Source organism: Sylvia atricapilla, chromosome 8, assembly GCF_009819655.1.
Source record: "Sylvia atricapilla isolate bSylAtr1 chromosome 8, bSylAtr1.pri, whole genome shotgun sequence".
Classification (NCBI taxonomy): Eukaryota; Metazoa; Chordata; class Aves; order Passeriformes; family Sylviidae; genus Sylvia; species Sylvia atricapilla.
The window spans coordinates 27,358,242-27,500,176 of record NC_089147.1 but is presented as its reverse complement, the minus strand read 5'-3'; the positions used below and the strand labels follow the sequence as shown (position 1 = coordinate 27,500,176).

The window sequence follows — 141,935 nt, the reverse complement described above, 5'->3', positions numbered from 1 at the left end:
TGCTCCTGATGCTGAGCAGTGCTTGCTTGCAGGAGCGATCGCTGCAATGTATTTATTCAATGTAGAAAGCATCTTTTTCACGCAGAGCACACTACGGCAAGAACTGCTCAACGCTGAGGAGAAGGAAATACAGATAGGGGGGCTGGGGAGGCAGAAGGGAGAGGGAACACACAGTATGGATGGAGCAGAGTGAAAGGGAAGGAAGCTAAAATGGAAATGATATGAACAAGAATCCCTGTTGATCCACACACATCAACAGCCTCCTATTCAGCGGTAGTTACAAGCAGAGCATTCGAACAGGGAAGAGCAGGGGGTAAATAAAACAAGATATGCTTTTTAAAAATAGATCACTTGTTAACTACTCTTACTTACAGTCCTTGTCTTAAATATGCAATTTCACGTTGATCAATGCAGAATGATAAATACTATACTCTGCATTTCACGTAATAAAAACACTTAATCCAGATAATTGGCTTCTGGGACACAGATCAATAGAAATGTTCCTTATTTGACTACGTTAGCAAGTCAAAATTAATTCTAATTTACATTTGCTTCAAATCAATATGCACTTAGTGACTTACACAGGCTCTTTAAAAAGTTAAGCACCTATATTGACCAGAGTCATATATATGTCAGTAACAAGTACATGTGTGGGAATTAGAGAGGGGGAAAGTGTTACTGCAGAACCAAGTCTCTGACTTTCATAGAGGAAAGGAGGCTAAATTTATTTGTGTTTGAGAAGTGCTTTGGCGTCCTAGCCTAAAACCTGTAGAAATATGCAGCTATTAATCCCACGATTTATGCAGGCACCCAAACACCAGTCAGCTGCACTCCAAGCAGTTGGGAACAGGCTTGCCTCCTACTTTAGTTTGTACAGCAAGGTCTTGACCTCAGCTGGGGTGCCTCTGGATGCTATTTTAGTAATAGAAAAATAGTAATATAAAATATTAAAACTCTAAACCCAGTGAATTGGACAAGTTACAAAATTTCCTGTGAAATCTGAGAGCAAATGCTCTGAATGCAGAAAGGATCCAGTCCCAGCCAAGGGAGGGAGAAGGAAAAAGACAAGAGACCAGAATACAATAAACCAGACCAACTGAAATAGACCCCAAAAAGAGACAGAAGACTACAGTCAGAAAACAAAAACAAACCAGAAAAATACATAGAAGAAATCTCAAATACTATAAAATCTGACATGTAACATGCAAAGTACAATGAGACCTAAATGGATCCACCGCAGCAAAGAGGATTGCAGCTTTAGTAGCATCTCTGCAAGATGAAAAATTGCCACATCAAAACTTCTTTGTGTCTAGTTTTAATTCAGGTGGCATTAGCTTTTCTTTCACATAATTTGCATTTTTTCCTTTCTCCTCCTACTTTTTTTTTTTTTTTTTTTCCCAGAAAAAAAATCCCAACAATTTTGGCTTGGATTATGTTTTTTATAACAATTACTTTTTCACCTATGATTTCCCCTCCTTCCAAACAAGCTAGCAATGGTCCATTTGTAAGCCCAGTACAAATGAGACCACGCCTTTCAATCCATTCTACGTTTGCAGTCGGAGAGCACTGACACTTTGCAGTGGGTGTACATTGTTTAGGTGCAGCAATCAGCACTAAAAGGCCAATCCCTTTGACAACATTTTGCATATTAAGAATGTTCCAAGCTGCTGTGATATTCCACCATTATCGTAAGGGACAACTCATGACACATTATTCCACAAGGTACCACTGGCTTTACAGTGCCCAGGGAAGAATGACACCTCAACAGAAACATGCCGGGTAAAAACCCAACTCAAGCAACAGCCACACAGTCACAGCTCAACTCTGTGGCAACACATGGGATTCTGTGCAACTCTCAGATGGCTCTTACCACCTTGGTAAACCATTGTGGTGATTTTAAGCTGACCCCTCACGAGTTATTGCTGCGCTCATTTCTGTTGTCCAAATGAACATAGTATCAAACCTGTACCAGATGGGTTTTACTATGACAAGAAAGCGGCTGGAGTAACACTCCAGAAACTGCATTGCAATTAGAAACACAGAACTTCCTAGAGAGGTGAACTGAAAGGCTTGTGTAGTGCCACACTCAGAGCCTCGTGCCCAGGGCTCTGTCCCGTTGTGCTGCCATAACAAGAATGAAGCACATTTTGAAAGACATCATCAGAACCACGGCTGCAGGATATGCCTAGATCTGGAAAGCACCTCACATTTACAAAACTGCTTCATAAGCAACACTGAGACTGCTATCACAGCCTATGGTCAGAATAAATGGAAGGCTTCAGTGTTTCTTGAGTCTTCTCCCAAGTTTCACCCCATTTACTATAGCTAAACATGCTTCCCCACATAAAAGTGGGTATATATCCACCTGTGTACATGTAGCAATGATTAATTCTTTCTAAATGCAAATGGATCTCCTCCTCTGTATCAGTTAAACAGGTGTAAAGATGCAGCTAATATCTCCAGTTGTTAGCTGCTCAGTCTATGGAGTTGGAAGAATGAAAACAATAAAATACCCTAATGCACACAGTAACAATCTCCCTTCCCCAATAGCTAAGATGTTTACTGTTAACATATCCACAAAAAAAGTGCAATTACTTTTTCTAAAATGCCATGAAATTCAACAGCTGTGCTTCTCTTCAGAAACAGAAATCCAAAACCTCAAGCCTTACTTAATTCCAAAGTTTGTGGATGCTTATGTTTAAAAATTCATTTTGTCATCCTGCTGTGGTGACAGCCTGAGGTTTCAGTTGCTTTATTGAAGCTTCCTTTAGCTTATTAAAGCCACCTTTTTTCTTTTCATGGTTGATAGCATAGTATGATAATCTTGCAAGAGTAAATGGATTAGAATCTGCAAGAAGAAGCTGCTGAATTATAGAGTTCTTTGCAGGACAGTTGACATTCTTGATTAGTTTGTTGTGTGCCTACTAATGAGCTGAAACTTAGCTACAGTCAACACTTTATTTGGACTGACATGGCTTTTAAGATGCCCTAAAGAAGGCAAAACATTGTTATTTCCAAATTTTTTACCTAATTTAATTCAGCAGAGTACACACAGACTAGATGTGATATAATCCGTACTTACATTTGCTTAATTTCATCCCTTCAGTATCCGTTGCCTCTTTATATGCTTCATATATACTTCTCTACTCCTCTCTTTCAACTGTGACTTTTCACACCCTATTTTTCCTTAATGGACATTTTCTTTACAATAGACAAGGGTGTCTACAGGCCTTTACAACCTCCCACAATTTTATAGTTGCATAAATGCACTCTTAATGTAGTGCAAGGCAAATTGTATCAGTGTTGGTAAATGTAATATCTATTTTAGCATTTGTATTTAATTAACACCAATTTAGAAGAAAAATAATCTCTTTATTCACAACATTTTAATATCACCAATATGTGTTTTATTGAGAACTCTAACACAGAGATGACCAAAGAATCCTTTGCTATTACTGTAAGGGATGGGAGTGTAACTCATAGTTACAAGAAAACATCTTTCTCCTGCATTTCTAAGCAAGCCTCTTGTCATTATATCCACTGCACACTAACTGGAAAAGGCTAAACTCTGTGAGTTTGTTTTCCTGAGCAGAGATCCTTAAAAAAAATAAAAATGAAAAGGAAGCAAAGCAGATATGGTTGCCACCTTTGTTACAGTAGAGTTGTGTAAGAATGCAGGCTCTCCAAGTAAAGGTGTCTGTCAATTGTTCCTAATTTAATAGTAGCCGTATCAAGATAATCTTGGAACTAACTTCAGTGGCATTCATCTGAGGGAAAACAACAAGATTCTCCAATATAAAACTATCTCCAGGGGAACTCCATTCAAAAACCTCTTGCATGCCTCATTGATCCATCCACATAGTACACACAGTCCAGTCTCATGAGCTGTTCAATGAGCTGCCTATTACAGATAATGAGACATTGCTAGGACAGCTGTCCTCTGCCATCACAGCCACCCAAAGAGACAGACACATCCCAAAAGGAAAAATCACAACAGGGAAAGCCCCAGATGTCATTCCTTGTGCACCCTCCATAAATACATACTGACCAATCTCACAGGTATGAACAGGCCAAGAATGACATCTATCTTTTACAGATACTTCACTATGAATATGACTTCCACTATTATAAAACTTCCCAACACCTGATCGTACAAATATATCCTTGCTTTCTTAGAGTCAATTGAAGCTGCAGGGTGGTTATGCCAGAGAGGGGAAAAATAAAGCCACTAGAATTTAACCTACAGTTCACCTCAGCTGGGTGGAGATTCTGGAGAAGTCACATTCCTGCTAATTCTCACTTGACCCATCTAGACAGTAACAAAACCAGTAAAGTAGATGCTGCTGCATGCTGAAGCAGAGAACCAGAAAAGTCTGAAAACATACATTTAAAAAGTTCTGCCCTCCAGCCAAGACCCAGTAACTGATCTCGTGTTTGTTCCTGCTTCACTGCAAACTCCACCAAGAAGTGATGTAAGCAGAAATATTTTGCTACAAGCCAGAAACTTGAACGCTGCCCTTTCTGCGTCTCAGGCAAAGAACAGGGACCTTTTCAACTGCACTAATTCAACCCTTTGCCGTCACTAAATACCGATGCAGCTTGTGCGAGTAGAGTCCTCTGAAAGCCTCACAATGAAAAGTACTCCAAGGGAAAAGTAATTTTAGCTTTAAAAAAACCTCTGATCTTTCTCAGCAGTCCATTCTAAACCATATTATGTTAATATGTCTTACAATGGGTCATTTCTAACAGTGGGTAAGGCCTTTCTTTTGTCTTGTAATGCTGTGACATGGAGTTGGTGGCTTGTGATTTTTGTTTGGGGTTGGGTTTGTTTGTTTTCCAGTGTGTTTCTGCAACCATTAGTACAAACAAGGTACAGAATTGGCCTTCTCAGTGACCCCATTAGCATTAATGGCAGTCACACACAGAATATATTCTCCCAGGGATCTGTGTACTCTTTGGGAAAAGATTCCCTGTAATGGAGTTCATAATTCATGCTCATGTTTCCAGGAAGGGTTGAAATGAAGATTTTTTTAGCAGAAACTCTAGCTTTTCATCATATGCCTAACTTTAATATTATTCACTAAAGCCTTGGCTTGTTGGTTTTTTTGTCCCCTGGAGGAAATAAAAAAAAAAAAGGAAATAAAAAAAATCAAGCCAAACAGTAGGATAAAGTGTCACGGTGTGTCTTAAACTTCCTGCTCAAAGAAGGGGATAGTTTTTTAAAGGCAGTGAGATCCAGCCGTTGGAGCAGAGGGGCCATGATTCCTGGGCTCCATTCCCACCACAGTCACCGATTCATTTCATGACTAATTGAGTGGACTGTTGCATGAACATTGTATTCAGTTCTCAATTTAAGGGTGAACATCAAGTTCCTTTCCTCAGTTCCTGCACTCAGTCAGCTGTCCTACTTCTCTAGGAGGTATATGGGAAACACAGTAGGCTTATTTTTGGCCGGTCAAACAAGTAATTTTAAGTAATTTCAAGTTTGTAGATCCTACAGAGATTAGGGAAAAAGTTGTTTTATTTTAAATAATTGCAAACGGAAAATGCTCTTTATGGTGCTTGAGACCAACCCATTCCACTTAACTGAGTCTAGATGCAAATTTTCAGTATCTGAGCTCCACTGCTGACCTGAGTGACAGGACTTCAGATGTCTAATGATTTCTTTCCCTTTCAATTTTTTAACCATGGTGGAGAGGGTTACGTAAAATAGGGGACAATACCTTATATTGAGACGGATAAGGAAAGCTCTAGAGACAAACGCACCCTAAGCTACAGGCTGGTTATACTCGCCTCTAAGTTACATTCAAGTAATCTCTTCTATTCTGCTAGAGTAAGCACCTGAACTAGGTCTCCCACATGAGAAAGGGGTGTCCTGATGACTAGGTGTTGGAAAAGGAGTGGGGGAAGAATATAAACCTTTTCTGAGAAAGAAAGAAAAAGTAAAAACCACCTTGAAATATTTCCATATGGCCTGGTGAGAAAGAGGGAGAGAAGAAAAAAAAAAAAAAGCATACTGCTTGCTTTCTACTTTTGGCTGTAGAAGGTGTTTGTGTGCAAGAACAGCTTTCTAACCCAGGTTTCCCCATGTCAAGAAGTTTGTTTACGTCAGGTAGATTTTCTGTTGGCATTTTATGCTGCTCCCTGAAAAGAAATTATTTCTATGAACACACTCAGGCATTCACAACCCTTCCAATGGTTTGAGTCACATAAGCCACATCTTAGTGGTGCCTCATCCCTTCAACACATCTCCCCTGCCATTCACACAGTCTGGGCTGAAAATGTAAGTGTATCACAGATCCGTTTGCCATAGTTTATATTGTGGCCAGTGGAACTAGGAAACCCAGGACCACCTGGTTTTGCACCAGTGGGATGTAATTGCCACAGTGTAGAAGTTCAAGCTACAGAAAAAGTACAAATTATTTAAAGAGCTCCAAAATAATTTGGTTCCAGGTACACAACACCTGACAATACTAACTTCTCTTACTGATTCATATTCCAAGTGAACTTGAAGCTATTACTCCATATACTTGACTCAACAGTTCTGAGAAAGAGCATAAAAAAGCTCAAATATTTTTCCAGTCTTCTGAAAACTTGGAGATATTGCAGTAAGGGGCTTATGAAAGGGGCAGGGAGGATAAAAAACAGGCGCCACTTTAAGTATCCAGCGCTCCATGAGTCACAGTCCCTGTCACTGCACCCTAATGAAACTTCATTGACCAACAGTTTCTAAAGTTCCCATGTTCTCCAATGTCTCCATAATATCACTAAATACACTTTTACCTTGCTCCCAGTCCAAACTGTGCTGCACTGTACAGCAGTATATTTTACTACATTTTATTACGGCTACATGCTATCCAGCTGAATGCAAGTCTGCAGTGGAAATAGCTTTCTTTGCTGCAGTGCTGTATTATCACACATGACTAGACCAGGCAACATTGATTCTTAAGCAATAGCATTGATTACAACTCTAATTTTTAAAATGCTGGCAGGATACAGCCCTTGGATAAGCACTTTAAGACCAAATTTGAATTGCATTTCCCAGCAGCTCTCCTTTTTTTACAGAGACTATATAATAGAATTACAAATAATGCTACTGAGTTCAACACGTACTGAGGATTTACACCATCATGGTTTCAGTAGTAGAAGCTTTTAGTACTTCACACTTACACAACTAAAATATGCTTTAGATTATTGGTTCCAAAATGCAAAGTCTCTTTTTTCCCCGTCACTAGCTAAAAAAAGATGCTTCTTTTCCAGAGAGATAAACTTATTAAAGTGAATTTGACCTTTCAGAGCATAGTAAAGGTAGGGATTTCTGTTCCCTGGAAACATAGGCAGATTCTTCATGTACTACTCTGAGTCATCCAAGAGTCCACAAGCAAGTAAGAAAAGCACCCTTGGAAGAACACTTTGCATTAAATAAATTATGCAGGGTGAAGGGGCAAGGGACAAAAAAAAAGAAAAACAACCTCAAACCCAAAATATACCCTTACACCTACATTTTAAGTTACAATCTTGAGGGTATGCAATCATTACAGAGTTTTCATGCTCTCAAGCAGCCCTCCAGATTTATCAACACCGTGTCATTGCTTGACCAGTTTCCATGGGGTAGTTGCTGCCCTATTCCAAACATAACCTTTAAATACCTCTTCAAGATTTCTTTGCTGCAGCAAATGCAATAGCCCTCATGAACCCCCAAAACGTTTTGCATTTAGTTTAGGACAGTCCACACTACAAAATTACTTCCGCCCTCACCCCCTCATCATTGGGCAAAGTCAAAATTTCCATACAACAAGAGAAGAAAACCAGAGTGTGGCATCACCACAGTGAAATTGTCACTTCTGCACATGTTCCTTGTTCCACTGCCAGGGGTCCTTACCCCACCCAGCAGAACGCAGCTGCTCTCAGCACTGCTACACCATGGAGAGCAGCTGGAGAGTTTTGCTTCAGTCACTCCTCTCCTGCCACTCTTGGCACCTACTTGGATCTCTTTTGAAAGCTGGGACTAGCTGCAAACTAGCTACTGATCACCTTTGCCTTACACACACAAAAGAAGGCTCTTAATAAATACATTGCCGACACCTCTTAGCGAACTTTACCTCCCTCTAATTCCACACTGAAGAGCTATTAAAGAGAGGCACAATTATAACAAGACATATCCCTGCAAAACCCTGCTTCTTTGTGCACTTTATCCATTCACAGTTATCCGTCCTCTCCTCCATTAAGGAATACAAACCTCCTAACTTTGTTTTCCTAACCTGACAAGCATATGTAGTTGCTAGGTGCAATACTTGACTCAAGAGATATCTTCTACTCATGCTTTTCTTTCAGTCCAGCATACAGAAGACCCTCAATTCAACAGAATTTTGGCAATGCCTCATATATGTCAATAATGTAGAATTTTCCTTTTCTCCATCCAAAGTGAAAGTGGATATGGATGCATGGATTTTGTGTCCTAATCTGAGATGCATTTAGAATTATAATCTCGGCTCTGTGTTGTTTTCAGCAGAAGCATTTCTGACCCCAGAAGCCAAAACCCTCCATCAGCAACATAAATTCTTTTCTTTTTGCCCACCCATCCACATCATTGCCTGACTACAAAATCACAGGAGCAGCGATAAAAATCTGTCGGGTCCTTCAGAGTCACAGATAATCTGCCAACCATGCACTCATATTTCTCTAGATTGTTGCTAACAAAAACCACAAGTTCAGCAGTTTCCATTATGTGGCTCCAGACCCTGGCTCTGTAAACCAACCACAGAACCAATTGCCACTAGATGGAGAACAATCCCTGGATTTGTCTAAGGGTGTTAAGTAGACAGAAACTGCAACCCCCCCTGTTCCCTGCTGAGCTTAAGAGAGTGGTTCCTTCATGCCACCTGCTAACCAGGTACACAGGCACAGGTTGGCAGCACCTCTGTCCCTTGGTGGCAGCCATCTGTTCAATTCCAGCAGTCTTGGGCTCCATATTTGAATGTGCCTTAATATGGCCTCAGAGAATGCATTTTAAAAACCGAGTGAATGATTTCTTCTATTTAGACTTCTAAGTGCTGGAGCGGAAGTTCTCACTCTCTGCAGTTAGGAGTGAATCATGTGGATTTGTGTGCACAGGATGAAAACACGCTTCTGTTGACGAAGGTGGCAACACAGCAGCTCAAACGATTTTCCATTAGCACACAATCAGACTTTATATTGCTTATAGAGGAGAAACAAATTCAGAATACTGACGGAGTCTAAAAGGGACTCTTGAACACTGGTGGCCAAACAAAAACAAGAGGCAAGCAAATTTCTCATCTGTTGGTTTCTGTAACCTTGAGCTCGTCTTGCTGAAATGTAGTGGAGTAAATATGAACTGTGCAATTATGGATTTGATTTCAAGGCTGAACAAGAAAAATACATCTAAATAACTATAGTTGTTCTAGTTAATTCACTGTACAGTTTTACTAAACTAAAAATGGAATAATGCAATGAAAAAAAAAAAGAGTGAACAGTTACAATTAAACCAATAGGTTCAAAGAATCAGATCATTAAATTAATACAGCTAGTGATAACCAAATCAGCTCACAAGAAGAATAAGCTTTGTAGCTCACAGGAAAAAGAATTAATTGCTTTGGATTAATGCTAGAGAGAGAGGGTTTAAAGGGAGAGTGAACTGCCTTTCAGCACAAGGCCACAGCCAGCACTAGCTTCTCTGTAGTTCACAAACCATACTGACAAGCAGCACGGGCAGCAGCTCAGGATGCTGTTTCAGATTTCAAGAGACAATAAAGCACAGGCAAGGAAACAAAGCCAAACGGCCAAGAATGGGTCTGACCTCAATCTAAGTAGCTCAGATTTTCACCTCTCCAGCTCTTTTTCATTTTCCCCACCAGTGAGAAGTGTATCAAGAATATCCTTCCAAAAAGTATGGCTGCCTCTAGTACTTTGATAAGGATATAAAAGTTAGAACAGAATCCATCTTTCTATATGTCCTTGCTCTACAAAGACAAGAGGAATATAAAAATCAATCCTTTGTTTATGATTTAATGATCACAGTCATAGACAAGGGCAGCAGACTGGTTGACTGCACAAGAAGTCAGCGTGAGGGCTGAGTGTGAGGGCTCATCCCAGGCCCTGCACTCCTTCTCCAACCCCACGCCCCTGGCTGGATTAACACAGTCCTCTATGGCCACAGCACAGCCTCTGGCTTGAAGGAACAACTCAGCTCTCGGGGCAGGAGAGTGGCTGCACCAAAAACACTGTAGTGTAAGCTCCAGTTCCGTCCATAAAAAGCCGTTCATGGCCACAGGTCCAAGTCACAGCTCTGTGATCATTCTTCATGCATTTTGACTAACAGACAAATAGTCATTAATGAAACTGCTATCAGGCTACTGGTCTCACTCCTCATTAAGACAAAGAGACAGTTTTATTCCTTTCATGGCATTATCTGCTGACAAAAACTGCAAAACAATTGATTAGTTTTTTAAAAAGCTTCCCTCTTTATGTTTGCAAGAAATTTCCCTCACAAAAATGTCTATTTTCTAGACTAAAATAAAGAAATATTCAAAATAAATATGACTCTCTATGTGTCCATATCAACCCCAGAATGTCACAAACCAAAATAAATGCTGGTAAGAACCATGTCCCTTCTTGAGAACTGAGGAACTCTCAGATGACCTGTAATCTGGGGAGAGATTAACCTTTGCCAAGGAATCACTAGGAACTGCTGATGCAAAACCAAAACCTCTTCACCAACAAGGCTTTAAATAAGCTGACAGGGCTCTGAATGTTCAGGGAGATGTATGAAATAATGAGGGTTCTTTTCTGTGTAGTACCTTCTCTGCTCCAGAGCACACTTTTGATTTGCTGATCTATTTTCTTTTAACAAGATAGTTCAGTTCATTACTTCTTACATGACTAAAAGCAGCATACTGCTTTCCTTCTACAGAAGACAGTAAATAACATTAAGGGAGTTACATGAGAGAAGGTAAAGCAACTTTACAACAGAAAGAACCTCATAATCACAGGATACAGGATAATAGTCTTAAGGCACCATCATGAGAAAAAGCAGTTTTTATGTAACACCCTTTTAGACTGATTTTTCCACATTCCAAATGCTCCCATAACCATCTTTTGACATCTCTCCTGCACAGCTGGTTACACCATCCATAGGCAATCTCTGTCTACCTGGCATTATTATTATTTTTAAAGCAATTTCTTTCACTTCCTTTCAACTAAGACTTATGCTGTACCTAATTGCCAATTATCACCCTCCTTTCTAGCAAAAGAAAATCTGGTTTCTAACCATTTGAAATCCATCCTCAATGAAAATGACAATATAATCATAATAGCAGTATATGCACATTACAGGAATATGAATGCAGAAGACCAAAAAAAAGTAGGTGCTACTTGAGTTCTCTGTCCCACTTGAAATGTTAACTCACAGATGAGCACAGTCTTCTGATAATAACATCAGATATATTACGTGCAGAACTAGCAGCAAGAGGCATAAAAGGTATTAGTTGCTTGCTTATGATTAATAAAGTAGTTAAAAGAGACAGAATATTATTCTTGCTGGGTGCTCATTATGCATTTGATAATCTCTATTTATAGGACAATGAAGCATGAGGCTTATAAAATGCCATCTGTTGGTTTCTTTTTAATGTATAGGATTTCTGACTCCAGGAGCTGCAGTTCAGCAGTGTTGATAGTGCTACAACATGTAATACTAATGCCTTTGGTTACAAGAATTGGAGCCATTAAACATCAAGAAGCAGGTTGGGTACACATCCTGAACAGTGTAACTCCTATCTTCTTATTCTAATCTACTCAAAAAGCAATTTTTACTTTCATGTAATTGATTTCACTCAGTCATTTAAATAGCACAACACACACAAAATTATATATTGCAATGATCCACAAATGTGACAGAAGTGATTTTGTTCTTTGATCTCCTCACGAGAAGGCATCTCACGAGAGAAGCTCCGAGAGATCCATAACAACTTCAGGAAAAATAGCAACAATTTTTTTATCTAAAAAATTAAACAAAACCACAGGCAAAAAGGGAAAAAAAAAAAGTCTTTCTTAGAACAGACAGAGTTAGAATCAGATATATCTGCATTAAATTTGCCAGTACCTAAAGGATTAATTCTTCTTACATATCAACCATGAAAATAAAACATTCATAATAAAGGTCAATATTAGAGTGCATCAGCTCTAATAAGTTTGACTGTCATTGACTTCTATTCCTAATTAAGTCATCAAATGGCCCAATATCCAGATCTTAGGCTCCCTTAGAGCATAATCTTCTGGTTTTAATGCAATTAATGAAATAGTGATTGATTTTTTTGAAGTGGGTCACTGCGTATCCATATCAGCATAAAGTTGGAGGGGTTTATATCGCTGGTTTAATTAGGACTTTTGCCTCCAACAGAACCCATAAACACTCAGCTGTTCACAGGGCAAGCAAACACAGGAAGAAATAGCTCAGCACTGTCAGGGACAATTTATACTTTGGCAGTTTCTTAGGGAGATCAACCTACAATTTCTGTTCCCACTTTCAATTGCTTTCACCTCTGCAGTCTCTGCTGCTGCCTCAGCCTTCACCCCTGCCCTGCCACAGCTCCTCATTGTGTTCCTCTGTCAGAGTCTGTCAGATAACTGGGAGCAACAGCTGCCCAGGATAGGAACTGTCATCTTTGTATTTCTCTACAGCACTTTGACAAAGCAGTTTGATGTCTGAACCAACAGGATTATAATGCCTTCCATCCCAGAACACAGGATTTGCTTCTCCCTCAGAGGCCAGAGAAATGGTAGAAATCCCTGCCTTGCTACAAAAAACGAGGTCACTGTGTTAAGCTTAAGACAGGTTGATGTAAATATTTGAGGAAAATTGAAAAATTTTGACAAAAACTTTGCAAGTGATTTTTTTTGTACACCAAGAGCAACATGTGGTGTTTATAGCCTGGACTCATTCAGGCTAAGAAAGGCCATCAAGAACAGCAAGAAAACAACAAACAATGCAAACAACAACAACAAAAAGCTGCTTCATGAAAGGACACCCAAACAATTTTCAATATCTGTCTTTTCAGTGATGCATCCAAAAGGCAAACTGGTGTTCTCTTTTCTCTCAGAGACACAGCATACAGTAAGCAGTGGAATTTGGCCAGAAGATCAAGACTAAATGCAAATGGGTGGTGGGTTTTGGGCTGGGCATGGAGAAGTTCCTATTTGTGTTATATAAGGAAAACATACAGTTTTTCTAGCCAATCCACTGTCAGTGAAGTATTCTTATAAAAGTCCAAGAGTCTTAAACTAATGCTAGACAAGTTTAGAAGGAGATCATGGAAATTCAGTAAACCATATCTCATCAAAAATCACAGCAACCTCAGTTCACGAAATGTAATTCAGTAACGAGATGAGGAATAATGAATAATATCAAGAACAGCTGAGATGAGGAAATAAAATGGCACAAATAATTCTAAAATGAAAACTTAAAAATATTCCCTGCAATTAACTTAAAGGGCACTACTTAAAGTTTGTTCACACTCATATAAATTAATGGGGTTATCTCAAGTTGCAGCAAATAAATAACCAATGTACCCACATGCTGAAATCTCTTTCAAGTAGAACACAAATAGATATTGTTTTCGCCACTTTGGGGAATATATAGTCATGATTCATCTGATGCTTGCTAATAATAACTCTTTTCCCCCCTCCTCTCATTTGTTAGGTTAAAGGCTGCTCGCATATCATTTACCACAGAGTATTTTAGTAGTAACTACTGGTAAGGTTGTTAGAGCAGTGTTACAGGTTATGCAACATTTTTTCATCCCTACATTTCACTTTGTTCTTTTACAGTAGCCTAGAATCCCTATTTGCTTTGTTTTTAAAAAGTCACAGGATTCCCCCTAAATGGAGCCCTAGAGGATGATAATACCCACTGTGAGCCTGGAGAGATGGGTCTCCGGAGGAATTTTGCATCACTTTAATTAGATTGTTCTAAAGGTCACCAAGTTGCACACAGATATCAATTAGCCAATAAATACTGAGTGGTTCTCTTAGGAAATGAAGTTCTAATCAACTTTCAGAAGTCCTGAAATTAAATAGTTATGAAAGTTGGATTTTTTTTAGTCGAATTGAAGAGAAAAGCAAATAATAGGAGCTTGTACATTTCCAGAAAGAAAGGGGATCCAAATTAGCACCATACAGTCCAACTTGAGAGTAGCATGCTCCAAAGATGAAAAGCAAAGTACCAGGGAGTTTATTTACAGGGTGTACCTTGAGCCTTGTCAAGTTGAACCAGCGAGGCAAAGAGCACACACAGAGCTCCCTTTGGCTGAAAACCCTGCTCAGGCAGAAACTTGCTGCCTTGATCTCCCCCTCACTCTCTTCAAGGGCTCCCAAAAACAGCAAAGTGGAGCCATCTGGTTAACACACTTCCTTCCCACACATCCTTTTCCCTCAGCCCCTGCACATTACACTTTCGAACCTGCCATCCCTTAGACCTCTCATCTCGAAAAACGTGACTTTGCTGTCAATCCTGCCTTTGATCAGTTGCTCTGAAGAGAAAGGATGCAGGGATCCAACAGCCCAAGCAGTGCTGACAGCCACTATTGTTTGGCATCTTTAATCATTTCCAAAGACAGTTTCATTATGGGTGTCTACAACTCAGTGACCTTTAATACACAATTCAAGTCTTTCTTTTCAGGCAAGCAGTATTAATTGCTGATCAAACACTCTCAGGTGTATGAAAAGATAATTGAAGCACTTATTTCCAATCCTCAGAAGTGAAAAATGCATATTTTATTTTCAAATTATGAGTGATCATGGTTAAGTGGCTTAAAGAAAGTGCTTATTTATTTGAAAGTTGTAAGAGTTTTACAAAAAAAAGCCATTCTGAAAACCAGTTCTAATGTGGCCTTCACTCACACTATTTTCACAAGTTTAAATCACAGTTGCATTGGGAGACATTTGTTTCTGCTGATACCTTCAGACAGCATGGCAGCCCAAGTCACCGAGTGGGAAAGGGAAACAGGATCACTCAACCAGTTCCGTGAAACAGATATCTTATTTGCAATACACGGTTTAACAACCAAAACACACCGTGCTGTTTGTTACTTTAGGCATCAACACAAACTGTTTAACAGGTTATGAAGCACAATTTCCATAACAGTGGGCACACAGATCCTACAAAACAGAGAGAACCTTTTATATGTCTCTTGGATCTAGACACATATAAGTAGGCTTATATGCCACACTAGGCTTCACTGTGAGACAGTTCACAAAGCACATCGGAAAATTTCTAAATTAATTCCCTAATTTCATATTATACGGCCGGTGCAAAAAAACTCTCAGAAGAAAATGCAAAAAACTCTCTTAATTAAAAAAAAGGGCAACTGAGTTTCCCAATAGTAAGATAAAAGTATATTATATTCTCAAATAACCATTGCTAGTCATAAAGCATATCCAAAAATGGCTCAGTTCCTTATGCACTTAGTTTCAGCAGATTTTCATTTGCCTTTTTTAAACTCTCTAGCAAGCTCACTTCAAACTCTGTTATTCAATGAACATAATTAAAAAAAAAAAAAGAAAAATCTTGAGGCTCCTGGCATGTGTGGCAAACACATGCTTTAAAAAAAAGGCATGACTCTATCCACGTGTGCCATGTGCTGGACTAACTTCAAGGCAGAAAGATAGAATGGACTTGTTCAGGGGAGCCCAGCAGCAAAGCCTTGCAGTCCCCAGGGAAACATTGATTCTGCACTAGGAAATCTATGGAGTCCTAGATTAACTATAAAAATGTTTCATAGTCACAGACCTGGAGCTTAGAAACCTAGTGTCTTCCAAGAAATTGTTACTTATTTTGTTTTCCTGCATATAAATACTGGGTAATTGAAAGGAATTTACCTCCAGAGGGGAAAAAAAAAAAATCAGGCTTGTAGCTTAAATACAACATTTAGAGGCAACACTAACACAAGGATGTATGGAAGGAAAATTCTGAGTCTTTATCCATAAATCCACAACCTAATCTTGTTGGTGTGAGTTCTCCCACTGTAAAGGAATAAATAAGGTGGAGTTAATTTTTTAACAGTGATGCTATGGGGTTTATGTTCCAAAATCCCTATCCAAACACAGCTTAGACAGAATTTACACCTTGAAGTCCAAACTAGGATTCTTTGAAACAGAATATTCTATATAATCAGATAGGACTCCATGTAGAGACATGCATTATCTAAGGTACAGCCATTCAGAACCAAGTTTAGATGTTAAACAACTGGAATCCAACAGTATTTGCCTCCAGAGTTCTGATTCATCCCTAGCAGTAGCAGATATACAATCAGGACATTGCATAGCTGCCTTTCAAAACCTTATGAGAACCCCACAGTTAACGGTTTTGATATAAATAGTGCATCATCAACTAAGTATTGAAATAAGCATTTCACCACTACACATTATCAGCCTCATTTCAGTGCAGGATAGGTCATCAACATTTTGACTCAGCCCAATTTCAGCAGCACTTAATGCATAAGTGCCACATATCCTAAATTAGTTTCACATGGAGCTTCCTCCTCCTGAATGACAGGCAGAACCTTGCTGAAGACACTTGGGGCTCAGACAGGATGTTCCAGAGAGATGTCAGTGCAATCAGGAGAAGGTAAAAAGTGAGGTGCAGGAGGAACACCATGGTTGTGTACCTTGGCCTGCTCCCAATGCAGAGCACTTGGAGTTTTGTGTGACATTCCACAGGATGCCTCCTAATGCATCTGGTGAGTTTGAAGTCCTAGGCTGAGTTAATAACTTTTTTAAATAATAAAGTTGAGTTATTCAATTCCTAGGCAATATTGTGTTCTACTATTTTTAGGAGGTGTGGCCTTGAGAGTAATGCAGTAGTGAGTAAACTTGAAGTCTTTCAGCATCTGTGCATTCTTTCCCCTTTCTGAAATGGAAATGATGATATCTCTAGTTCTAATCATGTTAATAGCTATTTAAAAAGTGCCTGGCATTACAAATACAGATAACTATCTTTCCTCTAAATTCTTGCACTTTACCTCTATACTACTTTATTGTTACTAGGTTTACAATATAATTTTAATGATTTCTTTTTTCCAGGCTAGCTTTTCCTGTTTCAAGTTAAATCATCACCATTGGTGACTAGCCATTTACCTCAAGTGAAATAATTTTCCAATAGTGCTTCTAGCTTTAAAGGTCTGGTTTTTTTCCATTCTCCATTCCCAGGAAGAAGTCATCACCTAACTACACACACAGACACATATTGAATGATCAGGTGAAGTTTACAGGTGAAAAAAATCCACTTTGCTTCAACATATTTTTTGAGGAACATTCTTCAAAGTTCAGAAAACAGACCTTAACAACAAACAGAACAAAGAAGTCTCTGTCCAAAGCAGCACCTGAAGGAATATTGCCTTGAGTATGAAAGTCCCTACATGAAACGAAGTTGGAACTCTTTTAGTGCATTTCTAAACGGCTACCAGGCTAACACATGAACAATGACTGTAGTGGGACTGCATGGCCAGCAGGTAGATGAGAAATCTGAAGCAGCACCCCGGCTGCTCTACTGGCCCTGAGCCTGTTCCAGCTACTTTCTGACTCACTAAAATTCAGGGAATCCTAGAGGGAAAACCCAAAAGTATAGCACCTTTTCCTCTGAACCCATGTAGTAACTTTCTAAAGGAGTCCTGAGGACAACTATCAAACTCTTGGCCAGCAGTGACCATCAGGAAAGACTGGCTGAACACAGTTTTGAAAAGAGCACATGTCACAAGCCCCCACCAGAGTACAGCACAATAACCAACCAACATTTCATCTCCTCTCTCAAGCCGGATGGTGAAACTGCTCTTAGCATGTACATGCCTTCCCTGCACCTGACCCTTGTATTCTAGGTATGGATTTAAAATAATCCAAGGGACATCTTGGCTAATTATCTCTTTCTAGTGATGGATGAGAATCAGATGTCTTGTAATAATGCTGCTATTATTAGCTTGATTGGCTGCCTTTGATACTCTCACAAAAGCATACAGGTTATCTCTAATCTGATTTATCTTGTCCAGAAAATAAATTGACTTCCTCAGAGTAGGAAGGCCTCAGAGTTGAGTCACCTGCACACCTCATCAGGCAGCAATAGGGCCTGTCCTTCAACTGAGAAATCAAGCTCCAGTAAAGCATCTCACTCTCTCAGTTCTTCTCACAGCTGGCAGGAAGGTTAAGGAGAGGTGGGAACAAGCTGAATAAGTTTTTTGTTGTCCAATACTAAGCATAGTAAATGTGTCATATTTACTTTTGAAAGCAAATGTCAGGTTGAGTCTTTTCTTTTTTAATGCAGTGCCAGTGAAATGGTCTGACCAGATTTATCCATATCTATTCCCTCTCCCCTCCCAAAAATACTTCATGATGTCTCATCACACAGATTCAGTCAAGTCAGTCATACATTTTCAGGGTGAGAATTTAGAAAAAAAAATTTAAAACAGAGTGAAAGATAAAGACTTTGATGCAGTTTAGCTTTTCAGAGGTTTCATATTTTCACTTCAGATGATGTTCCTGCCGATTGTCATGAACTTGGCCCTTTTTTTTTTCCCCCACTAGAGATTTCACAGTTTGAAGTGGCTGGTCAGTGACAGGGGGCCTGGGAAGGAAACACAGATGCCAGTGGTTCTTGTGTACCGACACACATCAGCTTTACAGCTATACCTCATCCAAATTGCATGGTTTACCTTCAGACTACAGCCCCACCCTTGCTGGGACAAAGATGCAGGTGAACAGGGGACAGGCACCTTTCAGGTAAAACTAAGGGAGTCACAGAGCACAGCTAGAAGAGAGAGGTGGCTGTGCTTCTCCAAGAAAAGGGACCGAGTTGTTAAGTTAATTTCAGCAACAGCCTGCTCAGCTTTTCCTACCATCTGTATTTTGAACGCAGACTTTCCCGTTGTTACCTACACTTTCATCACCTCGAGACTGAGGTTGTTACCAACACATCCCAGATGGGACTCCATCTGAGCACGGTGGCATGACTGAAGCAGGGTTAGATACCTCGCTGCCATGTGCTGATGTCAGTGCACAAGTGACAGCTCTGACTGAACCCATCTAGCAGCTGAAGTTGAAGGTGCTGATCAAGATCTGCACTGCTTTACATGGCAAAAGCCTATCCCTCCAAAGAAATTATTTTAGTCCATCTGCCATGTTCCTACAACTGTGGGGAGCCAAGCCAAGCAAGCTGAGTGCTGCTTCCACAACCACCACAGGTGTCTGCCCATGTGGACCAGACATCCTTCAGAACTGGCCTCTTGCCCAAAGGAATTTCTGGGTGAATTGCTGAAAACAAAAATGCATTAAGGCTTCTGACAGATAAAGTTTGCATTTTCCAGAATAAAAGAAGGCTAGAAAAGAGTTTAAGTGCTTGCTGGTTTCATTTTAAATCTAAAATAAATAAGAATGCCTTAAACTGTGTCCACTGCTAACATCCAATTTAGATGCATGTTAACACATTCTTCTGGGGGTTTTATCAACATATAAACTTCTCAGAAACCCAAATCTGTTCCTTTATACAGAATTATTTCAAGAAAAATCTTGCAGCAATGCATCTGGTTCATCTGCTCCCTTCCTGGTAAATACCGAGCCCTTTTTATAAATAGAGACATTTTGGATGGAAGGCTGAGAAGCTACAGTGCAACAGTGCCATCCCCCGTCTGCAAAAGTCATTGTCTCTGTCTCTCGGAAAAGTGGAAAGGCTCCACCTGTGCCTGCTGTACCGACATGGAAAGGAACCGGAGAGCACCAACACAAGCGCCACGTGCTTCGTGGGAACTGCTGGGGAATTCCTCCCTACAGCCTCGGTTCTGAAAGAAGTTTCTTTCTAGCTACTGCCATCGACTTTGTGTCAAAATAAATTGCAAAGCATTCCACAAATTATACATTGAAACTCAGTTTTCATATTATCCAGCATGCAGTCTGGGGGAGGGAAAGCATTTTGCATCTTTTTGTAGTAAGCAAAAAGGAGGAAATTCCCACACACTTCTAGGCATCCCTGAAGAAAATCTGTTCATCTATTCCACTGCTTTGCATGTCCACTTCTGTTTCTACTGGAAGCAAGAAGCTCTTCTTACTAAATGTCTACCCAAGCACTGCACTAGCTATAGCACCCCACAGGTCAACATTCAGAGTTTAAAACCCAAATTAGAATTAAATATTGCAACATAAATAAATGATCCAAAGAAGTTTGGGATTAAGTGGGCAGAGGTATGCCCAAAGGTATTTCTCCACAGAATTGTGGATGCTGTTATGTATCCAATTAGCTTTTTTCATTTACAGGACTGCTGAAGGGGCTTGCATGGACTAAGAGCATGCAAGCCTTCTCTTTTTTCTCTTTTTTTGTCTCTTCCTAGATGCTAACTTTCATCCTGTCCATGGTATCAGGACAAGAAGAAGAAATTGAAATTAAGCAACAAGCTGACCATGTCAACAGTTACACGCAGTTACCAATTCCCTGCATTTAGCAGGAAAATTTCAAGCTAATCATTCTTTGCCAGTATTAGGAACAACTTAAGTGCTGTCTACAAGTGTCATGTCCTCTGAAGGCTTAAAAAAAAAAAATTTCCAACAAACAAAAACTCCCCAAGCCACACAACTAATGTATTGCACCATTAGTGCAAATTTCTTAAACATCTCTTAGTTAAGTGCAAGTAAAGACAGAGCCATTTCTACAATCTCCTCCAATCTCTTCTTCCTACAGAATAAAACTAAATCAGTCCTGCAGACCAAGAGCAGGCCTCCAAGCCTCCCTTCTAACCAAGGGGATGTCTTTATCTCTCACCTGCCATCGATCCTCTCCTACAGGCTACAATAAGATGACTTCAAAGAAAAGTTAAATCACAAATGTCAGAGGTTTTCCCTGCTTACCCTGTTTCAATCACAGCTCAAACCCATCTTTAAAGCAGCTGCAAACTGATTTGTTGTGTTTTCTCATATCAATTTTATTATGGCGACTTTGAATAGGTCCAGGGAATTAGAGCCTTTTAAATCACTGAAGTCCAAAGTATTACCTCTTACAATTAGTCTCTTGGGAAAATGCTACTGCAACTTAACTGCAGATCTTGCAGTTCTTAGGCAGCTGCCCTGTGGTCCCCTTGTTTCATTAGGATAAATAATTTGTCGGTGACCTTCTACCCTGTTTTTTTCTACACCCACGTTGTGCCTTCTTCTGGGGACCAGTGATGGGACTTCACTGGGACCTGGTCATGCCTGCCAAGCCAGGTCACACATGGCCTTTTCAGGGCAACAGAAGAAAGGCCTACAAGGAAAAGCAGAAAAGAACTCTTTCTCTTTATTCACTGCTGTCCCCAGAATACTTTCAAGAACCCTCAGCTTTCTTCTTGGTGGTTATGGGTCCTTGTATTAAAATGATCTTCTAGATAATCAACCTGCATGAGAAGTTCAGTTTACTATTAATGTTCCAGTTCCAATCTGCAGCTGGTATTAGATCAAAGCTCATAAAGTGACTCCATGGGGGATATGATAAAAATGACAGACACATTGCCTGAAATATTTTATTTCTTATTTCCATAAGCCTGAAATATTTTATTAAAATCCTATCTATATTAGAAGCAGAGTCTGATAGCTGTCTAATGTCTGAGCATCCACTAAGCAACTCAGGTTCCACTTTGCTGTGAACAGGTTATTATAATCAAAACTAACTTGCTAGAGCCTTCTCACAAAATAAATCAGGGGGCACAAGACATGACAGAGAAAACAAAATAAAATCTAATCTCTGAAGTTAATAGGTTGTCAGTTAGCACATAGTACTTAACTTCATCTTAGACATATCTGGACATCTTTATGTTTTTTGAAGACTGATGTGATCTCTTCCTCCTCAAATAATTTGCAATTAGCTTGATTTAATTATGTGTGGCTAACAACTGGTTTTAACTGTTGTAAAAGCTCATAGCAGCAAGTGGCTTAGTGGAAAGTCACAGAGACAAGATCAACCTACCCAAATAAAGAGAAATCAGTGACCAGTATCACATAAGCAAAAGAAACCCAGCGACAGACAAACTGATATGACTGAGAATTAGCTGTGTGACTTATCCCAAAGAAACAAGTTTGTCAGTTATAATTTATTGAGGAAATATTGCTATGGGAGTCACCAGGTGGTGCTGTTTAAAATGCACATTTTAATAGAGAAATTATGTCTATTTTTGAAGAGATAGAGTGCTATTAAGCTCTCTCTCTGTTTAGGTGTAATCTTGGAGCAGAATTATGCTAGGAAGAAATAGCATTTGACTATTTGACCAAATCTCCCAAGAGGCATTTCCTCGTGCCATGCTCCTGAGATCTCCTGCTCCTACACTGAATTTATAGGAAGTCTTGCTTAATTTATACTAAGAAAATACATAGATTTTGCCACTAACATAGGGAAAATTGACTTATGAAGCTCCAGGATAAAACTGAAGAACAAGATTAAACCCAAAAATATGTCCTGGATCTAAGAGATAGCAAATTATTTCCACCAGGTGAACAGAATTACCTGGTTAGTTCTGAGATTTTGCTCCTTGTGTGGCATTGGCATATTCTAATGGGCTCAAAGGATGGGCTTTTGGTGGTTATGAAACAGATCAGAGGCCATCATCTGGGATATGGTAATAAGTTTTTACACCTTACAGTAGGGCTTTTTTGAGTTCTGACCACAAGCAACCTAAACACCATCCTCACTGAAGACAGCTTAAAACTAAGGCCTACATGAAGATACAACTCTTCTTAGTTCAGCATTGAGTTATGTGTGCCTAAAACAACTATCCTGGCAAAGGCACGGAAGGACTTTACTGCTGTCCAATTAATATACCTAGGAACAACTCTTTCCAAAGCAGTTTATTCTCTTTCTACTCCTTAGGAATAGAGCCCCATACAACTGGAGTGGTACAAAAGCGACATTTGGAGCCAAGACCATGAAAATTCCTCTTTGGTTTCTTCTGTGGTAAAATTAATATACATGACACCACTTCAAAAAAAAGTTCTGAAGAACACCACTATTTAGCAAACTGGAGAAATGTTTCAGAAGGGAAAGTAAAATGCAGAACATCTTCCAGCAGATTCCTTGCTATATATTTATTGCTGCTATTTGAAAAGTGAAGGAAAGTACTTCCCAAGGAACCATTCATATGAATCTTATATGGGCAATTCATTTTCACGCTCTCTTGAGTCTGGGTAGGATACTGTTATTTTTGTGCTGGGTAGAACAAGGTCTACTTCAAGCCACTTCTCAAAGAGTGTGATTTCCTTCAAAGCTAAAGCAATCTTGCTGGCAGAGAGCTTCACCTTCAAAAGATGGCAAGATAAAGCCAGCATGATGGAAGAGAAAAATATCCTGTGAGCATGGCATGTGCCTCCCTATGTTTCATCTTTAAAATACTTGCATCCTGCTAGTAGCAACAGATTCTTCTCCAGGAAATAGGAAGTTCTTACTGCAGAATCTACTAGAAGCATTAAAAAAATGAAAACAATTTTAATATTTTTTAATTAAAAAAAAAAAAATCCTACTCTCTGCTACCAGGAAGTTCAAAGAATGTTTAAAACTGCATCACCGGATAAGTCAATTTAGATTTAATTACCAAACACCAGCCCCCTTAAAGCAGTCACATAAAATGCCACAGGATCTTTCACAGCTTTATATGAAAGGTAAAGGATTTAAGTGTACATTTTCCAGACATAAAGGTGTAGTATAACAAAGGTAGGAAAAATATATAATCCTCTCCAACAGGCATCCAAATTTTTTGTTAATCTTTAATGTCAAAGTATTTCAAGTTCAGTATCTAGCCAGTGGCACCGTCATTCTCCATCTTACGCCAACAACAGGAGTCAGATTGCTTCAGATTTAGGAAACTCTAGATGATCATAAAAGCTCTCTGGGTTGGTGGAGATATTTTAATATTGTTTTATTATTTATTATTATTATTTTATTATAGCAACACAAAGGAACAAAGATTAAAAAAAAAAGAAAAAAGCAATTAGTTTATTTCTTAAGTTTATTTCCCTATTCAGATTTTCTTTAAAATGCCATACAACTCCCTGTCTTTTTACACATAGGCTCCCCACCTGCTTGCTACTAGCATTTAATTAATATACTTCACAGTTTGTTGCTTGAACTTCTCAACAAGTCAGAGTTTTATTTTCACCCTCTCTGTAGACTAACTTCCATGCCATCAACAGCTCCCTTCTTTCCAGTTAACCTCATTTAGGCCAATTTCAACATAGCTCCATGCTCAGACATTAGGTCAGCCTGCTAAGCAGATCCCAACGACAGGGGCCATTAAAACCACACCTGGATTAACGACTCCAGCAGTAACAGCATCAGAAAAGGGTAGGTCATCTTCATTTTTGTATTATGCCAAAGTAAAATTTCAGCCCACTACTTAAGTGATTTTTAAAAGACCAAAAGATCTATAGCCAACATACACAACACTGGGTCATAAAAAGTAATTTCCAAGTATCCAGTGAGAAGTTAGAGCAACAATTTTTATATAGGAAGGAGCTTGGGAACACATGCCTTTAAGAAATCTTCTCTAGCAGGTCAATTTTAAGAAAAAAGAACTACAAGAACCTTCTGCAAGAACTGTTGTCCTACCTCCTACTTGACAATAAATAACTTCAGATGGTAGTAAAAGATCCTAAGGGTCTAATATCGAAGATCCCAGATCCTCAAAAAAAAAAAAAAAATTAAAAAGGAGGAAAGAAGGTTGCTCTCTTCTCCCTTCTTGGCTGGAAACATCCAAGCCACAAAGAGAACACAATAACCTAGCCCTCAGCTAGGGGCTGGCTCTAACTGGGGAGCTGTAATTCTTTTTCAGTGGTTACATTCTTCAAGGAAACAAGAACAGCCCTTTATGGCGAAGTACTGAAGCAGCACATTTTTCTCCTTTTACTGTTTGCAATCCTGGCTCACTGCCAAATCACTTTCTCGGGAGTGCAAACAGCCTGGCTGCTGACTGCACTGGCACACCTGAGATAATTAAATACTTGATATCATCCCATACTTTCAGATCACTCTGTGGTCAACAGAATAAAGTCAAAGTCACTAAACTTTACAAGAGATGTGATGGGGGAATATCGACCAAATACAGACTTTCTAGTGCACAGCCAGACTTTAAAAGTTACAAATGTAAGAAATCCTATGTTCACAGCATGCTATACAGATGTTCTTAAGTCCAGATACATTTAATTGCTAATGAAAATTCCCACAGATGGAGGGAAAAACCAGAAAACAAACACCAGCCAAACCACAAAGGCTGCCATCCTTCTCTGTCCTAAGGGAAAACATATCCCACAAGCTCTGTAACCTAGAATGCTGATTTAAATACTACTCTTGAGGATAAGAAATAGCATAAAGCACTTAAATACTTTTTGAAGCCTTCATTTGTAGCACTTAGCATACAGTGTAGTGCACAGTGTTGTATCAATACTGTTTTGCTTCCATTTTAAACAAAATGAATCCCCAAGCTTCTCTTGAAAGGCTCTCAATGCCTGTATCAATCACACTCACATGCACATCACTTTCAAAGCTGTCATTCCATGTGCCGATTTCAAGTATTGATCTAACACTTCACACAGCCTACTCTGGCATTTACCTCAATTGTCAGTCGTTGCAATAATTCCCAGAAACTGAGTGAAAAATAACTCTGCTATGGCTTTAGAGCACACAGCCTAAGATCCAAATTTAAATTCAAATTGCAGTAAGAGTAAAAGCTCTGGTAAGCTTTCTTCATTTTGGTAGAGCCACCTTCAGATGCTGATGTTCCTGAGCACAACCAAAGGTGGCAACTGTGGCTGCTGTTTTTCTCTCAAACCACATTGTGAACAAAGTCAGTCATTTCATGTTTCCCATCTTCTCTGTAGTTCTCCAAAATGTATTAGTATGCAGTTTAAGTATTGATCTGCAAGGTCTGTGAAATTCATGTTACTTCAGGCAACAGAGGGGAGAAAAAGCAATGCAGAAAACAAGGCAATGATCACTATTTCCTTTTCGCTCCCTTCAAACCAAACCCTCAGAATTAAGAATCCTTAAGAATCCCAACTCATTAAGTGTTCCATTCACATCAAAAACCCCCACAAAAATCTTCTTGCCAAGCTGTGAATACCTGTACATAATACACTTCTCAAAGAAGCCTCTAGTTACATGATGGCAACCTGTACTCTCAGAGGTCATTTCCTACTCCACGAGAAAAAAAAAAATAGAAATGGCACACTGATACTGGCATATATACAACACATTAATTTCCATGCAACTTATTTTATATCTCAATAGCAATGCAAACACATTGGAAAAACTTCACCCCTGCTGAAAACCGTTAAGCACTTCTTGTATATCTGCAGTGTTTATCCTGCCAGTAAAGAAACCGCCTTTGCTAAGGAGTTTTAGATCTATGTACAAGTCATGATAATCAAGTTACTGGAATTGAAAACTCTTTTCTAGCAGTAAATGTGAAAAAGACAATTGAGTTTCCAAGCAACGATTCTGCTACTGAGACTCACAGATGCTGAGCAGGAAGGCTGAGAAATTGCAAGATGCAACATATGGTAATAGAAACCTCTACTTAAGCAACCATAAACTGTATTTGCTTCTGCAAAGATAAAGCAGAGCTAGGGCTTTATTTTATACACCATCCAATAATTTGTTTGTTTGGAGTTGGTTTGATCTTTCAAAGGTGTGCTTTAGTGCACTGCAGCGCCAGGCTGACATGCTCCCAAATCAGTGTCCTTTGCTGTTAATGGGACAGCCTTGCTCTGGACACAAGAAACACTAACTCCCTGCCATGGCCTACACCCTGCCAAAGGACCGCAGTTAAAAGGGCTGGGAGACTCCAGCATCCAAACCAAGCTTCTCTAGTGTACTTATGGAATGCATGATGCCTCTGACATGCAGCTCTCCGAAGTCTTTTAAGCTCTTCTTTTCCACTGGACCTGACAACAATCCATGACCTGACTCCCCAGCTCAGTGCCATCACCTCAGCTGGTCCATCCAGCTGCTGCTGTGAGGCTGCAGGCTGTCTCCTGCAGAAGCAGCTATTCTCCTCAGGCTCCAAGTTATCCACAGCCCCTGTGTGAAACATCCCAGCTGTTGCAATCCTCCTGTATGGTCAGTGTTCCACCCAGGCACTGTGCACAAATGCTCCTCCTTAGGCAGCTTGCCAGGCTCTCATAACTCTCATAACACACACTCCCTTTCTACAGACCAGGTACTACAAAAATAGGGGGGAAACCCCAAATAAACGCATCAGTCACAAATGCTTCATTCACTTATTTCAAATGAGGGCTATAAGAGATATATCTTTATCTCTTAAAAACAGCCAAAACCAAATACCCAAAATAAAACCCAAGAACAAACAAGCAAAACACAAAATCAAAAACTCATTCTACCCTCTCATTTTACACTTTCTCTATACTTTTTAAATGAAACCAGAACTGGAAGTTGTTACAGAACAGAAAGGCAATGCAAGAGACCTTAAGTCAGATGTCCCAACAGGAGCTGTGCAGACACACATATACAGTCCTTACCCCAGGGATTACATCTGCACACCTCAGTTTTTCTCTACACAAACTCTTCCTCAAAAATCGACAGGACAATGCAATGCAGAGACTAATACAATAAGCCTACAAAATATTTAATTTTTCCTTAGTTTTCTAGTATTTCTTAATATCCAAGATATGGCATGGATATATGGGATAGGAGGCAGGTCAACTCCAAACACGCACACTTCCACTTTTTCCTGATTTAGAGAGGAAAAACACCTTGACAGGATAAAATAATTGCAACCCTCTTCAAGGTTCAGGTTTTGTCTCTGTTTTGAAATAAAAGCAATGTTGCTTTAAGTCTGGACTGAAAGACAGAGAGAAAGAAAATACATAGCATAACTCTGCTCACAGCACAGCAAATACAATTCGAATTCTCCGCCTTTGAAACATGAAGTAACTATAAATCCCACCAGGAGAAGGGCATTTGCTGACAGAGATTGTAGATCGCAGGTGTTAAATTACTTACTGTCCATTGCCATGAATACAAATGTACTGAGAATTACATTCCGAAAAATAATAAACCAATAAAAGAACAGAGTTCAAACTGACTCCCTGGGAAATGATGTAAACTAGCCAAGATAACACTTCACACATCAGAGCTCTTTCCAGACTGGCTAAGGGATGTTTGCCCAGCACATCTTTCACATTACATTAACCTGAGACTCATTTTCACAAACACCGTATTTAGATAAGCAAGGGGAAAAAAAAAAAAAAAAAAAAAAAAACAAAAAAAAAAAAAAAAAAAAAAAACCCAAACTACAAACACACAGGATCCCCTGCAAATAAGCAAGTAATAACTGTTAATTATTCACAGTGTGCAGTTACAGAGGAAATGGAATCCCAGATCTGTTCTTATGCACATATACGAAAATCCTAAAAGCCAGTCCTGTTCTACACATAGGGGGTATAGACAGCATATCAAATATGTCCACAACTTGTTTGTCACCATATGAAAACTGTGTTTTTCCCAAATGGTTACCACTGTGATAATCCACCTTCAGGTTCCCACTCACTTTGATAACACAGTCCACAGCACTGCCCTAATCAAAACATCACATCCAAGTGCCTAAAGCAGATAATGGTATGGATAAGCTTCCATTGCCTCTTGGGGATAAAAGTGCTGCAGCTGGGTGGGTATCAATTGTAATGCACAGGTGTACCCCTCACAGAGCAAGCTACATGTGAAGAGTGACAGGAACAGAACATGCATCAAGGGTGGGGGTTTTATTTTTGAAAGGTGTAGGAGGAGAACAGAAGGCACTTAGAGAAAGCATTTGGTTTTATGAACACGTGCAGGTTATTCCTGCAGTGTCCTTCAGTAAGAGATCACCAACAAGAACCTTTTTTCTGTGAAGGTGGCAGTGCTTGATGTCTCCCTGGTTACACTGCACAGTGCCTCTCATTACTGTTTCAGCACATCTTAACTTTTTGCCCCTACAGAGATATAGAAATCTTTACAGAAACTGGTCACATATTTCTGCAATATCATTTTTTAATCTTGCACCCAATAAATATTTGTTTTTGTTAGTGCCGCTAGCCGAGTGTCATTTGATAAACAATGAATACTGCAGCAGAGTTTTCTCATCAATCAAGCTATATAAAAGGCAAATCCAGCAATTTAATCTCCTGTTGCTGCAAGCTGTCTAAACACAGTGCTTTTAAACAAGACAGTTTTGTTCCAATAGTACACACTCCATCCAAGTCTTGTCATTAATTTGAAAAATTACATGCATGATTCCCAACCCCTGGGAAACACAAAGCTCTCTCGCAACTATCCTTTAGAACTGAACTTCTTCTAAACACAGTTGAAATGATCCCTAACACAATAGTTATCAAAGCCAAAAAAAAAAATTTAAAATCCACTGAATGATTTCTAAAATGGTTCCTGATTTCTAAAAGGTTTTCTTTGTTGAGTGGTTTTGTTTTGAGAAATGTCCAGACTCTAATTTCAAATGTAAACAGAGGTCAAATAACTCAAAACTAATTCCTAAATCACACCTATTACAAAGGCTTCATGTTTTCAAAACAAAACAAAAAACGTGCATTTTTTTTCTCTGCTTTTCTAAAGCAGAAAGGAACTTCAAGTTTTGGAGCCACTTATAGGTTATTTTTAATCACAGAGGGTCAAGAGTCTGTTCAACATCTTTAAGTGACCAGAGCCTTTGCTGACACCGGTCTGGCCTGCTCTATTCAAACTGTGCAAATTTTTGCATATCCCAAGTCTGCCCTGCAGGACAGAGATGCTCCTGGGACTAGAACAGGAAAGTCAGCCCAGAGAAGATGGGAAAGAAGGCCATTAGAGAAATCTGCGGCAACCTGCCAAGGAGCAAAGGGGGCAAAGACCCAATCTAACTCGACCTAAAATCGTTTCAGTTTATTGCAAGGACTGTATTCCACAACTGCTAAAATTCAGCAGCCTCTTCAGTCCGAAAAGATAATTCTCTCCCCAAATTATATCACAAATTCACTAGGCTTTTAGATGAAGAATTTTCATAAACCGAGCAGCTTTTTCAATTTGTCTGAAGCTCAATTTGATGTTTACTGCAGTGTCATCACCCTCTGGTAAAGAGAGCTGGTGATGACCTAAAGAGCACCAAGCAGCTGCTCAGCAGTGACAGGTTCTGCTGGATTCAAACTGATGATCTACGGTGGAAGTAAAAGTTGCTCTACTATTTTACTAATCCTTCAGGCATCCCCGTGTGCCTATGCCTTTATCTCCTGCCCTCTACAGTAAAGAGAAGTTAGGAAAGGATAGCTTCCTTTGAAGTTATACATCACTCATGCATTATGTAGAAATCCCTTTTATTTTGATTTGTAAAAGTTAAAATCTCTCCTGACCTGAAAAAGGGAACCCAAGACCTTTTGAATTTTTCATCATGGAAATACACTGTAACAAATTAACTTTTTAATCCATTTCCCTTTTCAAACTGATTTTAAAATGTAAAGTACTTCACACTAAATGTACTGCCATGCAGAACATTTCTATCCAAGAATGAGAGTGTCTTTCAGAATGATTCAAAATAAACAACCCATTAGTAAGAATGGCATCATTTCCTAAGGTGTTAACTAACTGCAGAGTGAGTGCAAAAGCTGAATTTCCATTTAGCAAAACAGAAAAGATTAATTTCAAGCATCAAAATCATTTGTCCCTTTCTGGAGGAGCAGAAAAATTTAGGTGGAACAAAAGTTCCGTGCATTCTCAAGAAAATTTTTCAAACACTTTTGTTCATAACAGTAGACGATCAAGTGGCTATTTTGACTTAATTTTCACTGTTATCCAGGGTATGGGTGCAGAAGTAGTTTAGGAATACAGTGAGAGGGGATGGAAGGAAGCCGGTAACAAACAGAAAAGCCCTATTGACCCTTATCCCTATCTCATTTGCAAATCAAAAAGGGAAGAATGAAGGCAAAAAAGATAGTCTAGAAGCAGCCAAGTGAAGCAGGATTGTTCTGTGCTACCTGGGACAATACTGCTTGTCTATCATCTAGGAATATTCCCAGGTGACAGGCCTACCACAGGTAATCCCACTTAGGGTCCACATAATATTTAATTCTCCCCTTTTATTTCTTGCACTGAAACATCCCCAAAGAAGAGACATCCTAGGTGAAAGAAGACATAGGAATTTCTGTCCTAGGAGAGACGACTTCAATCCCAGGACCCATGTGCATATTCTCAATGGGAGAGAACTCACCACCATTAGTCAGTGCTGTAGGAATCACTTCTCTGAGAAAGCCCCGACACAGGCATGAACACCAAGCTGAGAATTTTGAATTCTGGCTTGTAATCCATGTCTCTTTTTCTTACTGTACTCAGGTGACATTTCAACCAGCTCACAACGTGACAATGCATCTTGCGAGTTATTTTGATCTGGTCAGGCATCTGATATAGTGATTAATTTGCATCCTTAAATTTGCTGGAATAGTCATACACACTGCCAAGAGCTAGACAGGGTTTGTCTGTGTAACTAGAGAGAATGTAGCATGTGACTATCTCAAAGCAGTATTTTCAAGGTGTGTTCTCCCCTCCCCCTTGATTCAAAATAAAGGTTACAATCATAAGCCTCTATGAACCTTATTTCATAGTGAATACAAAGAACTAGGTTAAGGCATTATTAAGCTTGTACAGATAGGCTCACAAATACCCCATGAAAAAGAGTGCTGAAAAAAGCTCATTCTTTTTCACTGTCTGACCCGATGATCCACTCTCTACATAAAAGCATAATTCTTTTAAACAAGGAAACAAAAAGTTATTTCATATAACATAATTATGAACCTGAGGACTCTCTCCTAAAGAACATGCAAAAGGGCAGAATTGGACAATGCATTTGCCCTTTAGCACCTTGTAATCCATGCAGCACAAAGCTCATTTCACATTAGTATAACATAGTGCTTTTTTAATATAGTCCTACTGACATAAGGACTATGATAGCAGGACTATCTACTGACATAAGGAGCAGAATGAGAGAGGCCCCAATACTCCTGGCATGAATTGGCCAGCTATTACCTCAAAATACCTTTAGCAATGTAAACAAGCTTTTCAAGAATTTAATTAAAGTAGCATGCAGCTTCTACGTGTACTGGGTCCCATTCAAAGATGAGATTTTCCCCAAAACATTAAAGAAATTTTCAACCCTGAGTAGCAATGCCAACTGTCCTGTCCTTACACATTGAGTACAATTAACCAAAGTTTGTAACTGAAACACAGCTGAAGTTATTGCTGGACTTTCTTTACAAGGTAAAATGTTTCTCTAAGCAAGATCCAGGTTGCTCTGAGGCTGGCATAGCTTTAAGGCAAACACTAAATAAGCCTCCGTAACTCCAGGCTTAGCAAACTATTTCTTTTCTCAAGAGAACGGGTCAGATGTCCCTCTAACAGCAGCAACAAACCAAAAGTGCATTACCCACCAATCCCCGCAGCCAGCCCTCTTCACACGGCTTTATTTGCCAGACAAGGAGTTTTAAACAACCTTAATTGGCAGCAGCAGAAGCCGCTCACAGTAAAGGCAATACTGAGACGTTTCAAAGGATCCCTGAAGTCTTTGGGTGTATCCAGTGAGGGGCTCAATAACAGCAATTCTGCTCTAAAGGGCCCCACGCGCAGCTCATCCTGGCATCAGAAGACTCAGGCAATAGCAGAGCAAGTCTAGGATACAGCCTGTGCTAATGGCACAACTGTCCTCCACAGAGGGTTGGCATTTTATTAAAATGGAGGACACAGCTTTAATGCTCTATTCTCCCTTAGCCTTTTAATACACACAGCAGGTCAGAAAAGAAATCCTGCTTCAGCAACACACTGTAGATATGCAACAAGTGGAATCAGAATGCAACATGGGCATTGCAGTTTGTTATCTCACCAACAAGTCCCATTCCCAAAGTGATAGAGGTAAATGTGATTAACACTCTTTCCCTTCCCTCATGAGAAATACCTCTGCCTTTTTTCAATTTCACAGAGAAATTTTTAAGCTCTGGATATGCATCATGTAATTTATCCACCTGATCCTTCTCGGCCAAGAAATAATGCTCTTCATGATAAATAGCTTCATAATGTAAAATCTACTAGACACGGTGCAATTCTGAAGCCCTCTTTAATGGAGTTACTCACTGCAGGTCCCATAGGGAGGGGCAGCTCTACCAGGAGACAGCTACTCCCTGTCACTGGGTAGGATAATAATCCTTTACCAGTAAGTATTTGAGGGGATTTTGCCAGCTAAACGGGTTTTGAACTCTCAGTGCACTCGGGAGGGATTCACACCTACACTTACCTTTTTTCCTCGGAGCTGCAAATGGCACCAAAACACACACAGGAACAGGATTAAGCAGCAGCTGAGCACAGGTTTTGTAGTTGAGGGAAATGAGGAGTCCTATTAGGCAAACGTGAAACTACAACCTGAGTTGCACAGGAGTAAATGTGCACTTGACATAATTAACTCTATGGAAAAACCACAGCATACTGATAAACAGAAAAAATATCTAATATCATAGCTAGCACTGCCAGTGTGCATCAGATCTGACCATCAATATTATATATTCTCTAGGACTCAAGAAACTATAAACAAAAACCAAGGGCAAAGGATAGGCCAACCTCATTAGAAAGCAAGGTAATTTGCACTCAGATGCTTGAGTTTTAACACCTGTGACCTGCTGAGCAAAGGAAACAGGTGGAAGAGTTAAGTACAAGCCCTTCATGCAGTATAATTTAGAAATTTTGCCTTCCCTTGTGAAATTCTCTGCATTTATATCCCTTATGTAAAAATATCCAAGCTAATATAAGGTAAAAATTAAAAACAGTGTTAGTTCTTGTGTTGCTTGTGCAGTTAGAAACGTAAATAATTGTGTCAATTTGTTTGGGAGATTACTGGCTTGAAGTTCTGTATAAGTCAGAACTAAATAGTTCCTAAGTCAGTAGTTATGTAGTTTTGTTATCAGTACAGAGACTTTTGTTTCCCCCGTGTTGCAGTCTCTCATCTTGAATTGTTACTACCCAGCACTCATCTCCCTATCGCAATCTGCAGCAGCCAAGTGATAAGATTCCCTGCTTACCTTCAAGAATGCCAATTGTTCGTCTGTCAGGACTCAGGTTTTATCTGGTTCAGCGGCAGTGAGACTGAGCTCTGGGAGGAGGGAGCCTGCATTATGTGAGAACAGTTAGATACAAGGACAGCAGTATTCTTGTGATTGAGAAGTCAGCTCTTACTGTCCATTGGGGTCACCTGTGAGCATAGAGGAGCAGCGGATGACATGATGAGGGACAGTCTGACTGCAGATTTCCTGTGCACAGAGAGCTGTGAATATGTCCAGTGATTCTCAGATTCTGCCTGTATCCCACATGTGCTCTGCAGAGTAGAAATAGTAAAACACACATTACCTTTCAAGCCACATTGCTCTCTGCAGGAAAGCAAGCTGTTCAAGACTTCTCACAGGCTCTCAAATAGGTAGGTTGGTTTGTTTGTTTAAATATATTTGAAACCAGAAATTTTCATCTGTAGCTTGTTTGAAGTTTTTGTATGGAGTTAATTTAGTGGGTGATTTCATCATTGGAGGGGTAAATGCACTCGGGCAGACAAAGGTGTGACTATAAAGCAATGTTAAGAAATTAAAGCAGCTGTGGGTATAGAATGGAAAAGGTAACACAAATAAAATAAAATGTCCATAATTCCAGGGAAAGAAAAGGCATCAATACATGAAGGAGGATGATTCTCAGATGAAAAATTTAATCACACTTTTTGCAGATGGACTATGTAAACCGGGGGGGAAAAACCTAAAAAAACAAAACCAGGAAGACATATATCTTGAAATGGAAAGTGAAGATCCTGAATACTGAAAATAATCTCTAGTTTTTCATATGCTTGAATAAAATTGGAAAGCAAGAATAAACAAAAATAAAATAATTTCTGTTTCAAATGCAGTAGTCCCATAAGCTTTAAGGGAGCTCAGTCCTGAGACCATTCTATTTCACTTTCTCCTTATGAAGGAATAAAATAAAGTTATGATACAACTTTTCTTGCCCCCAATACCCAAGATATTTCATCTGTTCTAGAAAGATAGTAATTCTTATCTTAACTGTAAGCTTAAGATAATTTGTATTTCTACAGTTAAATGCAGAACAGTATCCCAGTGTCAGTGGAATGGTGGGGATGAAAGCACCAGAACTGACAAGCTTGTACTACAGGTGGGATCACTAAATCAATGGCATTCACCACCACATGCTGCTGCATCAGAAAAACCCAGGCTGAGTCCTCACAGTGTACTTAAGGGCCTGTGAAATTGGGATCACTGCTCCTGTCTACTGAAGCATTTATTACCCTTGCACTTCTCACATCTTACAGGTGGATTTATTCTACCTTCATCCTGCAGAGTGAAAACTGACACACCAAGCAGACTAAATCAGCCCCTGAAGGGGACAGAGGTGCTTGGTGGCTTGAGTTGGGATCCAGGTTAACTGCTTAACCTGCAAACAAAGGCTTCCAGCTGCTCTAACTACGGCTATGTACCCAAACCCACACTAAGGAACCCACTCAAGAACCCTGATGGAGCACAGTGTCCATTCAAGGTGCACATGCAGTGATTCAGTTTAAGCAACACAAATATATCAATGTCAGTGATAAGATGGGAACAGTGGGACAAGACCTGCTACACTTGGTCCTCCTTTAAAGAGCAGTGGCATCAGAATGCAAGCAAATCCTCCTTGTTGGCATTTCCATATATTATACCCTGATAACTGGGAATTAATACTCTTCAAGATTGAGTCAGTAGGCTGTAATTAGTTAGAGAACTATTGTCACACTAATTCTTAAAATCAGTGACACAGGATACTTGCTAATTGGGCAGAGAAGGTGCTGAGCTAAATGAGCTCAGAGTAGTGCTTCCATTGCTCTTCTTGAAATCATTAAGGACAGGGGGAAGCAGAGTCTTGCCAGAAAAACATGTTCTGTTCAAACAAACTGTAATGTGTGCAAGGACAGGACAAGACTTCCTCTGAAGTACATGACTGACTCAGCAAAGCCTCTGCAAAAAGCTTTGCCAGCATCTTGAACCCAAAATTGAAGCCCTCATTTGATTTACTTATAATTAAAGCTTCCACATCTGCTATCATTTGGCCTTCCCTCTTTTCTGCATGACATCAAGGTAAACAGCTAAGTAATTATTACAGCTGTTTCCACAGACATCTAAAGCAGTTCCCTCAGGTAACAGATTTTGATAAAATTATAGGACTGGAGTTGTCATCTGTTACTATATTGCAAAAAAATCTATGTCTCTCTTACATGCAACATATAATAAAAAGCTCAGTAAAAGCCTGCAATAAACACTACTAAGACAAATCTTTCTTCTCTAAAAGTTCATAATCTGGTCGTCAAATTAACAGAATCCAAGAGAGCACATGACATGTTATGCAAAACTTGAGCTATTCGCAGTTTAGCAACAATTTTGTCTCTTCGCTGAGACTCAGAGATTTGGGGGTTCGTTGTATTATTATAGTAGCTAATATGAAATCTGTATAATTACTTGACATTTCTTCTCTTCCTGCTGCTTATTCTCCTCACCTGAAACCACATTCTTATGCCATACCCACCTCAGCAGTTCTGAAGAAACAGGAGCCTCTGGATTCTGAAATACTGAATCTCATCCTCGTCCAAATATATTTGACAACTAAAAAAATGAAGTGAGGCGAGGAAAAATAAAATAACAGTGTCTGGAGAATTGCAGCTCAACAATATACTTTTCAAAGTTTACCAGCAGGAGTCAGTCACTCTGTCAGGAAGTTCCCCTGTGTGTTCATGTCTGAGATACTGAATGGGATTGTCTCACAGGTACTATGGAAGAAGCCTTAGATGAAGGTACATCAAACAAGCTAAAATTCAGACTGGATAAATTAATTAACACAGGTTTAACTAAGGGACATACTGAAAGCTTTTCAATTTAAACAGTATTTTCCTCAAATAGAACATCATAATCTCTCCCTTCTGCTTAACAACAGTGAGAAGAGCCTGTATGAATGCAGACTTCATTTGGTATTGCAGTAGCAGTGTGTGAACTGTTCCAAGAGCGATAGAGTGTATCCATATTGGTAAGTGCCTTTTCTTTTCGTGAACATAAATAACATACCATTTTTAGCAGAAATGGAAGAATAAAGTGTATCATCACAATTTTCACCAGAGTAAAACTTATTAGCTGGACTAGGGAGAGGGATTAACTGACAGGAGAGCTACAGATAAACATCTCCTGAACTGCACATAGTGCCAAGAAAATACGAGAGGAATATTGTACTCTGAGATAGTGAAGAAAAAACTCCACCAAAGCCATTATAACTATTGCAGTGATTCTATAATATTTGGTGTGTGCAGTTCAATTATCCCACTGCCAGAGTGTGACTAATTTCACTCTCACAAAACCTAAGTAATCAAACTTGTAAAACTGAGATAGAGCGATTTTTAAATTAACCAAAATTCCAAATGACTTGGTGTGAATCTCCACCTGATGAAACAATAAAGCTGCTTTTAAAGCCGCCATAGTGACTCCATTTGGACTGGATCACTGCTTTCACACCACTTTACCAAGTTTTGGCAAATGGCCTTAGTGTCGACAAAGGCTCCCTTCCATGGCTCCTCTTCCCTCATTAGTTAAAATCCAGACCTGAGGAATAACTGGGATGTGGGAACTTTCAGAACTGACGGAAGTTCGGTGGCTCCCAAGACAAAGGCACTGAACTACTGAACCAGCAGCCAGCTGCAAGGGCTGAAGTCACTGGAGCTGTCCTGGGGCTGCAGAAGGGTGGCCACTGCAGTTACATCATGGCAGGAGTTGTACAAGCACGGGAAGACACCAGCCTGCATCTGCACCTTGGAATTAACTTATAGATGGTGCTGTAAGCCTGGGAACAGCACCAGGAAAATAAACAGTTTACTTTGTGTAAGGGGATGTAATTACGTAATTTCCAAGGAAGGGCTTTCAGAAGCAAAGATGCACCTTCTCTAATGTGCATCTTCCAGTGCACAAACTCTGGAGTTTATAATCTATAAAATTTTAGAGTGTAACACAAACACGAAGGTAACTGTACAGACCTTCCTCAAGGCAAAGGATGATAAATGACCCAGCAAACCATTTCATTGTTCCAGAATACTACACACACTCCAACACATAAACATCTATGGAGATTAAAATTCTGAAAGAAACATGGAACTCAGGAAAAGGAAGCTTAATGAGCAACCTCACTACAGGCAGCCTTTGTACCTATGATTAATTTGATGTTTCCTGTCACATTTATTTTAGGAAGGGGAAAAATGACTGTAACTAATTATCTAAAGGGTGAACATCAAAGCTTTTAAGTGATGCTATCTCAGAGCCAAAATTTTTAACACTGTGTATATGTACAAGGGTGAACAATTAGCAATAGCCTTTATAGTAAGACGGATACTTTAAAAAATGGTTAGCAATTAAGTGTCTTGATTTTTGAATAACCAATTCAACATCCTTACCAGGAGATGTTTTCTGAGGGTTGGTGCTTTATTCCCTGGTTTATGGATCCTGGCAGCCAGTCAAACTGAAACTTGGAGTGAAAGTAAAACTTTCACAAACCTCAACAAAAATACAGGGAAAACCAACAGTCTTGATTTTAGGGCTTCTCTTCTGTATTGTCCTACGCTACATTGAGCTTGTAAAGTAAAAGGAAGTGGACAAAATTGCATTCTCAGCTGCATGTCATTTGCCTTTGCAAAGACATCATCTCCTACAATAGAAAAAAAGATGAAGCAGGCCCAAAGATCTGGCAGGCAAGTGAAGGATGGATTACTTTTATTGTGATGAACTGAGTCTCTTGTGATAACAAAAACATCAACCCTCTCAAAAATGTGGTGTGTAATGCAAGCTCACTCTTGTGATGCTAGTTAGACATTGATGCAATTGTGCTGTCTCTGAGTTTCAGAGCTTAGGCCCTCAATGTGCACTTCATTACACAAATAGAGCAGCTTAAACCCAGCAATTTATGGATCCTGGTGCTCTTACCATGGAGTCACAGCAGCTGCTGGAGTAGGGGGAGCAGGAAGGAAATTCTGGCCCAGGCACAGCCACAGACATCTGTAGGACATGGCTGTGTTTCCAGCTCTGCTGTTGGTTGCTACATCACACAGAGAAGAAAGGACAGGGAACTTGACAAAAGTCTTCACTGAAACATGATCTATAATAAATACAAACCTACCTGGCTCTCTAAGTCTCTTCCCTGCATTCAATCTGGTTTGCTAGAACTCTTCTTTTGGTCTTTTATTTAGCTGGTTGATGGAGATTCCAACAACATCAGAATTTTTAAATCTGCCTCTCTTCTTCTTCAGACTTCCTACATCATCAAATGAACCTTTTCTTTCCAGACTGAGTTTTACCAGAATGGAATCTGAAATTCAACATTTTGCTGTGAGAATTTAAGCTTGTCTCAAATGAACATATCTGAAAAGCACTTAATGCCTACAGCTAACCTGCACATTCATAGTTCCTTTCAAATGGCCCTTCCTAGCAGCAAGGAGAGTTCCCTTTTACCAGTGTACAGCATCGGTGCACAGCCACCCACAGCTCACCTCTAAAGAGAAGCAGCACTATTCCCCCAGAGCTCCAGGGATGATGTTATTAGAGGTCTGACTCCCACAGCCAGTACACTGCAACCTTAATAAACCATGTATTTGCATCAAGGGATTACGTCCATGAGTGCAGGGGAGTGGACTCATTTAATAGTCTTTCTCTACCACTGACTGCTCTGATCCCTACAGCAATTCTGCACTGCAAAAAAACAGCTACAGAATGACAAATTGATGCTTTCCTTCCTTCTAAAACAAGTCACTTCCGATTTTATGGCTACACCAGATACATTTTCCTCACTTAGATTTAAGGAGGACAAGCTGGTTATATTTCTCTCAATTTTTGCCAGAAGCTCTGTATTTTGTGCCGGATGCCTCAGGACAGGGCTGATCTAATTCTACAAACTACGGCTGATGTGTTTTGCTTTTGCTGAGCAATAGCTCACAAAAATAATCTGTATGATCCTGACTGCAATTGGGAAGGATTAGACAGTCAAAGGTCTGACATACACAGGCATGTACCTTTGTCTTTAATTCTCTGTGCCTCCATTATCAGAGGCAATGCAGATAATCCTCTGTTTGAATTTTAGATAAAGAACTCCTTGCCCCCCCCTTTTTTTTTTCATAACTAATGTAGTTTTACCCCCTCTGCTTGAATGAAAATACATTGAGAGCTACTACTGTGAAAATAAAGCAGTCTCCTTATGTTGGCTGTAGGGTGCCTGATCTGAAGAGCCTCTCCAGACTATCAGCTGGCATTAGCTGGCAACAATCTGTCAGCCTCAGATGCTGCCAGTGGCAGAGGAACTGGAAACTCTCAGCTCTCATGTCTCCAGAGAGGCTCTCACTTCCTACAGTCATGCAAGGCTACACTGGTGTGTGCAGGCAGGGTACTTTGTACTGCTAATGCCTCTGCTGTCTCTGTCACATAAATAAACAGCTCCTTTCAGGCTACAGAGACACCAAATTAATTGTCCAGAACACGTTTTTAAGACTCTTCCTCTCACAAATTCAAAGTTGTCCATCTCCTCAGTGAAAAGTTGTATTCTAAATTTGTCCCACAATGGAGTTCAACAGCCACATGTAGAATTTTGCTCTGTAACCATATCTGTACCCAGCAATGTAAAAATCAGTGATTTCCCTTGGTCTCTTTGCTTGTGGTATCTCAGTAGAGGAAAGTGGGACCTTACAGACTTCTACCTGTGCAGGTCCTAAAGAAACTTTCTACTTGCATAGTGAATATTGAGACAGAATGAAGATTGTGGAGCACACACAGAGACACTTCTGTGACACTCAAGTGGCTCAGTCTTGTGACTTTAATCACTGACCAGTTCTCATTTTTCACAAACTGTCAATTCCATCTATTCTGACTTAGCACAGAAACTACTATATTCTTTCCTCTAGTCACAAGGGAAGCTTGTAGATCTTCAAAACAGATGCTATCATTTCCCAACTGACTATTTCTGTTCCTATCACTCCCTCACTTTCTAAAAGTTCATTACCAATCTCTCAAACACCATGACCTCCCTCTGGTCCTTCATTCCCTCACTCAGAGTGAAACTGGCCCTTGGGCTAGAGACTGAAACATCCTTCTGCAGTCCTAGCATGTGTCTCTCATTCAAACCATTCTTTTTCCTCCTTTAGCCCTCAGAGAAGCAATGTGATGCATTTACATCTTGGCTTTTTTTCTCCATTCTTCTTGTTGCCTGCTATTCCTACAGACCTTCTGCAAACTCCAGGTCTCAGAATATTTCCGCTCCAGGCTGATGTGACTACAACTCTACAACTTGTCTTAAAGAACTTCACTGCCTCATTATAATTCCCCTTGTTTTAAAAGAGTGTTTCCTTTTTCCTTTCATATTTTTTTTCTCAAACATTTCCTTTCTTTCAGTTATTACTAGATTCTGACAGCAGTTGTCCTGTTTTATTTCACATTTTACAGCCAGGTATCCTGTCTTAAAATTCAGAAGAGGTGGTAGCATCTTCAGCAGTAGAGGCTTGAAAAAGGTACCAAGGTAACACTGTTCTCTGGTTTTCTTCTCTTACATCCCTATCCATCAGAAACATTGACCTTTATTTAAAATTAAATTAAACCCATTGTATTTGAGACAAAATTTAAATATACAAAGCCATTTCATCGCACATGTTCTGAAAGCACGGAAAGAGAAGCTAAGATACATATGTAAACCTTGGGTTTTCTTCACAGCTTTCTTGGAATACAAACAGTAAAAACACATGTTTTCTTTTAAAAATTATCCAAGATCATACACACATAGTTCCCTCAGTTTAGCCATCTGAGCTGTGGAAGAACTCCCAGCACCGTGGTAGCAACATAAAAGGAGGGATGATCAGCAGCATCTGAGCTGAGTGATGAGCGCACCAGTTGTCCATCACTGAGCACAGCAACACCAACAGCACCTCAGCAGGAGGAACTTCTGAGGAGCAGAGCTGGTGCAACTGTCATCTGGCTCAAGGGCTCCGTCCTCCACGCCTGGAGTTAAGGTACAGATGTATCAGACTGCAAATGATCTGAGCGAGGCTCTGCTTGACAGATTGCAGGCAGGAGCAGCCTCTGCAAGCATCACCCTCCCAAGTAACAGATTTGTGTGCTTGTGCTGGATATAACACAGCGTTACACGGTCCTCAAATGAAAGGCAACATACACTGCGACATAATGCAGAATTACATACTCCAGCCAGCTCCAAATCTCTTTCCTTAGAACTTCAGGAGCAAAATTTGAATCCCTGAAGTCACAGCAGTAACATTTAGATTCAGTCTAGATATAGGCATGGGTTAGGAAAAGTATGATTAAAAAAAACCCCAAACAGCAAAAATATATATCGTAAAATAAATTTTAAAATTAACTTTGGAGTACTTTTACTTTTCTTATATCACCTATAGTTTTGTCGGGTTGTTTTGCCTGTTGTCATCTGCAATCTATGTATTTCCTGGACTTGTTTTCTGTCTTTGGGAGTGAATACACTGATTTACTCTCTATTTATTCATTTATGAGAAGTTTTTCCAAAATGGCTGAAGGATTTAACCATACAAATCTTTTTGACTCTCAATAGTATTTTTTTCCAGGATTCTCTAGAGGTTTTTGAAAACTCTAAACCCTCAGACTTACAGTTAGTCTGCTTTGTGTGCTACTTTTTTTTTATTTCACAGTTGTTCTACTGGCTTACAGGCATGCACATCTGCTGATCAGCACATTTTAAGGAATCCTGGAGAATACACATAAAATTCTCTGTCTCCTGTAAGGTAATCATAAGTGCCAACAACAGAATGTTTATGTGTCTTATGCTGCCCAGCTCAGATGTAGGTAAGGACAGAAGAATTCAGGAAACTGACTCTGAAAGATCAGCAGAAGCCAAGAGCAAGTGGGAGAAATGTTTCATTGGGTAGTTTTAAATCTCCACACATAAATCAGAGAGAACTGTGAACCGTCTGGAATAGAACATTAGCCACCTTCAATGTATTTCCTATCACACAGCAGGGCAGCATTTTGGACCAAATTCATCCTGCTGAACATACTGAATTCCTCAGCTCTACTGAGCATTTCAGATGAATAATACAGAGGAAGGAGGCAGGTGAGGTGAATCATAAGAGATCAGGAAAGGCCAAACCATTGCACCTTTCAGGTTTCCCACAAGAACAGCTGTGGTGTCGGTGCACAGGGTGCAATGCTGGCCAGGCTAGGGGGGCTGGAAAACTTGGAAGATCTCACACAGGATCATCCACACAGTGTGCCCAGTGAAGAACACGAAGATGCCTTTCATTCCTTTGTGTCTCAATTTTAGACACTGATTGGCAGAGCTCAGCCCAGACTCACTGACTCAGACTGGCTGCCATATCCAGGCTCATGACTACATCTATGAAGATTAAATTTTTTCCCCTCCTCAGACACAGCTGTGTGTTTTCTCCAGAAGTAACACCTTGTAGCACAGTCTGCACACGTGTTAATATTTGCAAGTCCCCTATTAGAAAAACATAGAATGAACTGTTGAAATCACGAATTTAACTCAACAGGGTTAAAATCTAAAAGATACATTACAGAAACAGATCTGCTGAAGGATCAGTCATTCGAGCCTAGAAAATCATGACTCAGAAAGCTGCACAGCAATTGCAAATGACTCCCGTTGACCCTCGCCCATAATGTTTTAGGCAATACAACGATATGCAAACCTAAAGTGAGCTGATTTTCAAAAGAAAGATTTAAAAAAAGGTTTTTGTTCAAGAATTATGCCCAATGTCAGTTAAAAATGTATACAGAGTAGGTGAAAGAAGCAAAGATGAGAAAATGCTGCAGGTAACAAAATTATTCCAGTCTAAGGAGGTTATAAGTACAAAGTGAATCACCACAAATACACACCACACTGAATACTTCCATCATTACCTGATTTCTGGAGTCAATGACTGGGTGATCAGATTAGTAACTTTCTCTTAAAATCCAGATTTTCTGCAGGCTAAACAGAACTCAGCATCTCTGAGTAATGTGGGGAAAAAATTCATCTAGCAGCATCAAAAATATTACAAAGTCTGAAATGGCAATTTGTGCTCGTAAGCTGCTTTTTTTTTTTTTTTTTTTTTTTTTAAGACACTTCTTACTCTAGGGTCACAGTTTCTATCTTACATCCTACAGCTTATACGAGATCAACTTGAATTTTCTTTTTTTCCATCTCTTTTCCTAATTACTGGTAAAAAATCTGGCATTCAACTCTTCTGATCTCCCAACTTAAAATATTGAATGGAAATTAGTAACAATGAATCTAAGGAAATTATTATCAAGCAAAACCAACAAGGAGGTGACTGCAGTGAACTTCCCCCCTGGCCCTGGCCTGCTAATCATGATGTAACAGAGGATACATCGATCGTAGGGTCACTGAAAGACAAGGGAAACACAACTGATATTGATGTAAGGGGAAACAAGCTTAGAGAAGTCTAATTGTTAGTCCAGTCAGTTCAGTGAAGAACTATTCAAGTGGGACAGGGCCCACAGCATGCCCTCAGTCTCCTAGAAGACACAGAGGTCCCCCATTATCAGTGGCCATGCCTGATTAATCACTTACTCAGCCACTCATCTGCGAATGACCTGAGCTCTGTAATTGACCCCAATGGGACCACCAGGGCTCCCCCAGTTGTGAGCAATTATTTAATGGTCCACTGTGGCATTCAGCTGTCACCCACACACCAAAGAAACCCATTTTACGCTACAAAATGCTTTGTGATACTTCCTTTAAAATGTATTCATGTGAAGACACATTTTGTGAAGCAAAATCCTTAAATATAACCACAATAGAGGAGCAACTGGAGTGAATTAATTTTACCTGATTCAACTGGCAGCTATTATAATTACAAAACCAGCTTAGCTTCCTATAGAATTCTCTGTTGATACACTTTTACCTTGAAGAGGGGTAGAGAAAGAAAGGCATTTAAAGGCAGCTTATTATTGCAAATGAAGGCAGGAGCTGAGTCTGCTCTTACTACCTGCTATCTTCTGTAAGTAGTGTACTAATAAAAGAAGCAAAATGTAACAGAACTTGCAGAGCCCCTTATTCCACAGAAAATGGTTTAGAACCTAGTTTCATCATTATAGGCAAAAAAGTATATAAAAAATCAGCAAAATACTCAAATTGGGGTAGATTCAAGAATTCAACCTACAGGTTAATTTATCTACAGCTTGCTCCAAGTTAGTAGGAATTTGACATCATAGCTGATATCTAAACTTCGAACTTGAGCATTACAGGCTACTTTGATTTAAATGCCATCTCCAATACCATTCTCATATGTCACGGAAATGAAGATTTGTGTCACATTTACTGATTACAGTACAAGAAAAATATACACAATGATCCTGTCTTCCAAAGTAGAGCTGCAAATTTAACTGCTCTTCTGAAATTATCCTGAATTAAATACCTGCAAGTTCTAATCTTGTGTGTTCTCAAGACTTTAAGGTAGTAAAATAAGCTCTTTATCACAGTTTCATGAGGAGTGCAATGGAAAAATAAATCCTATGATAAATATCTGGCAGTAAAAGGATAATGAAGCCTGTGCAGAGCGGCCTAAGGATTGAGATTGGCCAGGGAACAAAGAGCAACAGACGGGTTCATATTTTCCCTGCCTCTCATGGCATTAAATCTTTCTTGAGAGAGAAATTGCACCTACCCATTTCCCTAAAAGAAGGATGGATTACTGGAAGTGATAGGTCAAAAGCAATTTATCTACATAACTGTCCGAGAGTGTCACATTTTTCCAGCCTATTCTCTTAATGATGCAACATGATAGATACAGTTACTTTGAAGGGTATTATTCCTTTCTGCCCATATGCCAAGAGCAGCTTTTGCCAAAACCACAAAAAGTATTACGAAGTTGCTATGGAAGATTTAAAAACAAGTTAATTACTCATCTATGTGAGAGAGGAAACATCTGCCTTAAGAAAACTACCAATCAATTTTCATTTTGAAAATGGTCAGACATTATTCAAGTCCAAATATCAGAGAACATGCAGGTAGGCAGCAGATCCAATGTGGATTTTCAACACTCTTCTGATGTTATAGCAGGACCTAGCAATAAAAAATGCTGTGCCCACAGACAGACTGCATTTCATCATATGGCTTAGAGCTTCCCATTTGTTTATTTTTTGATAACTGAAAATTCATTCCAATTTGGCTACAGAGTAAAAAAGTTTTCACTGATATGAAGCATCATTCTTACTATATAATAAGTCTCTGTTCAAAAATAAGAGAATACTACCCAAATAAATAATAATTTAAGAAACCTATAAATACTTTTATTTCAGGAAAAAAAAATCAGTATGAAAAATTTCAGACCAAATCTTTTCTTTGCGCTATAAATCACTAAAGAGATGTTCTTGCAACAGAAATTAGTGAAAGTAATACTGAGTAATAGCAGCTCTACCTAGCCAGGGGGAAAAGGATCCAGCCTGTGAGAATGCTGAGGCAGAGCTGAGTCATGCCCTTACCCTGTAACAGCCCAGCAGAGACTCAGCAGACACAGACGAGAAAAGTGCAAATGGTTGCCTGAAACCTTTTGGCCAAGGAGAGAGCAAACCATGGTCAGCCTCAAGACCCAGGGCAGTCAAGGGAAAAAGTCTCCCATTGATTTTAAGGGCCTTGTGTTCAGCTCTGCAATGTTTGTTTTCATGCAACCCAAGCTATTCTGCAAGTTTCCAGCCTGGCCAAACTTCCAAGCATGAATTACAATGGAAACTGGAATGCATTCAAATGTTATTGGCTCTTCAGAAGTGGAGCCAAATTCACACTAAAAAGCGCTGCTTAACAGACAGGAATATGTTGATTTCCCAAAAACTGTGTAGTATCAAATGGCAATGTTAGAGAAAACCAGAATTCTGTTTTCAGGCCAGGAGAAAGAGTGGAATAGCAATCTGAGCCTGTTCCAGCCTCACAAAATGCAGACTATTGCTGGGCTTGCAACACATCCACTGATAACCGAAAGTAGAAGGGATCTCTGTGCAGTTTTGAGTTCTTTAAAGGCTGTTTTAATCAATAAGTTACTTACATGTGCAATTGTCCAGCTTAGCCATAGAAAGGTAGCAATGTATTGTTCAGCAGAGTATTGCTTATTAACATATTTCAGTTTTCTTGCTTAGAGTGTGCAAAGAGCTGTTACATAATGTTTAACACAACACATTTCAGTATTTTAAGCTGCTGTTTTACTTCGGAAACCCTGTAGAGGGCATTAGGAAACACAAACGCTGCCTCTTCCCAAGGCCTACATTTCTGGGACTGTAATGGGAGCAGAGCTAATGAGGATGGAGTGAAACCCAGCAGATACACCCACTTCTTAACACTTCTGTGCATACATAAAGTAAAAGAATAACCACCTTTCTGCTGCCAGTAAAACCTGCCAGATATAGCAGGGTCTGGAATCCTTTTCCTTGACCTAAAATAATTTGTTTTCACTTGATTGCAAATGTGGAGCTTGTGTTTGAGTTTGCTGCAATTAGGTTCTGCAAGCTGCACTGCTGATATTCAGTGCAGTAATACCGAAGCAGCATTTACCCTCCCAATCTCATAATATTTCCCTTATTCTTTAGTGTTTTCCCCTGTTGCAGGGCTTATTCTAACTTAGGAGTGTGTTTCAGAGGTGCTTGTTTCACTCATGTTATTCTCCTTCCTAGCCCACTGAGTGGCACCAAAGTTTTTTCTTAACCCTTGGCTTTTCTGTTTTCTTTGGAGAGAAGAAAATCATTGAAAGACTGGTGTCCATCTCAAAGGGTGGCAATAACACATCTGTACCTGAGAAGAGATCCCCATGAACATCCATCTGCCTTAAAAATGGGTCTGAGGAAGAGGACAGGCCTGGACAAAATGCTGCTGAGGTGTTTCAGTTACGGAGAAGGGTCTTTCCCCCACCACAGGAGCGGATGGTTTATTCTTACTAAAACCTGAAACCCATCAGGAATCGTCAAGGACAGTGAGAGCTCCTTTTTTTCTTAAATCTCACATAAATCTTCTATTCCCTGGATGGTCTGTTAATGGAATAAGCAGAATAGACCAAGCTGTCACATCCTCTCCCTGTCTCCCTAGATTTCTGGAACAGTGGAAACTTGCAACAGTCTCAAGCTCATTTTCATTCAAGAGCATGTGGAAATACAAGGCACGATGGGAGGGGCTGTCTTTACAATAGATTCACACTGAATTAATCCAAGTGGAAAGCTGCATGCCTCTTGGTTTTTTTTCAAGAGAGTGTCTAATAGGATTAGTTTCAAGGCTGTGGATGTGAGTTACCATGTTACTTCCAAGCAAGGCAGAAAGGGCCATAGTGCTGGGCTATGGGGCTCCCTGCCAGCCAGTTCTGCTTCATGCTTCTTTGCCAATTAATCTTACAATGTCTGCCCCAAACAAACAGGTTACCAATGATAAATGAACAGCTAAATGCTCATTTAGCATTTTCCTGTCCCCTTTTCACTTGTTTTTATACTCTGGCAATTCAGACACAAGAGGTGAAAGGTAGGAGAGGGACAGATACACAAAAATCTGCACCACCTCCATTCTTATTCCAAAAGATCTCCTATGGGAACATATGCCTGAATTCCCCAGGAGCAGGTGGGTACAAGGAAAGGGAGAAGCAAAATGAGCCAACAGGGGCTGTCCAAAGGCAGCTGCCACTGGTCTGTGACCTGTAGGCCACCCAGTATTTAATGCTAAAGGAAATGTGTATGTGCAGCTATTTCTCAGCAACTTCACTCTCAAGGACATTGCAATTTATATTAACCATAAAAGCTGGATATTGTCTTCTGGGTTGAGAGGTGTGCAGAGTGGAGGAACTGAGGCATTTCATTTCAACAGAACAACTGCATTGAGAGGTGCAGTCAATGGTCATGTACCATGTTCCCCAACCAGGCTTTGACAAAGATCTTAGCCTAGAATTTATAAAAATTGCATGCTGGAGATTCAGAGGGGCTTAGCAAAGGAGAAAAGAGTCTGTTGTTGAACCTAATAGTAACAGATGTTTGTAGTTTAGAGAGTCACTTAACAAGGTATAGCTTTTGGAGATTTTTGAGCTAAGCAGAAAGGAATCAGTCTGTGTTTCCTACTCCAGTATTCTCTGTAGCAAAACATCAGTCTCAGTCATTGAAGTGAAAATTCTTGGAGTTGTTTTTGCTAAACAACACCTATGCATGATAACATTTCAGTTATGAAGACACAGGTCTGAGAGGCTTAAAAGCTCTCCACAGTGTCCCATATATAGATATACCCATCTTTTATTGGCTGAATTTCTATGCCTGCTGTTTCTCATTTCAGAATCTATGGTAATCACAAAGAAATGCCTGGTTCCTCTTTCTGCTCCATACCACACATGGCAAAAGACACTGTAAAGCGAGTCTGGGCAAGTATTTGCCGTCCCTGCTACTCCCAATGAATCTCTTTGAGGACTGCTATAAGCCTAATAAAGTGCTTGCCTCATAAATTGATATGTACCGCATCAAATTTTCAGGAAGTACTGTAGTACAGATCTCTCAGAACCACGTCATTAATATAATCTGTCCTAGAAGCCTTTTTCATTTTCTGCAGGATCTCTGTAGCCAAGTAAGAAAGCAGCTAAGAAACTGCACTGCCTGTCATAGGATTCCACATAGAGTCAACTCAGCTGGGAGGAGGTGATCCTTGGAGATTAACCATCTTTCTTGGAACCCTCTTCCCTCCAGGACCATATCCCATGGCTCTGTACCAAGCAGATCTCTGAAGAGGCCAAAGTCTGCTCTCCTCAAGTCTGGGGCAGTGACTTTGCTGCTCATCCTTTTCACTGTCCTAACACTGCAACATTCCACCGTGTCATGGTCCCTCCAGCCAAGGCTGCTCTGGAGCTTCACATTCCCCACCAGCCCCTCCTTGCTGGTGAGAACAAGATCCAGCATGGCTCCTCTGTCACTTGGAGAAAGAAGTTACCATCAGTGCATTCCAGGAACCCCCTGGATTACCTGTGCTCTGCTGTGGTGGCCCTCCAACAGATACTGGGGTGGTTGAAAGAATACATGAAGACTGGGGCTGCCTCTTCCACTGAGTCTTGCTGGTTAGTGCTATAATGCCACTGTCCCTGCCTTCCTTTCATCCTGACCCATAAGCTCTCAGGCAGCTCCTCATCCATCCCCAGGAAGAGCTCCATACACTCCAGCTGGACATTGATACAGATGGTAACAGCTCTTCCTTGTCTCCCTTTCTTGTCCTTCCTGAAGTGCCTCAGTCCTTTCACTCTAGCACTCCAGTCATAGGATCCATCCCACCCATGTCCATGATTCCACAGCCCTGCAGATCTGTACACACTTCCATCTCCTCTTAATTACTCCCAGTGCTACATGCATTTGCATTGAGGCATTTAAATCTAGCCCCCAGTGAAGCTTTGGGCTGGCTGGATTTCCTTTGTGCTGCCCTTCAGGGGCTCTCCTGCTGACATGTGACCCCTCTCCACGCTGTGGGCATCTCCTGCTGGCCCTGGCACACGGCTGGTAGGAGTGGGATGGGCTGAAGGCCCCTTCCCATGGAAACATTAAAGCCCTGCCTGCCAGCTTGGCAAGCCTGTGACTGATGATGCTCTTCCCCGCGTCTGACAGATGGAGCCCATCTGCCCCCAGCAGACCACGTTTCCAAGCAGAATCCCGTGTTCTAAGTAGCTGAACCAGGCCTTGTCCTTGCTGGTGCAAGCTTTCATCCTCCTGCATCACTGACCCCTCTTCCTCCCTGTCTCCCTCTTTCCCGTGTGTGCCAGCAGGAAAGTTTGGATCTGTTTGGCTGTGGGTTCACTGCAGACTGTGCTTGGAGCCAGCTCTCCAGCTCCTTCCCAGCCCCCCTGACACGACTGGCCCATCTCACCACCTCCCGCAGCTCAGCCAACTGTTGCAAATATGCAAATTGTAATTAGAAGGAAGTGTTAGACCAGCCACATTAGCACTGATGTTGCAAACACACTGCAGCTTGATTTACACAACAACATTTTGACAGCACAATTATGTCAGTTAAAAACGGGGGGGAGAGCACAGCTACAGCATGTTAGCTATGACAGAGCTGACGAAATCCCTCCTTGTTGAGTTCACACTGAATCTAACAGATTTTCTTCTGAAGCAGAACCAGAGCTGTACAGGGACTGCCTGGAAAACAAGCTGTGAAGGCAAGAAAGTATAGCCAGGGAGCAATGAGGAGCAATTGGAAGCAGTACAATTAGCACACATAGATCCACAAGAGGATGACCTCCTTTTTTAAACCTTTCTAATTTTCACTAGAAGAGAAACTCCTACTGAATTCAGTAGGCTGTTGAGGGGTCTATCTGAAGTTCACACAGCAACTGGGATGAGTCCATGATTGCAACAATTAAATTGTTATTATTAGGAACCTGGCCCAGCTGCAAATGAGTACCCCAAATGCAGCCTACTCACAATCTTTGCTATGCTTGTAAGTGCATATAAAAAGTTAGCAAAAAAAGTGCCTTATTATCTAAAAACATACAGGATATAAAAGAAGTGACTCAGCAGAAACATAACCTCTGATTTAAATTATTGCTATAGTGCTAACATTTGCCTCACAGTCCTTTGAGAGGTCAGGCTTTGCATGAATATTTTGTATTGTGAAATCAATGAAGACACCAAGTTCTTTTTCCAGGATGAAGAGATCGAATCCCTACTTTAAATAGGGAAATAAAGCACTGACATTTCAAGAACAGTACAGTTTGTACCACTAAGATGAGATGTGAGCAGTATGAATTATGACTCTGATATTAAGTAGTTCTGGTCCATCTACTACTCTCCCCTCAAGAGCAACTTCAATTTCCATCTCCACTGAAGTTAAAAAGAAGACTGAATTAGAAGCGTGTTTCTTCTCCAATTCAGTTCTCTTTAAAACAGAACAGGGCACTTAAAAGTGTCTTGGACAGAGGGCAAGGAACTATGTGTAACTATAGCAAAGTCAGCAGTATTGTGGCAGAAAAAAACAAACACTTGAGATTTAAAATAGAAACTGCATGCCTGGAATTTAGCAGGGAGCCCTTTTCTTTCTTTGTGTAATGGACAGGGACAGCAATAAAACCCCCACAAAGCAAGGGGTGTATTCCATCTAAGTTGTTGCCCAACCACAGAAATCAGAAAGAGCTTTCAGCAGTGAAACTCCTTAAGAGGCAAAAACTTTCTAAGCTTCCAACACTGAGTAAAGCGAACAGTTAAAAGAGTGATCCCTTTCTATCAATTTACATATTTCCACTGGAGCCTTACATCTGGAATGCAACTGCATTTTGACAAAGTGCTGCCCAGAAACAGTATCTGAGCCCCATCTTCCCTGTGGATCCACCACAGCAGTCACTTCTACATTACACAGCCTGTTTTCTTCCCAGGTAGTATCTTCTGTCTCCTACTTCTTAATTATTAATTGCTTAAGCTCCAACCATCACCCCCTCCTTAGCTCCTGCTGTGTTAAATTAGGCTATTTTCTGTTTCATGTAAAGACCTTAAACGATGTAAGCATGCTGATCACTATCCAAAGCACTAACAGCGGCTTTTGTGAGCACCACGTCATTTTATTTGCACATGTGCAATGAAGAATCTTTTTAGAAGCCTAAACAGTAATATCCCAACCCTCCTTTTTTTTTGTTTCCTTTTCATGGAGGTGAGGAGTGTGCCTTCCTCAGCCCCGGCGCATCCCTGGGGCCCGGGGTCTATGTCATGTTTCGTTTGCAGTTTGATGTTTACGTCCTTTCACATGAAATGCACACTTACTGGAACAGCAGTGTTCGAAATTGAAGTAGCTGCAGCTGAATGGACCATGTAATTAGGCACGGATTCGGTTGTTGGCAAGCTCCCCGGGAACGTGTGACACCAAGTAACTTTCCTAGCCGTCTACTACGGGTATCCACTAATGCCCAAAATAATCTCTTCTAATCTCTACAGAAATATGGAGGGCCACAGTCCTGCTCTGAGGCAACACACCACCTTCAGAGTGTGAATGTTAACACATCTTACTCATTTTGTCTAGTCTCCTAAGGAAAAAGGAGACTGTACATTTCCAAACAGGAGAGTTGGAATAAACATATTTCTGTAAATATTAGTGAAACTGGATACTTCAACTATATACAAATGATTTTTTTTCCTTCACGTCAGGAAACCCAGCATTCACAACTATTTTTCCACAGTTTTAGCTCTAAGAGATCACTGGGGTTTTTATTATTGAGGGAAATTTTCCACAGGAAATTCACAATCAGGTGTGTCTGGTATGCCACAAACACAGCCCAAGAGAGGAGCAGGCGAACAGCTGGCCAGCTCACAAAAGAAAATACCTTCTTTACCTGTAGAGTTTTATCCTGTGTTCTCATCTTTACGATGCCTCTTTTCTGCAAGTCGGAAATGAAAACCTCAGCGTGTCACCCTCTGGTGGTTACCGAAAGCGAATCCAGCAGCGGAACACCGGGGCCGGCTGAGCCTGTCGGGGTCATGGCAGCGGAGTGAGCTTAGCACGGCTCTTCAGCCCGTGTACGGGCGTGGGGCTGGCACCTGTCCCCAAAACACGGGAAAAACACTGCTCAGAACCCGCAAGTTCCACGGGTGGCGAGAGCCCAGCCCGCTTACCTGCCCGAGGCACCGGGCTCCGCTCCGTGAGGAGCCTTCTGGGAGCCTCCAGTCACCCCTCACCTGCCTGAGGAACCTTCTGGGAGCCCCCAGCCTCCATTCACCCGCCTGAGGAACCTTCTGGGAGCCTCCAGTCACCCCTCACCTGCCTGAGGAACCTTCTGGGAGCCCCCAGCCCCCATTCACCTGCCTGAGGAACCTTCTGGGAGCCCCCAGCCTCCATTGACCCGCCTGAGGAACCTTCTGGGAGCCCCCAGCCTCCATTGACCCGCCTGAGGAACCTTCTGGGAGCCCCCAGCCTCCATTCACCCGCTTGAGGAACCTTCTGGGAGCCTCCACTCACCCCTCACCTGCCTGAGGAACCTTCTGGGAGCCCCCAGCCTCCATTCACCCGCCTGAGGAACCTTCTGGGAGCCTCCACTCACCCCTCACCTGCCTGAGGAACCTTCTGGGAGCCCCCAGCCTCCATTCACCTACCTGAGGAACCTTCTGGGAGCCCCCAGTCTCCCCTCACCTGCCTGAGGAACCTTCTGGGAGCCCCCAGTCTCCCCTCACCTGCCTGAGGAACCTTCTGGGAGCCCCCAGTCTCCCCTCACCTGCCTGAGGAACCTTCTGGGAGCCCCCAGTCTCCCCTCACCTGCCTGAGGAACCTTCTGGGAGCCTCCAGCCTCCATTCACCCGCCTGAGGAACCTTCTGGGAGCCTCCAGTCACCCCTCACCTGCCTGAGGAACCTTCTGGGAGCCCCCAGTCTCCCCTCACCTGCCTGAGGAACCTTCTGGGAGCCTCCAGCCTCCATTCACCCGCCTGAGGAACCTTCTGGGAGCCCCCAGCCTCCACTGACCTGCCTGAGGAACCTTCTGGGAGCCCCCAGCCCCCATTCACCTGCCTGAGGAACCTTCTGGGAGCCCCCAGCCTCCACTGACCTGCCTGAGGAACCTTCTGGGAGCCTCCAGAGCCTCCAGCCTCCATTGACCTGCCTGAGGAACCTTCTGGGAGCCCCCAGTCTCCCCTCACCTGCCTGAGGAACCTTCTGGGAGCCCCCAGCCTCCATTGACCTGCCTGAGGAACCTTCTGGGAGCCCCCAGCCACCGCTCATCCACCTCAGGAACCCTTGGGAAGCCCCCAATCCCCACACATCCATCTGAGTAACCTTCTGGGAGCCCTCAGTCACCGCACACCCGCCTGAGGCACCCTCGGGAAGCCCCAGTCTCTATTCACCCGCCTGAGGCACCCTCTGGAAGCCGCAATCCCCGCACACCGCCTGAGGCACCCTCGGAAGCCCACAGCGCTGAGGGCCGGGCGCTGAGGGCTGAGTGCTGAGTGCTGAGGGCCGAGCGCTGAGCCCTGAGGGCCGGGCGCTGAGCGCTGAGGGCCGAGCGCTGAGGGCTGATGGCCGGGCGCTGAGGGCCGAGTCGCTGATGGCCGAGCTCTGAGGGCCGGGCGCTGAGGGCCGAGTCGCCGAGAGCTGAGCGCTGAGCGCTGAGCGCTGATGGCCGAGCTCTGAGGGCCGGGCGCCGAGGGCCGAGTGGCTGATGGCCGAGCTCTGAGGGCCGGGCGCTGAGGCAGCCCCCGGCGCGGGCCCGGCCCCACCTGCCCGGGCACGGCCCGTCCCTCAGCGCCGGCCGGCCGGGGCCTGCCGCTCCCCTCGGGGCACAGCTGAGGGGCTCCGCAGCACCACGTCCACGCTCACAGCCTGGAATCCCGCAGGAACTCCGGGGGGAGTCGTCCGGGACGGATTTCGTGAGCAGGGGTGGCATCACCAGGTGAGGCCCGCCGAGGCTCGGGCGGCAGCTCAGGCTATGGGGTAACAGCCCCCAACTCCCAGAGCCGTACACAAAACAGCCTAGATTCTAGATTTGACACGTTCCCTTCCATCTCTCCCTGACGGGTCAGTGGGCTCCATCCCTCTAGGAGGAGCTGCTCGCCGTGCGAGGGTGGGCTCCTCCTGCCCAGGGAGCCGGGATGCGCTGCCCTGGGTTAAACCCGGCTGGAAATAAAGCACCAGACGCTTTATTTCTGCCCACTCAGCCCCCTCAGTGCCCCTCACCCCGCTGGCGTGGGGAGGAGGATCAAAGCAAAACTCTAGGTTGTGATAAGAACAGTTTAATAGTTGAGTACAAAGTAAAATACAGAAATGACAAGAAATGATAGTGATTAGGATAACAAAAAGGAAACAAACAAGTGGTGCACGGTTCAATTGCTCACGGCTCACTGACTAATGCCAGACTGCCCCTTTCAGACCCGGACTGGCCCCACTTCAGGGTGACTGCCCCAGGATATACCAGACGTGATGTTCTCTGGTGCAGAATGTGGCTCTGGCCAGTTCAGGTCATCCATCCCGGCTATGCTCCCTCCCAGTTTCTTTTGTGCACCTTCTCGCTGGTAGAGCATCACACACATGTTTAAGAAAAAAAAAAAAAAAAGGGTAAAAATTCCGTGACTTAGGATGAACACAACTTAGCAAAACCCAAAACATCAGCGTGTTATCATCACCATTCTCATTCCAAATCCAATACACAGCACTGTAACAGTCAGAAAGAAGAAATAAACTCCATCCCAGCTGAAAGCAGAGGACAGGCCCCCCGTGAGCTCTCCCCTCATGCAGGGGTCTGGCCATTGCCGTGGGGAAACATGAGTGTCCTCGTTTTCCAGCCTGGCCTAGAAGCAGGGTTGCAGAGACATTTAAGCTCAGAGCTCAAACACAGTGAGCCTTTAGGGATTGGGGTCAGGGAGAGACGGTAAACGCTTGACTCAATCCCATTTGTGAATTAAACTAAAGCATGGGCTTAGCAGCCATGCTGCAGGTTTAATGAAGCTTCAGCTTGTGCAGCCTGCCTTTCATTAACTTGGACAGACTTGCTGGAATGCCCCAGGGTGGGGAACATGAAAGGACACTTGGTCCAAGTCACTTGAGAGGCCTCTGGCCAAGAAGAAACCACCACGTCCTGCCTGCCAAGCTGTGCCTCGGCCCCTCCTGGCTGGAGGCATGCCAGGACTACTGCTTCCCACCCCTGGACACAGAGAGAGAGATCAGCTGTAGCTGCAGAGAGATTCCCAGCCTCATGGTGTTTCCAGTGAAAACCAGGCATAGCTCCTGAAAATAGACAAAGTATTATTAAAAAAAAAAAAAAAAAGCCTGTCTGAAACTTGGGCTATTTCAACAACCTTTTTATAAAAACAAAACATGTTCTCTACATTGTACTAATTTTTAAAAGCTTGGCACTTGGTACTCGTGAGAGCAGCATTTCCAGTGCCAAGAATATTTTACTCTCCTAGGACAGTGATAACCAAATCTAAAAAAGCTCATGGACCAAAGACTTGGAGAAGATTTACCCAGTTATTTGACAGGCAGAGGAATTGCCTCATTTTACCTTCTATTTTAATAATGAGCGCTCTTCTCACTTGCCTGGATTGAACAGGCTGATCTCACCAGCAAGCTATTTTTCCACTCAAACATCTGCCCAGACAGCTTGGAGCAAGACTGAAACACCAGGCTGGGTTCTTTTATTGTAGGAGCAGTAATTAAGATCCCAGATGTTGCTGCTCGACACCTGTACCTTATTTTTGTCAGGCAGTGCTGCAGCTGGACTGTGACACAGCAGAATTAGAGCAGCACTTGGTGCATGCTGCTGATGAGACAGTGGGCTGCTGGTGGTCTGTAACCCTGTGACAGGGTCTGCCACTGCTGGGGACAGCCCATGTGCTCTGCTCTGAGGCCTCAGCACTGAGTCACACCCTGCCTGCTTTGGCAGAACATTTGCTGACCTACCTGCAAGTTTGCTTTTAACTTGGCTTAGATGTAACAGCAATTTTTCCTCCGACCACACGGTCCTGGATGATTCGGTTTTACTTTTGCTTATCCTTGTATGGTACCACTGTAGTTGTCCTGTCCACAGCCAGGACTGGCAGGTCATTGTTCTGTGCAGAAGAAGATACAACCAATATAAATGATGTCACATGGAGAAAACACTGACCTGGGGTGGTAGCAGAGGCCTTGAGAGGAGGAGCCACAGTGGGGAGGAGTACAGGAATAAGATGCCAAAAAGATGAGGCACGGGCTTGCCACTGGAAACCCCACAGCTACAAACCCACCAGCCGTTGTGTTCCATTAAAAACACAGATCTAGAGTTAGACAAAACCACCTTTTCATGCATAACAGAAAAAGAACAAGTTTCCCCCATACACAAGATACACCAGCAAATTTGGACATCACATGGGTTGCAAACCAGTGATGAAGCAGCCAGTGTGACAGTTTGTTGGCAAACATAAAAACCATAAAAACGATCCCAAGTGGATCCTGGAGCAAGAAAGATGCAGCCATCATCACATCCCTCCCAGCCAAATGACCTCGTGTGCTGGTGACCATCCTCAGCACCCCTACCACTGCACTGAAGGCAGCAACACGAGGACCCTGAGGAATGGCAGGGAGAGTGCAACACCAGGAAAGGGGCGAGAAGCTGCAACTGTGAGTATAAGAGACTTAGCTGTATTATTACTATTGTTATTGCAATTCTTTCTGTATAGGAGTATTTTTTCCTGTAATAATTAGGTCTGGACTAATAGTGATTCTTAAAGTTAAGATTTCAGCCATCTTGGCTATGTAATATATATATATAATACGTTTTTCTTTCTTGATTAACAAGATTTTGAGGGTAATATGGTTTAAAACTAGTCTTTTTTGCCACAGTAGTACTCAAAGTGCACCCAGAGTTACAGATGCAGGATTTAAGGTCCCGGTGTGTGGAGGAGATCCCAGACTACAGGTCACTTTAGAAAGTACAGCAAGAAAAAAAAAATGGAAGTAATAAGAACAGAATTTAGCAAGATTTTAAAGTTGTCATGGCAATGTACTCTTACATGTAAATCAGTGTATGAATTTAGGCAAATTATACTAAGAGCTGCCACTGCTTAAGGATTTTTCTGTCTTTTGTAGGAAAGGCTGCAAGTGTTGCAATTTTTTTTTTCAATTTGTTTTTAAAAGCGTATATTTCTTATTGGCAGAATAGCAGATTATTTGTTGAATTTAGCTTTAGACATTTATGCATTTCTTTGAAAGAATCTCCATCTTGTTGAAAACCAACCCTTTGTGCCTCCTGTCTTCTAAGGATTTGTATTTATATCCTGGCCAAACCTGCCCTTCTGTGACTTCAGCCAGCGTGCCTAGAACTTCACCATTGTTTAGCTTTCCCAGTGGGGAGGGGGCAGGAAAAAAAATCTAAGCGATTGTAAGAAACATTTCTTCTAATTGCATAGAATAAAGGTAAAACTAATGAAATGCCTGACACTGTGATGAACTTCCAGGGGAACAAGGTTTCAGACACAGGGAATCTATTGCAAATGCTTACTAAAAATACCTCTCCTTAACAATTAACCGGGAGCTGGCCGTGGAGCAGAGCAGTATACGTTTCTGTCAGCAGCTCCTTGAATTTGGGTCAATTTCATGTGCAATGAAGAGGAGTGACTTTCCTGACCGTGCCAAAACCCTCCCACGTCCTTGGACGGACTCGGAAGAAGCGGCGTGTGGCAGCGCAGGGGTGGAGCTCGGAGGTGCCGCTTTTCGGGGTGCTGTTGTCAGCATTCGGACTCCTGGCAGCGGCACGGCAGCGAGGGGCTGAGCCCCGGGGCTGCACATCCACCTCCCATCCCTCCCTGTGCCGCCGAGGCCGCCGCAGGGAAAGCGGCGCTGAGGAAAGGCCGAGCTCCCACGGAGGGCACGCGTGGTGCGCCAGAGGCTACGGAGGGTCCCCAGCCTGCACTGGTGACACCCGCGCTGCCCCAGGGGACACGCCTGACCGCGGCACTGAGGCCAGCGGAGGGGGAGCAACGCTCGCTGCCAAGGCGTAGCTGTGGCATCTGTGTAGTATTTTTGGAAATGCAGTCTGAGTGTAGCAGATTATTCAGAGGGGACTTGGATTATTTTTGAAAAGAATACAGATTATTTATACAAGGGGTGATAGGCATGTGGAGGCTGGGAGAAAGCAGAGAGGTGAAGGGAAATTAGAGTTAGAAAAGAAGCAGGCATATGGTGAGCTCTGGAAAATACATGCCAAAAGTATGGAAGAAATGGGAAAAGACCCAAGCAGTGGGGTGGAAACTCTCTCCCCGCCCCATGGAGGGAGCCCGTCTGCCTGTCGAGGACTGCCAGCCAGGGACATGACTCTTTAAGCCCAGCTAATTCTGAAGCGGTGTCTGGGACGCTGCTGGGTAACTGAGGAATTAGGCTGCCATAAAGCTGCTTGTGCTGCATGTGCACACCGCAGAACACACGTGGTGCTGCCAGGAACAGCACAGCCAGGGGGACCTGGGGCAAAATTTGAAAGGACAGACGAGCTCTTGCAGAAACCTGAGAGAGCTGACGCTGCTCCCTCATGCATTGCTGTGCACTGGAGCTGCCTGGCATGCAAAGGCTGCTGTTCAGCAGCGAAACATTCAGAACGAACTGTTCCCAGGATTGTGGGGCAGCCAGTTCCACAGTTTTATTGTGCTGTGTTAAAATGTACTTCCTTTTGCTAATTTCAATTTCTGTTACCTGGTTATTGCACTGGGCTCCCTCTTACAAGAACAAAGGAGAGCGCTGGGAGAAGCAGTCATTTTCTATTCATGTTTTCCACATATTAGTTGATTTTTTTGTTGTTACTGTTGCCAGTCATGTATCTCCAGTCATTATTTCTTCTTCAAACTGAAGAATTCTGGACTATCTAACCTCTTCTGGCTATTCCACATTGCTGATGAATCAGGGTATAAAGCAGGGAAAAAAAAAAAAAAAAAAAAAAAAAAAAAAAAAAAAAAAAAAGAAGAAGAAGAAGATCAAGTATCTGCCTCTTGCTATTTCCTGAAGTCCATGCTGAGTTCTGAACAAGGCAACATCAGGGATGCATCCTGTGATAGAGATGGTCCTTGTTTTCTTCGTCTATTTGTTTCCTAATTACACCTAATGTTACAATTGTCGTTCTGCCCTCTGTTGGAGTCGAATAGTTAGACTCACCCCCGCAAGCAACAGTTAATTTGCGGTTTAATGTGCTGTAGTACGGAGCTGTTTTTCCTCCCGTGCGTTACTTACCAGTGACAAGTTCATGTGGCTTCCACTCAGGCCGTCGTTGCCTACAGCCCGTGCAGCTCTGGGCACTCGGGTTTGTATCTGACCACGAACACCCAAAACCGCGAGTGCCGAGCGCCCGCATTCCCCACCCCCGCCGGCCAGCCCTCCTTTTGTCAGGGCAGTCGTGACCCCAACCAACAGCGCAGCACTCGGCCCACAACCCTCAGCAGAGTCCTCCTTGCCTGCAGGGATGAAACTGCTATTTCTGCTCAGCTCTTCTCTTTTAAAACCCTTGGAGTGAAGGTTATCAGCCCAATAAAAGATTTTTTTTTTCGCTCTCAACAGCTTAGGGGTTTGAGGAAGATTTAGTGAAAACTCTGGTTCTTTTGTTTGGTGTGGTTTTTTTTGTTTGTGGTTTTGTGTGTGTGGGTTTGTTGTTTTTTTTTTTTTAACTTGAAAAATACTTTTTCTTTTTTTTTTTTTCTTCCCCCCCCTCTGGGAGAAAAGCATCGGCCTGGTGTGGATTACCAAGAGAGGCTGTGAAATCTCCATCATTAGATGTTTTCCAAACTTGGCAGGGCAAAGACCTGAACTAGCTTTGAGCACAAGTCTGGACTAGATGATCTCCAGTTTCTCCCAACAAATATTTGCATGGTTTTATATTAACTATGTCGCACGTGCCTGCTTACTTACAAGCTCCTCTGGAGTTGTAAGAGCAATCCTTACAGCTTCTCTTGTTCCCCCCAATATTTAGCCAAGTACCTCACCGACTGCCTATGTTTTATTACAGTGTGTAACTTTTAGCAATTTCTTTTGGAGGAAGTTAAACTTGCCAGCCTGTGGTTAGTAGGACTGTTTCTGAAGCTCTTTCCAAAGTCAGACTTTGCTTTAGTTCCAACTGCAAGTGACATGTTATAAACCAGAGTCACTCACCGAGTTGCTTCAGGGCTCTTGGTCCACAGCAGTTGGCCCTGACAGTGATTGATAGCTCTTTTCATACCTGCAGTTCTTGCTTTGACAGGACACCTTCTCGACATTTCTCCCTCCACCAAGTTTCCCAGAAGTCTATTTTTAATCAGCGTGCTCCCTGTCTTGGAATCCTCTGCAAATAGTGACAAGCAGTAAGAGCAGAGCGCTGTGTCTGGCAGACACTGGCAGGGATGTCTCCTCAGTAAATCCTGTGTTTAAGCAGAAGTGCTGCAAGGAAGCACTATGCATATCCCACACTCATGCACCATCTCTTTCATAAGGTCCCCTGTTTACTCCAGCAGGTGTGGTGGCTTTTCTCATGTTTGATAATCCAGTTAACCCTGTGCAGGACACAGTTTAACATCTTTCACTTACCTTTCCTAGAGCCTCACGTTCCCATTCCAAATCCCACATTATTACCACCAATCCATGTGATCAGATCTCCTTTAAACGCTCCTGCAGTCTGACCTTTAAACGCCCCTGCAGAGTGGTACCTGTTAGGCAGTAACATGAGCAATTCCCAGTGTGACAGGGCAGCATAAACCAATATTGTAGCTTCAGAGTAGCAGGGAATTCTGCTCTGCCTGTGCTGCACTCCCCTTGAAAGGCTCCAGGTGCATTTACAGAGCTCCTTGCATTGAAAAAGCACCCAGGAGCCCAGCACAGACACACACTCACCCCCTCTGCCCACACATGCACAGCAGGCAGAGCTCAGCTCTCCCCCACTGCCATGGGCAGAGCATCACAGAGACAGGACTCTGGAACAACCCTTCAAGTGTTTCGAGAGCCACAGAAACTGCACAAGATAATTCCTGGGGCCTATTCCCAGCTGCAGGGGTGATCAGAGGAGACAGGGGCACAACATGCCTCCAGCAGCTACTGTGTTTCTACAGAGATGAAGGAATCAGCATGAACCTGCTAATGGAATACTTGTCACTCCTAAGCTCTGGATCTTGAGCTTGTTTTGGCAAGACAGCTTTGAAGCTGTGTTGTTAAGGTTTGTGTGCCTCTTGGTTCTCTCCTCATGAAAGCAAAAAGAGCAAAATACCTGTAATCTTCTTTTTGCTCCTTGCAGTTTGATGCTTATGATGGTTGTTCGGGAACACTGACTCAAAAGATTATGAGTTTCACACCTTTCACAGCATCTCAAATAAACAGGGTTCTACTTTAGCATCTGTTTCTTAGAAATGGACATCATGGCTGGTGAGTTCACTCCCAAGTAAATCTCCTATTTTCTACTACTACTGCTTAGTCCAATAGTCAGTGCTGGTTCTTACTTTGGTGTGGAAATTGAAGATTCCAAACTTCACGTGTGCTCAGTGTTTCTGTGGAACTGGCACTGGAAAGGTGGGCAATAAACCAAGTGTCATGAAGCAGCCTGGACTTTAGACTGGTGGAAGCAGATCTCAGCATTCTGAAACACTAGTAATTCAAGAGTCTTTTTAGACCAGGATGCCCTCCTCTCTCCAGTTCCCAGAGTAGAAGAGAAATCCTAGAATGTTTCTTCCTGGTGCTAAAGAACAATTTGCAGGTACTCTTGCAAAGCCTTTCTCTTTTCTAAAATCTTATTTCAGCAGTGATACTGAAATGAGAGAGGGGAGGATGAATAGCGAATGACGTAAACAAATTTCACAGGCACGTACCACAATTTTCAATTGCATTCAACAAAGAAAGCAAAGCAGCTTCCAAGGAAGGCACCTGGCAGCCAGTGCTGCTCTGGACGACTTTATGAGAGTTAAAGTTTGCAGATGTTACACTGTGCACTGCCAAACCTTGAGCAGAACACCGACCCCAGCTTATCCAGCCAAGCTCTCAATGTTGCAAGAAGTTGCTTCTGGTTCAGCAGTGTATGGAACCTCCAAGGCACTTGCCTGTAGGTGATGGATTACCTACAACCTAATCCTAGACAGCATGAGGTACTCTTGGAATATTATTTGGGAGGCAAGATGTTCATGGGCTAACTGCTCACCCATCTGGAGATCCCTAGAGCCTTCAGCAGGATCTGGCTCTTCCAGCAAATACTTAATGCTTCCGAACAGGGAGTGCTGTGCAACCACACACCAGGCCCAGTTGTTGATCCAGCTTCTGATACCATAACTTGCATGATGGTTCTTCTTCATCCCATCAGACCTCTGTCTCTCTGACTTCATTCTCCAGGCAAAGTCTGTTAACCAAGGGTATTTATTTTCCTTCCTCACTGTTGGTCACAGGCAGATTACAACATTTTAGCATGCTATCACTGCAACATTATTTTCTTTCACAAGTCTGAATCTTAACAATTCTTAATTTGTCACCAGGACATCAAAAATTCCATATGCTCCTGAAATAATTAGGCATTTACTGGTGTTGCAGAAACTTCATCAATTAAAGCAGTCACTACAATGTACTGAAGAGTCCTGCTCTTTCAGATATCTTTGTCTTGCATATGCCTAAAATTCTGTTTGAATGGAAGACGACCTCTGCCTCTCAAAGAGGTTTGAGAAGTCAAACCACACACTGACAAAGTAGGATCTCAGATATGACAGTAGTTAGTGAAATCTGGGCTCAGTAGAAACTCCTCCTGGCCTTTGGCTGTATCATTTCTGGAATCTTAATGCCTGTGTTTTCTTGCTTAGACCCCGGAGAGAAAGTACATTGCAACGGTGCCGTGTGCTGCTCTCACTGGAATGAGGCTCCCAATGGCTCAGCACCCAGGTGGGTTTTGAAATCAGCCTGGGAAACATGGGGGAGTTCTGGTATCAGCAAGAGCTGGTGCAGAAACAGCCTGAGCAGGTGCCCGCCCTCTCTTCCAATTCAGACTCCTCCTCTGTGAGCAGCCAGAGCCCGAGACACCGCTCCCAGTGACCTGAGCAAACCCCTGTGCACACGCCAGCTCCTTGCCATGGGCTTGGCACCGAGCCCCTGCTGCCATCAGAGCACTCGGGGTCTTGCTGAGAAACCAGCATTTGATAAGGGGCTCTCACAGAAAAAGGCACAGACTGGGCTCAGCTTAAAAGACCATCACCACAATGCAGGACTGACTGAGCTCAGCAGGCTTTGAATTTCGAGCATTTTGAAAATGGTGACCAGGCAAAATCCACAGAGAAGGGCGGGACTGTGTACACACCTGTGGTTCAAGAGCAGTTCCACTTGGTCCCAGGTGGCAAAGTTCAGAAACCAAAGCACATCTGCCCTAAGGGATTTTCAGATTTAAAGAAAGCTGAAGCCATATCATGTAAAGTAATCAAGCAGCACAAACCAGTTCTCCTGAGAACTTCTGAAGGCTAATCACAAGTATTACAAAAAACTCACATACAGTTCATCCTCGTATAAACCTCTTAACATTGTATAACAACACCTGGATAGATGTATATTTTTCTCTTCTTGGGAGAAGCATCAAAATTTAGTTCTCTCAACAGAATGATTTTAGGTGTGGGGTTTATTTTTTACAGTCCTAGACTGGATGTATAATAGACTAACAAATCATTCTGGAGTACTGGTTTCTCCCAGTAATTTCAATTTATATTCTACAGGAATACATAAATGACTTGAAGTCCTCTATATTTATTTTTCTCTTACATTTGAAATTATACCTGAATAACCATTATAACCTGCATTAAATAAGGGGGCACTTGTACGATTATCTGGGCTAAAATAGCTACAAATTTATTCTCACAAAAGCCTCAGTAAGGCTCTCACTTTAATCTAAGGTATCACAAAAAACCATTGTTTTGCAATATGAAGCTCCATTCTGAAACTGGATGTTTGAGATGTGTGAATATACTTAGCAAACAAATTCCAATCAGATTTCTCCACTAAAAAGATGGATTTTTGTCTTATTAAAAATTTATAGCCAGATTTTAAAAAGAGTTAGGGCAAGAGAGACTACAAACAGTAATTGCATCACTTCTATTTAATTTACAGTGTTCAATTTCTGCCGCTAAAGTATCATTTCATTATAGCACTTCAACCTAGATATTTTTAATTTGGGTAAGACAGCTTTGCTTTAAAATTCCTTGCCAAATGCAGACAAAATTTAAAATACGAGCCAGCAAAATGACACCAGATGTTACACAGCAGTTTTATATAACACATTACTGAATTGCTTTTGGAGGCTCAGTAACCTGAATATCAAGCTTTTGAACCCAAATTGATGCCTCTGCATAGAGCTGTGACACAAAGTGATCTTACTCCAGGTTTTCCTTATGGTTTGTACTTCAACTCAATTCAGACCATAAATTTTAGAGTAGATCAGAAAACAACTCTGGCCTGGATACTTTAAAACTTTTTGCCCCAGAAATGTTTTCAAGAGACGTAGGTTTGGGGTGAGGGGCCAACAATACATCCATGAATAAAAACCCCACATTACCACAACTTGGGCATCATTCCCAGAGGTAAGGCGTGTGCAAGGCTCCTGAATGGTGTCATTTCACAGAATCGACTCCTTCCTTCCCTTTCTCATTCAAACTTCTGCAGTAATGCCACTCACCTTGGTTTTCATGCCTTATGTACTGGAAGCAGTGAGAAACAAAGTTACTATCATTCTAGGACGTAATCACAGGGTCTGCTTTACAGGTGGAATGACACCATTTCATCCCCTTCACACCCCACATTAACACTCTTCCTCCCCACGTTTAAAAAACTAAGTGCAGAGACACAACTAAATCTTCTGTTAAAATACAGGAAATTTAAAGGATTCCTACACTAAGCAGTTTATGTAGTAAAACTCCTGTTATTTTTTTCCTCTTACTGTAAGCAGAGTACCCTTTTATATATCCTGTGATTTTATTCTGCAGAAGTTCATTGAACCTTGCTTTAAGTAACTTTGGTCCACTTAAGACAGACCAGAATTCTGGAAATAGGTACTACTGTCTGCACAACTCTTCATCATTTACCAGTGTGGCTTGCCCCACACGGAGACAAAGTCTTCGGCCTTTACTCCTCTCAAGTGACGAAATGGAAGTTCAGGTTGCAGGTTAGGAGATGTGGAGATACACTCTGAAGACAGCAAGTGACAATGTGACACGTCTGCCTCTCCAATGTCAGGCTCTGTGCAGAGCAGCTCCCTTTCCTCCCAACGAGGCTGCTGCTCCCAGGGCAGCCCTCTGCACCACCAGAGCTGCTGCCACACACGTGTCCTACCAAGCTGCAAATTCACTGCAGTTTGCACAGCTGGAATAAAAACCCTGTGGCATTAGTAAACCAATCTACCCTTGGGTAAGGATTTCCAGCAGTTGCATTATTTATAATGGTTTCATTTTTATTTACAGTAAGACTACCTGAACCTACTGATGCTGCAAACATCTTAATAAATTACAATCCCCTAGATAGGGGACCTATAGGGCAAATAAAAAAGAAGATGTATCAAAGGCTTCTGTTCCACACAGCCAGAAGAACCCAGTAGTGTCCTTTATCCAAGGGTAAATGAATATATTACACAGAGGAAGAGAAGCAGCAGCATCAACAATTACAGTGGCCTGGTTTTGAAAACACTTGGCTAGTGGAATTCAGGGCAAATTCCAATCTCATTAGCTTCAAGAACCCAATTAATGGGCCATCCTATAAGGGCAGGCTTGATGCAGAAGAATGGCAGTTACTTAAGTCGTCTATCTTTTGAACTCAAATTCACAGTTTTGGTTTTCCATGCCTTTTAAACAAGAAAAGTACCCCATTCATGACAATAAACTTTACTAGAAAAGCCATGTGGGCTTGCCTGGTTACAGCCCCAGCTAACAAAGTGTACTCTGGCTTCTGCTTAGTGATGTCCAGAAAGGAAATAAGAGATAAATCAGTGCCATATGCATCAGGCCACGCCACTTCCTCCTATGCAAATCAAGCATTTCAAAACAGACTGAAAGGGAAATGGCTCAAAAAGGCTGTGACTCCCAAATCTTCTGTAGAGTCATCACAATTATCCTGGTAATCTGGAAATGCTGATGTCATCCCTAAGCATTCACACACAATGCTTCCATTACGTAACTACCAGCAAAATGAAGAGGAAATACTCTTAGCAGATTTTTTTAAAACATTTGCTTACATGAAGCTGCATTTGCCTCTTACAGTACCACACACCAATAACACACTCTTTGTGTTTCACACCATTCCCTCACAGCACAGAAAAGGTTACATTGTACTGCTGCTTGTTCAGAGTGGCAATGACACATCACATTCAACTCGTGTTACAGTTCATGAATTATTGCATATTGTACCCATAGCTAGTTGTACCAATTAAGGAAAAATCCATGGGAAAAAATCCACCCTGAAATGAAAGCATCATTCATAATAACCAGGAAACAGAGCAACACTCATGGCAATTTGCTCCCTTTTCACTTAAGCAGGACCTTAACACCCCCATGATGTGAAAAGTCTCACCGTAAGAACTGTGCCATTTTCCCTGTGCTCTATCACATTTATGTTATTCTGACTACAGCTCACCAGAGCTGTTACTGAGAGATCAACTTGTGCAGAGAACTCCAGAATGCATCAAGAGACACATTATACATAATCTCCAGAATATTTCCAGCCCCAGCTGGTTTGACTGACCAGAGCCTCAGGTTCAGGCATGGAAATCTGTTGTCCCAACACACAGGTAAAAAGCAAAGCACTACGTTCAGGATGCTCATTTATCATTTTTTTCATCCTTTTTTTTTTTTCTTTCATTTTTTCTTTTAGCAATTTACCTGACACTACCTTCTTTCTGCAATCACTCAGAGGAGTGTTTTATTGCATGTTAAAAGACAAGATATGTATTGAAAGTAGCAATTTTATTTGAGTTAAAATTATTTACAAAAACCCAAAGACATACTTCATGAAACTGGTACAAACTATTTTTCCTGCCGTTGGCTTTTGCTCCAAAGATCACAGCTGAGAAATACTGTATAAAATAAAAATAGGATTGGATTCAGAAAAGTACTCTACTGTTCTAATTTCCCATTGAGAGTATTTACACAAATATTTACAATGGAAAAAATGTTACTTTAAAACTTTAATTTGCAAGTTGACCTCAAGTACCCTTTAATGCAGAGTTATTTGAGGGTCTAACACACAAAAATGCACTGCAGTTCACAGGGTGATTTCTCCCCCCACCCTCAAAAAAAAAAATCTGCATTTGTCAGTGCTTGACAATTAGTTACATTTAAAAAAAACCTGTTAAACACTGAGGTAAATCAATTCCCAATTACCAGTGTAACAAAGAAAGGTAGTTGTCCCTGCTTTCCCCCATCATCACATTTGCATCTTCTTTTCTCTTGCCATCTCTGCACAGAAAACTACAAAATCAATTTGAAATCTCATTATATATGTGAAAATCTCCAAAATTCAAAAACTAGACGGGCCAAATAATTTCCTCCTGATGCAGATCATCTACATACACCTTTTCCCTCAATACTGTTTTGGTTTTTTTAAAGAAGGGGAACACAACCTCAAAAACTTTTCTAAGTTACACTGATACACTAAGTTTTAGAAGGTGATGAGAGAAAATGCAAAAAAATATGACCAACATAAGATTTTTGCCGTTAATCAGTTACTTCCTTACAGAATTCCCAACAATCTGCATTATCAAAAATAGGAAGACATAGAAGGCAGCCACTGTATGTAAAAAAATTTACAGCTGGCACTGATACAAAAGCACAAGTTCTTAACTTTATACACGGAGATAACACAAGATCTAAAAGCAGGTTAGATTTCCTGTTATTTCCCCCTCATTATACACAGAACTAATATTTTTATGGCTTCAAGTTTTACAAATTCAATGGAGTAACATGATGTAACTACCTATACAGGTATTCAAAAATGTCAACGAAGCAGATCGCAGAACAGTCTGCAAATATTCAAGACCACCTTAATAAAAATAATTAATAATCAATTCTGTTGGTCTGAATAGTGAGTGCAAGAAAAAAATTGTTACAAAAGTCATGTATTTTCTGGGATTCTTTGTTCCACTTAAGTCCTCAAACACAATGCTTTGCTGTGAACTAGACCTCAGACTGAACAAAATCTTAGCTATATCAGCAATTTAAGGCTTTGTGTTGTATGCATTTCAACTCTGTCATACTACAGAAGGATGAAATAGAAAGATTATGTCAGCTGGAAACATTAATCCCCATTGGTGTTTTAGCTTCTTTAAAATTCTTCCCCCCTAAAGCATCCAAATTCATTGTATTCAACATTATAAAACACACCTTGAGTTCTTCCTTGAAACAAATTAAAACAGCATTTCAAAGTTTTTGCTTATCAGAAGTGTAAACTACCCTGGGATTGAGTGGTTTTAAAATATTTTTTTTTCTTTCTTTATTTCATTTGCATTTTAAACAGGGCACAACTTTTTACAGTCACTATTCCTTTTGTGGATCACATACCCTCAATGGCTTGAGTGTTTATGGGTCTGCATGCTCTTGGAACTACAAAGCGTGATGGTCTAGCAGGTTACAGTACGTGGGCCATGGAGTTTTGGAACTGAGAAATAGTTCAATGACCTAATTTCAATCAAAACAGTATAAAAAATAAACTATCCAATCCTCGCCTCTTTGGATTCCAACAAATTTTAAATATAGACAGTAGTTAAAATCACAAAAGTATTTAAAAATTTATATTTTATGATTTTGGAATAGTCTAGTAATAAAAAAAGCAGGAGCAAATTAAACTCAAATAGGAGCGGTGCTGCTGTCCAGAACTTCTTTATTAGAACATTTGTTTGATACCTCAGTAGCTAAGCTGCCTTTGCACCTGGCTGGCATGAAACAGTGGCTCAACAGTAAACAGCAGTTGCACTATCAGCAGCAAGTTTTTCCCCTTGAAACTTGTCACGAACAAAGCAAGAAAAAAAAGATAGGGAGGGTAAACCCTGCCAAAAATATTTAAATACTGCACTGCATCATAAACAGCAAGGTTTCTTTATTTACTTTGCTCAGAACCTTTTTCCCCTCATTTTTGATAGTTGCAGATTGATGTAGTAACTGTCTTTTAGAAAATGCTGAATGCATGGTTAAGAGACCAGGTAGCCTTAAAAATCCGAACACGAATGACACAGATGAATGCTCTCGGTATATCCTTCAAGGACTTCTTTCATGACTTCTTCTTTTGTCTAAGGGTAGCTCCAGCTTTAGAGTGCCTGCAGCGGAAGTTAAGTATCTAGCAGTGTTCCAAGTATTCAATCACCCTAGAGATAGATTTCTGGCCTGTTGTTCCAACAGCACACTGGAAATGCAACAGAAAACACAAGTAACAAACAAGCATTTGTAGCACCTCCTTCAAATATCTGAGAGCTATTCTATTTTCAGAATTTTAATATTTACAACTGTGCATCAGTAAAAGCAACTAAGTTCAGGCAGCCAATTCAGAAATATCTTCCTGACCAATCACAACATAATGACAGACAAAATTATGACAGACAAATGGCTTTCAGTAGTAGAAAGCAGTGCTCTTATGAAGACACAAACTGAAAATGTTCATGCTTCTAAAATGCATGAAATATTAACAGAAAACAAAGTCACAGAAATATCTACATGAATCAATTTGAAATATGTATTACTTACAGTAAGGTTCATAAAACTGAGAAATTTTTTGAGCATTTCAGTCATTATCGAGAAGTCTCCTTCAGGTAAGTACTCCCTCACAGTAGTCACATTGATCTACGAAATAAAACAGTCTTGTCTTATTTGGGAAACATTTTTCTGACACAGAACTACAATGCATGTGAGATGCACTAAGACAAGTATATTCACAGCATAAAGATGGCTTTTGCTGCCATCTTCATAATGCAAGTCTCTTCTAAGCAATACTCATATCCTTACTGTGTTTATGGAAAAAACTATTCCTGAGACTATTTTTATTGCTGGTTTGTCAAAGCTTTTCCAAAAAAAAAAAAAAAAAAATGGAAGAAGAAGAAGCAGCAGCAGACAGACCTTCTCCCCCCCCCCCAAAATACCCTATCAGACGTCCCCAGGAGCTGCAAGATTATCAAGAAGTAAAACGCCCACCAGGTCACTCCCCTGACAGGGAGAGGCTCTCCCTGAAGGGTGGAGAATTGCTGATCTCATTGTCAGTCTCACTCTGAACACTAAAACTGTTCTGGACACTGCTCAGTCCAAAGGCACAGAACAGCCCCTTAAAGGCCATTTCTGCACCATGGTAAATTCAGACAAGCCTGAAGGCAGGTCTGAAATCATTCTCATGTGAACATATTTTTGATGGGAGACTTTACTGAGTTCTCAGCCATTGGAGTTCCACATTTTTAACTTCAGCTTTCTATTCCGTATTTCCAATCTGAAACAATTATTTGACCTAATAGGGACACACACAAGTTCATCTGATTTCAATGGAAGAAAAAACTAAAGTAGACTGATAAAGAATAAATAGGCCTGATGGTAACTTGTGTACTAAAACTACTGAGGAGGAACAGGCTTAGCCGATGTTCCTCTGCCTTTCCAAAGTTAATACTTTTGCTGGCTACGAAGAGAGGTAACAGAGGTCAAATATTCAATCCCAACTGTTTTTGATAAACACAGTGATGTTCAAAAAATTTCTTTTGGCTGGAACACCTCTAGCAACTCTTCCCAAAGCTGTATACATCAGTGTAGCTTCACTAATATATTGCTCATACTGAAGCCCAATTTAACAAACCCTTTCCGATACAGCAAATTATCACTTCATTAAACATTATATTGGACTTAAGATAATTTTATTCCTTACTGGACTCTCCTGGCAGAGACAGCCTAGAAGCAATGCTGTGTATGAGGCCACAATGCAGTCTTCCATGTGCTTCCCAGCATGCTGAAGAGCTGTAAAAGAGACAACAGTCTATTGTATTCTCTAAGCAGCTGGTAGGTTTTACTGCTGCAAATACAATCCTTCATTATCACTTTCCAGAATGCTTTTTCCTCAAACAAAATGAGCTTTTGGACTGAGATTTCAGAGATCAGGAAACGCCACTCTTACTGACTCAGCAACACATTCTTGACAAGAAAAATGGTCTTCATTCACTTGGAACTCATTCTGCTGCACAGTATTTTGTCATTTGCCATTTCAGTGTGCAAACTGTATGCTGAACACCTCAAACTACCAATGCAAATGTTTCATGGGATACTATATGCCTCTAAGACTTCCCCCAAAGTAGTTTATTGTGTTAAGGACAACAGGCACTGCATTTTTTGCTGATGACTCAGCATTTGGGGAAAAACTACAAACAACTGCAGGCACCACTTGACAGAGCTACAAAAAGGAAGAATGTAAAGAAAGGTTGGAGAAAGTAACATACCACACCCATTAACATAACATGAAAACACTGTTACAAGTCCAACAGTGCATCTACTAGTACAAGATTAAACAAGAAGGAATCACGTTTCAGACACATTTTCCAGAGGCAGACTATGTAACAGGTCAGAGATACTCAAATTCCTGGAACAAACTACCAAAAATGCAGCACATCAAGGCACTACACAGGTCCTTCAGATAGCACGGATGAAGGGAGAAGGCAGACACAAAGCAGATGGGGACAGAAGGGGGAAAAAAACCAACCCTTAAAAGAGCTTGAAACGAGAACTGTGGATAACAAAATTAAGGCAGGTAACTTTCAAGGACTCTTCCACAAGAATGAAGTAACAGCCTAAAAGCCATCCTTTCCAGAGTATGTTGTACATGGAGTGTCCCCAAAAGGTATGGGATGGGGGATTTTTGCCTTTGTTTTTTTTTAAGGAACAGATAAAAGCAGCATAACTACTTCTACTTCTCATGCTTCAGATCTAAATGGCTCCTACTTATGCAGCAGTTTCACCAGGGATACACTGAGGAGCTCTCAGCCCTAGAGACTGAATGCAGACAGGAAGCGGAGGACAAGGTGGGATGTTATGCACTCACTGCTCTTTGCCTTTCCTGAGCTCATCACAGCCATACAACGTACCTTTATTAAGATCAAGTTCTTCATCATCTTCCTCCTTCTTATCCTTCTCCTCAGTACTGTCTGACTTCTCTGTGGAGACCCACTGGATCTCTCCACTTGTCTCCTGCCATTCCCCACTCTTATCATGCTGAGCAGTGGGAGCTTCTTTAATCAGCTCGTCCGTCTGGCTCTCGGCCAGCTGTGCCGCTCGCTCGCACTCCAGGAACAGCTACGGGGGAATTCCAGGAGAACTTCTCTTAGAAACCCTAAAAACATTGACTTCATACTCCTACATGGATTTCCTGCTCACAATTGACCCCTCAGTACAATTAGCCTTCAATACTTTGCTTAACAATAGGCTTTTCTGCTTCAAAGGAAAATATAATCTGGCCCAACACCAGCGCCGTGCACCACAGCAAGACCTCCCTGCCTGGTGCTGAACCACTCGCCAGGTTCCTCTTGGGCATCATAAAAGTTTAATCACTTTCCCTGGGACACAGCTTGAAGACTAAAAGCTGCCATAATTTCCTGTCCATTTTTGTTCTCTACCAATTTTCCTTTTCTTTTCACACTAACTATTCCCTCTTGGCTTTCTTGGACCAAAAATATGAAGGAGCAATTTAAAATTACTTAGCAAAGAATGTGAATGAACTAAGAATTTCGTATTAGGCACTTATTTCTCATGAATTATTTCCCAAACCATACAGTCACCAGTTTTAAATATTGCTTTGCCAAGCTACATACATTAAGCTATTTTGTATTATTATTTTTACTGATTTTGTCTGCTACTGGACAGTTAATTCACAAAATTAAACACCCACAACTGCTAAAAACATCCACAAAATTAACTCCACTGAAACAAGACATCTGTAATTTCTTTTCAATTTTTTTCATTTTAGGCTGCATGGTGAAACTCATTTACCAAAATTATTGATGGATTTATTTTTTTTTCCCCCCAATTTCTTTTTTAAAATTTCTTAATTCTATCAGTGGATTTCTTTCTTTTTTTTTTACAGTCTTTACAATTTAAGAATGCTGTTTCACATCCATAATCATTACATGTGTATTTGATTCTTTTTTATGAAGGATGATCCTATTTCTTAATTTAAAGCTGCAAAGTCCCAAAAACATGGTACTTGAAAACTATGGAAGCAAAGTATGTAAGAGAAAAGTAGCTTACAGCTGGTTTAAAACAAAAGTCGAAGTAAATAATCTAGCAAAAATAAAACCAGATATAAATTGTATGAGAACACAAGAGTTTTCCTGTGTAAACCCGTGTCTTTTAGCAGGGAAGCCGTTTGTGCAATGGACAGCACTGTGAGCAGCAATCTTCCCCCAGCTTGCTCCACTCCTCAAAATGCTAAACACAGAAACTGACACATTTTCACTGCTGAGTTCTCCCATCCCTGATCAGGAGAAATGGGAATTTCTGCAGGACAAACACTTCTCACCTGCACTAAAGCCTGAACAGCATCAATCTGTCCAGTCATCTTTAGGCTCTCATCTCCTTCTCCCGTGCACAAGGAGTCAAAAGAACACGATGTTTCCATGTTGACAAGGCAGTGCCTGTTCCGGGCACTGTACTCCACGAGATTGATCAACAGACCCAATCCCTGTGAGATCGGACAGTCAAAAATATTACACATTGGAAAAAAGATCACTTAGCAAAAAACATCTATTTAGATAAACATCTTTGGCCTTATCTTTGTGAGAATACACAGCTTATGAAACAGTCTGACAGACAGGGGGATCAGGATTTAATGAAATACAAGACAGAACAGAGATCCCTGTACAGGAGAACTTTTATGCAGGAATCTCTGTTTTTCCAATTCTGAACATAAAAATATTTTTGGAGCTGAGGATTCCTTTACAGAGGTTAGGGATTCAGGTGTCCAACCCTTATGCTCGTAAGAGATCCTTCACACACATAATTTCACTGCTGCTATTGGGCCACTCCGACCCATTTTATATAAGCTGAGGTAAATCTGACAAAGATTTTAACTCAATAATATCAATCATATTTCCAAAACTGAAAAGATGTTTGAAAATTATTCATTATACTTATTTAGCTAAATCTCTTTGTTCAACAAGCAGTGCACTTTTCCCCCCCAAACACAGTGCAAAAACCCTCAAACCCACCAAATCCTTACAGAAATTTAAGTACCTCACTTGAGGTATATATCTGGTCACTGAAAACTATAGGGGAAACTATTCCTTAAAGAGGAACCAGAGCAGCTCAATGCACAAGAAGGAGGCAAATCATTTTCTGTTGATGTAAGGAGCACAAGAACTTACCAGCACCCGAATATCAAATCTCTGTTCTTGAGGTAGGAACTTGGGAACCTGAAGCACACAATTCATGGCTGTGCCTATCAGACCATCTTGTTCACCTGTTTTTGTACTACCCCATTCTGCAAACAGAGTTCAGAGGCTCAGTACTGAAAACACTCACATTTATAATGGTAAGCAGCCTAATAAAAACCTTTTGGCTCTAACGACAAACCAACCCTTCTCAGCCCAACCCTCGTCTGAACATTTCGTACTTGCAATTCCTCACCCAGCTCTGCAAAGACAGATTTCTGAGGGCTGTAAGCAAACATCTACCATGCATAACTGCTTTATAGCACTGGACTTGAAAAATCATCAATAGAAAAAAAATATTTACACTCATGGTTCATTTGACACTTCACCAAAGAATAGGCAAAAAATTTGTTGTCTTACCATTATCATTTGTCAGGTTGAGCAAGACCCCAATGATGGCCCTCATACAGTCCTCCACGGCTTTACCCACGTGGTTAGTTACATTCTGGTGAGGCAGAGACTTATTGTCTGGTAAACAGATGCTGTCTTCAGCACGATTATATCGCTGGATTAACTCCTCACAATGCTGCAGTGCTCTGCAGGGAGAAGGTGCAGGACAAAATTATCTTCCCAACATAAAGTGCCTCCCACCTTTATCCTTGCTTCACAAGTAAAAAATCCTGACACACAGAGCTTTAGGCTGAATTTTTCTGATACCCAGTCTGTAGGGACAGATAATGAACTTACCACCTATAAAATCTTTTATATGCCCAACTGAAAATTGTGAAAACAAAAACCTGGGAATATTAGGGCTTTATCAGCTTGATACTTCAGGAGCAAGTTAATTTTTTTTCCCAGCTTCTTCACATGGTCTTAGAAAAGACACCTCCTCTTCCTACAAACCCAGCCTCCCATATCCTCTGACCATCAAGGCACAACATAATTCTGACAGTGTTACCAGAATGTTGTCTTCTCAGAACTATGTGCATTCAGTAGGGAATGACACATGACTTCCCAGCAGTAAAATCCTAATCTTGTAACACCAGTGGACCACAGATATTACTGCATAACGTCAGTTTCATGTTAAACCACCACACTGATTTCAGTTACACAAACAAAACCAGAAATGTCAAAAATACATACTGGTTTAAATAACATATTCAACTGTGGTTTGCTTCATTTTAATTTAAAGAAATACTCCAAGCATCTAACCTATAATTGTGAAATCATGTGTCCAATGAGGTCTGCAAAGTCAAACTTTCAGCTTCATTTGTTCTCTGATGAAGAGCAATACAAGCAGCAGAGAGGCTCTGCCAGCCAACTGAGACCTCACCCAGATTGATAAATGGGTTAGAGGTGTTTGTACAAGAACCTCTGCCAGGGAGGAATGCCAAAAACAAAATCTCACTATTTTAGTTCTTAGTTACACTGTCAATTCTGCTCTGCCCCATTCCAGTAAACACTTAAACACAATGAAAACACAATAAGGAAACATCTCTTCCCCTTCCTCTGTGTCCCTATTAGGTACAGCTGGAGCTGAATCCACAGCCAGCAGCTTCTACAGACCCAGCAGTAGCAGCCCTAGACACTGGTAGTACTGGTAGTAACCCCATCTACATTAACTTTACTCAATGAAAAGCAACAGTCGAAATTTCAGGGTTATTCACCTCTAGAATCTTCCAGTAGAAATCATTTATTTTTTTTACCCTATAATGGGAAGTATTTTGCAAAACTGGGGTTTCTTGGGGGGTTTTTCTACAACTTACTTAGCTGAGGAGACTATGAGCTGTGAGTCTTTGTATGCTATCAGATAGCTCTGATTTTCTGGATTATGCACAGTTACCTAAAGAGAGAAGGAGAAAACAGTATTAAAAATAAGAGAGTTTTCTTCCCTACTTCCTCTACTTTCCTCAGCTCCACATTTCTTGGTCATTATCCAGCGTAAACTTCTCACTTTTCGGTATTTCCTTGGAGTTTTCATCTCTAAATAATTGTGGCACTGAAGATTAAACCATCTTGCCTGATAAAGTTCAGAAACCATGCAGCAAAATGTATCACCACAGCAAAACCCTGAATCCACGTTCTGGGACCACAGCATCCCAAGTGTAGTATACAGAACACAACTGTATATGTGGTATTTTAAGGACTTGACATCAAATCCACTTACGAGAGATTATTACAAATCCAACCATAACACACAGGGGTTTCCTTGATTCCCCCGACCAAAATTTGGAATCAATTTTCAGCAACAAAGGTAAAGAGAATTTTTAAGACACCCTTCAACAATGGTTCATGTTTCTCAGTTTTCAGTTTGCATTTACACTATCTTGAAGTTTGTCCTTCTATTTTGGCAAACAAGTGACCACTGTAGCTATTTGCCCTCTAACTTGGGTTTAAGGCGTTGAGTGAGATTGATTGACCTGTACTCTGATCCCAAATGTTTTCTGATGTGAGGAGATGTGTTGCTAGAACAGACCAGACCAGGTCTAGAACAGACCAGGGCTCTTCTGCTTTCTTAGGGTGACAGAAACAGAGGAACAGCAGTAAAAACACCAACCTCAGTGAAACAAGGCATTGCAGAGAAACCCCCCCCCAATTCCTGTCATGTCAACTCTACAAAAGTACCATGTATTTTCATTTCTTCCAACTTCTGAAAGAAATATTTACAGTCTGCCTTTACACACTCAAGTGATGACAGCACTCATTTGCCTTTCAGGGCCATTTTCTCTTGCAGCACTTCCCCAGCTGCTGGTTCAAAGTAGCAATTCTTAATAATGATGTATTGCTCCTAAGAAAATCTCAGTTCTATAATGATCAGTTATTACTAGACACACATTGGAGAGTCAAACTCTTGCCTTGAAAACAACATCCATTAGCAGCAGCTTTTTGTAGGAACTTAAGGAAAAGCATCAGGTTATACTTAGGGTTTTTTAACCAAAAATAATCTTGGAATGCAGTACACACATACAGGATAGTAAATTATAATTTCAAACATTCCAAAACCACTGATAAGCATCACAAAGTTAGTACTGTCTATAAAAAAATAAAATTCAACCTTCTAGAGCTATAATGAGACTATACACTGCAAGAATGTAAACCAGAACTGCTTAAGAAGCAGCTTTCAGAAATGCAAAGGATCTCATACTCACGCTTTCTAAGACCCGTAAACATCTCTCTGCACCCCATAACGAAGCAACCAACTTCTCTTCGTTTTCATCACTGCTTAGGTGATCCACACATTCTTTAACTAAACACAAAAAGAAGTTGTTTTCCTCTGTAAGTAAGATGGCTTCAGAAGCTAAGTGTACAAACTAACCAGCTACTCAAGAGTTTTTATCAACCTTGTTTTACACTTTGCCCACCTCTAATGGCAGGAAACAATTATGAAGACACGATCAACACGCCAAAATATTTCACTTCTCCAAGTAAAAAAAAACAAAAACAAACGTTACAGTTTTGTCTTTACAAGTTTGAGACTGTTGTTACATATCACCTAACCATGTGTTTTATTTTCTCCAGCCAGTAACGGTGTCCAGCACATGACTGTGTCCCTTAACTCTAAGGGAGTCTTTTAGAAGAGGAAAGAGATAGGGCAAGCACATCCAGATTTTACAAGTCTGAAACTATAACTTGAAACTGTGTTCAAACTGAATACTTTCATCTCTCCAATCTTGTTTTTTTCTCCCACTGCTTACTTATGACCAAGTTTATTCAGGTCAAGAATTCATTTAGAAATGTCCCTTTTCCTACCTAGGAGATTCTGACAAAAAACACTGAGATATTTTTGAAAAAATAATTAAATTAGCTCTGCCCCTCCCCTCTCCCCCATTTCTTCTTAAAGGGTTTACCTCCTTTGGTATATTTAGTTTAAAAATATCTGGTTTGAAAATAATTCTAGAAGACTATAAAGGAGATTTTACTCTAGAATAAGTGTGCTGTACAGAGATATGTAACAGCATTCTGTCCAAGTTTAAGCCATTTTTATTCTCATATATTATAATGCAACACTACACATTCTGTTTAACATGAAAACTACTTTCAATCCCACTTGCAATTAAAAATGAAAATCACTAATATTTCTCAGTTACTTGATATTGAATTGTGTGTTTTATTTTCAACACTGCTAAGAAAAACACCTAATATTTCAATTTTTAACCACAAGAAATGAACATCACAAAAAGCAAACACTTCATTACAATTCACTATGCTTTCCTGCTGTCAAAGCAGTGCCCCCACCGTACCTTTATCTACAATATGATCCAGACCACCCAGAAGTCGCAGTTCTTCTTTAAACCAGTCCCCAGCTCGCTTTGAGGTGAGAGACAGTAATGTCTCCATTGCCAAATGCCCGGTCTGAAAGAGTGAGGTTCAGGAATTAGTGAAAGCACCATATGCAGCTGTAGCCAATACAGCAAGTCATCAGACACACGTCACATGAACACCAAAAAACCACAAGTATCGATTCTCAGAAGAACCACCACCAGAGGGAGCAAGAACAGACTGGAAATATGCCTACCTTAAAAAAAAATGACAGTACTGATAAAAAAGGAACTCTGCATTTTCAAATTTTCTTTATTAATAGCTTAGAAAACCCAAAAAAGATGACTCCTGTCATCTGCTTCTCTTGTTATCAAAACAAAAAAGTGGAGGAAGTAAATGGACAAATCAGCCAGGCAGCAAAAACATCAAGAAAATCCCCAGAGAACACAGCTTCCCAATCTCTCAGATACAACAGCTTTGCTGCTCATAGATCACATTTGCTTCCAATGTAGGTACCTTGTGTTTTTATTTTCAACCTACAGAATAAAGCCATTAAAGTGAACAACTGCAGGAAATCGTGCTCTATTTACTGGCTTTTTTGGAAAAAAGGAGGAGCACACAGACGAATCCAACAAGAGTAAAGGTAAGTTCTCTCCCTGCAAATGGAACAGAACTCACTGGGCTTGAGCAAACACTCCACTGTCTCAGTATGAGCTCTCCCCTCACCCCCCAGCATCTCCAGCTGCTTTCCTCGCTTTCAAAACACTTCATTTCCAAGGAGGAAAACAAAGCTGGAGATTAAAGAGGAGTTATCACCCAAAGTTGTTGCAGGAGCAAGCCCTGCAGCACACTGTCACTGAGCATAAAAGTAACAGCATTACTCCAGAGCAAATGGAGGCACCCTTGGGTCAGCAAACTGTTGTGGGGATCAAGAGAGCACAAGCAGCAGCAAATCTACAACAGGTCAGTTCATTTCCTAAATACCTTCACCACAAAAGCTCAAAGGCCACACAATATTTAAAACAGTGATTAATTTTCTGTCAAAGGGCAATAAGACTTCAAATAGCACTAGAAGAATATAATCTGATGTTTGTACACACTTAATAAGGACACTAATTTTCTCATTTTATTTTAATAAAAGCAATGAAAACTCATAACCCTTTTGTTTTTAAGTAATCCATTCCATTCCATTTTTTTGTCAATTACTACAAAATTTTAACACCAAAGGCCCAAAACATGGTGGCCTTCACATTTCAGCCTTATGCTGAGAGTGAAAAGCAGAGTAAGCTCTTTGCCCATCTGAAAACAGAAGTCACTCCTGAAGGCTTTTGTTATGATGCAACAGTGAGGAGGCAGCTGCAAAAGCAGGAGCTCCAGAGGGCCATGTGCTGAGGTGAAGGCCAAGTTCTTCAGGTTCATCTTCCCTAACACAGCACAAGGAGCATGGAACAAATCCAACCTGCACACACCACCTCTGCTTCTGGGTTTATGTTTTTAACATAAATAGCCCTCAAGAAAACAGAATCTTGGATATTCCAGAATTAGTCCAGCCTAACATCTAGACAGACACACAACCAACGCTGTCTGCGGAAGGAGGGAGGCAAATTGATCACTTTCGCCTGATCCATCTAAGATTCAAAAAAGGGAAGGTGTGACTGGTGAGACACAAACTGGAGGTGTAAGAACATCTGCTGCAATCCTTCTGTTTCTCACTGGGTATGTCTGAGTCTGAAAAAGCACAGAGCTTTGCTTTACCTCCCCAAGATTTGTATCTTTGTTTGCATTTTCTGCCTGTCACTGAGCACAAAACAGAGATTACTTACTGTATCTCATGACAGGGATCTACATGAAAGCAGCTTGATCTTCAATATATGAAGTTCATTATTGTCTCAACTTACCATTGCTACTATTTTAAACTGGAAGAGAACCTAATCATCTCATTTGGCTTGCAAATATTCTCTAAATACTATACAGTCTCTGCTTCTCGATGGTGCAGCTGGGAGGAAACCAGTTTCCATCTGTGAGGTACTACAATATTCAATGCATTTACAGCAACAGCTCGAAATAAATTTAAGAAATAGAGCTGCCTCAGGGAAAAACCCTCAAATAAAGCAGCTGAAACTGATGGCCTAGGATATTAATGCTCTTTACTCATGAACAACTTCCTCACAAGACAGAGGCCCTATTGATATATCCTCTGCTTTTAAAACCCATGTCTAAGGAAACACAAGAACAGAACTACAGTTCATAAAAAAGCAACAGGCTAGATCAGATTATGAATATGAGAAAAGCTCAAGCAGGAGACAGTGGTCTTTGTGGCTGGATGCTTTAGCAATGAGGAACCTGCACCAGCTGTTCCAGGCTTAATAAAGGGAGCTGTCTTACATTTTATAGTGCAAGAGCTATCCTGGCACCGACAAACTCTGCTATGTGCGCTGCCTTCAGTGCCAAAACAGCACTGAAAGAAGACTCTGATTATACCAAATCCACGCTGATCACCACCCAGAGAACAAACTTCATTCTGCGGTGGCATTTTCAGACTGTAAACTCAAAGTGCAGAATATAATCTCATATTCATTCTTTCTTTGCAGATTTCCAAGGCCAGCAAGTTAATTCAAGCTCCCTACTGGCACCTTTCATATGTTTGTATGAAACAAGCCTAAAACTGGAATTTGTAATCCACTGTCACCACAGTCTGATCACCGATGAGGTCATGGATATTTTCTTCCTCACCTGAAATTCAGCTCTTGCTAAAGCTACAGAGTAATGACTCTTCATACCAATTTAGCTCTGTGTTCCATAGCCAGAATTTGGAGGGAAAACACCCCAACAAAACTCTTCCTAAACTGACACAGAAATCCCAAAAGCTACAGAAAAAAAGTGCCAGCTCAACAAGGCACATCATCTCTTAGTCTAACTGAATATGGAACACAATCCTGACTCCGGATTACTGCCAGGAGTCGGAAAATTACTTGCACAGACAAAGCTCTGAAAAGCTCACTTCATAAGCAATAAATCAGAAGCTTCTCCCACTGGGGATAAGCATTACAGAAAAAACGGCAAAAACCCTCCTAAGAATCTTGAAATGAATGTATTACAGGATGTCAAAAAATTAAGATCATACTAACATCCACTAGACTGAAATACAGCAAAAGCAAACACACATTATGTTTTGTCATTTATGGCCACTCATCTAATCAATCTGTCAATCAATTCTTTAAATACACTCTTCTGAAAAGCCTTGCAACTTGTCCTTTTTATTTTCTAAGCTAGCTTGATCATCAAACCATGGCCAAATTTATTTTTAAACAGAACCAGCTCACTCTGCTGCAGATGAAGGCATTTTCATAAAGAGCAAGTATGTTTGAGAAGGGAAGGAAAAAATTCCTCCACAAGCACGGTAAGCAACAGAACTGCCACCACACTTCAGTAGGGAAAAATCAGTTTCTGCAGGATAGTTTTGTTTTTTAAATGTGAAAACCTGCACCACAGTTTTGATTCAGCACACAATACTGCTATTCCCATGCAGAAACCCCTGTTTGTGAAAATACTTCTAAACCTTAGGCGAGGAAATGCAGTCAAACAACCCAAGCGTGGGCTTCAAACACACAGTTATTTAGTGTTACTTGTTTCCAACTGCTCCCTGTAACTGGCTACCCACAGCCAGGCAAATGGAGCCTCAGACAGCTGAAGAACATCCTTACATTATCCTACTAACAACCTTCGACAAAGGAAATTTCAAATTAGAAGAAAACACTCGCAGTGCAGTCCAGGTATACACTGAAGGTAGATGAAACACCAGGAATCTTTTGCTGGGGATATGAAATGAAGGATGATGCTTGCAAGTTTCATTTTATTAAGCATTCCACAACTGCCAAGGCTTTCCAATAAAAGCATTGTACCCACCGTGATGTTTTCAAGATCAAGATGTTTGTTGTGAACAGTTTCACACAGCCTCCGAATTTTTTCCTTAATTTTATTCATGTCTTTTTCATTCAGCAGCTTGGCAGAGGAAGCATCTTGCTCCAACTCCAGAAGCCGTATCATCAGATCTAGACTAGCTCTGTCTAAATCCATGTTCAAGCGATCTCTACTCAGGATGTACATTAGAGCTGCTGTACAAAGGGACAAATTCTTGGGTTGGGAGAGAAAGGAAAAAAAAAAACCAGTTAGCTTTTACTAATCATATTAGGCAGACCTTTTACTGTTTTTAATAAAGCAGCTGAAGATTCATGAAAGAAAATGCCTGACAGGCCCCGGTCTCAGCACTTGCATGAGCACTTACTGTTGAATGGAGATTCCTTCTAGCAAGTTACTAATGCATTCTCCTGACAAATAAAACTGAGACATAAAGCACTCTATACTTACAAAGCCCTAGTAGAAAAGCAGGGATTTCTACTTTTTAGAGACTCAGTGCTGCAGACAGAGTAAGAAACAGTAACTCCAGTAAGACGGTATTAGAGAAGAGACAGATGGCAGGGGAACAAAGTAGAACAGCTCAGGGTACACGGAGAGGTAGGTGAACATTCTGGTTCAAGGGGATGAACTGGTGGCAGCAGCAGAAAATCCAGAGATCATGGGGACAGTGTCTGCAGGGAGGGAGTGCCTGGGGATATAAATTCTGATTCTGCCAAACGGGTCTGTCAGTTAACAGTTTATCCAAACTATTCCAGCATAAACACCTTTTCTTTCCAGGGGAATTCTGCTTTTTGGAAGTAGGCAGAGCATAAACCAGCTTGCCCCTGTTCTCCTGTCCACCCCCATCAGTCCTTAGTAAGTGAATGTTATTAACCTGACCACCTGTATCTTACACAGAATTGGTGTAGGGGCACATCTGACTGGCTAAAGAACACTTGATTCTTGCAGATGGAATTAAATTCTGCCTTCATGAGGCCTCAGAAAAGCCAAGGCAGAAGATGACTGTCAGGAAGGCACAGATGGCAGTGAAGCAAAACCACCCATCCCTGGTGTCTAAGTACTGCACTTGTACTGAGCTCCAAGTTACAGGAAAGAGGAGGAATGTTCACTGGGAACAGAGGTGCGCTGGGCCCAAAACTGTCAGAAACCTCTGGCACCAAGTGGAGGAGTTGAGAGCTGGGGGTGTGGAGTGTTTGTGTGTCCTACTGAGTTCAACCCTAAGGAGTAACATGCTGCATACATCCACTGCAATTGTTTCTATATAAGGTAAATTAAACATGGAAACAAACTAATTCTGGAATATAAATGTTGTACAGCTCAACAGGAAAGAGCAAAATTCTGTGTCACAGTAGATGAACATCTTGGTCAGAGTTCAGCCAACCACCAAAGCAATCATTACCTGCTCTGTTTATTTTTGAAGTAAGTAATAATCATACCTGCTCATATTAAGCAGTATCAGCATTTCCAAAACAGGATTAGGCAGCTGACAGACTATCAAAAGCTACGCCAAAACTCCTTCCTGTCTGAGTTAAGGAGATCCTCAGGTGAAGACATACTTTACTCTGGCCAACTACCAAAGATGCATCTGAACTACTGAAGGAAGGAAGCAAGGGCTTCCAAATGGACATCTTTCACGAATACATGAAGACAGGGTTGTTAAAAAAACCCAAAACAAACTCTTAGCTGTGAGCATCACCACCCCAGCCTCTTATCACTACTCCAGCCCTGCCAGGTTTAAGGCAGACACTATCTATGTGACCTGCCTGCAGAGAGGATACATTGTTTACCCCTGATCTTCATTAATTTTCTTCAATAAGCCTTGCAATTTCATCAGTTACACAAGTTGTTTACTCTTCATTTACTTGCAGCTGGCTTAAACTGTACATGTCAGGTTCCTTGAAGAACTGGGTTCTTCCAGAATGGCAGTGAAGGACACCAGAGTACACACATCCCAGAGGAACCAAAGGTAAGCTAATCACTGTTCAGCCAATGTGGGACTTCAATATCTATGAAGAACTATATTTTAATGACCAGCATTATCTAGGTGAGTTTCCTGGTTTAAAAAAAAAAACTCAAGGTCTCCAGGGAGTTTCTATCAACCAGAGATGCAGCAGTTAACCAGGGCAAAATGCTGAATTTATAATCTGGGCTGCCATTATTTAGGCATTTCCAAAATGTTCTTAGATCATTATCTGAAATGCCTTACAGATACTCCGAAGTCTGGTGAGGCCAGCCACACTCACTCTCTAAACCTCTGTACCAAGCCCTTGCCTCTTCCAGGTTCCTTTCTTTTCAACCCAACCAGCTTTTCATTAGGAAGGGAGTGATGGTTCATTTTCCCCCTGCATCAGCTCTGCCAGCACTTCCCTTCACACCAGCCACCCCGGTGTCCAGATACTTAAACGTGATCACATCACCAAGAACTGATGCAGGCTGCAGGAGGGCTGCTGGAAAAGCAGGAAGGATGGACTGGCTCTGTGTAACAAGAGCCAGGTTCCTGCCCAGCACATACACAGGAGGGATTCAGGCCAATAAGCCTCCAAATGCTCACTGCAACAGGAAAAGAGTGATGATACAGAAGTAGGGACCTCAAATGTGAATGGTGCTCAGAGCATGGAACAAACCTGCTTTAGCTTCACACCAGTGATAGGGGCTTCGTAAAGCTGGTTTCTCCTAGTCCCTATAAGCTTCATCTTGAATAAAACAATTCTACATTTTGCTCTGATCTTCTGTGTTTAATTCACCACACTGCCTGAAAGCTCTCTCATGCCCTACCATACACACAATTCTGAGCCTGGAATGACAGGAAAACTGTTGGTACAAATCATTTTTGATCACTACTGTAAGAGAACAAAATACCTAACCAGAGACAAATCAGTCCTTCCAAATGTCGCCCTTACATACTGCAGTAGGAGAGTGATTTTTTTGGGGTGAGCTTCTCCCATCCCATTCTATTCCTCACATTCTGCCTCCAAACAAACGTAGAGAAGAGTAAAAAGTAAAATAAATAGAATTTGCTCTAGACATATATTTCATGGTGTATCTAACTATGGATTTGCACTCCATACTTCTCCAGAATTCAGGAGAACATCCTAGTTTGAACATACACTCCAGAAATGGCAGACCATTTACACCCACTCTGATCCTTGTCTTCTCTTGCCTATTCTATTTATACTCCAGCTTGTGGGAACAGATGGTTATTTTCTAGGGTTCAGCACTACATATAATGCACTTTTATCTTTTTTTAAGTTATTCTCATGCTGAAGACATTATAAAACCACATTTCTGTGCTTAACTGCTGACAGATAAAATGGAAATACAGTTTTTTATTTTAAAAATTAATAATGTTTCAAAATCTTTACAGAGCACCACTGAAGAGACAAACTCAATTAAAAACTTATGCTTCAACACAAGCCTACAAGAAAAACTTGGTGGAACAAGTAATTTTCTTGTGGTTATTTTTGAGCATAGCTCTGTAAGATAGCTGGATATTTTGTTGTCCCTGCTGGTTAAAGAAATGCCAACTGTCAGTACTCCTTATGGAAATGTTAAGAGTCTCCTACACACTCAGTCTATTCCATTGCATTGGAACAATGAATGCAGTATAAGCTCGTATCTGTTCCCATTAACAATATTGTGGCATTTTCCCATCTTCAAAATGCTTCAAGAAAATATTAACCAAATAATTGTGAGTTTTGAGCTCACTCCTTACTTATCTTACAGGGATTCGAACCATGCATGCAAAGCCAAGTGTGATTTACTATTCTTCAGTTAGTTTGAACTGAGATTCAGTGGAGAAATTTCTATTCATTTGGAAAAAAATTAAAATTCAGTGAAATAATTAGTGAATGAAAGGGTAGTACAGACAGACAGCATGCTTACCCAGAGATGACTGTGTTGAAGCACATACTGTCAGGAGTTAGGGCATATCCATTAGCATTTATCAAGAGCAGTTTGATAAGTCAGTAATTTCACAATACTGTAAAACCTGTACCAAGAATGTACTCTAATGATATTCAAACATGAACTATCAATTTTTTTTTCTTTGACAAAAGGGAGCATTTCATCAAATATACTGAAAATAGTGAATATAATCAATGCTTTTTGTTACTGCAGACTAATAATAGCATGCAATTTCCTTTTGAACTTTATGTGCTAGTTCTTTTGAAAATGAAGGAATAATGGTAACTGTTAAAAGACAGCCAAAAATACACCCAGCAAGCTTGTGCATTTTCCAGGGAACTGTAGCTGTCCTCTGCTGATCTCCTGCAACTCAGTGGTGGCAACTGTCCTAAATAGAGTGACTGTACTTCATTTATTGCTGTATCACTTGGCACTATTTTGACAGCTCACAAAATAATGAACTCATTGAAGCTGGTGCCTATGTTTTACAGTTAGCCATTGCTAATTTTTGAGGGAGATGGAAAATAAGTTATTATTCTAAATCAGTTACTTAAAACTACAGCTTTTTTCTCCCCACCCACAGTAAGATGTCAAATACCATCTCTGAAATGCCTATTTCTGTGGGTGCAAAGTTGCATTCTGCATTCTATGTCATTCCTCTAGAGCTCTTACAGAAAATTATAAACCTGTCTGATAAACAGATCTACTACCCATTTCAAGTAAAATCTCATCTTTTCAGCTTCTGTAAAAATACCTCAAGGGATACCCCACAGAGATAACGCTGATAAGGGAAACCAAACTGTTCAAGTGTTTAAAAGTTTAACACTCAGATCATGTTACCATAAATACATGAAATTTACTTTTCCTAGAATCCAACAGGATATCTATATATAGATATAGATATGTGCTCAGGGTATCCTAAAACTGCAATTACAGCAATGCTCAAGGAGACGAGCCCAAGACATGAAAAAATCCCAAAAACAGCTACAGAAGAGGTGGCAATGCCCATACAAACAAATATGGAGACGAGCACTTAGAGCCACCTCTAAATATAAGGAGGAAGGATTCATTTCAAATATATTTGAAAAAATTTAAAATACAACAATAAAACTCTTCAAAAAGCTTAAGAATAAATAAAATACCAATCCAAAGCACAGCCCATTTTTAAAGAACCTCTAGTTTTTTTAAAAAGAATTTCCAAACCCAGAAGCACACGAACAGTGGAATGGGGAATTTGTCAGTGAAACACACAAGTGCTCTAATTTTTCACGCCCTTAATGAATGCTTCCTAAAATAGCACCACTGATTCCAGAGGCACCGTTACATACACTATACAATATACATAAATATATATATATATATATATAAATACACTCACCAGGACACACAATACTTGACTTGCGTGCCCGACCTCGAACAAAACCCTCACCCAGCAGACAGATGTGAACAAACGTGAATGAAATGCACAAGGAATCCATACCTGATGGTGCTGGGAATCATCCAGTGTTTTGAAAACCATGGCTACCATCCCGTGTGCTCTCAGGTGCATTCGGAAGCTGGGCATGGCGCACTTGGTCGCCAGGCTGATTACACTGGAGGAAATCAAGGCTGCATTAGAATGACTGAAATCACCACACTCAACAAGAGCAGCAGATAACCAAGTCTTCAACACAACACTGACCATGTGCCTCAGACCCTGGCAAACTGTTGGGATGTTTCTTCTAAAATTTGTGTGAGGCAGGCTTGCAATTGGTGAACAGTTATCGGTGAGCATTGTCTTATTCAAGTTGCTTACCAGCACCAAACTATGTCTGCTTTAGGTGGCTAAAGCCAGGATTTTAAAGGGCAGCCTGAATTTGCTCTTTTAAAAAAAGCTGAACATTTCCAAGAGTTAAATTGAAAGTAAAGGGCCATGGATTAAGCATGAAGCTGTGATTTAAGACATGGGAGAGCTCATTATGAAGCCTCCACGGCTATCTAGTGGTTATCTAATCCATTGCTATCTACTGGTTATCTGAGACTGACTAGTCTCACTTATGCACAACATCAGCTATACATAGAAGACTTTTTTATATTTATTGCTGCATTTACAATTGATGGAAACACTACAGATTTCAGAAAAGAGCTGACAAATGGATCACTTAATCAGTGACCAGCATAACAGAGTATTTTAAAAATGGCAGCTTTCCCCTAGCTTTCTCAGTAATCTGTCTGCCATTTCTAGCACAGTGCAACATAACAACTGCTAAAAATACACTGCTCTTAAATGTGCACTAATGTGGGAGTGATTCTGCAATCAAGTCTTCCATGACTGCTGAGGAATTTGCCTGTAAGAAATTCACACAGTAAGGTGCCTAAAAGAACAAGTGGTCTTTCTGTCTCCCATCACAACAGCACCAGTTAGAGCTTACCTATCTGAGCCTTTTACGTCCTATCCTTACACACTGATTTCCTTTGGAAAAACACTTGTCTTTTAATTTGTTAACTGAAAGAAAAGATTTTTTTGTTGTGTTTATATGCTACATTGCATTATATAACTTCATAAAGAATTAGTTTAAAATCTGGGTAAGTTTGCCACACGAATAAATAAGGAGTATTTGTATGAAAAATACTCCTAAACTGTCATTTGAGTAATTTATTCTTACCATAGTGTATAAACAAACTGGGTGATAGAGTTTGTACTTATACTCCAGCAACAATATTCACTGATAATTTCTATGAAATAAATAAAATTTAAAGTAGCTGTCTTAGAGGCATAGAAAGCTTTTTTTCAGCCACAGTCAAATCACAAATAAAGTATGGCCAGCTCCTCTCTGTAGCGATTCAAGTTTTTCTTTCTTGCTGTTTTAGTTTTACTGAACACAAAAGAAAATATAGGTATATAAAAGTACTATTACACTGTTATTTTATTTAACATTATTACAATTACTTTCATGTTCAGGCAATTGACATCGGTGTCAAGTCACAAACTTTTTCAAAGCAAGGTTAACATTTTTGATGCCAACTTCACAATAACATGTAACCTGCACACTAAGAGTAGTCCAAGACAAGTTAAGGAACCTCGCAATAATATTGAGGCCTCAGTCCTTTGAGTGGGTGCCAGTTATGTTATTTCTCAACAGAAGATAAAGAACAGGCCAATAAAGTTAAACAACATCTCACTATTACCTCAGTTGCAGATTTTGATCAAACTCTGCAGTCCCAGGGATTTCATTTTAGAACTGAATTTGCATTAAAAACAACAGATATGACACGCAAGATGTACTAAACAAGTTATCAGAAGGTATTTTTTTTTAATTTACAGCAAAGATAACAAGTGTGTCAAAGACGTCTTTTACTTCACAATTTACTATTTCATCTTCATAGCCATAATGCTTACGATTATTCCAAAGATACTATCTTAATTATTACTTTGAAATTTTACTCCTCATGGCAGAAGTGCCAGGTAAATGTCAATGACATTTTAAAGCATGGTCACTTCTATGATGAATAATTAATTCAGTATCTCTTTTAAATATACGTTCTATGTTTTGTATTAAGATGTCTTACCTAAGGCAACGTGTGTTTAGGGGCTGATTGCTCTTCAATCCACTTAGCAAGTACTCAATATCATCTGTGAACTCCTGATTTTCACCGAATTCCACTACATCATTGAAGTGCTTTACATGCTGAACAACAGTGTATAACTGGAAAAGACAAAGATGTTGATCTAAGTAAGTTGCTCTTGGGATTGATGATAACCTTAACAAGTACAGTTTAAAAATCTATTCAGTTTTAAGTGCAAGGAAATGTTAAGATGTTAATAAAAGCCATTCAACTATTTAGATAAAAATATTTTTAATAGGAAAGCCAAATTGCGTTTTGACACTGTTCCTTCAGTAGTTAGGATTACTAGTAATTCTTAAAAATTTTTTAAGAATACTTACTTCTTTGTCTTCTTTCCTACATTTCAATGCAGTTACTATCTCTTGATAGGGCTGAGTAGGTATTGTCACAGTTTTTATCACTTTGGGAGGTGGTGCAGGAGCCTTAAAAACTCCATCATCTTTATGAATTGCCTCCTTTGAAGATAGCCTTACCTATTAATAAGAAAGTGCTAAAATGGGCAGATGTTTTGAGCATGAAAACATACACTAAATACATCAGGAAACAGTACAGGTGTGCAATTGTCAAATTCACACTTGGGGACTATTTAGTCCTTGCCTTGCACTACCAAGATGTACCTAAGCTGTGTGACAATGTGTCTGCTTTTAAGTACAAAAAATAAATCCCATTTCCAAGTATCAGAAAGCTCCACTAGAATTCTGAAACTAAAACCAACAGAAGAATCAAATGTCCTTTATACTGGTTCCTTGAGCTTTAGGGAAAGTCAACAACCAAATGCAGTGTTCCTAGAGAGTTATTTGTTGCTCTTTGAAGTCTCTCACCCCTACGCACTGGAGTTCGCAGCCCTTCTGGCCCTGCCTGCCATGGGACAGTCCTGTGCAAGCCTCCAGCCTCACATCCCAACTCCGCCTGGCATGGAGGCTGAGCACCACCAGCACAGTTTGTAGCAGCACAACAAAAGCCACACAGAGCAGTGACAGGCACAGAGCAGGCCTCAAACCAGGTAGAGCGTACTCGTACTATTCACTTATTTGTGCTGTTAAATACTTTAGGAGCATAATACCATAGCACAAAATACAGCAAAACCTGTTCTACAGGGAGTAGAGAACTCGATGGCAGGTCTAGAATAACTACTGACAGGTTTCCAGACAACTCAGGCAAGCATTACAGGTTTCTCCTCAACTCACTCTGCTGTATTGGTTTGGGGCTACTACAAGCTGAAGTGCAGCTTATCTTCAGATTGCTCCTGACACAAAATCTGATATGAAGACAAACTACAGCAAACAAGGCATATGGAAAAAGACCTCCAAATGCCAAATTCTAAATATACAAGTGCCAATGGGCATTTACTCACCCTCAATCTCTCAGTAACATAACGTACTTAGCTTCCTTACACAGAAAAATCAGAATATTTTACAAGTGTGACTGAAAAAATAGAATTAACATGCAGCCATCGAAGATGCATGACCTGTTACTCCAGGGGACAGCTGGAGAGAAAGCCTTCTTGTGCACTGTACTGTTGACAGACAAAATTCAAATAAAAGCCAGAAGAAGCCGCTGTATTACTGAAGTATTCCTTACATTCTGACTCTATTACTGTGGCATTTCAGTACTCACTCACTTAAGTACCAGTAGCAAAATGGTAATAAAACCACCCTGAAAAACCGGTTTAGAGCACATACTGGAGGACTGATCTTATCAGCCTGTGAACACAGGAGAGCCACTGAAGGATCTCATCCTTGGTTAATGGCTGCCCCTTCTAAGCAAACTCCAAGGGCACTTGGAGAGGCCCTAAGAGAGCATTCAGCATAAACAGTTCGCATGCTGCGAGTTTCTCATCACAAACCTGGGACAGATTGCTCCCAACCTGCAGCTGACAAATTCCTACAGAAATTAAAGAGGCTGGATCACATGTGCAGGAACTACCACTGAACATTCGGATCAAGGCTCATTCACCTTGTAACTCTCAAGTATTACACACATGCAAATCATGGTTAAAAACCACGTCTGAAGCAACTTCAGATGTACGTCATAACATCGTAACACACAAATTCCCCTCAGTGGTTTAGTCAGCCAAACCTCTCCCACATTACTGAACTAATATTCTGGTGCTTCCAGATACAAAGTGGAAATCTGACAGAAGACAAAAGTGACTGTCTGGATCAATGATCCAGACATTTCCCTAGCCTGAAAAAGCCATATTCAAAGTTTGTCTGACAAGAATCACACAAAATCTGCCCTTAAGTCAGCCATCAGAGTACTTCACAAAAATCACTACCAAGAGATTCAGTAAGCACAACCTTCACTTCAAAGGTACATAATTTAAATTGAGAAAAGGGTTTAGGAAAAAAAACCCAGGGCTAAAATTTCTGCTCTCTCCTCAAACTCTAGTGGAAACAGCTGTTTTCAAATTAGTTATCTGCATTTTCCAGGCAGTGCAGTTAACATCCAAAGAAGGCTGTTCAGAACACTGTGAGAAGGCAACCAAAAACAATCACAAATCAAAGAGGAAGAAGTACCAGAATACCATAAACAGGGGTAGAATTAAAAAAAAAAAAAAATTAAAAAACCAACTACAAACTGGTGACAAAAACAAAAGCTGAAGACTTATCACTGCAAAAATATCTACTTTCTGATTTTCTGTTCTCAGGCCAGTACTATCAGCAAGACACCAAATGAAACTTTGTTTACTGACAATGTACAATGCTCTCTTAAAATAATCAGTAACAACTTATACAAATATAAGCAAAGACTCTGGATTCTCAGAGTCTCAAAAGAGTTAAAAAACCATTACTCTGAGTATCAAAACAACCACTGACTTTTGGACAAACAATTTCAAGAACTGTTTTCACCCCTGGTCTACTTTTTGATATCCAAAATGTTGGGATTAGCATTTCTGACTGTACACAGAAAATGATGTTTTCTTCATAGTATCTAAAGACTTAAGTCAACAATCAGCACTACTCCACTAGAAAGGAAAAACAAATGAAAAAGCTCTTTTAAAGTTTTTCCCTTTTTCATCAGCAATTTGCTGACTTCTGTGTTCATTAGTAAGTTAATCCTGGGAGTTCTCTCAGAAAATGAAATGGAGTCCACTGTTAGAAAGCTTAACTTCAGCAGATTGGGGAACCTAACTAAGAGTATTTTTTGGTAACTCTATATTGAAGAGATATGAAAGATCCTATTCTACAGTATCCACTGACAATTTATTTTCTACCAAATTCCAACAGCTCACATCACAAAGTGGACTTTATTCTGAATTACTGTGACATTACCAGATAGCAAGAACTTGGGTTGTTTGTTGGTTTTGTTGGGTTTTTTTTTTTAAATATCAATGAATATTGAAAGGAGATTTAGTCAACTTCAGAAAAAAACAAGAGTCTACTTACTGGGACACTGGGAGTTTTCAAAGCTGGTGGTGCTGGCAGAGCCTCTGATTCTGGCTGGTTCCAGTGTCTAGCATTATACACTGCTTTTGTGGGAGACTAAAAGATAATAATATAGGTTATTTCTTAAGTAAATTACCAGTAGTCACAATACACTTCAAAAATTACTGTAGCAATACTGTAGCCAAACAAGGAAAACAAGCCTCATTTTCCCTGCTGAATTCACAGCAACATAAGTTCTCAATATCACATGCATTGGAAAATCAGACAGATTTTGAAGCATATGATGGTTTTAAAGACACATAGACCCACTCAAATGGCAGAAGACATGATATGTATGCATTTAAAGACTTTTTCAGTTGTGTCCCGTCTCTTAAATTTATTCAAAGGCAAAAGGTCTGCAACCTTCCTATAGACAAAAACTGACAGCTCAGGGGGAAAAAAACATGTTAGCAAACACCATGTCAGTAGAAATATGACTGCTTCAGAATCAAAATGCAGAACTCATACAGACTTTGACGTTACGAGGAATGAAAACACTCAAACAAAATGCCTTAATCCATATTAATAAATTAAGAAGCCTTTTTTTCATCTTGCTCAAAAATGTGTCAAGGCAAATCAAAATGCATCAAAATTTACTGTCCTTGAATTTCTGGGAAATATAACATACTCCTTAGAGGAAGCAAAGAATTCTATTTCTACATTTGTATTTACCAATCTACTTGCATAATGTTCTCAACTAGTAACACATTACAATTTTCACAATTTCCCACCATGCCATGTATCAAGTAAATGGCAAGTACCACTTCCTCACAGCACTTCCATAGCATTTTAAATGTGAAAGAATTATTACAAACAATTCTTTTCTGTCAAAATATAACATATCAATTATTTAACCCAAATTCTGCTCAAGCCCACAGAGAAGCTACATGTTGCAAGCCTTAGGACCAGCCAGGGACTGAGCACCACTCCACAAAGTGCAACAATGTTCTGGCATATCAAAAGCTACAAAGCCACAACTCTACTGTGCTGCATCCTCTTCACAAGAGAAAGCCCCATCAGACAAAATTTTAAGGAATATTAGCAGAATGAAAGCCTCAGCTGAGAGTTTTCAGAGCCCAAAAGCACTAAGCCATTCCAGTCTACAGACAAGAGAAAAGCCTCTTTCCACCCTAGAGTGTGCTTTGATGTGGTCATGAGAAACTTCAGTTGTTAAATTACGTTCCTAAAGCAGTGCTCACGTCCTGTTCATCAACATGTATACAGTAGTTATTATCTTAAGTTTCATCAGTTTTGCAAGGAAGCTCTTTTAGACAATATCTGTTCAGCTCAAAAAGTTTAACTGAGAAACCAGTCTCATGTTCAGGATACTACAGTTACAAGAGGACATCTGGGTCCACAAACAGGAAAAAAGAAAACAGTTCAGATTTTAACTCTCTGTTCTCCTATAGCTTCTTGAGCAGCAAGTATTTACCTGGAATCTGACTCGGGGTCTGCAATGAACAAAGGAACGACAATTTATAAACCAAGCTTTTTTTTTCTTTTCTTTTTTTTTTTTTTTTTTTTTTTTAATTAAGAAAGATACAAGTTTCACAGATATCTGCAATGGAGAAGAAGCACTGAGCGTTTCTTGAATTGCTCACAATTACTCCACACTTCATTCTGGTGCATATTTGAGACTGGCAAGAGCGGGTGCCCTATCCCGGTATACAGGATAACTCAAGGAGGTAACAAACTCTGTCAAGTAACCCACACAGTAGAGCATTTTACAGAGTCACACTAGGCTGGGGTGAAGTTCTGCCTGTGTGTTCCTTTTCCTTCAGGCCCTGTGCCCCAGCAGGAGCCAAGCACAGCCCCTGGCAGGCACAGGGGGAGCAGAGGCAGGGTTTGACTCGTCCTGGCAAGGCAGCAGCCGGGCTGGTCCCTTGCTGACCACAGCACTGAGGTGCCTGCAGTCCCCTCGGCTTTTCCAAATCCAGCACCTCTGCTGTGCACACACACACAGGGCAACGAGGCCCAGCCCACAGGAAGCACAGTCAGTGTTTGGGAGAGAGCTAAAACAAAGCACACCAACAGCTGTGGCAGCCCAACCAAAAGGGCCACACAGCATTAGTGTGTCTTCCTCAGCACAGAGCAACAGCTGATGCGTAGGAGAGAGTTCAACAGGGCAAACAGATAAAAGCAAATTCCTTCTAAATACTCAGGGCGCATGGGTTTCCAAAGATGGCATGCTTTTTGTTTAACAGTCAAAAATGGGCTTTTCTTCTCTGATTTCCCTTAATCCCTCACTAAATCAAAAGCTAGGGCATCCCAAAGTGTTTTGTGACATGGCACTTTACAACTTAACCATTACTAGTGCTATAGAGAAAAGAGGCTGCATTTTTACATAAGAAAACAAGGAATGCCACCAATAAATGCCTGTTCAGAGAAACGAGGACATCTGCATTTAATAGCTCTCTTGTAACAGAGCCTAAGTGCAGCTGGAAATAGTAATCCTTAAAATCTCAAATACCTATGGAAGGTTAGGCTTAGCCACAATTCCTTGTAGTATCTTCCACTTCAAATCAGAAAAGATCTGAACAATAACTGGCCTGTGACTCCATACCTTCCAGTATTTCCTTAGACACCCTACCACTTGTTATTTGGTCAGTCACATACTGCCCACACACAGCTGGTCCTCCAAAACACACCTGTAAAAATCCAGCACCACTTTCCAAAGAAACATGTTCTAATCAGTTCTAACACACGATGCAGAGATTTTGGAGCCTCTCCTACAATTCACATGGACTTTGACATGAGCAAATACATCCCTCCTTTCCAACCACCTCTTAAAGCAGCCCCATTTTCCCTTGCAGCACAGAATTAGGACGGATTTCCAGAACAAGGGCAAAGAAACTACCTCAGTACTGACGAACCAGTGAGCACTGTGTGGACTTGCTCTGGATTACTGTCTGACAGAACTGAGGCCAGGAAAAGCACTAAAGATCAAATGAATGCTAGTGAAGAAAGACTTTTCAGATGGGCTTGATCACAAAAGCGAAGAGGTTGGTTTGTTTGGTTTTGGGGTGGGTTTTTTAAGGCCACTCAAATGTTTGTGATAACAAGCTTCCCTGAATAAGCAACACTGATATTTAAACAGCAATAATTTAAGAAACCTTCTCTTAAAGGCAAGAAAGCCTTGTAATTATTCAAATAACGCAGACTTTTCTTTAATAACTCCTTCTCTCAAGACCGACTTGGAATAGATGCAAGTGGAAGTACATCATTCCTTTGAATTCTGTGTTCTTAAGGCAAATAGGTTCTGCAATATTAATCAGCTGTAAGAGCTTCTGCTGAATAGCAGCAGAGTTTCCTTTTTCTGTACATCTCGAACTGACAGCTGCTTACACAGAGATACATGTCTGAAAGGCTGCAAATATCCCAGGGTGGCTATAAGGCATATGCTACTGGGGAACTCTGCCTGTGGTTTTGGGGAGGGTGAGTGCAGATAGAAGACCAGAACTAATGCCGGAGATCTTACAGAATGCCCGGAGCTGTCTCTTTTATAATATCATCTCCAAATAGCATCAACTATGGGTCATGCTTAACCTTCCCATCCCTGAAAGCTTCAAAAGCTGAAATTTTCAAGAGCTGGCACCCTGCACATACTGATGCAGCACAGCCTGCCATTCATAGATGTAAGAATAGCAGAAAATAGGAGCCAGGGGCATGAGTCACACAGAAAACACAAGCAAACCAAGAAAGAGCATCTATTTGCAGGCAAGAATGCCTTCCAAGGTAGAAGACAATGGCAAAAGAAAACTCAAGAATATTTTAAACAGATATCCTGATAAATGAATTATTCATATCTAAAATGCATTCAGTAACACTGTACGCCAGATGCTTGTCAAAATGACAAGTTCCAAGAAAACCCCAATAAACAAAATATATGAGTTACTACTCTGTATTCATCATCATTACGAGGTCTATCCTGTCCTGCATGTCTCACTTGGAACAGGAAAAAGGTAACAAGCATGTTATGCAGCACAGAAATATTCATAATAGATTGTTTCTTTTGAAAAGGGAAAGGAGTGAACATCACTCAGAGCAATGAAAAAGAAATCACACACTTCAAAATAGGAAGATGGAGGATCAATTCAGCACAGGCTGAGCCATGTTAGAGAACAGAAAAAAATGTTAACTTGGACTCCAGATAAGACAGCAGTTTTCAACAGCAGTTTAAAACCAGCACCAAGTCATTTTGGTAGTGTTCAAAATCTGAACTGCATCTTGGATCAAAGTAGCAGATTACTGCCAATAAACCACTGCCATGGATCACTTAACTGTGAGATGCTATTCCATTTAAACACAAAACACATAATGCACACACACAGCCACACAGCTACAAGCTGGTCGTCAGATAAGGTTTAAGAGTATCAGACGACACAAGGAGCAGGGGAAAAAAATGTCACTGAAGCTTTTCTTGCATCCAACTTCTGAAGAACTGCAAAATGCTTTTTCTTCCTTCAAGCTCAAAAGGAGACCCACACAGCACAAGATAATGGGTCCAACACCCAAGTGAAACATGAAAACAGAACTTAAGAAATAGGACAATCTGATAAATGAGATTCATTAACAGAAATAGCCAGTGATGTTCTGTATGCTGCTTATGCCTTGTGTATTCAAAGGTCAGCTCAGAAGCAGGAGCCATATGGTTATGGCCATTGATTTGGCCTGAAACCTTCATTAAGTCTAATTAAAAGGGACAGGGTACAATAGTTTAAACATATCACCACAATACTGGAAACAGAATGCTTTGCTCAAGAGAACACAAAAACCTGCAGATCAAGGAACACCCTGGCACATGCACTTTCCAGCGCAAATCACTCACAAAGTTCCTGCTCTCTTGGTTGGCAAAGGCAGAGAGAAGCAGGCAGACACACATCCCCCTCCCCTCCTCCTGTTCTCCTCATCTACCCCAAGTTTATCAATCTACTAACAGGAAAGCCTCACGAAATTGTAACTGCAATGAAACTCCAGTAAAAAACCACTGCTCAAAGAAATCTCCCAGATGTCCTCAGTTACAGCTCTGGGCTTTGCATCACTGAGCCTGAGGATGCTGGCCTGACTGCTTCCCAATGTGATCTAACTTGAGAGGCACCCCCAGGGAGCACCTACGTCACGCCACCTGTTAGCAGGCTTTGCTCCATCAGGTCAGAACACTCTAATTCAAAGCAAAAACTTGGAAATGTGTCTAACAAGGACACTGGGCCCACACCACCACCGATTTCCCCCTCAAGACACGCTCATGTCTCATCGTTCAATTACTGAACGCACATCAGGCCACAGACGGGGCTGAGTGAACCAGCCATGCTCATACAGTACACAGGAGCTGCGAAGACTATTTTGCATATTCATCTGCATATAAATTAAGCTCCCACTGGCAAATGAAACGCGTATGTTTTAATCCCTTTGAGTGTTTTTCCCATTTTAGAACTTCCTACAGGACTTAGGCCTTGTGCAATGTAACATTTATCCTACACAGGTACCCTGCATTGCCAAATTACTAAAACATTAAGTTAATTACTGGAACTACAAAACTGATGTGTGTGTGAGCTTTCTTGCAAAGAATGTGAGGATGCAAGAGAGAATCTAGATTCAAAAATACTTTAACTAATCTTTGCTTCTTGCCTTAGAGCTAATGCCAGTAGGAACTGGAAGTATAAAATGCCACATTTCCACTGTGACATTAAACATTTGCCATTCAACTTGATTTTTCTACTTCCTGAAAAGCCAAGTACGCACAGGGGGAGAAGGATTTCCATGCTGATTTTTCATTTGTTCCTCTCATCTGTACGAGGACTTAGCCTGTTCTGCTCACTTTGCATCTCTCCCCTTCTCAGACAAAGCTGCCACCATCTCTGTTGACAGCACCCAGCATTTCCAAGAATGCTGCTACCACGGTTCTACCCAACAGCTGCCTGTGGAGGACACTTGCAGAAGAGTTTTACCAGGTGGAAGGATCCCAGCTTGGCATCTACCAGAACACCCTCTTCACTATGGTTTAATATGAAGAAATGAGAAGAAAATAATTTTCATCAGCATCAAACGATTACCTTGAAGCGAGATCAACTCCTGGCATTTGTTTCCACTTCAAGATGACTTTAAGGTGCTAAATCCCAACCCAATTCAGTACAATTACAGCAGCTCCCTCACTCTTCCATTTAGGTGACTAATCTAAAAACCTGCCAGTCCCAACTAGTATCCTGCTTACTAGCTTACACATTAAGAATTGGTTTTGGTCTATTTACATTAATATTTTTAAAAGTCCCTAAATGGTAAGCAATTGGAAGCCAGTATTAAATAAATATACTTACAGAAGAATTTGTTTTTGCAAATGTTAGGTGAAATAATACTGTCAATATGAGGCTTTGGCTTCTAACAAATCAGCTAATAAACAGATTTATTCTCACCTTTTATAATATTTTATATTTTAAATTTATTTTTATTCCAGCAATATAAAAATTGCTTACAATAGGCAAGCTGATGATAACTGGCTGGTACTTGTAACAGCCCAACTCTTGTTTATCATTGCAACAAAACGTATTTGTACAAAAAAATCCCCACAGAAACCAGTTCAGGACCGGGCAACCAATCTGCCAGAAGCACCAATCAGCAAACAAAAGGAATGCACTACAGAAGCAGCAACAGTCACAGGTTGTCAGCTCTGCCCAGCACCGTTTGCCAGCCTGCTGACAGACTCTCTGGGCTTAGCGCTGAACGGGAGAGGTCACAGAATATTTCAATTGCCCAAATTCAGCTTGACTCTTCAATGGAGTCAAAACAGCTTTTGCCAAACTAATAATCTTCCCTCTTAAAAACACATGACTTCGACTTTCTAAATTAGGACGCAAAGAGCAACTCAATGTGCAGAGTTATCAGCAGTTTCTAATCACTGAAAAAAATGCTTTGTTACAACTGCTCAGCCTTAGGACAGGACATTAACTAAAGGTTATGCAAGATGAAGACAAGCAGTTCTTTTTAAATGACCCCTGGCCAGTCCACTCTGATCCTACCATTATAAGTGTATAAAGGGCTACAACTGATAGCAAACTTTTGAGTTGTAATTCCTCTGCTTTTTCAGGACCATTTATTTAAAATAAGCTATGAAAAAGTAATTTAGCAGAATCACACAAGTGTGTGCGCTTAAGATAGACTAATGTTCACATACTCCAAAACTTAAAAAAGAAAGAACAAAATAAAATCTTTAAAAATCTGGTTTGGGGAAATGCTGATTCGTTGGCAGGCCGGCAAAAAGAAACGTTACTCGCAGGATGCCTTTGATAAACATCTACTGTACAGTGTAAGACAAGCTAAGTGGAAAACTACAGACCACAGTGCAGCCTAGTTTCTGTCCCCTCCCACGCACACGTCACTGTCACATTAGCCCTAAGATTACTCAGCCAGCCCAGAGCAGGCACGGGTTCGTACTTCTACAATTTCAAAATACCTTCAAAGACCAGGTATAAGCATTTCATCCTGAACTTCTAGTTTACTTAGACCCAGCATTTGTTTCCAAATGGTATTTATAGCTCCTTCCAGTCAGCATGAAACACCAGTGGAGAAAGCTCTCAACAAACTGTAAAAGATCTCTTATACCCTTAAAACACATTATTACAATAAATATTAGAAACAAAGGCTCATACATTAGGTTTTTATTCAAATATTGACAGTTTCTAACATTGCCTAACCTTGTAACACAAGTATGTTATTCTCCATGACGGAATTGACCTCCTCATGAAAAAAAACCCTGCCTACAGGACAAGACAGATGCATTTAAATAATGAACTAAAGACTAGTTGCAGGTCAGACCGAAATCACACAGAAGAAAAAAAGAAAAATTTTTTCCTGGTCCAGCATTTGGTAACTGGAAATAAGTGCTATTTACACAACACTGATTTAACATGTCCTTCCAACTTACCTGTCCAAAGACTGCATTTAGAAATCTTGCATACATTTCTGTACTTTGCTGGGTACAGAAATTATTCCTAAAACTTGACTAAAGCATGAAAAGCAATAGTTACATGGTTACAACTGGCTCAAGTTTTTCTCTTGGATACAAATTTCAGCAGCAGTCTGTTGGCTAAGCCGGGTCTGAATTCAGCAATGCTTTCATTCACGTGTTTGACACTACTGTCAGTACCAACCCTACCAACGTCACTTGATCAAAGTGCTGCACGTAATCCTGCTAACGCCGCTCTGTTTAGTGAGCATTTCTTAGTTGCAATGTTGACTAAACCAGGTTAAGATGACTTAATCTCTCTTCTTGGGTCCCCTCAACTGAGCAGATGCACTAGTTTAGAGTTTCCCAGTGAACTAGACTAAAATTCATGGCCAATGTTTCCTGTTCAGTGAGTTATTTTTATAGTAATACACAACGTTGGGAAGCTGAAGGCACAAGGAAACAGGAGGGAGCTGATTGACCAAAGGAAGAGCAGAAGCAGCATAACCATGTGCTTCTATCAGTTTTTTGCTTGTTTCAGGTAAAACCAGTCCTTACAGTAAATGAGGCTTTGTTAGGTTTGGGACAGGGTTTTTTTGGTTGCTGTTTTTTGATGTATAATCTCAGCTTTTCCTAGCAAATGCAGTCCACACTAGTGGAGGAACTTTCAAGCAGTGCCACTTCAGTGCACTGAAGCGTACTAAACTTTCACAGTACTTTAAAAGTTACCAAAATGTGCTCAGGCACAGCAAGCAGTGAAAGCCAAATGCCACGGTACACAGTAAGGCAGAGGGCCCCATGGCAGGCAGACACCTGTCAATTAACAGCTATCAGTTGGATCTAGCACATCCCAAACAAATCTGTCACTATCTCAAACCCACTGAGCCTCATGGGAGCTGCCAAAAAGGACTGCTGTGATTTAACCCCAGCTGGCAACTAAGCCCAAGCCAGCTCCTTGCTTACTCACCCCCAGTGGGATGGGGGAGAATGCAAAGGGTAGAAGCGAGAGAACACTAAAAGAGATAAAGACAGTTACACAGTGGAAGCAAAAGCCATGAATGCAAGCAAAACAGAAGAAGGAATTCATTCACCACATCCTATGGGCATGCAGTTTTTCAGCCATTCCCAGGACAGCAGGGTTCCATCGGGGTAACAGCTATTTGGGAAGACAAAAGCCATCACTCCAAAGGTGTGTCCCCAATTCCTTCTTTGTATTTTTATATTGCTGAGCAGAATGCCATATGGTATGGAATATCCCTTAGGTCACTGTGACCAGCTGTCCCCTCCAAACTTCTTTGGGCACCGTCTCCTGGCTGGTAGGATGGGAGCAGAAAAGGCCTTGGCTCTGAATAAGTGCTGCTCAGCAATAAGAAAAACATCCCAGCACTACCAGCAGTGTTCTCAGCACAAACCCAAAACAGCCCCGTAAGAGCTCCTCTGAAGAAAATTAACTCCATTCCAGCCAAAATCAGCACACACAGGAAACTCTGTGGTCCAGAGTTTGAATGCGCCAAAGGAAACACCATGAACATCGAGTCAGTGGCAAAGAGGTTTTTCCACTCCTTTTCCGGCACAAGCCAATGTGTGCCCAGGAGGAAAAGAACAAGCCCACTGATGTACCCCCACTCACTGGGTACATGTGGCAATGTGTACACAGTCACAAGCCAGACGGGTCTTCTAGGGCTAAGATCTCAACAAGTGAATTTAAAGACATTTCTCCAGGCACAGCAATGGAAGAGAGTAAGAAAAAAATTTAATCTAGCTTCAAGTCATTTAAAACCAGTAAATTTACATTGCAAAAGTGAATACTTAATTGAAATATGCCCATTTTAACTAGTCAGAAGTCATTAAGCAATGAATTAGCCTTCAGATTACTTTTTATTTTGATCAGTAGTCCATTAATCACCAATGCAGACTGACCATACAATGAGCACTTTCTTCCTCATCTTCGTAATCATAAAAACCACATTTCAAACTCTCAAGAAAATTTCAGTATTTTATAGGTGCTAAAACTGCTTTCTATAGTAGCACAGAAGCTTTATGAAATATACTCAGTGCAAAGGTATCAACCTTGATTAAAAAACTAATTCCAAAAAACTTGTTTCTAAAATTCACCTACTCTAAGGCATAGGGAAAAAAAGAATCCTGATAAAGCACTCATCCAATTGAAATTTCATGCTACTTTGAGAAAACATAACACTGAGTCTGCTTCCATTTGTGCCAACTTGAGAGAGCCAGTGCTTTTCCTCCGTTACACCCCCTCTGTCTGCTCCATGCAGCTCCCGAAGGCTTCCCACATGCCTCCGCAGCCCTGAGGAGCAGTAACAGAAAGATTAGAGTTTCTGCCCCTCTCGCTGAAAGGCTCCCATACCTTTTAACTATGATTTGCAGCTCCATCTAAATTCTTACCTTGAAATATTCAAAGGTAATCAGTATTCACCATGCCTAGGTCGGCTTCTTATGGCCACAGGCAGAACTAGGATCAGCACAGAGCTGCAGATTGCTCATTATAAATTTTGAGTTTAAGGGCAGAGGAGCCATCCCAGAAAATGTACTGTTCAGAAGACTTGGTCCCTAGTGACATGCTGGACCACAAAAACACGCAACTGACACAAAACACTCAGTATAATCATTAATTTTTAAGGCTGATAGATCAAAAGGTTGAGGATAGATCAGGCCTCCTTATCTTACACTTTTTAAGTTGGCTTTTTTCAGGGTCCTATTTAGAGAAAGATATTTTGCATAAGACCACAGGAAACTGTTCCAGAGTATTCCTACAAAATCTCCTTCTCTTCATTTGCTGACTCTAGCTAAAACCTGTTGTGAAGCAGCAGGAGCAAGAAATCTCAGGAAATCACTTTTATGCTCCACTATTTTCACGTCTTTAGTCTCAGTAGATTTAGACCACAGCAAGAAAAATTTCTTGTCTGCTCTATTGGGTTGGCCTGCTAGTGGAGAATTAGTTTCATATGCAAAAAGGGAACTCAGCTCCAAGGGGCCAGCAGGTGGGTGTATCCAGAGTTCCCATCTGACATGCTAGAGCATGAGTTACCCAACCAGTTGAATTAAAATTGTAAACAGTTGCAAACAAACTTCTGCAGATGTTACTCATGTAGGCTTCACACCCATAATTTGCAACTCAAGTAATGCCAATATTTATGCACTGTAAGTACCTAATTATGTTGCCATGGCATGTAACACTCCTGTAACTCAGGCTCAGGATAAAGAGGTTTAATTCCCTTAAAAGCATGGCTTTGGCTGAGACTTTACTCACCTATCATCATGTCCACAGCTACTGCAACCAGGCAGCAATTTCAGTCCTTACAGTAAAAGCAGTGTTCAGAAACACTGTTATTCACTAAGTCAACCATGTCAGTAATATTTTATTGTACATCCACTCCAAGTTTGTGGACTTTGGCATTTGGAGACAAGGGTCAAGTTTTCAAAACTACAAGCACGGGTGAGAGATCTGCTGAATACAGACTGGAAAAAATACTTGAGCTTTCTGGATCTGCTGAAATTTAGCGACAGCACCTTCTGCTTCCTGAGTAACAGAGCTTTTTTCTTGGCAGCTCAGCCTGATGCAGTGTCACAGCTCTGAACATCACCACCCAACAGAAAATATTTAATACTGTATCTGCTACCTCCTACAAGAAAAAATAAATGGTGCTGAGACAGTGAAGAAGTTCCAGAGATTTTTTTTAAGATCATTTAGTTATTATCATCATCAGGTTAATACTTCTAGTTTGTTCTTTTTATCATTCCCAGAATGAAAATTCTCTTAAGATACAACTAAGATTAAGAGTGTATATTTATATTTTAGGAATGTAATTATAGCATCTCTAATTACCATCAGAACAAGCTTTACAAGCTTTTTTAGTATCTCCATGTAACAGCCATATCATTAGAGAACACCGAAGTTTAAAATCTGAATCTCAATTACAGCAACATCTACTTCTAGGCCCATTATATCACTACCAGGTCAAAACAGCTGTTTCATTCTCAACTTCCGCACCTGAATTAAGTTTATCCCCACCTGAGAATTTTCCAGGTTGAAACCACCCTCCCTTATATAGTACAATACTGTTGTGAGGCTTTTTCCTTCCTCCCATAATTTCATGCTATATACATCCAAAATTAATTAGATCTGTTTCCACATAAAATATCAGGGATTTAAAGAAGAAAAATCCAACAAGAAACACATGAAATGCAATTACAGAATAATATTTGTGGCATATAAATATTTAAATTTTAAAAAATTCTGTATTTAGCAGAACACCCACAGCTGTTTTATGCTGTTAAAAATACAACTGAAAAAGTTACAGTCAAATTTGCACTTCCTGATCTCTGTTTCACAGTGTACTGTAACACGTTCACTGATAAGCAGCTGAATTTGAAGATGATTATTATTTAATCAGCAAAAGCTGAGGAAGTTCCATCTTCAAGAAGTAGTTCAGTTCTGAAAACACCCTCCTCACTTACCTGACTTCAGACTCTGGAGGGAGGACTTCTCATTCTGTCCAAAGTCAAAGCAACAAGTGACACTTTTTTCAAAGGGCATCACAATAGACAGGACATACCAGTCAGGTACCCTCCTACACAAGAATATTCCCCTGCATGTTCTGAGAGCTAAACCAACTTTGTAATCCTTTCTCCCCTCCACAAATCCTTTTTTTTTTTTTTTTTTTAATAAAAAAAATGTTATATATCAACACAACCGGGAAGATAATAAATCTTCAGGTTCTGGAAGACCAGAAAAAAAAGGCACCTTGAAAAACTACTTCAAGTGAAACTTTCCTATACCACAAGTAATTAGTTACCTTCACGAGGAATTATTAAAATTCCTTAGGAAAAAATAATTTTAAAAACTCCTCCAAACTGTTGGACTGAAGAGCACATTCTGAACACCTGTAAAAGACAGTTTGTATAGTACCATCCAGCTGCCAGGTCTTGCAAAACCTATAGAACTCAAAGGGAATGGACAAATACAAGCTCATTTCCCTCCTCCTCCTCCTCGAGCTGTTGTGGGGTGCAATGATGGTGAGGACAGGGACTGTTGCCACCAGGTAACACAAGCAGGTCATGCAAAAAGCTTGTGGAAAGGCCTTGAGCATTTGAAATATCTGTTCTGGACATTTAGGTCATAAAAGCTGCATTTAATGGAGATTACCCTTTGCAAACTTTTACCTGGTGGCTAAACTCAATTTTTGCTGTATGCACATTTTGAAAATCCTCAAAATCCTGAGTACCCTATAATGACAGACAACACACGTTTCTCCAAAACCAAGAAAATGAATAAACTCTTTTAATGCTATGAAAGGGCAACTTCATACTGACTATTACACAGCTGGGGAAGACTAGGCTGGGATTGGAGGTCACCTTTTTTTCCAACTGAAAGAAAATCTCACTATACCAAAATGCTAAAAAGGCACTTACCCTTATTAAGACTACACCACTGCCCAATTTGAAGTTTTAAGAAAAGCTGAATCCTGTAATATGATAGGTATTTCTTAGGAGAGTAAATAAAAGAGACCAAAGGAATCCCCGTCTCAACCACCAACAAACCATGAAGTAAAATACACAGAATTTACTGACGGTTTGCTTTAAAAATCCTCTCCAGGGAATGCATCTACATTACAAGTCTGATTCTCCACAGCAGTAATGTGAACCTGAAAAGTGAAACTTTCAGTAATAAAAACTAAAATTTTGCACTTGAATATTTTACTCTTCCAGAAATAATCTTAAAGGCCAACATATGATCTCAAGTGCAGCTATAAACTGGGACAAAAGCCCCGTTGCATATATAAGAATAAACATCAACACTGAGGAGTTCAGTAAAATAAGAACTTTGTATTGGTCTCAGCATTATTACTCACCCGCTTTGGCCCGCTAAAAATCTTCCTGGTGTTTTCCTTAGATTTATCACCTTGTTTATTTGTGGATTTCTTATTGCCTTCAAGCACACCAGATGCATCCTCTGAAAACTCCAGATCTGCTAAAGGTAAATATAGACACGGAACAACCATTTTAGAAGCTGTTGAACTGCTAGAGCATTTCTTGCATCTGACAATTCCACATGTATAGCTACTGAACTTACATAATGAAAAAATCAATCTTCATCAGAAAAATCAGCTTTAATGCCAAGCACGGTCCTGGATGCAGCTCAGGCTTGCTGACTGGATTGCAGTAATACACAGAAGCATGACAAGGTGCACGTCACAACCATTACAGCACCTCTTGCCCATTGGGTAAGCTTCAGGCTATTGCTTCCCATCCCATAGTCCTGTACACCCCAGGGTACCTTTTACATGAGCTTACTAATGGCTGGCTTACTGCTGCAACCCTGAGCAGCAGAGGAAAAAAGCAGCACAGTGGGTTCTTCAAAAGTGTAAGATTAAGAGATTTAGAAGAACACACTACAATTACAGAAGAATTGATCTTGCTTCACTTCTCATGAAGGCAGCCTGTTTGTATTTGCTTATTCTGCTGTAAACAGGAAAAAAAAAAGTGATCAGCTCAGGAAAGAGTCAGCCAGAAGGAACTGCTGACATGGCCTTTCAATGGATTCAATACTTGCATTACCACTGATTCCAGTACTGCAAATCTGCAACTCACTCATCAAATTAAATTTTTGTCCCTTGGAGACAAGGGAAAGGGTTTACTTGGCTCAAACCAGAAGTTACCAAAAATTTCAAGATGGAAATAAAGACCAGCACAGAGCAGCACTGTTTCATCTGACAAGCTGTTTAGAAAACCAATCTATTCCTGAGAAGCTGCTGCTGTTTGAAAAGTGCACTGCAAAAACACAAGTGGGATGGGTTACTCTAATCCTGAGTACACAGGACCAGCCAAGCTGGGTAAGAAGGCAAGCAAAGGCAAAGCAGGCAGCCCAATCTCTAATGACATTTTTAAGGACACAAAACTGTGAAATGGAAGTAATCTTAAAATAAAGCTCTAAAGTTTCCCAAATGGCAGTAAATTTCAACAGGCTTGGCAGCACCACGACTGGCAGGATGCCTGCTGCAAGGCCCCTCTTGGAACCAGCCTCTCACATTCTATCCCACTGGTTATCACTGTAGTTGTGTCATGTGTCACAAGAGCCTAAGAACACAGCATCAGCAGCCCCTCTGAAAACAAGTGACTTTAAAAAATGCTTGATCAAATTACTGTAACTGAGGAAAAATACTGCAGACCAATTTCTATTAACTTAAATAATGCAAAACTCTTCCAAATCTATATAAAAGACAACTCAGTTCTTGCTGAAGCCAATTTAAGGAGTAAAATCAAATGGCTTGAAATATTTCTGAAGAAGTCAGGCCCTGAATGCAATTCTCAAAGGAAGTCAGACCAAGAGAACTGGCCCGTCCTATTGTAGACTAAAAGCTAAAAAGTAATTTACTTGACCACAGCCATTACCAATATGGAAGTCACTCTAGCAACACAAAATGCCTCACCCATGAAATGACAACAGTAACTTGCGCTCTGTGCTATGACTTGGACCTGGCATTGCCTTCAATAATGATTAACAATGCTCTGCATTAACTAAGCCACAATTTTAACATTATCTTCAGTTTCCTTGTCTGAGTTCTACTCCCATGTGATTCTGAACTCTCCCATTTAAATTAGCTGATTTTAAATCCAAGGAAACTTCTTGACAAAAACATTTCAACTCCTGCTTACAATAGGATAATTCTGCATTTTCAGAGGTTGGTAGCACATCAAACACTTACTAGCTTAGCAAGATTACCTGGAATGCCTCTGTGTGAGCAGTGCTTTTGGGGGCCTTCTAGGTACCCTGAAAGCAAGCATACAATATCTTAGCAGACTTTTAAATCTAAACTAAACAGGGTCTGAGGGAGAAGTCTTTTGTTAACATAACTGAGAGAAGCAAACACACAAGCAGTTTAAGCAGTGACCCTACTGAAGCCTGGTTTCCATTGGCTCTCTCCTGTATGGCTTTTTCTAGAAGTGTTTGCCCCCTCACAGAGAAATTTGTCATATTGACCTTTTCTGCAGCATGGGAGCATGTGAGGCCTTTTCTCCTCTGTCCCATCATTTTCAAGGCATTTATGATCTTTAAGATAATTTGCCTCTCTTGGCTAGACATGGAAAGATGTTCAAAGACCAACTAAGGCAACAATCACAGTAAATTTCCAGAAGACCAACAAAGGTATTTTGCTTCAGTGTCTCAAGGTCATTCTGCAAAAGGATTTGAAGTCCAAACAGGACTCTGATGTAGACTTTGAGGACTCTGATGTAGTTTTAACTGGCTCAAAATATTTACCCAATGAAGGTGACTCAGTTTTTGAGAAGATGCAAAGGAATTAAAAAACCAAAAAAAAAATAGGGCAAGTTGGCTCACCAGAACTGACCTGAGTGCTGGATGATGATATACAAAAGCTACATTACCTAAAAAGATTACAGGAATCTCATCTGGATCACTGAAAGGAAAAATGAATTGATGACACGAAGGTTAAGCTGAAAATGAGAACTGATTCAGAAGGCAAAAGACTAAGCTGCAATACACATTTTTCTTGGCTACAACTCCCCACTGATTATTACAGTCAAGTCAGTCACTTTCTTCCAGTATTCTTAATATAAATATTAATAATAAATAAAATAATATAATATTAATATAAAGCTTCTCCTCATTGGAGTCATCCTGTACTCCAGCCACTGAAATGATAAAAGCAGTGTTTCAAATCAAGTCTCACCAGTACTTTTAGCCCCTGGCATTCTGGCAGAATCCAGCCGAGAGACTCACAAGCCAAAGGGGCTTTTGCTTCACTCAGCTGCTACAGAGGAATTTAAGAGAATTTTAGATTGCAACGGCAAAATAAAAAGTAAACTTTTACTAGAACTTAATGCTTTGGTAAAAATCTAAGGCTAATAAGGTGATCAAGTATTTTTCATTAAAAAGAGAAGTGTGGCGACAGCATCTAGGAATTTAAAATGTGCAGGTTTTTTTCAGAGTTGGGAGTCTTATTTGCTTGGCTTTTGTTTGAGGGGTTTTTGGGGTTTTATAACCACTTCAGCAGAAAAGACTGTCATAGAAGTGACAACAGACAAAGTTTTTCAATGAAAGCCAAAACTGACTTTACCTGTTTTGCAATTTTTCCTGCAGTAACAATACTGTTCTGTAGTCTTTGCGCTTTCTTGAAATTTCATTTGTAGAAACACTCAAATATGTATCATTGTTATTATTATTCACTTGCTTTCCCTCTATGAACAGAGGAGTGGAAGGAATAGTCTTTGTAACGTTTCATTAGAAAATCTGTCACATGTTTTAAATTAAGGTTCTAAAATATGTTTAATAAAAATACACCTAGAGTATGGCAAGTAACCTAACCAGTACTATGGCAAAGTAAGGCTGTGAGAGAACGCATCAAAAGCATCAAGTTTCTCAAAATCCTCATTATGCCATGTAACATTCTTTATGCACAGAACAGCAAAATCAGGCTTGGGGTTTTCCAGGGCTGCAGTTCAGAGAGGCAGTCTGGCATTTCACTAGTCAACCTGGAACAGGAACAGTGGATTGTTATCTGGGGATTTATTCATTAGTACAAAGAAAGAACAGCACATACAGAACTCAGGTAGCATTAGCACCTCTCAGTACTGTCCATCATTTCAGGACAGGGTTTTATTGTGCAAGATGTTCTGAAAGCTGTTTCTCAGGCTTGGAGTCAAAGCTGGCACTTTCCATGGATGTAGAAGCCCCATTTTTTCAGTATGCAAAGACAATACCTCACAGCAATGTCACATTTTACTGCAACTTCAGGCTTAGACCCAGGAGTTCTTGAGAAATTCTCAGGCTCAGCATCACTACATTTAAGGACTCTTGGTGATGGCTGTTCTGAGCGATCATGATGTTCAAAATTTGCAAAGGTCTGAGAGAAAATAGTCTGAACTTTAGCAAGGAGTCCCACAAATTTTAGGGCAACATCAGTGAAAATCCCTATTTTCATACTCTGTACTACAGGACATCACCCTTTCAAATTTCAGAAAAAAACCTGCAAGTCAAATCTCACCTGCCAACAGCAGCACAAAACAAGAATCAAATGAGCAAAGGAGATGCAAAACCAAGGGGAAGCATCTCCCAGCAGAGGGACTGAGAGGTAGCTCTTAGCTGAAGTGGAGAAGTGCATTAAGAAGCAACAAAACAAAAATTTACATCTCCCTGTGCCATGGAAATCTCTTAGGAAAATATTTCAGAGAAACCATCTGCGATACCTGGGAGTATAAAGGCCTGCTTGGTGAATGCAGTGCCAAATGCAAAGTGTAGATATTTTGAGACTTCTGAGGACAGCAGCTGAAAGGATAATTTGATGGGTCAGCATCTCAGCTGCATTAGCTGTACAAGCAAATTTTTCCCTTGGAATAAATGGCTGAACAAAGACTCATTAGAGACAGAGACTAAGAGTACTTCTTAAGCAGCCCTGTAAGATAAACCCATTTTCCACAGAGGCTGGAACCCAAGTGTCTCATCATAAGTAAATTTTATGAAAACAAATCATGGGGTTTTTTGTTTGAAAACACAATCTTCTTGTACAACATCAGTATCCATTTGTTCCTTTCAAATCCACAAAAAAAACCCGAGCAGTGACATTTACTTTTGATTAAAAGGCTTACAGAAAATTCTGGTTTTAGAAACAGCTATAATTAGAACAGAAAAATTAACATTTTCTCCTCTGAAATTTTATTTCTGGATTAAATTAGCAGAAGCTATTTGTAGGAAACAAAAAAACCCACCCAGCTTCCCCAACGTTTGCAAGGCTAGATTGAAACCCTCTCTCCCCATCACAATGAAATACATCTGGCCCAAGTCTTAAAACGTAACAACTTCAGTGAGTTGATAAAACGTCTCATGCTTCGTGCTCCAAAATGGAGGACCAAAATGTTCCATAGAACAGTGGCAGTGTTTTGAAATATTTATTCCAACACAAGTGATTCTTCGGCATTAGACTTTTTCAAAACAAAAGAGCTAAAAGCAACCTTCCACCGAAGTTATTCCTTTCTTTCTTCACCAAGCAAGTCTAATTTCACAAAGGATTTTAACCACCAGAACTTGCTCAGCAGCTGCCACGTGCACAGTTTTACTCATATATATATATATATGAGTACACACACATCCCACCCCTAAACCTGTACAGAAGAAGGGGATATCTAAAAACTCAAAACAAGAGCAGAAACAAATATGCAGAGGCTCTCCCCAAGTCAGTTATCTGACTGGCACTCCATGGGTCCCCACAGCCTCTCCCTCGAGTCGTGCATCCTCAGATAAGATGGAGCTTGAGAAAGATCCAAACTGCCTACCAACACATCCAAAAGCAGAAAAAGATATTTCTCATTTCTTAAGAGCTACTCAAATGTGAGCACTCAGCTCTGTAATTGTGGGCTGATCTGGAGGCTCTGTGGGAGGATACCTGCCTTCCAGGCACAGATATTTATTCTCAAAAAGGTACAAATCTTCTGTTGGAAAAGAAAAAAAAACAACCCTCTACCTCTGGCAAGAGATCAAGGGCTATAAAGCACACTTGAACAGAGATATGAAACACCAGACAGGACCACAGGAGAAGTGAATTTAACTGTTAGATTTCAGGTCAGTTTAACTGATAGGTTTCCAAATCAGTGGCATTGTTCAACAAATTCCTAGGTATACTGCGAAAAAACCAAAATATTGACGTGAATTAGAATTAAACATCACCCATGTATTCCAAAAGAGTTCTACTGACCTGCATTAGTGCTGTGCTGGCTGTCCTGGGAGCAGTTCTCATTGCCATCAGAGGTTGACTGTAGTGAAGCAGCTGGTACAGCTCTACTTCGCTTTTTGTTGGCTTTCCTTTCTGCTACCTGCCACTCTTCATCTTCGTCCTCGCTCTCGCTTAAGTCATCAAACCCAAAGTACTTGATTTTGTAATTGGAACTCCCAGAACTTCTAGAGGCGCCTTCATCTCCCCCTCCCTCGTCTTGATCATCAAACCCAAAAAACTCTAATTTGACATCCTTCTTGGATTTGGTATTGCTGGGTCGGAACCTGGTTGTCGTTTTGGTGGTGGCCATGTCAGCTTTTTTCCTCAAGCGCCCAGCTTCGCCCAGGTCAGTGGGGGCTGCTGAGGTGAACTCATCCATGCGCTCCATGGTGTCCTGGATGGTGACATTGCAAACTGACAAGCAAGACGGGTGCAGAACAGTGTAGTCTCTAGTCCGTCCAACCGTCCCTCTAAAACTGGTCCCGCTACTTAAAGAAACTTTTTTTCCTGGGTTCAGACCATCATTATTTGACTCGTTGTTTGCTTTGGATAAAGACTGACTAGTGCCATCCATTAGCTTGTCAAAATTTGTTGCCCCCTGCAGCTTTGCTTTGTTGGATCGACAGTATGTCCTACAGTTGCTTGGCCTAGGAATAGTTTGCACGAGTTCTTCACTAATGGCTTCCTTTGGGTTTTCATTATCTTCTTTATCACACTCCTCATCCTTGCTCTTCACCTCTGAGAGATGTTCATTGTCAAAAGCTAATATATACTCTCCAGTTCTGGTGTCTTCAGTTTCATCCTCCCATTCATACAAGTGAGTTCTTAGTGGCCCCTTGGTCTGAGATGTTTCTGATGAAGAATCTGTTTTTCCCACGTGGGAGTCCCAAGAATCAGACAAGTCCTTGGCTTCAGTGTTGCATCCAGAAGTGTCTGTGGTCTCAGCATTGGTTTTATTACTGTCTCCAGCATTGTCATAGATGAAATGACTGTTCCCATTATCTTCTTTCAAGTTCTGGATTTTATCTACAAGAAAAGATATATTTAGTACTAAAATGTAATATTTTTTAAAAAGTCATCTATGTGGGCAACTTTGGAAAGTTACAATACAACAAAGAATACTCAGTGATCATTGATAAAGAACACTAGAGGTCTTTATCCACCTGGTTTATACTTTTTAAGCCCTCCAATTTAAGGGTTTTGCTATTATAAAGTCTTCTTGGAATTTCTACCAAAAAAAAAAAAACAACCACCTTTAAGTATCACTCTGAAAATATGTGCATCATGTAAAAGACAGTGGTAAAACCTTCACACAACCACTTATTTAACAAGGCAAACTACACAAAAAAACGGAGGAACTCTGTGGTGAAATTTTCAAAAAAGACAATTACTGAACTTTCACACACAAGTGATTTACAGTGAATAACTAGAGATAAAGAACAGCTACAAATTCTCTTATTACGCAAGAAAATAATTTATTCCTGTAGTCTGAACAAGAATAAAACAGCAAACAACTTCAACTGTCACTTCATTTTGCTGTTTCAAAAGAAAATATTTGGACTTACAAAAGAAATATAGAAAAACACAATTCTCATCACAAATTTTATTTTTACCACTTCTGAAATTCAGGTTTATGCAATGAATTTCTGCACCTCTGAAGAAGAGCTGCTGCCAAAAGCTATCCTTGCATTTCTCCAACCCCTAGCCACACTCACATCTTACACTGCCCAGAGAACATGTTCCACTATAACAAGTCAGTTTTTTTAAGGTTTGTTTCTAGCCAACCAGCACTCACACAATAGTAATTGCCAGGAAATACTGCAAGTACTAAGTCCTCCACCTCTAAACTGGTAGGGAAACCATTCCTTTTGTTTTCCCTGAATGCCAGCAAAAGCCTGGTGGATTTGGTACCAGAGTTTCATGATGACTGCACCAGCCATCCTCTGTTGTTGACACCACACACACAGCACTATGAGAGGGTTATTCCCAGCAATGAAGAATTTCTCGGAAATTTCTGAGACAGTATCACCAAGCACAGGACCCCAGGTGCAGTGCCTGCCGTTACTGCTGGCACTGAAATGGCCGCCTGGGCCAGCAGAAGCAAGATAAGAAGTCTGACAATGCACAAGACTGCAGTGCACAGAAGAGCAGCACATGATGGGATAAACTGGAGACACTGAAGCAACTGGGACAGTGCCAAGTGACAACAAAAACTTTAGAAGAGAATGTGCTCAGAAGACATGTGCAGAACACTACAGTGATAAAAGGGGCTCCACTGGCAGAACGCAACCCCAAAGGTTCAAATTTTTTAGGCAGCAAAAGCTTCCTGAAGCCATCAGTAAAATAAAGGCTAAAGCATCTCTTCAGCACTAGCCCTGACCACATTAAATTTCATCAGCTTCCATTCACCCAAGTGGCACAGACCTTTCACAGCGCTGACCAGAAGATTTCAACCTCCTGCTGAGGGAAACAAGCATCAGCACTGCTCCAGCGACTTTGGCTCACTTGTTTTCACATTAAAATGGCATCATCTCAATGCCATCCTTGCACATATATTTTATAGAAGAATTTTAATGTACTGAAAATTCTAGTCAAACAAATGGCTATCAAACCCAGTTTGCAGGGAATTGGTTTAATCCTTGCTAAAATTCCTCAGAGAACCAGGACAAGTAATAGCTGATAAACTGCAGCTAAGTTTTCTGGAGTTCAGCGGAGGTCTTTCACAGAAGCTATACATACTCAGCTAGAAATAAGAAGAGCTTTTCACAGAATATATGAAACACAAAACTCAAACCTAAATTCCTCAAAGAACAAGGAACCCTAACCCTGTTATCTCCAAGATGGAATCGAGGTTATTATTTTTCAGTATCAATATGTTATACAAACAATATTGTTATTCCCATTTCAATTTCATGCTTGCCATAATCCAAGAGGCACAATCAAAATGAATTTTTCTGTAATCAGAGAGGGAGTTTGACAGTGTACAGTGTGTTCCTTTCTCCCATGTGTTTAATATTATTTTGAAGCTGACAATTACCACAACACAAAACCAGCAAATTAAATTTAAAACACTTTCAGACTTCCTTGCTAAAATACACCGTTTTGCAGCCTCACCATTACTGTTCCATATCTAAGAGAACTTCTTGTTTCTCCTCATGTGTAAATGTGATCAAAATCACTTTCTCCAGTCAGCTCAGCTGACTAATAAGTAACAAATCCATTCTAGCCCGGTCAAATGGCTTTATTGATGCTGGGTTTATTACACTCCCGAGAAATGTTAAAAGGCAAAGAGCACTAACAGCTCTTTATGTTCACAGCAGGACTTGTGTTGCCTTTGTGCAACCCGAGCATCAGCAGCTTTGAACCTTGAGTTGTCTGAGCAGATTCAGTAAGTATCAACCAAGTGTTGCATCTCAATTTTACCTTTCAGTTCCTAGTTTAACACAGCACACCAAGGTACTCCTAAAGAGCAAAAAAGTGGCAGTTCACCTCCCCCTTGATTCTGAGGCACCAAAATTTTTTAAAAAACATAGTGCTTCAAGAGTCTTAGTACCTACAGGGAGGTTTTCGCTCAGTAACACTCAGGAGGTTATCTTCAGTAACAAGGCTGATGGAAAATGGAACCACTGAACTCTTTAGCGTAACACCAGGTAGAAAGTTTGGCTCTAAAACTGGATCATCACAATGCATGACTGGAAAACTAAGCAGTGACGTTTAGAGGAATACTTCCTCTACGGACTCTTTGTCAAGCCACTGTTCTCATCTCCTCAGTGGGTCAATAGCTGTCAGCCTGAACCTTCAATACCAGAAAGTACTGCTAATCACTTCCTAATTGCCCAAAGGTGTACAGGAACTGCAATTCCAATAACCCTGAGTTTAAAAATTACAGTATTTATTGGCAGCAACTACTACAGCAGAAGCTAGTATGACTATAGGAAAAAAAATATGAGAAAAGGAACTAATTGTGAATTACTAGATATTCTGTAGTCCAAAAGAGGTATGGAACTTCCTATTTTCAAGTGCAATTAGGCTCTTTTAGGGCTCAAATACCAGAATAACTCTCCCAAGTAATTTAGAATCAGCAATAGCATATAACTCCCCATTCCAGGTACAAACACTGTATACCCTAGGAACCATAACAATATTCTGTGGTAATCATTAGTTATTTTCTGTTTAAATCGCTAAAAGTTGCTTTATTTCGTGCTCTACTTTATGTCACATAACAAGACAGAGCTGTCTTCAGCATTGCTGATGAATTAAAAAAAAAAACGAAGCCAAAGTAAAACTTGCACTCTTTGCCACAAAACATGAGATGACACACAGATGCATATTACAATACCTGTAAAACCATATTTAAGTGACGACATTATTTCAAGTAACCTTAATGAAGTTACCCTAGAGACAAAATTTCAAGTTCAGACAATGCAAGATAGTAAATTTACATAAGGCAATGAAGTTTACACTCTTCTATAATATATAGATACATGCAAACACTGAAACAGCAGGAATGTAAGAGTTGTCAAAAACCCACTGCTCTTTCAGTAACAAACCTTAAAACGTAACAAACATGCATCTATACTTACATGGACTAGATGGATATAAAGATAACATTCTGTTCTTATCTTATTTTAAAAAAACACTCACTATAAGCACTCACTTGTTAGATGGAACAAATGTTGTTCTACACATTCAACAATAACAGTAAACGCCTCATGACTATCACAGGTAGCCAGTGGCACTACCTCCTCCCTTTTCATTTTTAAGGTCAAGGACAAAATGAAGAAGGCAATACTAGAATTAAACAACCCTCACTCTTTTTTTTAAGTGACATTAATTTTTTTTTAGAGATAAGAAACCTACATCCTTCAGCTCAACAGCTGACAATTCTGACATGAATTGAACTCACATTTCAACTTCATTTTTTCTTTAAGCACCTACAATAGTAAAAGTTTGACAGAGGAAACAATGAGGTTTAGAGAAAAGATAAACTCTCTCCACCAAATACTGAAGCTGTAAGAGTTAACAGTTCATACCCTGATCCTTCAGGTATAGCACATACCAAATTAGAATCCAAAACAAAGTAAAGTAATCGTTTAGGAAATCAAACACTCTTCTGGGCAAGAAAACCAAGCCACCATAGTGCATCTATCCTCCAGCCTAGCCCCTGTTTCACTTTTCTTTCATTTCCATTCAACTTACAAGACTGTGTCATTGGGCTCCAAGCCTGCAAACATCATTTTCAGCTCCATAAAAACCAAATCATCATTAACAGTCGAACACTAATTGCCTACAGCCAAACATTACATGTTTTAGTTAACTATTCAGTGGTAGAGCTGCAGAACCTTATCTGCTATTGTTGTGTTACTCGGAGCACAATCTTGGTCTCCTAGTGTAAATTTCTGCCCTGAACAGATGGAGGGCTCGCAGGGCAAAGCTGGCCCACAACTGAGCCATCATCCCCCCGAGGCTCCCCAAGAGCAGCCTGCGGCAGGGGGACGGTGCCTGCTGCGGATCACGCACCGCGACATGTGCCGGCTCCATGTGCCGCTGGGCCCTGGCTGCTGCCTCCCCGGGGATTAGGGACCAGCTAAAGCCTCCTCTGCCTCTGCACCACGCAGCCAGCACCGAGGCAAGGGCACAGACCACACCTCAAACAGCACTGGGTCTTTGAGAGCTGTCTTTACCGTGCTGAGTTTGAACAAAACCAGCTGAACAGCACAAATGTTAGGAGAAAACCGAAGAACACAAAAAGAATATTAGGCTTGGAATGCTAAAAAACCATGTCACAATGTCAAAACACTATCACATATGAAAAATAAAGGCTTACTCCTTCCCATGTACTCATGGAGGAGTTGCCAGTGTTACATGTTAGCCCTACTAACTTGAACTTTGGGTTAGTTCTCTCTCTTAATTAACGCCAAACTAAGTAGCCTTCCAGCTGTAAACAAGAGGCATATGGCCTTCAATAGCCTTTGCAGCATGAAACCCTACACACCTTCACTGCTGTGTGAGTAACTGTACAAGCCTTCGCTTTAATACTGAGAAAAAACATGATTACTATTCACAGGAAACAAACAAACAAGCTATATTTCTTTCAGTATTAGCTGACATGCACATTCTTTTACTATTACCACAATCACTGCAAATAATAAAAGTAGTCAGAAGCAACGAAATCTGGAGAGCAGGCAGTAGCATGATGCCATCTTCAGATTCTTCTTGACTTCTCTTCCAATAGACACCAAGATGTGGTGGCAAGAAAAGGAAACATCAAGAACTGTAGGCAGGGCCTTCAGAACCCTCCAGCTACTGAGAGCACACACAATTAACAGGCTACAGCTCAGGAGCAGATCGCTGACACAGGATGGAGGGAACAGTTTGTAAAGCTCACTATGAGCTGCTGCTCTGCCTGATGTCCCTGAGCACTTGGAAACATTTATTATGGTTCCGTTTACACCACCACCAATGTTCTCAAGCACAAAGCTACATCACCTCACTCTGCAACTTGCAGCTGACCAGGCTAAAGGAAAGGTGCTTTTATCAGATCTCTCATGTCCAGGAAGAGAGCCCAACTGAGACACACAGTGTCATCTCTGGTTTGGTCAGAAAACCAGGAACTGCAGAGAAGTCATGCCTTTTTCCAAATTAGAGAACAAATTTCATTATGCACTGGAAATGAAATGTTTTGGTTGGGAAGACAAAAAGGTTGCAGACTAAACTCCCTTGATCCATTTTCTGTCTATGACTGAAGAACTGGAAAACTCAGGAAAAAAGCCCACGGAAACAAAACACACAATTTATGAAATGGCCAAAATTTATTTGAATTAAGTATCCATCTAATGCCTGTGAGATCTTGAAAAGCAGTGCCTGTTTGCAGGTATGAAAAGACAGAAGATCTGACTCCCAAGACCAGTTTCATGGCTGACCATCTCTAAAATAGCTGAAATTATAGAACCACATCCATAGCTATGATTACAAAATCTTAAGTAACTGAATTCCCAACAAGTCTGCATGCAGGTGGGACAGACAGTGTATGAGTCTTTGCAGATGTTTTAAATGGCGCCTTCTTTTGCACAAAAAGATTCACAGAAAACCCTACCGTGATGGGAATTAATTTACCACCATGACAGCACTATTTTCATTAAGAATCATTTGCTCATCTTGTTTCCTTTTTGAGCACCCTGAATATCAAAATTCTAAGGCAATTAAAAAAAAATCATTTCTTATGCAGTCTTAACTAAGTTCTCAGTGACACTATGTCTCCATTTCAGTTAGCTATTCCTCTAAACATGAGACAGAAGACACCTCAGACACCTTTTCTGCTCTCAAATCACCTGCATGCATCTGTCAGTCTGGTAACACACTGTTCAGTATCTCCAATAGGCCATTCCTTTCATTCCCTGTGCCTAACAAGATTTTCATGTTTTCAGCACGTGCTGCTGGCACAACATCCCCCAGTGCCTTGGCTCCAGCCCAACAAAGGCTGAACCTTACCCACAGCATTACTGCTTCTAACCTTGCAGCCCTGTTTCAGCCATACAAGTAACTCCTCATACACCTTTTTCCACCAGGAAGATGTGATACACCAAGGGGCACTCCGAGAAGTTATGTCATGCTGGTACACTTGGTAGCAAGTGAACAACTTTCTAAAAAGTCCTTGTATTTATTTAAATGGAAGCCTTTCACAGGGGTGGAGGCTGACATGGCCACCTTCCCCTCTTGTGCAGAAAATATTCACTGAATTAATCACTGAACTAAACTTACCTTTATCTCAAGCAATATTTTTAATGTTATGACAAGACGGCTTTTGAAGTAACAGCATAACTGTCTTACCCCTCTTCTTCCAGTTCTTTGGCTATCAATTACTAGACATTCTGGTATCTCTCATCTTTCATTGCACCTCACAGCACTGTATCTCTCAATACCACCTTCAAATCCATCTGTACACATGTACCTGGCCAAACCAGACACAGTGTGCTCAGCACAGCTGCCTGTCCAGCAAACCTTCAGGGGGAAAAAATACAGTGGGCAAAAACTGCTGCACTTTGTAGTGCAAGAGTTGTCAGAGCCTGACATGTGCTCACCTCTCATGGAAAGTCCAATGAGAGACATATTCCTCCCCACTCCAAGCTCAGAAGGGCATTTGTTGCTCAGAGCAGCAAGAGTAAGCCAGAAATAAACAGCTTCTAAGTGTCATGGGCAACATGAGGGGCTCACACACACCAGAAATACCTGTTGTCACCAACCTCTCTAGGGTGAGCTGCTACAGAAAAAAATTAAAGCAGACTATAACACAGCAACATTAACCAATTGTGAAAACCAGTGTATACTTAGCTAAGTCAGTCTGCATTGAGACAGTACTCATGAGTATGTCAAAAATCTTTAATAAATACTGAGCAGTTCCTTAAATGAAAATATGAACTAAGTTTGAACTTGAAGAACATTTTCCATCAAGTTAATAAGATCTCAGCAGTTTGAGTCTGAAATGGCCTCCTTACCTACTGGTTTCTGCTTGCCTGCATGCTCAAGGCCCACTTGAGAGGTATGAACCTTAACAGGGTTTTTTTCTTCTCAAAGCACTGACCAACTGCTTCCACTGCAAAGCTACTTCAACTTTTAAAGCATGAAAACTGAGACCCAGTCAAAAGTATGATCTTTTAAAAACTGCTCATTGTACAAGACCATGAAGAAAGAATGATTTTTAGAGTGTGGATTGCAAAATTCAGTTGTATAGGAAAGAGGAACAAGAGATAAAAGGAAAAAAGTTCCATGGTCTCTGTACATGGACATACATAGTATGAACTGCCCTGTCATTATGAAAAACATGTTGCCGAAATCAGATTCTTTCCTAAACATTGGAGTATTTTTCTGTATTGCCATTTTAGCAAGCAAGTATAAACACAGAGATTTAAAAAGAATTTCAGCTATTTCAGACTTCTGAAAAACACCTCAGGAAAAACCAACAAGCCACCACTAAAGAAGTAGCAGGTTAAAAATAAAGAGAACAATAATCACACCAGTTTGAACATGGGCTGTTGATACAGCAAGAAAACTGTGTGCAAGAGGAAAGGGGTTATCTCTAAAAGGAGAAAACTTACCAAAAAGCAACTAAAGAAGAGGGGACCTGTGGAAAAACCCCAGCTATCTACTTTATGTGGATAAACCCATCATAACTACTACCATCCAAACAAACCTTATAAAACTGAAATTCTGTGGGCACATATTTTCTGGCAGACCTTTCCCCTGCTCTGCTATCACTTTTTTAATGCTTTGACCCAGGCAGAGCACAGCTGCAGTTCTTTTTAATCATGGCTGCTGCCAGCTGTCTCCTAAGAGTGCCAAATGCCCAGGCCTCATTCAGGTTCCCCCAACTCTGCTCCAGTTTTGGACAGAAAATGACTAAACTCAAATTCTTTCTCACAAAGTAAATAACTTACTTTCGAAAACTCTGCAGAGGAAGAAAGATACTACTCTGGCCTAACTCTTACCTTCTACATCCATGTCAGTGTTAAACACAAACCGGAAGTTTAAAACCAATTCGAAAGGAATACCCTGACCAATCTGGTGGTCAAATGCAATTATGTAACAAACCTGCACTTGGGAATTTGAAACTTAAGGCTAAAGATAGGGCTCCCCACCCACATAAGCAGGATGCAGAGGCTTTGCACACAGAGTCACTAAGGTACCATCAGGATAGTATGTCAGGAACAGACCTGATGACTTCAACCATCTCCTTCCTCAAGGGCATCCATTTTCTGCAATTTACTCTGTGCTTTTCCAGCAACCAACCATAACTAGAGTCTGCATCCTGGGCCAAGAGGCAGCTGAGTGTGCTCAGCCACATCCCTTTGCTCCTGCACTGCACAAGCACAAGTTTTTAAGAACTACACTTGCCATTTTGATTTGCTACCTACAAGTGCACCAGCCCCAAGTGAAAAATGAGGGCATTAAGAACTACCCAGAAAAGCAAAAGAATCAAATAGCAGTCAACAGACAAATGCTCTCTTATAGCACCAAGAGCAAAACTACTGCCAGAACAAAACCTGTCTGAATAGCAGTACATAGTAACAAATGACAAGATGAGGAATAGCTGTTTTCATTATTGCTCTAAATGTTAAGGGGAAAAAAAATAATTTGTTCTTTTAATCTTAAAGAGCCTCCTCAAAGGTCATTGCCAATACAACCACCACAAAATCTGTACTTAACATTACAACACAGCAGAAAGGGACACAATTCCTATGCCTTCTGTAGTCTGGAAAGATATTTTAAGTCATTCCATTTCTCCACAGCAAGGAAAGCACATTTTCCAGAAATAAATTCATAGGCTCTAAAACAAACCAGATTTAATTCATGCCCAATTAAAATATTTCACCATTAATGCCTGATTAACTACGTAATTCTTTTTTTCACTTAACATTAATGCAGAAAAGGAATATTCTCTCATAGTCCATAAACATGAAGTACGCAGAGATGAGAAACACCTCTCTTACCAAAGTGCCTTCTCTGATGAAGAGTATCAACCCCCTGGACCAGACCCTCCGAAGGCCGGAGTTACACAACTCAGCACGGTGCATAACAGCAAAAGGACCAGAGCACCCAGAGTCAAAAGACAAACTCACACTACAATGCCAGAAGTATTCCCTAAACTGAAATACCCAGAGAAGGCAAACTAGCTGTCCAAAGTGAAACACAATGATCCATTCATATAAACGCCATACCAACTCCCAAAATTCAAACCTGGACATTCATTTTCATCTGAAATATCGTACTACATTAATCCAACCTACATGCTAACAAATATCCTAAAAGAGCAAACTATAAAATCTGCTCTGCAAGGCCATGTTTTTATGCCAAAGCTTATGTACAGATGACTACAGCGTGAAATACTATTTCAGTTTATGCCTTACAGAGTAAGTTCAACAGTTAAAAAAATAATAAATCCCACCAGACTGTTTCAAAAATCCAAATATTGTTCTGAAGGTTTTCACCTTAGCCTACTGTAAGACTCTCTCCTAAAAACCTCATTTTCTAACTAGCTGCATTTTTGCTCTATATGAACTACCAGTGTGATATTTCTCTAATGACACAACTTACTTTCTAGCTACCAAGTTCTCCCTACCTTCACAAAGATGACCTAACAGTAACTATTAACACTGAGCAGTCTTTCATTGTTTCAAATTTACCTAAACCCCTATCTGCAAATTACCTGCTACATACAGGATTACTCAGAGACACTCTTCAGACAGTATTATGTCTTGATCAAGCAACATTAGGGTAAGATTATGAGAAGCTTTCCACATTAAGAGCTTCTCAAAGCCTTTAAAATGAGATTGTTACAAGCACTAGCTGAAGGCTATTAAAAAAAAAAAAAAAAAAAAAAAAAAAAGGAAAGACCAGCAAGTTCTACCGTTTAATTTAAAGGATGCAGATCCTTAACTGTGTTACATGGCTGCACAACTACTTAAACAAACCCCCAAGTCAACTGCTTTTTAATACCAAACACTAGCAAAAATTAAGTGACATTGCATCACCTTCATTTTAATGCCCAAAGAAATGGCCACTGAGGCTGGATAATACAACTGGAGCAGAATTAACTGTACCTCTCAGTTTGTGCATGGCCATGGTAAGTCAGGTTTTTCAACTCAGCCTAACTCTTAGCATTATCTTCACCTAGGTTAAGAATTAAGATACAATGGCTCATGCTCTCTGGGTGTTCTGAGACCTTTACTCGGGCACTGTCTAGCCAGTATGAGCACCAAGACTAGCAAATTGCACCTTAAAACAAACAGGCACGTTCTCCAATACCAGTACCAACACAGCCTAGTTTCCCATACCCAGAGATACAGTATGTGGGTTAAGGTTGAGCTCACATGGCAGTCTTCCTTACACTGGGAATATTCATGTTCTTCTACACGCCTGCTTCCCCTCTCGGCCCCCAGCCCTTTCCTTCCTCATCAGGAATACTCCAGCTTGCTGTCTCAACGATCTATAAGCCCTTTGGACAAATCTGGTTGAACCTGGTGGAGTTCAAGAGTCACCAGGAAGGGGAAAATTATTATGGAGAGGGCGAGGACAGGTAAGCAGTTGAGGTACATACACTTAGACTCTGCCCAAGTCCCTTCTTCCTCCAGAACTCTACCGCAAATCAATCAAATTAACTCTCTGTAGCATTGAAAGAGCCCCCCCATTAAACTTTACTCAACAGCCACTACAACAAAGAAGCCTTTGATGCACCTACATTTACACTGGCTGACTATACACCACTATCTCTAATTGCTCAGTGTGCTGAGCAACGTCCTCAGAGACAACGAGAGAACTTTTATTTGTTTTGGATCAGTTTACACACAAGCATTACAGCAGCTTAAACCATTCAAGTTTTATTTACACGAACGAAAAGAAACACTATCACCAAGACTGCAGTCTTTAAATAAGGGTAAGGAAACCAAAGATCTTCCTAGGACGCTCTGCAAAGATTCACTCTCGACTGAATTTCATCTCTGAAGATAGATATGAAAAGGGTTTTTATCTTCATTTGTCTGAGTGTCAACAGAACGTAACACACTCTGTAAGAACAGAACCATCAGATCAAGATACACCTTGTCCTTCACTACTTCTGTCTGAACTACAATCAGTAACAAATACCACAGAGCATCTCGCAGAAGAGAACTCCTTCAGTAAACTGTTGTTCAAGTAACCTCCCCCTCTGCATTCAGACCACCACCACACCCAAAAGCTGGACAGACTCATCCCCAAGATTCATCAGCTTCCTTCTGTTCAGAGCTGTGTATTTGTGATATACAGAGTATTGTCTAGCAAGGAGCTCTAGAATTTAAATAAGCATCAAATTAGCAAGGTTTTTCTGTGCTAAATATTTTATTATTTTCCACAGAACCGGAATCAGGAAGCACTAATGAAACTGCTCAAGTCTGTTCCTCTTGGCCTTTCACACAGTATGAATTTTCAGAGCTCTATCACATTCTCCCCCCACAGCTTTCTCACTTTCTTTTCCAACCAGAAAAATATTGTTCTGACAAAAGTTGTCTCCAAGGAAATCATTTCTCTGTAAAACCAGTTCTACTACAATCTCTCATTAACAACCAATGAAACTCATTACTATTTCTTTCTCTTAGAAACACTGGAGAATAGACTTACTCCATTTCTTATGAAAACTATATTCAAACTTTAAAATCCCATAAACTTTATTTCCAGTCTGAAGATGAATCATAGTTATAGATAGCTGCTGAAAACCATATGAAAGCAAGAAATATTTTAGCAGCAAAAATAAAGAGCAAGATCAAAAGACAACTACACATCCTACCAAACGTGTCTGTCAAACTACAGCTCAGATCAGCATTTCCTGAGTTTTCTTGAATTAGATCCCTAACATATATATTAAAAATAACTGAACTGTGACTAACTCTAGTATTCGGCATCTTCTTGTTTACCGCATTAACAACTGAAAAAGTACACTTAAATTTCTGATCCCTGGGTTAACTATATTTGAGAAATGAAGTTATGTAAGTTCTTCTCATTAAAATTGATTTTGATAACCCAGAGCAAGTCAGTAGGTGTCATCTTCATCTAGGTTCATCTAATGTGATCTTCTACCCAATTATAGAAGCCATGGTTTAATCAGCCCATTATACAAAAGCCTCTCCTGAGATATAACAACATCTGATCTTTTCCAAGAATGACTTGAAGAAAATTACAGTGATGTTCAGCTCCATGAGAACTCTCCTTGAAAAGTATTAAGCTATCTTACAAACACTCCAGAGCCCAAAACACCTCCAAAAGGAGGTCTGACAGAATGAGTTTCACAGGTCTGAAATTTTTTAGGTACACATTGATGGAGTTGTGTTGTGCTAATTACAAACAGAAAATGTTTGTGCAGCTGAAGTTCAGAAAACTACTTTTTACACCCAAATTAAGAAACAAAGCATGGCCTAAGCTGTACCTGCACCTTCATGGCTGTAAACACATACCCACACTAAATTCTACCATTAACCCATCACTATTCAAAATGCATGTTTAAAAACCACAAATGCACTCAGCAATTGTAGAAAAGGAATGCTGTTATTCCATTTTATGGAATAACTGGACTGAGCGGACTGCACTGAAGCTAAAGCACTGTACCTCAATCTGCAGGCACACGGATTAGAGAGCCACAGGCCTCAGAGCAGTGGAGGAAATGCAGAATGCCTCATCCTGCTTTAGTTAAACAGAGTATCCTCTACAACTGCCTACAATTAACAATTGCCCCACAGTTTTATCAGAACCCTCAACCAGCCCTTAGAAACACAAAGTCTAAAGGGAGATTAGCAGAAATCAGAGGAAAACAGAAGTACACGGACAGTTGAGCAAACACACCTGCAGTTACAAGTTTAGCACTGCTGCCTTTGCATTCTCCATCTTCCACACTTTTGCTTGTGCTCTTTTCTTTCAAGAGAGGAACAGTATTGTCAAAAGGTATGCACTTGCTGGAGGCAACATTTTCTCCACTGTCTGGCTGATTAATTCTGCTGTTAGCTTCAAGTAGAGGAGTGAAGTCCTCAGACTGAGCAGCTTCACCAGGTTCCAGCTGAGAGGAGCTTTTAGCCTGTGACACATTCTTTGAAGACACAGGAAGAGATTCTTCATCACTGTCAAACCCAAATGGATCCTCTGTTACCTCATCTTCAACTTTGGGTTTCTTAGGAACATCAGAAACATCTGGTTTGACACTGGGCCTCTTCTGTCCTAATTTGGCCATGAAGGTGGTTTCTCCCCATTTTGTACTAAGGGTGGTCCGTTTGTTGGAAAACACTTCATCAAACTTGGAACTGCCATTTCCCCCTTTCCGGCTGTAGGTCTTTCCAAATCGGGATGTCATTTTGGCTCCTGTTTCATATTCTCTGTTGTGAAAGAAAGAAAAACATCAATTCACCAACCTTCTAGCACAAATAATTGTTACTTCCACCCTTTATTGGGCCTATGAGCACCAGGCATGTACATTGCACACAAGCAACAGATCCATCATCTGCTTCTTTCTAGACTCATTCCTTAATTCACATGTAACTGTCATTATGGCAAAAAGTTCTGCACTAAGCAGCCACTAAAATAAATCAAAATTCAGTTGCTTGCACACTTATAAACCAATGGCACAATGAACCCTTAAGAAAAATCTTCTAAGAATGGCATTGCTTTGCTCTAATTTTATATTTTCAAGTCTAAAAGGCACTATTATAAACATCATGAAACAACTCAGCAGTATTTACACCACATCTGAACACGCAGCTCCCTCCTGGAGTCCAACGGCAGCGCGTGGCATAAAAACCCTCTTGCCAGTTAAACACAAAAACTCTCCAAATATTTCACATTGCTGTAGATGTATTTTAAGTACGACTTAATGACAATGATGACAACTCCATCCCATGGTCTTCTCTCACACTCAGACTCCCTCAGCAAGTGTTTTACTTGGTAGCATGATGTGGTTTTTGCCATCCACCTCAGTCGTGGTGCACAGCAATCCCTCCTGAGTAAATCTGATTCACTGAGGGGCACGAACAGAGACGGCTCAATCCACTCCTAACCAGAACATGGAGGACACCTCAAACAGGCCAGTGGCAACCATTAACTGTTCACTGGCTCTTACAAGCACAGCCACTTCACAGCTTGCTCAGAAGAACATAAGTGTAAAATCAGCAGATTAAACAAGAACACATTTAAGAGCTCCATGCATGTGCTCTTTTTCTACTTTTGTTTAACTCGAGAAGGAAGACAGACCACCTGGGGGATTTTTACCCAAAAACAAATACTTCAACTACTGGACGAATGACAACATGAACCCCAAACCCTAGTATCTGTTTTGTGAACCACTATTTCTCTCTTCTTGGCCCAAACACGGATAGGAAATTTCAATTCCTTATAGTCAGCCTGAATCTAACCCAGTTCATCTTTCTCTATGAAATTCCTCTCCATACTGGAAGAAAGTCTGTCTAAAAAGACAGTTATTCAAGCTATAGAATCAAAGCTAGCTAGCTTTTGAAGTCTTAACTAACTTCATATAAAGTATATGAAAAATGGCAGTTAAAATATTTTTATTGAACTTACCATGACCTATTTGTTCAATACAACTGCTTTATCATTACTTCCCAAATATGCGATATGCTGTTGTTTCTGTTTTAATTTTTATCTCAACACTCAAGAGTTTCTCAACCTGAAGTGTCAGCCTTACTTTTGCCAAAATTGCCAGCCTGCTTTCCAGAAATGTCCCTCTATCACTTCATTCTAGCAAGATTAATAATAATCTCCTTCAATTAGACCAAGCCAACCTTCACTTCTCACAGGAACCAAGCAATTCATGGGGAGGAGAAAATCCATGGAGAAAAATTTCAGTGAATTAAAATGATGAAACGTGAACTTGAGAAGTTTACCAGGCAGATGGTGATGCAGTGCAGAAGAGCTACAGGAACACCCACTTTGGGAAAGGCTCTTCTCCCATCAGTCCAGCCAAGGGAAGGTAAAGGCAGGTGTTTATCTGCTGAGCAGAATGTGCTGCAAAAGCCCACTGCAGAGGGCTCCTGGCTGCTCCTAGGAGACAGCACTCTTTAATCCCATCTCCTCTTTTCCCCACACACATCACTGCCAAACTTCTTTTTTTCCTCCTCTGCAGGTAGCTCAAATTTTCTACTTTCTATCTACATGTACTTTATAAAGCAAACGTCAAATTAAATTTAAATTACCCGTTTTATTTTGGTGATGCTTGTAAATATTTGTAATGGCAACCAAAATATTTTAGACCAGAAAGGCCAGGTTTTTGAGCTCTAGAAAGTAAAGCAAAATATTTATTAATATCTTGGTTTCTAACAGCTTACAGGAAAGAAAAAATTACAACACTCGCCACTAGCACATTTTCCTCCCCTAAATCCTCAAGAATCAAAATAAGTATTTATTATATTAAGCATAATAAGAAGGGCTCAAATAAGTATTTTTGACACTACACTTCCAGCCTGTGCAAAAATAATGACAGATATAAACTATGGCTTGTGGGTTGCAGGTCCAAAGAGAAAATTCCTGTAGTCAAGAGTTCATTTTCAGAAAGCAGAATCACATTTTCTTATTTATAAACTTCAAAATTAAGTTCATCTCATAAGAAGTTTTAAATCAAAATATAAACCCCAAATTAATACTCACTATGATGTGCGTAACTTAAAAGATGAGTATCAGGAAAAAATAAATATGCTGTAAACTCGTATCTTAGATTGAGGTTAAATTTAAGGACAGAAAAAGGTGCCTCCTTACAGGAGAACATCAACAGAACAGGATTTTTACTCTTTACTTACAATTTGCTCTTGATTTTTCACTCAGAGTTTCAATCAAACACTGGGTGAATTTCACTCTTTTTCCACTCCCTGCCTCTCCCTCCTGCATTGTGCTGCACCATTCGGAGCGGTGCAAGCGACGGAAACACACGGAAAAACCGAAACACAGTTCTCCCGCATTTCCCAGCCCTAACTCGAGAGGACCAGCCGGAGACAAAAAACCCGGTAATTCCCCGGGAAGCCCTTCAGCCACCCCTACTCATCGCTCCTCTCTACACCGCTCCTCTTACATAATCAAAGGAAAGAAAAATAGGTTAAATGCACGGAGGCAGAAGGAGCTGATGAAATCCCACGGTGACAGTTTCTTTTTTCCTCCCTCCCCCCCGCGCCGGGGGGGTGCGAGCGGAACCGGGTCACCCCACGGCTCCCTGATGTCATTTCCCTTCCCGCCCGGCCGCCTCCCCCGCCCCGCCGCCCCACCGGCCCACATTACACAAGTGCCCGGGGCGGCCGCGGCCCGGCCGGGCGGCGCAGCCCGCGGACCGCCCCCGCCCCGGCCCGGCCCGCACTTCAGCCCCGAGCGAACTCCCGCCCCACAACTTCGCGCCGGGCCGGGGGCGGCGGCCCCACACGGCCCCGCAGGCGGGACAGCGCCGGGGGCCGCGGCGGCAGCTCCCGCCCGCGGGGCGCGGGGCCCGCACGGCCCCTTACCCGGCACCCACCTCGGCGTCAGCGGTGGCGGCGGGTGCCGGGCGCGGGCCCGGCCGATGTGGCTCCGGCCGCGGGTTCGGGCCGCCGAAGCGCCGCCCGCGAAAAGCGCTGGGCCTGCGGGACGCCTCCGCCCCTCCGGCAGCGGGACCCTCTCGGGGTGTCGCGGGCGTCAGGGCCCCCGGCGCCGCCTCCTCCGGCGCCGCTTCCTCCGCGCCGGGATTATCGCCGCGCTCGGGACGGGCCCCGGGACCATCTCTCCGCCATTTGCCCCCGCTCCTTCCTGCCGTCACCGTGCGCGCCCCGCCCCCCGCCGCCGAGGCCAATCGCCGCGCGCCTCGCTCGGCCGCCCGCGCCGCCTCCGCGCCTGCGCCCGTCCGCGCGGTGGCCGCCGGGAGTCGTAGTTTGCGGCGCGGCGCGGGCCTCGCCGGGCCTGGGCACGGCCCTCGGAGCCGGCGGGCGGGTCCCTGAGCGGGGCTGCCCGAGCCGGGCGGAACGGGGTAACCCGCCTGGCGAGAGCCGCCGCCTCCCCGCAGCCGCCTCCGCCAGGGTCCGCGGGGACGCTCTGAAGGCGGGGCCAGCCGCGGGCAGCTCCCTCCGACCTCACCCCGCTGGCGCTCGGGCCCAGGTGGGTCCCGGCGCACGTCGAGGGTTCTGGGAGCAGCCCGGCCGGCCTGGAGCTGTGTAAGGTCAGAACCCTGCCCGGGAGCTCGGGGAGGCAGCAGGCGCCGAAGCGGCCCCGCGTGCACTCCATTAAAAGTTTGCGGTGGCCTGCCCAGGGCACAGGAGCCCCCTGCGCTCCCGGCCGCCCGGGCTGGTACTCACAGTGGGTGCGCAGTGCCCGGCCCTCACATCCGCTCCAGGGAGGAAACATGCTCCGCACAGACGGCCCGCGGAGCCAGCGCCGTGCCGGCTCTGAAATTGCGCCTTTCACATGCTCCCGCTTCCACAGGCTGTTACATCCACCCACACGCGGTAGATTTATGCACACCTTTGAGGCTTTAATTAACGATACACACTATGCAGAGAGAGAAAAAACGCTCCAAAGGATTGTGTCATGCAGCAAAAGACATACGGGCATCAAACAGTCACCAAATCAAATATTTTATATTCTGTAGGCAATATTTCATAAAATCCTTGTGGGATAGAAAACTAGAATGACCAGGAAAACATTAAAAAACCAACATCACACAGATGTAATTTGGTTATTTTTCAGAAGAGTGAGGAACTCAGAAAAGTCAAATGAAATTCTACAGCCTTGGAGTCCAGAATGGTTTCACAACACATGCTCATGCTCAAACCATCGTTTGAGGCTTTATAATACAAGTCCCAAATGCAGAACTAATTTAAAGGCTGATTTCACTGTGCAGAAGAGATTAGAGTTGTCTCAATACCTCTAGGTTTTTTCTTAATTTTATAATTACCCAATGCCAAATCACTGCCTCACAGTAAGAAGGTGCAAGACTATGGTTTTGTTTAGTGATCCTTTGAGTAAATCTGGTCTTTGCCTCATCCCTACTGAAGTGTCGGAGCTTTCATGCATTCCTTCTGAAGCACAAACATGCTGTGAATGTGCCCTCTAAAGCCAGTATACAACTGGTACTGCTGGAGAAAGTGGAGATAAAACCAATGGGGCCTTGCAATGAGAAGTACAAGATTGAGGTTTGTGTTGTGTTTCAGACAAGGCTTACAAGCTCATCTCTATCTCACCACCCAACTCAGTTACTGAACAGCCACTGAAAAGCAGGCTACAAACTTTAAAATCCGTAATCTGACTACAAAAGGTGAGGAGATTGTTCTCCTGAGAGTCTTCTTGATCAGAGCTACTAAATAGCTCATTTAAACTCTTAGGAGTAAAATGGATAGCTAAACCTGTTTGGGTTTGCATAGTCTGTTAGACAAAGAGGGGGAAAAAGTCTAACTGTGGGAGCTCAAAACACTGAGGCTCTGACAAGTTCTTTACAACATTACAGTTTGTCCTGAGAACCAGAAAAAGTGAAGAAAATGGCCAGAGTAAGGAAGTAACACCAAGAAACTATTAGGAAATAGTTTCTATTTTAATATGAAACTCGAAGAGTCGAAATTAAATTAGATCTGTTTCCAACATAAAGCCCGGGCTACCTAAGTCACTTATACAGTAATGTAGAGAATTTTGCAGTCTAATGATAGTAATTGGATGTCATTTGAAAGCTCTTACACACCTTATACCCCTGGGCTAGCTTCATATTTCTAGCTGTATTTCCAGTCTTTGTAGAAACCCCACACAGAGTAATCCAAGCCACTGCAGATTCATGGTCATGAGGGAATTTCCCATGACTAACAGAGGATAAATTAGACTCCTTTATGTGCTGTCTATCCTATCCTGGTACCAGCAGAAGTCTGTAAGTGAAGCCTTTTACTAGGATGATGATGGAAAAACAAACCTTGTTGTGTTCAAGAACAGCAGAGATGTACCAGTTTTACTGCCGCAACATACTTTAGATACTTCGGAAATCTGACACCCAGTATCTTAATAAGCTTGGCAGTTAACACGTTAAGCTTTGCTATTTCCATTTGCATTTGGCTCACCTCAAATATGCGAGTACCATGGCAGAGCAAATAAAAGCCAACTCCCATCTGTGTTCGGCAGTAGGTATGTTTCATTCTCAGAGGGTGGAACTTAACAGGCATTTCATGCTTTTTGTGAAATTATATTACTGATAGTTGCCATCTCCCTTCACACAAAAAAATCCCCCAAAACAAAACACCAGCCACACAAATCCTCTCACAACAAAAAGCAGCCCATGAAACACTCCAGTCTGGAATTTGTATTCATGAGAACAGCAGTGTGAGATAAGCAGCCGTCTTCAAATTGTGGTTTTTCTACCTTAAACACTTTTGGGGAAAGTCAAAGTGAATCCTACAGCTTCCCATTACTGCTTTCCCCTTCCCTCCAAGAGAAACCATCAACTTGGCTGCTTATAATAAAGTCAGAAAGCCCTGAAAAAACACAGCTCAAGTACATCCAAGGTGGATATAAAATAGATAAAAGCATAGTAGTAGAAGGAACACATAAGAGGGACAGAACGGTTATTTGGATACATCCTATCTTAATACACTCTGGACCCCTCTCAGCTCTCTTTGAGATTCTGTGCCAGGACCTGTGCAGGGCAAACAATACAGACTTTTCCAAGTGAGCTGTAGCCTAGTACAGAGCCTTTCAAAAATATTACATTTAAAACTGTTACGATTTCTTCCAAAACAAAAGGGAGGCAATGCAGTAGGAAAACAGGTGGTTCCCCATGCAGTAGATACTCTTGGGACAGAGGGAGACAGTCACATCCTTCCAGAAACTGTCAGGAAGGTTTCTCAGTGCTGCTTCATGGAAAGAAACCACAGCATTTGACTGTAATAGAAGCATAACTGAAGCTACAGGTTTTAAACGGACCATAGCGATAGGTATCCTTTATATCAAGTACATGAATTAGCACCATAATACACCCTTGCTCCAGTCCTTTTCCCACAAAAAGGGAATAATGTTATAATCCATTGCCCTGTTTCCCCATGAAGAACTACCCGAGAGGCAAACATAGCTCACAGGAAAGCTCTCCCCATTGCTCCTCATGCCTCAACTGGTCTCCTCACAGTCCACTCCCTGTTCCTCTGCACCTCAGCCTAATCACAGCCTTCCAAGTTCTCAGCTTCCTGTCATACTTCCTTCCTTGTCTCTTGTTCAGGTGGGAAGGGATGGGGGTGAAGAGGATGTCCTGTTGCACTCACAGCTGCTGCAGTGCTTTCATGTCCCACTTAGCACCACTACAATACTAAACATTCCAGTGCTTTTTCTTTGCCAAAAGTCACCGTGCTCCTGTTGCTGTCCTTCAAATGTCATGGGCACACATGGGTGAGAGCACACAGGCCCTTGCCATTTTGATTCACTGGGGCAATAATTTCCCCCTTGATATTTGCACAGCAAAGGTGCGGGGAGCGTGAAGAGACAAACAAAGGAACTAATTACCATATTTTAGTCAACTTCTCCTAAAATGGTGACTTGGACTTTATTATTGCCATTAACATGCTGGAGGAAGGGCAGCAGCACCAGCACAGGCCTGGGCAAGAAGAGCAGGGTTGTACCTGTGAGAGCTGCAGTGGCTGCACAGGGCAGACGTGGTGGGTTGACCCAGGCTGGATGCCAGGTGTCCACCAAAGCCACTGTCACTGCCCTCCTCAGCTAGGCAGGGAGAGAAAATATAACAAAAGGCTCACGGGTTAAGAAAAAGTCAGGGAAAGATCACTCACCAATTACTGTCACAGGCAAAAGAGAATTGATTTGGGAAGATTAGTTAAATTTATTACCAACCAAGTCAGAGTAAGATAATGAGAAATAAACCCAAAATCTTGAAACACCTTCCCCCTGCATCCTCCCTCTTCCCAGGCTTAACTTTGCTTTCAGTTTTCTCTGGCTCCTTCCCCTCTCACATATTCCTCTCTCCAGCTGCAGTTTGGCAGTTTTCTTCTTCCCTTCTTATATCTAGCCACCACCATTGTTTGGCTTGGCCTTGGCCAGTGGTGGGTCCCTCTTGGAGCCAACTGGGACTGGCCGTATCAGACACAAAGAAAGCTTCAGGCAGCTTTTCAGAGAAGCCACTCTTGCTACCAAAACCTTGCCATACAGTGGAAAGTACAGGGGCAGGGAAAGAGGGGAGACCTGCTCCCCCACAGACAGCAAAGTATAATTTCTGTCAAGAATATAGCTTTTCTTAGTGAGGTATTTCCAATAGATAATGTATCACTAATTTCTGACACTGAGCCCTGAGAAGGACTGAAAGACACTCAAATAGGGGATCTTTATACAGCTTTGGATCATAATTTTCAGTAGCTGCCTCTTGACATGTAGAGGTTATGCCAAGGCATTAAGTTTAGTAACCCAAAACTTAAACACTCCTGGACACAGCAAAGGAATGCTTATGAGTGTAGCAAAGGGCCAGTTCTCCATGATTTAAAAGAGAAAAGTTCTCTGGATCATGGCATTACTAAGTCAGGCCCAGACAGCAGAAAAAGTTGTGCTACCCCACCTTCTCCCTGGCCTGCACACCCATCTGTTGCAATCATGTGAGAGGCAGCATCGTCCCTGCAATGTCAGAGCCTCTGGAAAGACTCGTTTTACTCGATGGACCAACAGCAGTCATTCACCTACGGCTAAATTCTCAGTGGTTTTCTGTGCAGCTTTTTTCCCCTAGGTGTTCAGCCTGTAAGTCTACTGGAAAAACCTGTGGTGAAACACTAGTGGGAAAGCACAAAGCAGCTTTCACCTTGTTATAACCATCAAGGTCAGGACTTTATTCTGCTATGCAGTATGTTCCCATCAAGCTCTGCTGAGAAAGTAACCACCTGTGCTGTTTCCCACTGAAGATTTTACTATGTGCCAACATGCTTCAGGAGGAAAAAATAAAACCAAACACAGGCTTTTGTAGTGAGGCTGCAGTCTCACTGTAAAATGCACAAGGAAAGTCTAGGTTCCTCCATCCTTTGAACAAAGCAAATTCCCATTGTTGTATAAGGAATAAAAAGGTGCTGTCTCTCTGAAATACCTGAGATCTCTCACAGACCTGTGGAATGATCAGACTGAATACCAGCCTTTCCTTCTTCCTGATTTTTTTTAAAATTCCTTTTCAGATCTCTCTGCTTCACATTATTGTTGAATTTCTGCCTGTCTTTATAGCAACAACCCATAGAGAGTTTCCAAAGTGTGTCAGCATAGTGCTTGTTGAGGAAAGAAAAACATGGGAACCCATCAAGAAATTGGTTCTTATAACATGCTCATTGGTGCAACTGTCATTGTCCTGCTCTATTCCCCCTCCAGCAATAGGGGAGCAGCCATTTCTGTTGCTTATTTTGTTACCTTGTTTCCTTCATCCAGTCTTTTAAAAAGGGCAGGCGTGTGACCAACAGTTGATCTCCCTTTCTCCTCTTAGTTTTGATCATTGGGTTTGCATGTGGCTGTCACACGCAGACGCTGTAACATTACCTTGAGATTTAATTTCAGAGTTTTGTTTTCACCTTTGTGTTTCCCAAGTACTTGCTTCTACTTTTCAGAAAGAGGCCAGTAACTAAGCACTTCTATAGCAGTTGCAAACTATCAAAGCCCAGCAATACCAGGTCAACAAATTTGTTGGTACACTGGAGCCAGGATGTGTGGCCATTGAGGATTGTGAGCAATGCTATAAAGGACAGCAACATCAACTACACTTGGAGAAGAAAATCCACAGAGAATTAAAACTCATGTAACTAATGAGGTCTGGATGGACGTGTCCCTGAACATCATGACAGAATTAATGTACTAGCTAGCAAATTATGCTCATAAAATGAAAATTGAAAAAAAAAAATTAAATTAAGATTTCCTCACGGGAATGTAGGAGGCAACAAAATATCAGTTAGTGACTTCATTAGTTTCCTGCCAGAATAGAGCCTTGAACAAATTAGTTTCACCTTTACTCAGACTACAAAGCAGCACCACAAAGAACGCTGCAATGCGTTGCACAAGACCCTGGTATGTCCAGGGCTTTGCACTGTGCCAGTTTTGCAAACTTGTTCACACTTAAGGTTGCCTGCACATGATGCAACCACGTCCCATGAAATGAGCAAAGATCACACCACAGCATGAAATAGAGAGGCTGTTAATGAGTGGTGGCAGAGAACGCTCAGAAAAGTAGCTAATGATAACAAAAGGCTGAAAACATCTGTGCATTGCCTGGTTCTTTAGACAAGTCACGGAAGTGACTCATTACTGGATCAGCCACGTGTAAGGGCAACAGAGCAGGCAGTGCATTTACTGTCCAAAACCGCATTATTATTCTAATAATACACTGGCCTGCAGGCAGCCTCCTTATGCTAGACTTCTCTGCTGGATCTCTGACCTTGAAATTCTGAGATACATGTTTATTGTGCAGCACAGTTTTTTTGTTTTTTTTTTTTTTTTGTAAACATTTGAAAGAAATTGGAGGAATTATTGATGCAAGAGTTTAGGCTCATACTAAGATGCTTTGACTAAATCAAAATGTCCCCCCAGTGGTTTTTATAAGCCTTGTACCATGGCTTAGGGAACACAAAATAAAATTCCCCTTTTATCTTTTAGTGATGATACAGAGTGGCTTGAACAGCATGCCAGTGTCTACTTGGTGCTTTTTTGTGCCTTTCAAACGGTAGGTACTTAAGCATACTTGAAAGCTCATCTCAATCAATATACCTTTGCTGATCAGCTGTCAAGCAAACACACAGCAGACTGGAAATACAGCTCATTCAAAAGGAAAAAAAAATCATCCCATGCTCTACTTTAGCTCAATTCCAAGCCGTCTTCATCAGCACAGTGTGGCATCTCCTAATGTAAAGTGTAAGAAATTTTGCTCGTTAAATGCTTTCTCAGTCTTGCAGAGCTGATGGTCCTTCCTGTCCCAATCAGTTCCCAGACTTATTTTCAACACAGGTGCCAAAAAAAGGAGGAAAAAAACTTTTAGGTCTTTCGGCTTAATTTTCCATTTTCTCCCCACTACTAAATGCAAGATTGGGCAAGGCTTAAGTAATCCTACAGGCACTGCTAAGTGCTTTTATCTTTGTATAAAATAGTGACTTTGGTCATTGTCAGCTTGGACCAGATTCAGTCCTGCTGCAGAGGGAAAAACATCAGAAGCTTTCTCAAATCACTGAATTACCCACCAGTTATTAGTAGCTAAGGCAAGAAAAAACAGTTGAAAGAACATCGATCACAGTTCATTTTTATTGTACGTACATCGTCATAAAGGTTCGATTAAGCAGAAAAGATGTTTTTAAGCAGCAATAGCTCTCTGCTGGACTCCAGTGACACCTACTGGTAAACAAAGCTTCCCAAACATTTCTTGAAAATGCAGCAGCATTAATTCCTGCAGCTGCCCTTAGGATCAGTAATAATTTTTTTGGCAGCTCAGGCTACGAACCACTCTACAATCAGGTCTCAGAGTTAATGAAACAATGTGTTTAGTTTTCAAAACTAGATTTTAATTCATCTGATTATTAACTACTTGAAACTGCATTTTTATCACTCTGAAGGTACTGTCAAGTCATACGTTTTGCTACAGGCAGCTGTAGGTTAGGAGAGGCCAGTTGATTTTTGGCCTGCTGGAGTACACTGGGACATATTTCCAATTTTACTGTTAGTGATTTCATTAATATAACTATAGTCAATAAGTAAATATTTTTTTATACCTCCATTTGCTTTCAGGTGCCTTCCTTTCAGCACAGATTCCAAAAATGAAGGCTGCATGAGTAGAACTGACTGAGCTCATGGCTTTGCTTCTGACACCTCCTTGCTGTTTGTAGTGCTGAACTGGTTTGTCACAGCTGTGTTAGTCTGGGAGGTCATACAGATATTCCTGCATGCCATTTCACCCAGCACTTGTAAGAGAATAAATACCAACAAACTCCCTAAGTGACAGTTCTGGGACCAGAATTTCAATAAAACCTCACATGATGCAAGGCTTTATCCAGAGAAAATGGGTGCAATATGCATGACGTACACTCAGACACCTCAGTTGCCAGCTGGTACAAGCAGAAGCAACACAGCAAGGAAAAGCAGTACTATAGCTCAGGTACTATATAACCAGACTCATGTCTTCCCCTTTTTACGTCATCCCTTTCAACACCGGGATCTATGGTGTAAACCAGTTTAGTGTATGGACGTGAGTCTTTCTGTTTGAGACAATCTGTGACTGAGGGATTCCTTCTGTGATTGACAGGGAAATAACACATGCAAGGCTTTCAAACCACAGTCTTGCCAAACAACTGCCTATAAACATCACTGATGGAGCTCTAGCCATCCCCACTGCATTAGCAAAATTTGCCCTTACTACCCCCGGCAGGCTTAGAATTGTCTTAGTTTCACCTCTAACACTGGGATCTCTTTTCAGATATAGCTCAAAGCCATGAAGTTTTACCTCTTTGTCCTGCATATCCTTCCTTTGAGGAACTGAAGTTTCCTGTCCAAAAGTCTATTTCTGTTAAGTCTGACAGTCTCCAGTGCAAACTGTCCCATGGAAACAAAAATGCTCTGTTATGGAGTGGCAAGGCTACCTGGCAATGAACACCCACCACCACAAATCAGCACAACTCTTAAAGCATCAACCCAGGCATCTCAGAATGAAGAATGCACAGAGCTTTTTTTTTTAAAGTACCAAAGTTTAAGTTGAAAAACCGCTTCTGGCAGAACACATGAGCCAGATTTGCACAGGCAGGAATATTGTTATCG

General features: G+C 41.1%; 1 protein-coding gene across 8 annotated transcripts; it reads right to left on the bottom strand.

The window, feature by feature from the left end:
* Nucleotides 1–68,439: 68,439 nt before the first annotated feature.
* WAPL (WAPL cohesin release factor) lies at nucleotides 68,440–132,988 on the bottom strand. Of its 8 annotated transcripts, none has more exons than XM_066324186.1 (20): nucleotides 132,694–132,988; nucleotides 129,039–129,562; nucleotides 114,657–115,700; nucleotides 110,672–110,719; nucleotides 108,801–108,919; nucleotides 94,947–95,042; nucleotides 91,878–92,030; nucleotides 91,501–91,637; nucleotides 89,432–89,543; nucleotides 84,037–84,264; nucleotides 80,112–80,223; nucleotides 79,020–79,117; nucleotides 77,637–77,713; nucleotides 76,291–76,466; nucleotides 75,865–75,980; nucleotides 75,021–75,182; nucleotides 73,591–73,798; nucleotides 72,384–72,472; nucleotides 71,228–71,323; nucleotides 68,440–70,889 (listed from the first exon to the last, which is right to left on the bottom strand). In XM_066324186.1, exons 2-20 carry the CDS (start codon nucleotides 129,538–129,540, stop codon nucleotides 70,824–70,826), a joined length of 3,639 nt encoding a protein of 1,212 aa, XP_066180283.1. In that variant the 5' UTR covers nucleotides 129,541–129,562; nucleotides 132,694–132,988; the 3' UTR covers nucleotides 68,440–70,823. The 8 variants fall into 8 exon arrangements, with proteins under 8 accessions (XP_066180283.1, XP_066180285.1, XP_066180284.1 ...); XM_066324188.1 differs by lacking the exon at nucleotides 132,694–132,988 and adding an exon at nucleotides 131,993–132,356; XM_066324187.1 differs by lacking the exon at nucleotides 132,694–132,988 and adding an exon at nucleotides 131,084–131,206.
* Nucleotides 132,989–141,935: the final 8,947 nt, after the last annotated feature.

Coding starts and splice junctions, on each gene's coding strand:
- WAPL (XM_066324186.1), bottom strand. CDS start 129,540: ATGACATCCCGATTTGGAAAGACCTACAGCCGGAAAGGGGGAAATGGC. Junction 75,981..76,290: donor CAACCTGACAAATGATAATG/GTAAGACAACAA, acceptor CTCTGTTTGCAG/AATGGGGTAGTACAAAAACA. Junction 71,324..72,383: donor GTCTCTGCCAGGAGAGTCCA/GTAAGGAATAAA, acceptor TTTATTTCGTAG/ATCAATGTGACTACTGTGAG.